We start from the raw sequence: 116,271 nt of genomic DNA on the forward strand, positions 1-116,271 counted from the left end.
GCAATGTACAGAAGAGGAAACCCCAAAGGCTAACAAGTAAAGGAAGAGATTTTCCAACTCATTAGTATCCAGAGAAACGTTAATTATATAACATTGAGATGCTGATTTACACCTATTACACTAGCAAACCTGGGAAAGCTGGATAGGGCCAGGTTGGAAGAGATATGGAAATGCAGGAACGCTTGTGCACTGATGGTGGAGGTGTAGATGAGTGCAGCCTTTCTGCAGAAAGTCTCGGGACTTAGTCAAATCATGTATATACATACTTTCTGGTGCAGAAGTCCACTCTGGGGCATATATCCAAAGAAATCGCACAAAGATCCAGAAGAGGAAATATATAATTATGTTCACTGCAGCACCATTGGGTTGGCAGGGGGGAGGCAATGTGAGTTTCCGTTACTGGAGGTAACATGTGGTGGATGCATTTGTAGGGGCCCTGGGTAGCAATTAGAAGCTTTAAGTCTGCTAAGGATGATGGCCTCCAGCTCCATCTATGTCCCTGTAAAGAACATGATTTAATTCTTTTCTATGGCTACATAGTATTCTACTGTGTGTATGTACTATATTTTCTTTATCCAGTCTATCATTGATGGGCATTTATGTTGATTCTGTATCTCTGCTATTGTGGAAAGTGCTGCAATGAACATACATGTGCATATCTTTATAATAGAACAATTTAAATTCCTCTGAGTACATACCCAGTAATGGGATTGCTGGGTCGAATGGTATTTCTCCTTAGGTCTTTGAGGAATCGCCACAACTGGGAGCCAAATGGTGAGAACACATGGACACACAGAGGAGAACAACACACACTAGGACCTATCAGAGGGAGGAGGGTGGGAGGAGGGAGAGGATCAGGAAAAATAATGGGTACTAGGCTTAATTCCTGGGTGATGAAATAATCTGTGTAACCCCCATGACACAAGTTTACGTATGTAACAAACCTGCACATGTACCCCTGAACTTAAAAGTTTTAAAAAAGAAGCTTTAAGTCTACGATCTTGCTATTTATTTTCCCTTTGTCCCATCAGTTGCTTCCTTTTTTCTCCTGCCCTCTTGGACGGAATATCTATTATAATTCTATTTTATTTGATTTGTTGGTTTATTAGCTATAACTCTGTTTTGTTATTTTAATGGTTGCTTTAGGGTTTATAGTAAACATCTACACCTTATGGCCGTCTACCTTCCACAAATGATATTATTATGCCACTTCATGTATAATACAAGAATCTTAGTACTTTCCTTTCTCCCTTAGCCTTTTTGCTATTTTTGTCATGCATTTCACGACTATATATGTTAAAACTGCATATTACTGATGAGCATGGTGGCTCATGCCTATAATCCTGGCACTTTGGGAGGCTGATGTGGGTGGATTTTCTGAGCCCAGGAGTTTGAGATCAGCCAGGGAAATATGGCAAGACCCTGTCTCTACTAGAAAAATTAAAAAAAAAAAATAGTCACGCATGGTGGCTCATGCCTGTAGTCCCAGCTACTCGAGAGGCTGAGGTGGGAGGATCATCTGAGCCCTGGAATCAACACTGTAGTGAGCCTTGATTGTGTGCCACTACACTCCAGCCTGGGCAACGAGAGTAAGACTTGGTCTCAAAAAAAGAAAAAACTGCATATTACATTATTATTGTGTTGTTTAGTTATCTTTTCCAAAAATTTTAAATAAGAAAAATATAAACACACTCATATTATTACCATTTCTGATGTGCTTCATTGCTTTATGTCCTACTTTTATGTGGTGACATTTTTCTTCTTCCTGAAGGGCTTCCTTTAATATTTCTTGTAGTAGTGTATGTTTCATCTCACACGTTGTAGTTTTCATCTATATAAGTTCAGTTAAAATGACTATTTTAATGTCTTTGTTGAGCCTAACATCCGTGTAAGTTCTGGGTCAGTTTCAATTGATTTATATTTTTCTCCTCACTGTGAATCATATTTCTCTGCTGCTTTATGTACTAGGTAATTTTTTAAGTTGAATGCCAGATAGTGTGATTGGATTACCTATTTCTCTAAATATTTTTGAGCCTCGTTCTGGAGCACAGTTGAATTACTTGAAAACAGTTTATTTTGATATTGTTTTTTAATATTTGTTAGTTGGGATAAGAAGAGCATTGAATTAAGGGCTAATTATTCTTTACCCTGAGGTAAGAAATTTCTGAGTACTCTACCCAATGCCCTGTGAATTATGAGGGTTTCCATATTTTTCCCCAAATGTATATAAAAACTAACCTCTATTATCTAGACATGAATAGATCTGTAATGTAATTGTCTTTTTCTTTTTTTTAGAAGAAAATAAGAGGAATGTTACTTTCTAGAAAATAGTGGGGAGATACTGGAATCAAAAGAGAGACAAAAATACACAAAGCGTAAGTACACAGAGGTTGGGTTGGAGTGTGGAGGAGGCCTAGCTTGGGGCAGGGGATGGAGGACTCCTAAGGAGACCTACAGTAGGCAGAGAGGTGTCCAGGTATCAAGAATTCAGATATCACAGCCTGGAAAGCTGGTACTTCTAATTACATGTTAGCAAAATATTTGGTCAAATGGTTGCTTGCTGTACCTTGGAAGATAGACCATGTGCTGACAAAGGCTGCAGAGCTGGGGGAATAGACAGGAATGATTCAAGGTATTGGCATATTGGTATTATGTTGGCAACTTCTTGCTGCTTTCAGCAAAACTTATAAGCGAGAGAGTCTTGGAGTTAGCCAAGCTTCAAGTAGGGAGAGCGTTACTAAAGTAGGCGTCCTCTGCCCTCAGCCTCCTCTAAGTTGATTGAGGGTTCTATACCCCAAAATTGATTGCTGCTTCTATACCCCAAAGCAAAGCAGTGTAAGTAATGGCTGTGAAGTAAAAATCTAGGCTTGCCCAAGAAAGGTTGTGAGCCTGCTGGCAAAAAAAAAAAGGGTTTAAGGATCCACTTCACCCAGATCCATTGTTTTAGATGGTCTCAAAGTAGCCATAGTTAAATTTAAAAAGGGGATGGGATAGGCATAACATAAAAGCCAATCTAGGAAATACCAGAGTTTCCAGGCTTAAATCTATGTCTAGATAAAACTTGGGCGGTGTAGTTACCTGTACATGGAAAAGTCGAGAGGCAAATATAGCAGAAGTCTACTAAGTTTTTGAGAAATTTGTATTGTCAAAAGAAATTTAGCCTTGGCCTATAGCAAAAGCATGATGGAGTCTCACCCTGTTGCCCAGGCCGGAAGTCAGTGGCGTGATGGCAGTTCACTGCAGCCTCAAACTCCTAGGCTCAAGGGATCCTTTCACCTCAGCCTCTCAAGTAGCTGGGACTGCAGGCATGGAACCGCTACCATACCCAGTTAATCTTTTCTTTTTTTGAGACAGGATTTTTCTCTGTTGCCCAGGCTGGAGGGCAGTGGCACAATCACAGCTCACTGCAGCCTCAAACTCTTGACCTCGAGCAATCCTCCTGCCTCAGCCTTCCAAAGCACTGGGATTACCAGTGTGAGCCACCATGCCTAACTGCATGTGATTCCTTACTCCTCAAAATAATCTATCCAAATATGCACAAGCAGGAAATGGGTAGCGATCATGAAGGAAAGGGACAAGAAAGAACCTTCCAGAGTCAGGGGCCACAGAATCCTGTGGACATAAGACCATGCTTCCACCAGTCTCTTTTCCTTTACCACATGCAACTCAGCTTTAACCATGCAAATAAGGACAATGTCCTAGGTGATAGTACAAACAAAGAACTGGGTTCCTGAATAACTACAAGGAACAGAGTTGCCAGCCAACTTGGATCATTTATGTTAGATTGTTCATAGAAGATAGAATTAATTCTATCTTCATTAAATTATATGGATTATGATTGAGTCTCTTATAGCAGCCTAGTTTATCTAGCAGGTTAGATAAACTAATGAAATGTTTAAAACTGATATATTTATCCTTTCCCACTAAACCTACTCCTCCAGCAGATTGCAGTAAATGGCAATTCCATCCTCCTAATTTCTTAGTCCAAAGCCCTTGGAGGCATCCCGTTCTAGCCCCTACCAGGTGCACAGTATTAAACCAGGTCTTGCATTGTGATTTAGCTTAGTGCTTCCCAGAATTCTAGGCTGCAGATACATGGAGCGGGGATGGGCTCTTGTCCTAAAAGTGTTAATATCCTTCAACCAAAGATCCCCACAAACATACATATAGTTGAACAAATTGGGTTGAGTATTGCAGCTAGGAAGAACATGCACCATTGGGAAGCCCATGTGTGTCTTAGTAAGAGAGAGGTAGAAAAAGGGCTATAGGATTTGGAAAAAGCCTACTAAGAAAGCTCCAGATTTGATGTTGTCAGAAAGGGGGAAAATTTAAAGATTGGATATCTCAAAAAATATTATCAATAGAGAGGAAAGACAAGCATGAGGATAAAGCCGTAATTGGTAAATAAACAGCTGCCACTCATTTTAGCTAAGAGAGGCATATTTGTGGATTGTACAATGATCCTGTTTGATTGATTGCAGAGTGACTTTGTTTAATGTTGATGTTTTATGAGATTGTGTATGTCCAACATAACAATCTGGCTTAGCTGTGAGCAGCAGCCCTGCTTGAGAGCTTGTGATAGCACTGAAGCCCAGCTGTGGGAGTCCAGGATTGCTTTTTTTCTTTCTCAAATGAGTGATGGTGCCTTATCACAGGCAGCCAGCCTCTCTCTGAGACTCCAGGTGAGGGAGAGGAGCTGTCTCGAACTCATTCTGCTCCTCAGAGGTGTGCATCTTCAGCCTGCACCCCTGTCTGGCCATTATGACACTTGTTCCTGTCATTACATTGACTCAGGGTGCTTCTGAGCTGTTCTAAGAACCCAGAAAAATGATGCTGCTCTGGTCCATTTACCCTTATCATTCCCATTTGTTTTTTTTCTTCTTTCTTTGGAAAGAGATTGTTCTGCTTGTTGGCTGGGCACAGTGTTTCATGTCTGTAATGAAACATAGTGTGTGGATCGCTTGAGGTCAGTAGTTCAGCCTGGCCAACATGGCTAAACCCTGTCTCTACTGAAAACACAAAAATTAGCCAAGCATGGTGGTGCATGCCTGTAATCCCAGCTACTTGGGAGACTGAGGCATAAGAATTGCTTGAACCTGGGAGGCAGAGGTTGCAGTGAGCCAAGATCACGCCACTGCACTCCAGCCTGGGTGACAGAGCAAGACTCTGTCTCAACAACAACAACAAAAGGGGGGAATTCTTCTGGATGTTTCTGTTTCTGATCTACGAACATTTCCTATTTTCCATTGGGTATTAATATTTCATGCCTCACTTGCACAAAATGTTTGGAGTTGAAGGGGTAAGTTTCAGTGTGAGCTCAAGCTGCTGTCTTGACTTGGAAATAGCAGAGGGCCTTTTTGTGCCTCCCTCTGGGCTGTAGTTTCCTAATACGTGGCACTACCCAGCCATCTCTCATCATCAAAGTGGTCCTCAGTTGTTATTGTTATTAATTTTCTAAGTGTTCTCAAGGCTTTGCCAGGTCATACACTTCTGGGCATCAGCTGTTCTCTCTCTTACATGCCAACAGTAAAAATTGAGAGATTTCAGCATAACTGGTTGTCTTTCTATGTAACCTTTTGCCATATTTCAGCAAACCAGACCAAGCATTTGATCCAGGAGTAATAATCTGAACCTAATTTAGTCTTCTGATCTGGGAGAAAAGAAAGATATGGGGATCTTCAGCTGCCTAGAAAACCTCCTCTCATTAACCTTTATGCCCACAGGGGCTAAGCCATTCTTCTTGCAGGACCCATCTTGCTCTGCCCTAACACCCATGGGTAACTTTACATTTTTTTTGAATCTGCTGTTGATGGGAAAGGGTTATTAGTGGTGAAGGATCTTGCATGTCTCTTTGCCCAAGCCTGTTAGCTTTCAAAAGAAGAAGTTAATAACATTCCCCATCAATGCCTCCTGACAAAACCAAGTACAGGTTGCTGAAGACAGGTATTGTTTGCATTTAATGAAATCTCACTTACTGTGTTCACAGTAGATAACTGTGGTGGTTGAAGGGGGTTTTTCAAGAGTGTGAAAGGATCCTGAACCCATCTTATAGGATGGATGGTATAGAGAAGCTGGGATCTAGAGGCATCTCTGTCAAGCTGGTATCAGCCCCAGCAACATCTGTCAGTGTCCCCAACTGAAAAGAGAATTCTAGGATGCAGAAATCATGGGGCAAGTCTTATATTCTTATATTATTTATAATGCTCTTATCAGATCACTAAGAGATTGGCAAATCAAAGGGTAAGCAGCATTCATGGGGACTTGGGATAACCTAACAGGGAATTACTGCAGAGGAAGGAGAATCCTGAAGCTCAGAGAAGATTCTGAGACACTAGAGGAAGATTATGGGTTCAGGGGCAAGGAAGCCCCTTCATTCGCTCCCTGTCAGCCTCACATCCTCACAGATACAAAGACAAATTACATGACTGCAAGGTTAATGATTTATTGATCATGTAGAGTCAGGTGTTATTCACGTAGAGTTCCCCTGGCTGTGTGACAAGGACAGTCAGAAATTCAGAGAAAACCTTTGATTCTTGGTGAATTTCTGAGTCTTCATAGGCAGTTAGGGAAGATCCTAAAGATGCAGGGATGATGTCTTCATGTGTGATATGATGGAAATCAGGTCACAGAACTTGTCACAAGAGGACATGGGGACCAGGAAGGGAAGATGGAGTCCAGGTGAGGAAGTATTCACTCAGCCCTAATTAAGCAGAGACGAGAGAGAACACAGGAACTTATTAAATATGCCTTGCATTGCATGAATGATGAAGAGAAATTCTATTACAGAGAAAAATGATGAAGAAATGGATCTGACCTTGTATTCTAACTTATGGTATATACTAGAATAGAAGGAGGAAGGATGTTGAGTAAATGACTTTTGCTTTTTTGCTATGGCTAGTGCCATCTTAACCTTCCCCCAGGTGATTATATGAAAAAGAGAAAGGAAGTAATAAAGGGTCCTAGGTTTGTTTCTGCCATCTTCAGCATTAGAATTTTTGAAGAATTTTTGATAAATTGAGGAATAATGGCAAAATCTATAGATATCTCTTATTAAATACTTGCTTTATGCAAGCTGCTAAGACTTTCACATACATTATCTGAATAAAGCCCTATGATAAATCTAAGGTAGTTGAGGAAACTGAGTCTATTTTCCAGGTTGATGGAAAATGGGAAGGTCAGACAGTTCCATTCCCAGGTTAGAAGTCAAGGACATACAGAGTACAAAGGCAGAAATGTGGATCGTAAGTTAGAGGGTGAGATGGCCTCCTAGGAGATGGTCCACAAACAGAAACGTATTTGAGTTTCATACAACTTACTACTATGTTTCCATTTCATATATGAAGTCTTAGTGATTTTTAGCACATTGTCAATTACTGGGCCCTTTTCACAAGCATTATATCCACACAGCAACTCTGTAAACTAGGCATCATTGTTTCCTCTTTTTTTTTTTTTTTTTTTGGTCTTTTTTTTTTTTCTCCCTTTCATGGAGAATGGCGTCTCGCTATGTTGCCCAGTCTGGTCTTTTTTTTTTTTTTTTTGAGACGGAGTCTCGCTCTGTCGCCCAGGCTGGAGTGCAGTGGCCACATCTCAGCTCACTGCAAGCTCTGCCTCCCGGGTTTATGCCATTCTCCTTTCTTAGCCTCCCGAGTAGCTGGGACTACAGGCGCCCGCCACCTTGCCCGGCTAGTTTTTTTTGTATTTTTTAGTAGAGGCAGGGTTTCACCATGTTAGCCAGGATGGTCTCGATCTCCTGACCTTGTGATCCGCCCGTCTCGGCCTCCCAAAGTGCTGGGATTACAGGCTTGAGCCACCGCGCCCGGCGGTCTTGAGCTCCTGGGCTCAAGCGATCCTCCCACTGCTGCTTCCCTAAGTGCTGGGATTTCAGGTGTGAGCCACCACACCTGGCCCATTGTCTCCTTTTAAAATCTTAGGTTATTTGCTCAAAGCTCATGGGAGAATTGGGTCCTCTATCCAGGTCTTCCAACTCCAGATTTCAAGCTTTTCCCACAAGCATCCCTACCAAATTATTTTTATGGTGTCTTTGGGTGCAAACCCCTAATGCTTTTGGAAGGCACTGGTCCCTGGGCCACCCTCTCTCCACCGGAGTCAGAGATCACCAACCTGGAGTCCTAGGCTGCTCCCCCATCTCGGGCCTGGAGACAGCGATCTGTTGAGGGAAAATAAAACAAATTCAGATACCGACACCAGTTTATTTTTCAGAGAGAAACCAGATGATTCTCCAAGTTAGCACAAAGGGAACTGATTTGGAAGGTATTACTTCCCCTGGATTACTCCCTTCTGTAACATGGGAATTTAGGAAGAGAACGCCGGAAACCCCAACTTACCAACTTTAGTCAAGTCAAATATGTTTTCCTTAACAATCCCATGTTCTTCACAATATTTCACAAACCTCTCCTTGAGTTGTGAGCTCACATCCGGTGTTCGGGCTGTGGGAAGAGTGACAGTCACTGCCATGTCTTGGGTATTCATCATAGAGGCAAATGAGGGGACAGGGCTCCAGACGGATGGGAAAATGAATGGCACCCATTGGATGCCCAGGCAGAAGTGTTGGGGTGGGATATAATGTGTCCTAAAGTTGACATCAGTAGCACAATGAAAGATCATTATTTCCTATCACTGAGCTTGAGGGATTACCAAAGGTAAGCATCTGTTTTCAGAGAAGGAGAGATGGCCCAGGACAAGGTGAGGAAGAGCACTTTGTATCTAAGTTCCTTGCCTTCTCTCCTTTCCCCACCCCAAGATGAGTGTCAGCATGAAAATACTCTACCATAGAGCTCCAGCAGTAGGAATGTTTCCCCATTCTTGAAATTCTTGTTATAAAAAAATATATAATTATCATAGTCCGTTTCAAGTATGTCAACGACATTGTGTCCCTTATCTGGAGGAAACAGAACACAGTTCAGAACTCCTTTGATCCATAGAAAGCAGTTGAAACCCTTTACCTATTCTTTCCCATGACACAAGTTCAAGTGCATATCCCATTAGAGATAGTGAGGATGCTAAATGTCTTCCATTTGCATCGCCCTGGGCTTCATGAGGCAAATTCTGAGAAAAGGGTAGGTTGATCACTAGTAGTCAAAAAAATTTAGCCCCAGCAGCAACTCAGCCTTTAATATCCACCCCCCCGCCAGACCTACCCACCTCCAGCAGCATCTCTGTCAGTGATGTGTCTCTGTCCTCTCTAGAAACCCCACTGGCATTACTTACTTGATGCTACATCCTGAACAATGTGCTGTGGCGATGACCATCAGGCATCAGAAAGCCAGGCAGAGAATAAGAAGCTGTCCTGCCAATTTACTTTTTTTTTTTTAAGACAAGGTCTCGCTTTGTTACCCAGGCTGGAGTGCAGTGGCGCAATATTGGCTCACTGAAACCTCCTCCTTCAGGGTTCAAGCCGTTCTCCTGCCTCAGCCTCCCGAGTAGCTGGGATCACAGGTGTGCGCCATGATGCCCAGCTAATTTTTGTATTTTTAATAGAGACAGGGTTTTGCCATGTTGGTCAGGCTGGTCTCGAACTCCTGACCTCAGGTGATCCCCCCTGCCTTGGCCTCCCAAAGTGCTGGGATTACAGGTATGAGCTACCATGCCCGGCCCCAATTTATATTTTTTGCCCTGCCAATTAACTTTTGTTGCAGGAGGTGCATATGACCAAGTCACCTTCCTGAGGGGCTGATTGTATTATGTGGCAGGCACTGGCTTTTACATGAAAGGTTCTCCCAAATTCAGGTTATTGGCTATTAGATGGCCCCCATTTTATTACCAAAATAGTCATTGATCAGAAATTGATCAAGATCCTGAAGATACTGGGGTTTAGTAAATTCCTTGCAGTTGGGAGTACAATTTAGAAAGACTTAAAAAAATACTTACAGTCAGCGCTACATATGGCATTCTTTTCTGTTGGTTTACAAGCCAAATTAATTTCAGTACATGTTCCATTTTCACTGTAAAACAATGAATTGATGCCCAAGAGCTATTGATGAGGCTGACTTGCTCACCTTCTACTCTATCAGTAACTTGAGTTTCTGATTCGACTTTTGAACATTTGTTTGTACAATTATCAAATACCTTTTATGTATATTATTTCACATGATTTGATATGTTAAGAATGACTTAAATGACAACTTCTATCACTTGCTACTTTCCACTGTTGCTATTACTACAACTACTTGTCTAGATCATTAGCTGAGTGTTCACCACATGCCAGCCTCTCAAGTAAGTGCTTTACAAATATGATCTGCCTTGGTACACACACACACACACATGCACCCCAAAACAAAAACTGAAAAAAAAAAAAAAACATGAGGAAGAATTATTCTCATTGCCTTTTACCCATGAGGAAAGGGAGGTGGAAAGAGATTTGTTTTCTTGGTAACACAACTGGTAACTGAAAGATTCAAATTCAGGCTATTAGTTCCAAGTTCAGTTTGCTTAACCTATGCTATATTGTCATACTACTTATGATTCTGATATCCCTCTACCTCCCACTTCCCCCACTCCAATTAAATTTATTCTTGTTACTGACTCTTGTCTCTGAATCTGGAAAAGCCCCAGATCCATCAAGTCCTGGATCAGTGCATGTGTGTGTGTTCAAGACCATACCCAGGTTTCTATTTTTCCTTCTCCAACTAAAAAAGGCTGTACTTACATTTCACGCAATTTAAAAGTCAGAGAAGAGTCCCCCAGGTAATCAATGTGTTCGACAAAAACTCTCATGCTTCCATCTTCTTCTATCTTTTCCCTGCAGTCAGAGGCCAAGAGAACCGAATACCACTCTCCTGAAATCTGCAATAAATAAGATCACTGGGTAAGAAAAGAGGAGTGGGGATACCACATGGACACTTCTTTCCTTGAACTCTGGCCTTTGGGCCAGGGCTCATAATGAAGTGAAGATAGAATTAGAACTCAGATCAGTTGGCACCACACCTAGGGCTCTTTCCACTTCCCCTTTAGGGAGGATGGAGATCCCCAAGCATTGTCATCTTTTCACATGGTACAACTGCTCTTAACCCAAGGTCAGAAACCAACCCTTTTGTCTGATATGTTAAGGAACTCCTGGCCTACAATAGGATCCACATGGCTTCAGAATCCCTGAAACCATTCCCCAGAGCCAGAAGTCATTGTGCTCCATGACTGTACCTTTGACAGGTCGAAGTTGCTTGTCACAGCGTTATTTTCTTCCTCCTGGGCACAGACGAGGGTCAGCCCCAGATACAGCAACAACAGCGTCATCTTGGTAGGGGATAGCACTGCTTCCTCCACAGTTGCTGGGGGTGGGTCTTTCTCTAGCAGTGGCTCCACTCCCCAGCTCATCTGTCTTTATATCCAGTCTGTGTTCAGTTTTTTGTCCATGGGGCACTATCTTTCCCTTCCTCCTCCATGAAGTGATCTTTCCTTCACTGGTGTGTGGCCAAGGATTGTTCTTACCCTTTTGAAACTTGGCAATTCCCTCTCTTTTAGATCTAGCTAGTGACCTCAAATTTCCCAGAACACATTATCAAGAAAAATAGCAGATGCTCTAAGGGGCTGTCATTTGGAACTAGATTTAACTGTGGATCTGGCTTAAAATCAGAAAGCCGATTATGTGTGGCAGGAATGGGCATAACTGAGAAACAGGATGTGCCAGAATCTCTGTTCTACCTCTTATACAAGGTGTGAAATTAGGTGAGTTACTCAATTTTTACAAGCCCCAGAAACAAACTGTTCTACCAAAGATGAAAGCACCTATCACAAAGCACTAAAATAGGGTTGAACAAAAAAAGTCTTTGAAGTATGGTGTCTGGTATTCACTACATTCAAATTCCTTTTCCTTATTCTCTGAACCCAACTCCTGCAGCCTTCCCTTTCCCCACAATGAGTGACCAATATTTAGTCACTATGTGTATGTCTTTACCATAAGAGACATATACATGGGCTCATAAGAGAAAAGGGGAAGTACAAGATATTATTCCTTCCTTCAAAGAACCTTCAGTGAAGTTGGAAAAATGTTTCACATCCTTGGTAAAAATTTAAACCTACAAGCACATGAAATGACCCAATTGAGTAACCTAATAAAGTTACTATTATAAACTATAATAAACGTTTATAATAGTAATGGAGGTGCCCAAACACTGTCATCTTTTCATATGGTACAATTGAAAAGGGGCCAGAGTGGGGGTATCATGTCAAAAGAGCCTACGAACACAGGTTTTGGAGTCATGAAGACCTGGGCTTCATTCCTATCTCTGCCATTTTGAAGCCATGAAGATAGATTGTGACTTCTGAGTCTTCTGTTAGTTTCCTTTTTTTTTTTTTTTTTTTTTTAAGATGGAATCTCACTCTATCACCAGGCTGGAGTGCAATGGGCGTGATCTTGGCTCACTGCAACCTCTGCCTCCTGGGTTCAAGTGATTCTCCTCCTCAGCCTCCCGAGTAGCTGGGACTACAGGCAAGCGCCACCACACCCGGCTAATTTTGTATTTTTAGGAAAGATAGGGTTTCACCATGTTGGCCAGGATGGTCTCCATCTCTCGACCTCATGATCCACCTGCCTTGGCCTCCCAAAGTGCTGGGATTACAGCCGTGAGCCACCATGCTCAGCCTGTTAGTTTCCTCTTAACAGGGCTGATGACACCTGTTTAATACATTGCTAGGGATTCAATGGGGTGATGTGCGTAAAACCTCCAGCATCATGTTTAGCACACGTTGAGCTGGTGGGTCAGAGAATGCTTCCAGGATAAGGTAGGACTTGTAGTAGGTGTTGAAAGTCAGGGAGGGTATGGAGATATGGTGTCCGTGTGGGAATAGCATTGCGGGAGGGAGGAATATCATGAGATAAGATCTTATGCCACCAGCCAGGGTTGTTATATAGCTCATTTCTGCCTTGTGCTAATGGTCTTCTTCTGTATCCCCAAAACCAAAAAGAGTTTGGCATTATGGGAGGAGCTGAGCACAGGGCAATGAACCTAGGAATGGTGACATTCTGTCTGTAGCCTGCTTAAAAAGTCATCCCAGACCCTTGTGTGAGTTTTCCTGGTTCCTGCTCAACCGATGTTCAGTCACTGGTGTTTTGAGGCCTGTGTAACTTCACCATCATAGGTGGCTGTGGGCTCTCCTGGCCCTGAGATGGAAGAACTGAGCTTGATAAGTGGTGACAAAGGCTGTGTACTTGATTTCCTCCATTTGACTCTCTCCAAGAACTCATGGCAGCCTGTGAGCCACCAGGTTTGCAAAACGAACCCCCTTCTTCCTGGGTCATGATGCTGAGGGAAGAGTCAGCTACCACCGCAGTATCCAACCCCTCCCACTGCCACTCCTAACTCTGCACTCTCACAGCACCGTATGGTGACTCTGCTTCTGTTTTCATTACCTATGAAAGGTAAATTCCCTTCTGAAAGTTGAGACATCTTCCTTGTTGTACCTACCATGGTACTGAATACATAGTATCACCTTTGGAATGTTTATATACTAAATCCTATCATAAAAGCACTAAGGATTCTTGATATTAGAGGCAACCTTCTAGAAAATCATTTCATAAATAGGAATATTATGTTTGGGTGATGACATCCTAATTTACATTATTGGACCACAGGAATAGAGGGAGAATCTAGGACTGAAGACTGTGATCAGAGCCTATGTTTGGACGATCTTACTAAAATCTGAGTTGAATATTTCACTCTCTGGCTGCTTGCTTCCATTTCAAACCTACCACATTTTTGATGGTTGGTTTAAGCATTGCCAGGACAGCCTGTGATCACTGAGATAGCAAGGTCAAGGCTGCAAAAATTCCCAAGAGGTATGATGCAATCTAGCTAGGCAATTAGTGAAAGAAAACCTAGACAAACCAAAGCTGAACTAATATTAAAATGTGAAATCAGTCAGGAGGGATGCTTTGGTTTATGATAGAATTCCATTAAATAATACTGTAGTGCTGCATTTAAATATTTGTGGTAGGAACTATAGATTAATAACCTGACACACTTTCACAAATTATAGATGATCAGTAAATATTGCATCAAATGAACTGTAGACTTCTTTAGTGGAGAGGATTGGAAGAAGTAGAGAGAGAGAGAAGGATGACAAAAAAGAAAAAGAATAACCACTGATGTTAGCATCTCCCAGACAGTATAGAAAGTATAAATACATGAAGCAAAGATTTAATTTATAAAAGTTCACTTGACCACCCATCTACAGGGAATACATCTATTGTATAATGCAAGATACACAGGGTATAGGATTCAGAGTAATTTGTCTGTAGTACAGCAATTTGCTTTAGGAAATGATGCTATTAAATAATTTTTTAAAAAAATAGTGACTTAATTCGACTAACATTATCAAGTGCCTCTTCTATGCTAGGCCTATACTAGGCACTTTGAGGGCTAAAGAGATAAACCAGATGGGGGCTGTGCCCTCAAGAAACTCCTGGCCAGTGTGGGGATGATTTAAAAACAAATAAACTACCAGGTCTAAAGTGAAAAAAATTAGGAAAACAGAGGTGCCAATAGTAATGAACAAGAGGAATAACAAGAGAAAGACTGACCACCTAATTCTAGGTATGAAGCCAGAAAATTTTTTTCCTACAGATAAGCAGGACTTTGTCTAAGACACACAAATTCATAAGAGTGGAACATAGCAAGCTTTTAAATTTTTTATTTATTTATTTTGAGAGGTGTCTCACTCTGTCACTCTGTCACCCAGGCTGGAGTGCAGTGGCGCCATCTCAGCTCACTGCAACTTCCACCTCCTGGGTTCAAGCAATCCTCCCACCTTAGCCCTGAAAGTAGCTGGGACCACAGGCATGTGCCACCATACCTGGCTAATTTTTTTTTTTTTTGGTATTTCTAGGAGAGATGGAGTTTAACCATGTTGCCAGACTGGTCTTGAACTCCTGAGCTCAAGTGATCTGCCTGCCTCGGCCTCCCAAAGTGCTGGGATTACAGGCATGAGCCACCGCGCCTAGTCAGCAAGCTTTAATGGACCTCTCCTGATACAGTGGAGAGAGAAACAGTGGAGGTTCTCTGGGGAGTAAAGGTTCTGTGCTTTCCAGCAGGGAGAAAGGAGTGAGTTGAGTTGTCCTACAAGCCTGGGAGCCCCAAGGAAGCAGCTCCTTCCTTTCTGCCAGGGGAGGAACGATGCTTCTGATGAATGAGTCTCGGTCTGTACAACAGTACTAGATGGACCGAGTGTACATCAGTTATCTGTCACCATCCTAGAGAGGTGGCCTTTGGATCTTCTCTTTTATGAGACCAACTGATTATGATCCTAACTCTTGTCAGGATTAATTCCAGGACTGAATTCCACAATGTATACATATGTCACAACATGCTGTATACCACAAATACACACAAATTTTTACTTGTCAATTAAGAATTTTTCAAAAAGATTACAAAAAACGTCATTCCAAGGCTGAGCTGCTCAGGCCCCAAAAATCCATCAATCTTTTAAGAACATGGCATTGACAGCTGAATCCAAACTGCTGTAGTAACAGTCAAGTTGCATCAGCTAGTTTTATATTTGTGGCCTTTAGATTTCAACAGACTTAGAAACAATCTGGTAATAAAAGAAGGTTTTGTTCAAAGTCGTATTTGCTTAAGGAGCTCCAAGCACAGAATTGTGCCAGAGTGTACTTACCATGACTAATGGTTATGACTGGGATGTATTTTTGCACCAGTACAAGTTTCATCAGTCCTGGGGCCACATAAACAAAAATAATATTTTGATGCTGGAAATAAAAGAACTCAGTAAGTTTTGATGAGTGTTTTACAAACATTATCTTCTTTAATCCTCATAATAGCTCAACATGGTATGTATCAATATCCTGTTTTACAGTGGTATGAACTAAGAATTAGAAAGGGGAAGTAATCTTACCGAGGTCACATAGCCAATAAATGAGAGAACCCATGCGTGAACCCAAGACTGATTTCAAAGCCCCTACTCTTTTTGATTCCACTGCACAGGTCAGGGCTTAATGTTTCTAACACGAAGGGCAGATGGTTGAATAGAAGGAACAGGAATAAATAACCCTGTAGACCCTAAGAGGAATCTGCCTGGTAGTCACTACTGTAGAAACTGCATGCAGATTTCTTAAAAACATGGTACTGTGGCTCATGCCTGTAATCCCAGCACTTTGGGAGGCAGAGGCTGGTGGATCACAAGGTCAGGAGTTCAAGTCCAGCCTGGACAACATGACAAAACCCCATCTCTACTAAAAATACAAAAATTAGCCGGGCATGGTGGCAGTCAACTGTAATCCCAGCTACTCGGGAGGCTGAGGCAGGAGAATCACTTGAACCCAGGAGGCAGAGGTTGCAGTGAGCTGAGATCATGCCATTGCACTCCGGCCTGGGTGACAAGAGCAAGACTCCATCACAAAACAAGCAAACAAACAAAAAATGTGGCACTGAGGGTAGCTACAAGAGTTTGATAAAGTGAAGACAGAGGAATAACTCTTTCCTGGTCAACAAATATTTGATGAATGAATAGGGAGTATTGCTCTCCTAATAATGAATTAGAAGTCTTCATAGCAAAAAATAAGAACTATTCCCTTCCAATTATGGTGTCAAGTACATGGTCATCAATCACATTATGACTCCCATACCCACCTTCAATCTGTCAAATAGAGTCATGGAGCACAGTGACTTCTGACTATGCTTCTGCTCAATATAGGGCATTTTATATAGAACCTAAGGGAAAAGTCAGCCAGGTAGTTGAAAAATGACAGGCCCAAGTAATGACTCAGTGTGTGGGTAAGGGGTTTATGGAGTCCATATATGACCAAATGACAGACCATTTATAACCAAGTAACTGGACTGAAACTAGCTGACTGGAAATGGACATAATGACGTTCTCAGTCACACTTTTGATTAATTGAACAATTCATTCATTGAGAAAGTCAATGGGAATATTTAAGTCCTGTTATATAACACCAAGGCATATTCAGTTCAAAGAAGATAGCAAGAAGCACACGCTTATTTATGTGCCAGAGTGGAAGTATTCCTTGGTCCCCTAGCATCCAGGATGATTATCCATTCTGCTGGTACTGGCTCAAAATGTGCTTTAAAATATCTACTCCTTTTACCAATAGAAGATCGCTTGGAGCCACCAACACTCCATCTGTGTCAGCTGGATGCTAGCCCCACATAACAGATGCTGATACAGACTTAGGAATGCAAAGGGTTTATTGGGGAATAACACTTGTGAAAGGAAAAAAGAGAAAGCAGAATTAGAGAAGGAGAATTGCCAGACAATGATGTAAGTCTAACAAAGCCTCTGTTAGCCCAATGGGCATCTCTGGAGGATGCTCTACAACTATAACCTAGGAAAAACCGGGCCATACAGAGATACGAGCTGAAGGGGCACGGTGAGAAGTGACCAGAAGACAGGAGTGTGAGCCCTCTGTCAAGCCCGGACAGGGCCACTAGAGGGCTTCTTGGTCTAGCGGTAACACCAGTGCCTGGGGAGGCAACTGTTACTTAGCTGACCGTGGTCTAGCAGTAGCGTCAGTGCCCAAGGAAGGCACCCGTTACTTAGCAGACTGGGAAAGGGAGTCTCCCTTTCCCCGCGGAAGTTAGAGAAGACTCTGCTCCACCACCACTTGTGGAAGGCCTGACATCAGTCTGGCCTGCCCGCAGCCATCCAGAGGCCTAAATGTCTCCCTGTGATGCTGTGCTTCAGTGGTCATGCTCCTGTTTCACTTTCATGTTCCACTCTGTACACCTGGCTCTGCCTTTTAGATAGCAGTAGCAGAATTAGTGAAAGTACTAAAGTCTTTGATCTTTCTGTGAAGAGCATAGAAGAAATAATGATGGAAGCTGTCCTCTCTCTCTCTGCCTCACCTACCTAAAAGGGAAAGGACCCCCTGTCCAGAGGACACGTGACTCACGTGACCTTATCAATCACTGGAGATGACTCACACTCCTTACCTTGCCCCTTTTGCCTTGTATACAATAAATAGCAGTGTGGTCAGGCATTCGGGGCCACCACCAGTCTCCGCACCTTGGTAGTAGTGGTCCCCTGGGCCCAGCTGTCTTTTCTTCTCTTTGTCTTGTGTCTTATTTCTATGATCTCTTGTCTCTGCACACGGGGAGAAAAACCCACAGACCCTGTACGGCTAGTCCCAACAATGCAACCAACTGAAAACCTAAGTAGGAGGATACTTTTGTAACAAATAGCTTAATCTCAGCCAGTCACAGCAGCTAAGCTTGTCAATCACAGGCATCAACTGATCAGACCATGTTGAAATCAGAGAAAGGCAGAGCCGTAACCAATCAAGTTACTTCTGTACCTCACTTCCATTTACTGTTCATAAATGTTGCCTGTGCATCCTGAGGAGTGGAACCCTCTGAACTTCTGGTTCTGAGGGCTGCCCAACTTATAAATATTTATTTGCTTAGTTAAACTCTGTTAAATTTAATTTGTCTGAAGTTTTTTTCTTTTAATAGTCTCCATAGCATATAGAGCTTTATTTTCACACAACAGCAGCCAACTACTTATTGGCTCATGTTATTATCAAAATATAATTCACAAAGAGTTGAGAAACATAACCCTGAAACAACCATGCTCTATAGGAGCATGTGTCAGATTTAATCGTTTAACTCATGATTTAAGGAACCAGAAGAATGACAGCTTATCCAAAGGAGGCTATGAGAAGCTGATGAGAAGCTGATGTAAATCAGCAAAAGAAAAAAATTCTGGAATGAAATTGCTAAGTTAGATAGAGAGTGGTTAATGTCCTAAAGACAATAAATGTACAACTTTGTGGTTATCTTCTTGATTGCACAGAAATTATTTACGTACCTACCAAACAAAATGATTTTCACTTTCTCAGATTTTAAAATTACTTTCTAATTTCAGAGTCTGGCTCTTAAAAAATAGTAAATAATAAGTTAAACATGGTCACATTTGCCAGGAGAGCCAGATGAGCCTATGAAGGCTTATTAGATAGTGCTCTAGGCCATGTGCGATGGCTCACCTCTGTAATCCCAGCTACTTGAGAGCGTGAGGCAGGAGAATCACTTCAACCTGCGAGATGGAGGCTGCAGTGAGCTGAGATCATGCCACTGCACTCCAACCTGGATGACAAAGAAACTGTGTCTCAAAAAAAAAATAGTGCTCTAGTATGTCTTTAAAAGGACACACAATCGTCTTTTTACCTTTTTTCAATTTTTGTATAATTCTTCAAAACACTAGTTTCTATTGTCGCGCATACATTGGAAAGGTAACAGTGAAAAGATAATTGAAACCTGGGTTCAAATTCTGACCTCACAATTCGACCTCTGTGATCTTCAGTTTCCTCAGAGTTGTTGCAAAGATAACATGAAAAGGTTTAGAAAGGGCTAGAAAGCAATTGATTCCCAATAAATATTGGTTCCTTCACAGGTTTCCTCTCTTCTTTTGAAGATAGAGACCATATCTGGTACTCCTTGTGTCCCTGAGCTCTGTGTAGTGGGTTTTCAATAAATCAAATCATCTTTTACTGATATATATATATATGTCTTATCTGTGATTTAGGCAAATTCCTGTCTTCCTGTCTCTGGCCTTCAATTTACCTATTGATAAAAATGAAAAGATTCAGGGTTTCTTAAGTCAGGACAGCACTAGTTCTAGAAGAGGTTTTGGAAATGGGGTAGGGGGAGCATTTTTGGTATTTACAGTAACTGGAGAGAATGACATTTGGTATCCTGGATCCAGAGGTGATAAACCCCCTTCAGTGAGCAGGCCAGTCCCCCACAAGGTGGAACTGTTTCATCCAACACAGTTCATCAGAGAGAGAGAGAGAGAGAGAGAGAGAGAGAGAGAGAGAGAGAGAGAGAGTAGAGCGTGGGAGAGAGAGGGAAAGAGAGAGAGAGAGATACTTTTAAACAGATTTTGTGAGAACTCACTATCACGAGAACAGCAAGGGGGAAGACCAGCCCCATGATCCAATCACCTCCCACCGGGCCTCACCTCCAACACTTGGAATCACAATTCAACATGTGATTTGGGTGGGGACACACAGCCAAACCATATCAGTCAGCTAGTTGCATTCTGAGTTCCTTTCAAACAACTCCTCTTTTCTCCATTCTTTTGCTCATGGCCTTGCAACCATATCCCCCGCCAGTGGACACTGTCCCTTCAAACAGCTGGTTTACATTATCTGTTTCTGGCTTCCTCCTGGGTACTTACACATTTTTAAACCAAACCTAGTTTCCCTATCAGCTCCCCCTTTTGCCTTGAAAAGGGAAAAGAAAGCAAGTCCTTTAAGCCAAGACACCAAACCATTTTTCTTCTGGGAAAGCAGGCTTCATAAAACCACGTGATTCTTTTTATTAAAAACTAGCAAAGCAGGAAAACAAAGTAGCCACAAGGTGGCAGAATAGGAGAGATTTTATTTTTCTGCAGGATAATTGATGAGGAAATGTGTGAAATGGTACTGTCTTAGGAAGTCGCCTGTTGTGATGTATTGATAATGTAGCATATAAAAAATTGAAGGAAAGAGGGAGGCAGGTCAAATGCTGCTGAAAAGTCAAGTAAAATAAGGACCGAAAATATGTCCATCTGATTTTGTATCCTGGAGATAACAGGTGGCCTTAGAAAGACCTGTACCTATGGGGTGCGGAGGCAGCAGCCTCACCAAAATCTCTGCCATTGTCTGTGCTTCTGTCTGTTCCTGCTCATCTACAGATGAGAGGAGAAGAATTAATAACTCCATTTTCTATCAGCAGCTTGGGATACAGTTGAAGCTGGTTGAGGGTAGCAAAGAGGAAGACGGACTGATTTGATGCTTGGCTGATGGGACCAGAGGCTGCAAGTGGAGCAAGGCGCAGGATCGCCCCCAACAGGTCAGCCAGAAGCTGAGCTGCATCCCACAGCCACCTAATGCGGGTGGTACTTCCTTTCTTCCTCTGTGTATTGTGAGAAGGTTTCTGTGATTAGGGGTATTAAATGTTGGTTTATTTTTGTTATTTATATATAAATAGAATTTACAGTACAAACTACAGGACTGGTACACATTATGGTCCCTTTTAAAAATGGAAAAGTCTGTTATTTTGACAACTTTGAGAAACATGGCAATGGCTATTGGCTCTAATCTTCGTTTCATTGATTTCCACTCACAAGAGGAAACTGTCTTCTACACAACTTCCAAAGCAAACTTCTAAAAGTGGAAATGAGTGAGATCGCTTCACTCCACTGCTCAAAATCTCCAGCGTCTTCCCATCACTCTGGAGATTTGGGGTTCATGGGCTTCCCTGGGGATTCTCAGATGGAGGGAGATCTGAAAATGGGTGTCTTAAATTTGGGGATGCTGAGATTTCAGGTGATACCTTTGGGAGGAAGGACTGTGAAGGAGTTGGATGAGGAATCTGCTGAAGTTTGGTGAAGATCAATAATTGACAGCATCTGCAGAGCTGAAAAATCTGAGGCCTATGGGGAGTGTGTTGGTAGGAGATAAATGAATGGGACGACTTGTGAGAAGTTAGTAAATTAGAGAACTATAGGTTTTAGTGATTGTGGGGGCCAGAGGCTCAGGTTTGGGGGATATTTTTAGGGATTCAGTGTTGACAGTCTATAGAGGTCAGTGATTTGCTGTTTGTGGATTGGTTGGGATATACAGAATTCAGGGGTTGGAGGAAGTTGTGGGATTCAGTGTTTGGAGGGGCCAGTGGTGGTCAGTGAAGAGATACTTCTGGGAATTAGTGATTGGGGTTGCCTGTGGGTAATGGTGATTAGGATCTGTGGGGTCTATGCTTGGGATATTTCTTTGTTGGTGGAAGCTATGACAATCAGGAATTTACAGGAGGTACTGTGAAGTTAGTGACGTGAGTTATTTGAGAGTCCACTGTGATTTGCTCTTGATTGATGACTGTAGAAGTCAATTATTGGAGAATTGCTGGATATTTTGTGAGTCTATCAGGATCCATTTGGTGATCAGTGGAAATCAGTGGTGAAGGGGAGTCTAGGATTCAGTTGAGAGGCTTCTGTGGATGTTGTGATTTAGGGGTGTAGGAAAGCCTGCAATCAGGGGATTTCTGTGGACTCAGGGATCTATGGTTTCAATGATTTGATATGGGGGAGTGTTAACTGGAAGTATGTGATTTGAGAGTTTTTCAGGCATCAATGAATTGGAGCCAGCATGGCTCAGTGGTGGGGGATCTGTGAAGGGCAGTTTTTAGAGGTTGTATTTTTACTGACCTTTAAAGATAAATTATATATTGTTGAGTGTGGGGTTGGGGGGGAACATGTTTCAGAGACAAGCCCACAAAGATGAGAAAGAATCAACATATAAACACTGAAAATTCAAAAAGCCAGAGTGTCTCTTCTTCTCCAATGGCCACAACACCTCTCCAGCAAGGGCATAGAACTGGACTGAGGCTAAGAGGAATGAATTGATGGAAATAGGATAACCTTCTACAAAAATTAACTCAACATGGATCCAATAAGATTTAAATGTAAAATGCAAAACCGTAAAACTCTAGAAGGAAATCTAGGCAATACCATTCAGGACATAGGCATGGGCAAAGATTTCATGATGAAAATGCCAAAAGTAATAGCAACAAAAGCAAAAATTGACAAATGGGATCTAATTAAACTAGAGAGTTTCTGCACAGCAAAAGAAACTATCAACCTACAGAATGGAAGAAAATTTTTTCAATGCATCTATCTGACAAAGGTCTAATATCCAGAGTCTATAAGGAACTTAAACAAATTTACAAGAAAAAGCAAACAACCCCATTAAAAAGTGGACAAAGGACATGAACAGACACTTCTCAAAAGAAGACATTTATACAGCCAACAAACATATGAAAAAAGCTCAACATCACGAGCGTTAGAGAAATGCAAATCAAAATTACAGTGAGATACCATCTCATGCCAGCCAGAATGGCAATTATTAAAAAGTCAAAAAACAACAGATGCTGGTGAGGTTGTTCAGAAAAAGCAATGCCTTTACATTGTTGGTGGGAGTGTAAATTAGTTCAACTATTGTGAAAGATGGTGTGGTGATTTCTCAAAGACCTAGAACCAGAAATACCATTTGACCCAACAATCCCATTACTGGGTATATATCCAAAGGAATATAAATTATTCTCTTATAAAGATACATGCACACATATGTTCATTACAGCTATTCACAATAGTAAAGACATGGAATCAACCCAAATGTCCATCAATGATAGACTGGATAAAGAAAATGTGGTACATATACACCATGGAATACTATGCAGCCATAAAGAGGAATGAGATCATGTCCTTTGCAGGGACATGGATGGAGCTGGAAGCCATTATCCTCAGCAAACTAACACAGGAACAGAAAAACCAAACACCACATTCTTTCTGATGACTAGCAGAGAGTAATGGTCATAGCTTTACTTATACTTTCCATTTTTCATGCAAGTCCCTTTTTTGAATAACTCAAACCTGGAACCATACAGAAAGTAATTCTGAGAAGTATAGTTCCCCGTTTAACTAAGTTAGCAGAACAAAACCCACCTATGTGGTCAAGAGGATCACTCTTGGCAGACTTGAGCTGAGACCCAAAGTATGACAATTTGTTAACCATGTGAAGCATGTGGGAAGGGCTTTCAGACAGGGAACAGTGAGTGCAAAGGCTTGGCCTATGTGACAGAAAACAGACCAGGGTGGCTGAGTCACAAGGAGAAAGGGAAAATGGTATGAAATAAATTAAGCTATATAGGGAGAGTGGCTAGATTATGTGGGGCCTTATAAAGTAAGGAGTTTGTGGCCTGGCACAGTGGCTCACACCTGTAATCCTAGCACTCTGGGAGGCCGAGGCGGGCAGATCACGAGGTCAGGAGATCGAGACTATCCTGGCTAACATGGTGAACCCGTCTCTACTAAAAAATACAAAAAATTAGCTGAGCGTGGTGGCAGGCCCCTGTAGTCCCAGCTACTCAGGAGGCTGAGGCAGGAGAATGGCGTGAGCCCAGGAGGCGGAGCTTGCAGTGAGCCAAGATCGTGCCACTGCACTCCAGCCTGGGAGACAGAGCAAGACTCAGTCTCAAAAAAATAAATAAAATAAGGAGTTTGAATTTTATTTAAAGTGCAAGTTACTGAAGGGTTTTAAGCAAAGAAGTAACTATCAGATTTGAGTTTTTAGATCACAGTGTATGGTATAAGCAAGAATGGATTGTGAATGGGGCAAGGGAAGAAGAACTAGCAAACATCTTTGCATATAAATTTGTGTGTGTGTGTGTATTTCTGTAATCCAGATTCCTAGAAGCTGAATTTTCTTGTCAAAAAGTAAGCACGTTTTAACTTTAAATATGTATCCAAACTGCTTAAGTATTATCTCCTTGAAGAGCCTTCTATGACCCTGCCATCCAGGTTTGCATATTTGTTCTTTACTTTGTGGCACTCTATGTATTTTCTTCCTAGAACTGAAAATAATGTGTAAGATTTTGTTTATTTATTTTTATATTGTCTATCTTTTTGGTGTAGGCATGACCTTGTTTTATTTCCTATTATACTCATGATATAGTAGGCACTAAATGAAGATCTGGGCCAGGTGTGGTGGCTCACACCTGTAATCTCAGCATTTTGGAAGGTTGGGTAGGGAAGATTGCTTGAGGCTAGGAGTTGGAGACCAGCCTGGGCGACATAGTGAGACCCTACCACTATGAAAAATTTAAAAATTAGCCCTGTGTTGTGGTGGGCACCTGTAGTCTCAGCTACTCAGGAGGCTGAAGTGGGAGGACCACTTGAGCCCACAAGTTGGAAGCTTCAGTGAGCTCCCTCCACTCCATGATGGCACCACTGCACTCAAGCCTGGGTAACAGAGTGAGATGCTGTCTCAAAAAAAAATAGATGTTGAATAAATAATTTCTGGTACACTTTGTATATTTATCCCCACCAAAATCTCATGTTAAATTGTAATCCTCAATGTTGGAGGTGAGGTTTGGTGGGAGGTGATTGGATCATGAAGGCAGATCCCTCATGAATGGCTGGGGCTATCCCCTTGATGAGAAGTGAGTTCACACCAGATCTGGTGATTTTTAAAGAGTGTGGCACCTCCCCCTCACTCTCTCTCTCTTTCTTGCTCCTGTTTTTGCCATATGATGTGCCTGCTCTTGCTTCTCCTTCTGCCATGCATAAAAGCTCCCTGAGGCTTCCCCAGAAGCTGATGCCAGCACTGTTTCCTATACAGCCTGTAGAACCACAAAGCAATTAAAAACCTCTTTCTTTATAAATTACCCAGTCTCGGGTATTTCTTCATAGCAATGCAAGAATGGTCTAATACAATTTCCCCACTAAAACCTCTGCACAAACTTATACCTTCAGCAACAGCATATAAAAGTCTAGTTTGCAAATTCCTAAACCAAAAGGAATATTACTGTCTTAGGAGGGGGGAAAGTTTAAATGATATTTTATTATTTATATTTTTAAATTAAAGCTATTATATATCTCTACACACTAACCAGAATGACAAAAACACACAAAAACCTCACAACATGAAATATTAGAAGAATGTGGAGCAACCAGAATTGTCATACATAGTTGATGGAATATAAAATGATACAACCACTGATTTATATACTAGTGAATGAAAAAGCCAAAAACAAGGCACATCACTTAAATTTAGAACATTCAAGAAAAAGAACCAGCTGGGTCTGGTGGCTCATGCCTGTAATCTCAGCTCTGTGGGAGGCTGAGGCAGGAGGATCACCTGAGGTCAGGAGTTCGAGACCAGCCTGGCCAACATGGAGAACTCCGTCCCTGCTGAAAATATAAAAATTACCCGGGTGTAATGGTATGTGCCTGTAGTCCAAGCTACTCAGGAGGCTGAGACAGGAGAATCGCTTGAACCCAGGAAGGGGAGGTTGCAGTGAGCTGAGATTGCACCACTGCACTCCAGCCTGGGCAACTGAGCAAAATTCCCTTTGAAAAAAACAAAAAAACAAACAAAAAAAGAAAAAAAAAGGTCACGTGCTAAATCAGAATGACATTTTTAACAGGAACACTGGAAGCTAGAAAATTATATAGAAATGCCTTCAAATTTCTGAGGAAAATGATTTTTAACCTAGAGTTCTTTTTTATGTTGTTTTTCTTTTTTTAATACCCTGCCAACATCTGTATTTAACCTAGAGTTTTATATCCAGCCAAACTATCCATCACGTGTAAGAGTGAAACAGTTTTACAAATGAGAAGCTGAAAATTTTACTTCCATGTATCCTTTCTTGGGAAGTTGCTGGAGGAAGAAATTCATGAAATGAGGGAAGAAACTAAGAAATAGAAAGATCTGGGATCCAAGAAATAGGAGATTATACACAAGAGGGAAGTAAAGGGAACTCCTAGGATAACATGAAAGGAAAGTCCTGGGGCCACGTGCAGTGGCTTATGCCTGTAATTCCAGCACTTTAGGTGGCCAAGGTGGGCGCATTATTTGAGGTCAGGAGTTTGAGACCAGCCTGACCAACATGGTGAAACCCCATCTCTACTAAAAATACAAAAACAAACAAACAAAAAAATAGCTAGGTGTGGTGGGTGCACACCTGTAGTCCCAGCTACTCGGGAGGCTGAGGCAGGAGAATCATTTGAACTTGGGAGGCGGAGGTTGCAGTGAACCAAGGTCGCGCCACTGCACTTCAGCCTGAGCGACAGAGGGAGACTCCATCTCAAAAAAAAAAAAAGGAGAATCCCAAGGTGAAAGTGAGCAAAAACACAAATAGCTGACTGAAGAGGGTGACGCGCTCCCTCTCCAGCTGAATGTGTCACCTTGTTCAAAAGAAAGAGATGGAGGAATAAAGAGGAGGGAAAGAAATTACAAGTAAATAAATGAGGATTTTTACTTATATATTAGTTCTACTGCTTTTTTGTTTTATACATCACCATTATCTGCTTTTATCTTTATTATTTTGTTTCTTTTGTTTTTATATTAATGTTTTTACTAGTTTTTTGAGAATTTAATTCATTTCTTAATTTTCTTCCATTTTGATGGAAATGTCCTGGCATCTGAGTGCTGACTCCCTTCAGCCCCCTGTCAGACTAGCAGAGCTCTTGCTGGCCCCAGGTTCTATGCATGCAAAAATGAGAGGCAAAAACTGCCAGGCAAATCAGCAGTTGCAGTAAAAGGCAGGGCTCTGGGAAGCTGGAGTGGAAGGTTGGTGGCTGCTAGGTGGAGCCAGAACACTTGCAAGTGGGGCCATAGTTGGCTTCTGGTGCAACTTGAAGCCTGGTCTAATTATTTCACCAAACTAAGATGGTGAGGTCAGCATCCCATTCACTCTTTTCTGTCCCTCTCTCTGCACCCCACTCTCACCAAGCCTGGGCAGCAGGCCAAAGAGGCCAGTTAAGAAATCTCTGCAGGTGCCACAAAGGAAATGAGACCATGAAAAGAAAGTGAAGGGGCCACCATGCCCAACCAAGAGAGAGGAAAGGATAAACCAGACAGGAGAGCAGATGGCACTGCAGAGGGCACAAGGCCCTGTCTTAGCTTTTGGAGAGTGACAGGGTATGTGTGTATGTGGGGGGGGGGGGGTGTGTGTGTGTATGTGTATTCATTCTCCTGATCCACTCTGCCCATCTTATTTCAGCAAAATAGGCTTCAAGCTCTGAAATTCTTTTCTCCAGTCTACTTGGTTATTAATACTTGTGGCTTCATTGTGAGGTTCTTGTGTTGTGTTTTACCGATCCATTGGGTCACTTATGTTCCTCTCTAAACTGGTTTTTCTGGTTAACAATCTCTGTAATGTTTTATCACAGTTCTTAGCTTCTTTCCATTGGGTTAGAACATGCTCCTTTAGCTCAGCAATGTTTGTTATTACCCACATTCTGAAGCCTACTTCTGTCAATTCATCCATCTCAGCCTCTGCCCAGTTCTGTGTCCTTGCTGGAGAGGCATTGCAATCATTTGGAGGAGAAGAGGCACTCTGGCTTTTGGAGTTTTCAGGTTTTTTGATTCTTTCTCATTTCATGAGTTTACCTAGCTTTGATCTTTGAGGCTGCTGACCTTTGGATAAGTTTTTTGTGGAACTTTTTTGTTGATGCTGTTGTTGCTGTTTGTTTTTCTTCTAACAGTCAGGCTCCTCTTCCATAGGGCTGCTGCAGTTTGCTGGGGGTCCCTCCCATACTTGGAGGTGTCACCAGTGGAGGCTGGAAAACAGCAAAGATTGCTGCCTGCTCCTTCCTCTGGGATTTCTGTCTCAGACGGGCACCAACCTAAGACCAGGAGGAATGCTCCTGTATACAGTGTCTGGTGACCTCTGTTGGGGAGATCCCCCCAGTTAGGAGGCTTGGGATCCAGAACCCACCTAACAAATCACTCTAGCTGCCCCTTCGCAGAGGGGGTGTACTGTGCTGGGTGGAATCCCACTCGTCCAGACTGCCTGGATTCCTCAGAGCCAGCAGGGGGAAAAGACTAAGTCTGTTGATCCATGGAGATACAACCACCCCTCCCCGCAGGGGCTCAGTCTCACAGAAATCAGAGTTCTGTTTCTAAACCCCTGGCAGGAATTGCTGAAGTTCCTGCAGGGAGGCCCCACCCAGTGAGGAGGATTGATCAGGGTCTGGCCTAAAGAGACAGTCTGGTCATAACCTGTTAGAGCTGCTATGCTGTGCTGTGGGGAATTCCTCCTGGGTCCAAACTGCCCAGTCTCCCCAGCACTGGCAGGGGAAAAATGGCAGACTGGAGCTGCAGTGATGGCTGCCACTCCTCCCACCAGGAGCTCAGTCATCTTAGGCAGCAGGAAGCCACAGTGATGGTAGCCACTCCTTCCCCTGGGAACTCAGCAGCCTTAGGCAGTCTCCAGCCTAGTGGCTGCTGAGAATCTGCACAGCTCCGTGGTAGGCTCTCTTCAGCCTCATGGCTACACACCAAGGCCCTTGTGGTGTGGGCTCATGAAGGGGATCTCCTGATCTGTGGGTTGCACAGATCCATGGAAAAAGTGTGGTTTCCTGGGCAGGGTAGCACACTCACTCACTGCCTCCCTTGGCTGCAGGTGGGAGCTCCCTTTACCTTGCGTGGCTCCCAGGTGGACTGTTGCACCACCCTGCTTTTCCTCACTCTCCGTGAGTCGTGCCAATTGCCTAGTCAGTCCCAACAGGAGAACCTGGATACCTCAGTCACCAGTGCAGGATTCACTCACTGTTTTCATTCTTCTCAGTGGGAGCCTCTGTCTGCAGCTGTTTCTTGTGAATTGTATCTTAATATAGATATCATTTTTTAAAATTCCATTTATATTGATTCTATTAAATTTGCAAATCAAAGTTAAATGAAATACAAACTGTCATTTTTACATTATTTTTCCCAATCAGTTCTTTTCATTTATTATTCTATATTTTTTAGAAAAGGTTTATTCTATAAACACATCTCATTTTTTAAATTCCTCGTATTTTTAGCTTGTCAAAATTGTAAATGTCACTTCTTTCTACTACCTTTTCTATTTCTCCTACTTTTTTTATTAGTATACTGTTTTATACATATATCATTTTAGTAGCTCTACTAATTGGATTTTCTAATACTGAATGTATTTCAAATCCTAACAGTTTTTCTCTTCCTTTAAATTATTGCTATCTTATTTTTTTCTCTAATTGGATTACCTGGAATCTTTAGCATAATATTGACTAATAATGGTGGCATCAAACATCATTTATCTCATTGCTGTCTCTGGTAAGAGTGCTTTGGGTTATTCATGGTTTTTCTTGTAGGTTTCTAGTGAATAGCCCATGATGGTTAATTTTATGTGTCAACTTGACAGTCCAAATATGTGGTGCTCAGGTATTTGAATAAACATTTTTTCTAGGTGTCTTTGAACGTATTTCAAAGAAGAGGTTAACATTTGAACCAGTAGACTAACTAAAGCAGATTTCCCTATTCAATGTGGCTGTAGACCTCATCCAATCATTGTAGGCCCAAATAGAATAAAAGGCTTAGTAAGACTTCTCTCCCTGCCTGTCTTCAAGCTGGGACACTGGTTTTCTGCCTGCCTGCAGACTCAGACCGGAACTTATACCTTCAGTTTTCCTGGCCTTCAGAAGACTCAGGCCTTCAAACTCAGCCTAGAACTTTACCATCGGCTCTCCTGAGTCTCCAGCTTGCTGACTGCAGATCTTGGGCTTCTTATCATCCATTAATGTCCATGCACATCTCCTTCCTTCCTTCCTTTTTCTCTCCTCCTTCCTTCTTTCCCTCTCTCTCCTTTCCTTCCTTCCTTTTTCTCTCTCTCTCTCCTCCCATCTTTCCTTTCTCTCTCTCTCCATTCCTTCTCTTCCTTCTCTCTCCTGTCTCTGGAGAACACACACTAATAAATGTTCATTATCAATATAAGGAATTTTCTTTCTAATTTTTAAAAAAAGTCACCAGTGTATATAGAATTTTATTAAATGATTTTTTACAGCATGTATTAAGATAGGTTTTTATTAATGTAGATTTCTATTTTTGAAATAGTCTAGAAGTTCTAAAATAAACCTTAGTACTGACTTTATGAAACTGCTAGATTTCTTAACGATTGACTTCGAGTATTTAAGTTTCTTTCCATATATATTTATAATCATTTTCTTACTCTTGGATTTTTTTGTCCTTTTCCCATCATTCCTACTTGCTAGAAGTTTGTCTACTGCCTTATGAAATCTACCTTTTGTAACTATTTCATTGATGTGTGTTTTTATCTTTATTAAAGCATTTATTTTATTTTATTTGGGTTTATACTATTCTTTTTCCTTTCTGAATTCAATGCATAATTTTGTTCTAGCTTTATTGTCTTCTAATAATCACATATTTTTTTCTGTACAGATTTATTCTTTAACTCCAAAATTACTTAGAAACTTATTTTAAATTTCTAAATCATGTTGGGGTGCTACTTTTAGTTGTTTTCATTTCTATTTTTACTGCAATGTACTGAAAAAATAATTAGGGAGTGTCTGAATATTTCCCTCTGAGAATTTGTTGCAATTTTCTTTTTAACTATATATATATATATATATATATATATATATATACACACATATATATATATATATTCCATTAAAACTATTACATAAATCTTAGAAAATAATGCATAGTATCTTTGTCGGAGAAAACATTATTTGTCTATGGCTATTAATGAAATCTGTCAATTTTATTTTCAAACGCTCTACAAAAGTGTTTCTTGAACACTGAAATATAACATAGGACTTAATAAAAAGGGATTATGTATACAGTGAACAATTTTCATTATCCTACTAAGATTTCTGTGTACTTCAAAAGGCTTTTTTTATAAGCAAATATATACATTTTAATAAATTATCTCTGAAAATAACTTTCTAAATGTCTTTAAAAAAACAAACCTTAGTTTTGGATGAACACTTCCATTATAACTTTCTCTTTCAATAACACATTTTTTAGATTATAAAGAATAGTCTTTCTTCTCAGTACAAGTAGCATAGTAAGTAAATGAGTGTTTTGCCTGAAGATTTTCCTCACATAACAATCTTACAGTTTCCTATACTGTGAATGCTCAGGTGTAAACAATAACCTACAACTGACTGCAGGCTTTCCCACACCCATTACTCGGCTAAGGTTTCCTTTCTGAAATGAGTTCTCTGATGTCGAATTAAGGATGTACTATGACAAAAGACATCACCACACTTATTACATTGATAAGGTCTCTCCCTTGTATGTATTTGCTTATGTTTAGTCAGAGCTGAGCTTAAGCTGAAGGATTTCCCACATTCATTACATTGGTAGGGTTTCTCTCCTGTATGCATCCTCTGATGTCGAATTAGTGAGGTTCTATAGCAAAACGGTTTCTGACATTCATTACATTGATAGGGTTTCATGCCAGAATGAATTTTTATATGTTCAGTAAGGTGTGTCCTTCGACTGAAGGTTTTTCTACATTCTTTACAAACATGGGGCTTCTCTCCAGTATGAGTTCTCTGGTGTTCAGTAAGATGTGCACTCCGATTGAAGGCCTTTCCACATGCATTACACTCATAGGGTTTTTCTCCAGTATGAATTCTTTGATGTTGAATGAAGGCTGGGGTGTGGCTGAAAGCTTTCCCACATTCATTACATTCATATGGTTTCTCTCCTGTGTGGATTCTCTGATGTCGGATTAGTGATGTACTGTGGCAAAAAACCTTCCGACATTCCTTACACTGGTAGGATTTTTCCTCAGAATGAATTCCCTGATGTTCAATTAGGTGTGTGCTGCGGCTGAAGGTTTTTCCACATTCAGTACATTCATATGGTTTCTTTCCAGTATGAATTCTATGATGTTGAGTAAGGGCAGAGATATGGCTGAAAGCTTTCCCACATTCATTACAAGGATAGGGTTTTTCTCCAGTATGGATTCTCTCATGATTTCTAAGGGATGACCTATGACTAAAGGCTTTTTCACATTCATTACACTCATAAGGTTTCTCCCCAGTATGGACTCTTTGATGCTGAATAAGATTAGTGCTCTGACTAAAAGCTTTCCCACATTCATTGCATTCATAAGGTTTCTCTCCAGTATGTATTCTTTGATGTTGAATAAGATTAGTGTTCCGGGTAAAGGACTTACCACATATTTTACATTCATAAGGTTTCTCTCCAATATGTGTTTTCTGATGCTGGGTCAGGGATGCAACACAAGTGTAGCCTTTCCCACATTCAGTACAGAGGTATGGGTTCGCTCTCATATAAATTTTCTCAGATTCCATCAGTACTGAACTATGGCTTTATATTTATTTATTTTTTCATTTTTGTGGGTATGTAATAGGTGTTGGCTTTTCATTTATTTCCAGAATAAGTAAATAAGTAAAGTTTGAGATACAAATGCATCCTTTCTTATATCTAATAAATTATTTTCATTCATGAGTTGCCTTTTGAAAAAATCCACTACAGCAGAATTATGCTTCAGGTTCCCACCATTGATGTCATAGTTACAGTAGTCCTGCCTTATCCACAGTTCCACTTTCCATGGTTTCAGTTCTCCACGGGCAATTGTGGTCAAAAATATTATATGGAAAATTCCAGAAATAAACAATTCGTAACTTTTAAATGGTGTGGTTTTCTGAGTACTGTGATGAAATCTTGTGTGATCTGCTCTGTCCTGCCTGAGCTGTGAATCATTTCTTTGTCCAGTGTATCTGCACTGTATATACTACCCACCCATTCGTCATTCAGTAGCTCATACTAAGAACCTGGTTAGGGTTTGGTACATCAGTGATTTCAGGCATTCTCTGGGGTCTTGGAATGTATACTGCATGAATAACTGGGGACTACTGCATGAGGTCTTTTTCTTATAAAAACTCTCAGTTGTTTAAAAAGCTTTGGTCTTTGATTAATGTTTCCTCAAAGTTGTTATATTCATGATCTTCCTTTTGACTTGCTTTTTCCTGTAATCTGGTTATACTGGTGTTTCTGAAACTCGTTATCAAATTCGAGTTCTTCTAACGTGAAGTATTAGGAACCATCATTTGAAAAAAAATTCTAACGTCATATGATGACATTGTTTTGTTTTTCAGAAATTCTCGGCTTTGGAGTGGATGCTCTAACTTTGGATATAGTATCCAGGATTAAGTAGAAGATATTATTTCTTTCCTCTGAAATACAAAGGCAGAAAACAAGGCTCACTCATCAGTTACAGAAAATAAAAATAAAATAGTGCTACGATAAAATGTAAAATTTTTCAATATAAGTACTGATTAATAGGAAAGTTTAAAGGTGAAATGGATCGATATATATGTCTGAAAAACACTGTTGCTCTACTCACAACAACTCTGACAAATTGTATAGCCACAGCCTTGTCCTCTCTATAACTCATACTTAACACAGAACACTTCTATGTGCAAATGTGTGGGATTTTTTCCATTCTGACCAGTTCTCCAACTCTCTGGACACCAACTCTAGATATCCTACAATTTACTCTAATTCCAACACTATCTACCTGGAGTAAGCATCATATCCCTCGAGTTAAAGGGCTCAGTCCCACAAGACTGCCTCCACTTCAGATGACAATCACAAGCTGGTCCTCCCATACTTCTGACCGACTGGCTACAAGTTGAGGGTTCCTATAACCCCTCCTCCTCTGGTTCAATAATTTGCTAGAATGGCTCACAGAACTCAGGAAAACACTTTACTTACATTTACCAGTTTATTATAAAGGATACAGTTCAGAAAAAGCCATTCAGGAAGAGATGCACAGTGCAAGGTGGGCAGAAGGGAAAGGGGTATAGAGCTTCTGCATCATCTCTGGGCATGCTATACTTCCAGCACCTTGATGTGTTGACCAATCTAGAAGCTCATCAAATATCACTGTTTAAGAGTTTGTATAGAGCTTAATCTCCATCCCCACATCTTTCTTCCCAGAGGTTGGTGGGTGGAATTGAAAGTTCTAACCCTCTAGTTGCTTGGTCTTTTTAGTGATCAGACCCACTATTGAGGCTATCTAGGGGCCCTGCCCTATTTCACCTCATCAACATAAACTCATCATAATACACCTTTTCTTTTAAAAAGGTGTACTATGAACAACAAAATATATTCCTATCACTTAGGAAATTTGGAGGGCTTTCAAAGCTCTGTGACAAGAATTGGAAACAAAGACCAGATGTATTTCGTATGCTATTGCAATAGGTGTGATCAAAGAAATGGAAGCATTGAGACAAAGTGCATAATAAAATCAAAGGTAAACATTCAGTAAAATAAATGTTGTGAATAAAAGACAATGGAACTAATTCAAATGTATGTATGTTTTTGGAAACCAGAGGAAAAAATCCAGAAAAGTGAAATGGGATCAGATAATAAAAAACTCTCACACTTTAAACAGAGAAATTCAATGTCATCTAGCAGGAGACAGGAAAACTGAAGTTTTCTGTCAGAACATTAACAGGATAAATATATCTTAGATGTGATGTTTTAGATTAAAAGCTTGTTAATTCTATCTAAAATGAATAAAAGAACAATGGTGAAACTTAGCAAGAAGGCATAATATGAATAATATGATTCTGGATTGGGATAATACTAGTAAGAATTTGGTGTAAGTGTAGATAATACATAAAAAAGAAGAAAGAAAAAATGCTGAAATAGATTATAGGGAATTTTTACAAAACAAGATTCATAAAGATACAATGGTTTCTAGCCAAGAAGGCTGGAAGAATAGTGGTACTAATGATAGAAAAAGAAGGAAAGAGAGGCAACCTAGGGAAAGCTGGTGATTTTACTTTCACCATATTGAGGTTAAAGTGATTGAAAGTGAAGTACGACATTCTAATGGAGATAAACTTTAAGCAGGGGAATATATGGGGATAGAATGTAAGTGAAACACTTAAGTTGAAAAAATATATATAAGAAAGTTAACATAGAAGGACTATTTGAGGATGTCAGAATGCACTAACTTTTTGAGATAAAAAATAAACAAGTAGAAAATAAACCATAAAGGCACATGCGTTTATGTTAGGGAGCAAGTGAAGTTAACAAAAAAGCATTTGGAAAAAGATTAGAATGGAAAAGAATCTGGTGATGTCACACAAGGTAAAACAAAATATCAAACACGGCAGAAAGTCTGAACACAGGACTAAGAATAGGTTGCTATCAAGAAAGAATTCAAGAATCTCCTCAAAATAATTTTAGCAGAAGACAAGAATCTAACTCCAAAGATTAAAAGAGAACAGGAATTGAGGATATTAGCTACAAGTTTGAAACATTTGGTAATGACAGAATAATTTTGAAAGGCAGATAAAAAATTTTTAGGCAACATATTATTTTAAAAGCAAGAAAACCTTTTTAATGTCTGAAAGTAGAAGGAAAGGAGCTGGTGAAGTGGAGAGACTGAATCATGAAACAGTCATTAAATCAGACCCTAAAATAAGTAAAAAATAATGGAATCTGAAGTACAGAATGGAAAGACTAACAACGGAAGAGGGCCAATCTTCCTCTGAGATCAAGAGATATGTGAGAAGATAGATAAAGTTATATAGAAATGAAGTTGCTGTTGCTTCTACTAGATGAATGCAGGTTTTTAAAATACAGATGAGGGGCTCTGCACAGAGGACCCTAACCAACATTTCAAAAGCTATCTCCTAGTACCACTATTGTTACTAGCACCACCATAATGGATAAATGGACTCTTATTTACAAGGATTCCTGTCTTCTTGGTTGTTTTCGTTATCTGATTCTTTCCTGGCTGTTATTTTGTGACATTTCTCCATTTTTCCTTTGTTATCTATTTATATGGTTCTTCTTAGTTGGAAGATAACATCCATGGATCCTAGAATTATGTCCTAAGTAGTATTCAGGAATTCTGCGATAGAGAAATATTGATACTTCTAAGATAACAAAGTAAGACTATCTATTTATAAAGTTTTAAAGAAAAGGACTATCATCTGTTCAGTACAGAAATATCTTGTCTCTGGTCCCTAAACTCAAAGCTCAGTCTCAGCTGAACACCTGTAAATCTCACGATCCTACATATTTTGGGATTGGAGAAACTGTACTCACCCAATGAGATGAAGCTGTAACAGTTTTTGAAGATCACATCCATGTGCCATGTCTCTGACATCTTCCAATGCCACTGGTTCCTAAAACATCAAACAAGTACCTGCTTATTAAGGGATCAGTCCTGCAGACATTTACAAAAGAAAGAGTAAAGCTAACAATTAAAAATGACAAAGTGGAGGACTATTAAGTTGTTCAAAAAGGGTTCAGAATTCTAGGCTCAAGAGTGGCCAAAAGTTTATTATTTGGTGTCTACTACTTACCTGTTGAGGATATACAGAAGCAATACTGAAGTTTCCCTATAAAGACACCTAAAATTAAAAAAAATATGTGTAATTATATGTATATATACATATAAAATATAGGTAAACTATAAACTCAACTTAAGAAATAACAGAAAATATGGAAATATCGTAAGTGGGTAGTGCAACAAGGTACTTGTTATAACCCTATTAATGGCAACGATACACATAAAAGAAAAATTGATTATTCAAGTAAAGCAATTATAAGAGGGTATAGAAAAATGAGAAGCTAAAGAGAGAGAAATATAGATGTAGATGTAGATATACTATTGGTTCTGTTTTTCTGGAGAACACCAACTAACACATCAACATAAAATAATAAATCCACTTTCTGTTTAACTCATCTGTCCTCTGCAAGCTTGTGTGGTGTGAATCCATGTATATACTGATTTCAAGCTTCTGGGACTGCAAATATAAGAAGGATAAGTTCCCAGATGATGAGGAATTCACCAAGATAAATGCCATAATATGAGATTCCTTGGATGTCAACCAGGCAACCAACTTCCCCAGAAAACTTTGTTATCACTGTCTGCCATTTTTTAAATAATCACAATAGAATCTTCCTTGTGTTATACTCTATGGTTGACAGAAAAGGAATAATAGAAACAGAACTTGCTACTAAAAGATATGTACTCTATTTGCAAAGAAAAGTCTTATAGAAACTTAGCAGGAAAATGAGGGAGCATAAAAACAAAACAAGCAGAAGAAAGTGTTAAACAAATGGTGAAATGACACTGGGGAAGTACAGCCTCTTTTCACCTCACTTTGGGGAACTACACTCTTACCATTCTGGCCTAAGCTAGAGGCTGAGAATCCAAGCTTGACCTCTTGCAGAAGGTCACTCAAGAGCAGAGAAATTAACATAGATTTTGGCATTCGTAAGTGACTAGAGTAACAAAACTGGGAACTGAAGGGGTTCCAAACACATGACCAGACTCTTCCCAAGGAATTGGCTGAATTCTGAAGCTGGGTCAGGAGTTTGAAGAGCTAAGCTGAAAACCTGTGAATGGCAGAGGCAAATCTTCCATAGTTTTTCAAGGTAAAGGAGACAAAGACTTGCCACATTCTCAACTGAATGCCCAGGAGAGCCACCCATAGGAAAAGAAGCAGTGGAGAGGCAGAATAAGGCTTATCCAAACTGCAGCCCAGCCCCAACTCAGCTGGGCTAAGTGAGTATATCTTCTTAGAAAAAAGAGGACCCTTCCTGGTGAAAGATGCCATCAAGTTGAACCTCTATGATGCATTCATACATGATGACAATATATTATGTATGTTATACATGTATCATATGTGTTCAAACAAGATAGTCACAAAAGATAAACATGTGGTGCTGTATTTCCATATATCGTTCAAAACTTACTAGACATACAGAGTCAATACTACAGGACAGATAAGAGGAAACAAAATAGAAGAATAGATAAAATAGAGAAAAGACTGGAAGATTTCAATACCAATTTTGAATCAACCAAAAGGAATCAAATTAGTATTCTAGAACAGAACGCTTGAAATTAAGAACTCAGAGGATGGGTTTAACAACAGACTAAGCCTAAGGGAAACACAGATCAACAAAAATACACAAAATGAAGTACAGAGAGCTAAAAGAAAAGAATAATGGTAATTTAAAAAGCTACGAAAATATTGATGCTGATAGAAGCCTAAGGAGAAAATATAACTAAATGTAACATGGTATCTCGAATGAGAACAGAGAGTAGAAAAATGACATTACATAAATACTAAAAAAATTTTAATGAAATACTACAGTTAATAATAATGTACCAACCTTGGCTAACTAATTGTGACGAATGTACCAAACTAATATAAGATGTTGACAGTAGGGAAAACTGGCTACGGGGATGTGGGAACTCTCTGTAATATATCTGTAAATTTTATGCAAATCTTAAACTATGCTAAAAGAAAAAGTTTATTAATAAAAGCAAGAGATACCTTATTTTTAAGTTAATCTCCTATTTATTTCAACTATTTTCTTATAGCTTATGTTTTTCTTTTAATCATCATTTAGCCATGTGCTATATTCTAAATGAATCCCCCAAAACCCACATGTTGAAACTTAATTGCCAATGTGATAATATGAGGAGGTGGAGGCCTTTGGGAAGTAATTAAGTCATGAGTGTACAGCCCTCATAGAAGGGATTAAGGACCTTATAAAAAGGCTTGAGGGAGTGGGTTTGTACCTTTCCATGTTTTCTGCCATGTAAAGATACAGTGTTCTCTGCAACAAGGCACCATCCTGGAAGCAGAGACTGAGCCTTCACTTACAAACCTGCTGGCACAATGATCTTGGACTTCAAGCCTCCAGAACCGTGAGAAATAAATTTCTGTTCTTTATAAATTGCCCTGTCTCAGGTATTTTGCTATAGCAGCACAAACCAAGACACCTTGTGATACGATTTGGCTGTGTCTCCACCCAAATCTCACCTGGAATTGTAATAATCCCCATAGGTCAAGGATGGGGCCAGGTAGAGATAACTGAATCATGGGCCCAGTTTCCTGGGGGCAGTTTCCCCATACTGTTCTCATGGTAGTGAATAAGTCTCAAGAGATCTGATGGTTTTATAAATGGGAGTTCCTCTGCCTGCATAAGCTCGTGCCCACCATCATGTAAGAAGTCCCTTTGCTCTTCCTTCGTCTTCTGCTATGATTATGAGGCCTCCCCAGCCATACTAAACTGTGAGTCCATTAATAATTTATAATTTCCTTTATAAATTACCCAGTCTTGGCTATGTTTTCATTAGCAGATGAGAATGGACTAATACACCTTGTTTTATGTTTTACTTCCTGATGATGCAGTTTATGTAGTCCTTTTCATATATCAGACATTCAATAAAGCTTATCTCTTAAAAACGAGCATGGGGCTTATGAGACTTACTTAAGAGGTCTAACACACACATAAGTGGAGTCTTAAAAAAAAAAAAGAATGGAAATGATGCTATATTTAAGGGAATAGGGATAGATTTTTCGCAACCAATGACTCAGATTCCACTGCCCTCAAACCATAAGCAAGCTAAATAAAAAGAAAGCTACACCCACGAATAGAATAGTCAAACTCCTGAAAATCAGAGAAAAGGAGAACAATCTTAAAAGCAATTTAACAAAAGGGCAGGGTAACTTCAAAGCAGAAACAATAAGACTGCTGACTCCTCAGCAGTTCAAGAAAATCAACTGAAAAGCCATGTTTCTGGATGAGAAGACTTAATATTTTAAAGATGTCAATTCTCCCCTGTTGTGGGTTGAATTGTGTCCCTCCAAAAAAGGTATGTTGTAATCCTAACCTCAGTACCTCAGAATGTGACCTTATTTAGAAACAGGATCACTGCAGATGTAATTGGTTAAGGTGAGTTCACACTGGAATGGGGTGGGCTCCTAATCCAGTATGGCTGGTGCTCTTTTAAGAAGATGGTCATGGGAAGACCCACAGACATATAGAGAAAGTCATGTGATGAAAGGGCAGAGAACAGAGTTACACAGCTGCAAGCTAAGGAATACCAAAGATTTCCAGCAAACCACCTGAAGCTAGGAAGAGGCAAAGAATGATTTCCCTACAGGTTTCAGAGGCAGGATGACCTTGCCGACAGCTTGATTTTGGAATTCTAGCCTCAGAACTGTGAGATAATAAATTTATGTTGTTTTAAGTTACCCAATTTGTGGTACTTTGCTAGGGCACTGCTAGGCTACTAATGCATACCCCAACTTAACTGACTAAACTTTAGCTAAGAACTAAATGTTTGTGTCCTCTCAAAATTCATATGTTGAAAGTTTAACCCCTAAGGTGATGGTATTAGGTGAGGCCTTTGGGAGGTAATTAGGTCATGAGGATGGAGGACTCACCAATGAGATTAGTGCCCTTATAAGGTGAAACATGAGAGAAATGATCTTTCTCTCTGCCATGTGAGAAAACAATAAGATGGCCATCTATAAACCAGGAAGAGGGCCTTCAACAAGAACCTGACCATGAAGGCACTCTGATTTTTAATTTCCAGACTCCAGAACTATGAGAAAGAAATGTTTGTTGTTTAAGCCATGCAGTCTATAGTATTCTTTTACAGCAGCCCAAACTGTCTAAAACACCTAGATAATACATACTTTTCAAAAAGAAAAAAGATGAGGATTGAGGGTAGGGGACTTACCCATACTAGACATCCAAACATATTCTATAGTTACATTAATTTTAAAACAGGGTGGTAGTGGCACAGAGATAGATTGAAAGAATAATAAAATGAAACTGAGTCTAAAAATAGGCCCTTTATTTTGCAGGGATTTAATATATGTTAAAGGTAGCATTTCAAATTATTTGAGGAAGGATAAAAATTTAATAAATAATCTTAGGGCAACTGGTTTATCCACTTAGGGAAAAAATAAATTTAAAGCCGCTGCTTTATAAAAAATAATTATAGATGAATTAAAGACTTAAACATAAAACTAGAACTATAAAAGAACCAGGAAAACCACTAGAAGAATATTTGTATAATCTTGCAATGGGGAAATCCTTAATAAAATATAAAATCTAGAGGTTATATAGAAAAAGACTCACAGATTTGACTATACAAACATAGAAGGCAATCAACTAAATTAAAAGACAAAAGACATACTGGGAGTAAATATTTGCAACTAATAAAGCAAAAAGGACAATTTTCTGTATTTTACAGCGTTTGTACAAATCAAATAGGAAAAATGTATAATGCAATACAAATCTGGCAAAAGATATGAACATATGAACAGGAAATTCACAAAAGAAATACAAATGATCAATATACAAAAAGATTTTCAAGCTCACTTCTAATCACAGAAATACAAATTAAGATACTAATTTTCATTCATCAGATTGGCAAAAATGTTAAAAACAGGCAATATTCAGTACTGTTTTAAGTACTGGGGAAATGGCTGCTCTTATATACTCTTAGTGGAAAAGGTTTATTTGTATTTATTTTACAAAGTCACATTATAATCACACCAGGTTCATAATAAATTACCTTTGAGTCATACACATTGTTAATAATAGCTACATTACCTGCAAAAATGAACTCACAGCACCTTGTACTTTTCCTCTCATTACATCATTACATTCATTGTACCTCAGTGTTCTACTTCCAATGTCTGTATTCCTTCCTAGGAAAGTGGGAGGGAGTGGAGCATAGAGTAACACGAAGTAACAGGAAGAAATATTTATGAAAAGGAAGAAAATTCTATGGATTTATTAATAGTTTTAACCCATGGAATTATAGTTGAACTCTTTTAACAGAAGTCCCTTTCAACTCAAGAATGATAGAAGCATTATGTATTTGCAGATTTCTCTCACAGCAAATTAGTGTTGATGGATATTAGATCATTTATGGTTTTAAAATCCAGCATTTTATTTGAATTTTTCTATTTTTCTGAAAAATTATGTCTATATATCTAAATAAGCAAAATATATATAAATGACAAAACTATCAGGAATTTTGCCCAATGATTGTCCCAGGCACTGTCCTGGGAAACTGAGAGAAAGTGGGATCTAGTGCACTAGTAGAGGAGTTGGCCATAAATTAGAGTCCAGGCCATTTCTCCATAGTAACAGGAGGGAGGACAGGCTCCCTCCTGTTACTTTGGAGTATAATGGGAATACTTCCTGGAAGATTAGGGGATGTAGTGGTGAGAGCATTTGGAAGTTCTCTGCTAGTTCTCTTAGTAAAATAGGAAGCATGAGAGTGGAGATGGGGAGAGGAATTGGAAGTTTGGGGTAGATGAAGTGTTGGTTGGCTTAAAAAGTCAGATAATGAAGGAAATAGAAAAATCCATCTTTCACCTGGATGATTGCTTTAGCTTCCTAGCCAGTATCCATGTCTGACCTTGGTACCCTATACTCTATTCTCAACAGAACATCCAAAATGGTTCCTTTAAACTAAGTCAAGTTATGTCACTTCTCTATTCAAAATCCTCCTATGAAAATTGGTAAATTATATGTAAATCTCAATAGAGCTGAATAAACAATAACACCAACCACCATCACCTCCTACATTTTCTCTTCTCATTCAACACAAAAGCCAAACTGGCTGTGGCCTATACTAGCCTGTGTGCTGTGTGGTCTACATGCCTTACCTCTCTCATCTCAACTCCTGCTGTGCTGCTCTCACTCACCCGTCTCAGGACACATGGCCTTCCTGATGTTCCCACAAAGGTTAAGCATATCCGCACCTTAAGGCTTTGCATTTGCTGTTGCTTCTGCTGAGAAACTTAATCCTCCTCCTCCCCCTTCCCAAATATCTGCAACGCTCATATTCTTTTTTTTTTTTTTTTTTTTTTTTTTTTGGAGATGGAGTCTTGCTCTATAGCCCAGGCTGGAAGGCAATGGCACAATCTCAGCTCAATGCAACCTCCACCTCCCAGGTTCAAGCGATTCTCCTGCCTCAGTCTCCTGAGTAGCTAGGACTACAGGCATTTGCCATAACGCCCAGATAATTTTTGTATTTTTAGTAGAGACAGAGTTTCACCATGTTGGCCAGGATGGTCTCAATCTCTTGACCTCATGATCTGCCTGCCTTGGCCTCCCGAAGTGCTGGGATTACAGGCATGAGCCATCGCGCCCAGCCCATATTCTCATTTTCTGTAAGTCTCTATTCAATGTCATCTACCAGTGAAGTTTTCTCCCACTCCCCTATATTAAATAATGGCTGTCCCATGCCTTCCCTAGCCCCGTTACTCTGGTATAGTTTCCTCTATTCATCACTACGAATGATGTTCAGTAGATTAGGTGAATTAGTGCATTTTTGAATTAATATTTTCAACTTGCACATTTACTGGAATGTAACCCCATGCTAAGTTGAGGAATATCTGTGTTTACATTATTGTCCCATCCAAGACTGTCAGCTCCACATAGGCAGGGACTTTGTGTTATTCACTGTTATATCCCAATGCTTAGAATATTAGCTGGCAAAAAGTAGGCACTCAATGAATATTATTCAGTGAGTGAAAGAAAATCTTCCCTCCCTCTGGACAGAGGTGATATTTCAGGAAATAAAAAACACAGCAGAGCTGCATTACAGACACATATGTATATTTTATTTGTACAAATCTGCCCAACAGGCTCAAGAAAGTATGTCATCTAAAGGTAAGAGTGAGATGGGAGCATCTCCTGTTTCCTCAGTCTCAGTTCTCACAGCCCTCTCGTAAGTGAGCATCTTGCTATGCTGAGTTATTTTAATGTTTAAAGAACATAGTTGGGGTACATTTATACATGTATATTATTGCATGGTTGTATACACACTACATGTAAATACACATTATGAACTATCGTTCATAACAATGTATTGTATTCTTGAAAATTGCTATGAGAGCAGTTTAAGTGCTCTCACCACAAAAAAATTAAAAGTACGTGAGGTGATGCATGTTCATTAGCTGATTTAGCCATTCTACCAAGTATACATATTTCAAAACAACACGTTACACATGATATATACAATTTTTATTTGTCAGTTACAAAGAAAAATTACGCCGAGTGCGGTGGCTCACACCTGTAATCCCAGCACTTTGGGAGGCTGAGGCAGGCAGATCACGAGGTCAGGAGTTCAAGACCAGGTTGCACAACATGGTGAAACCCCGTCTCTACTAAAAATACAAAAATTAGCCAGGCATGGTGGTGCACGCCTATAATCCCAGCTACTCAGGAGGCTGAGGCACGAGAATCACTTGAACCCAGGAGGCAGAGGTTGCAGTGAGCCAAGATCATGCACTGCACTCCAGCCTGGGCGACAGGGCGAGACTCTGTCTCAAAAAAAAAAAAAAAAAAAAAAAAAAAAAAAAAAAAAAAAGCAAATAATGAGCAATAAAAGAGATTCTCAAGGGACATTTAATTGCATATGATTTTTCCACACTGCAAGATGGAACTTTAGAAATTAAACCCAGCTTAATTTCTACTAAGAAATGCCTTGAAAAGTTCTGCTCACCAAAGACCATGTAGTCAGGGGCCAGTGGTCAGGTCCTTCTTCTTGATGCCATCTTATAGAAGTAAGTAGAGACCTGAGAAAGCAGAGCTGAAAAAGGAAAGGGGCCTTGAGAAATCAGGATTGTCTTTATGGGAAGCCTGTCTGACTACCTGGATATAACCCGCACCCTCTGTAAAAATGTCAGAATGAGTCTAGGAACAGATTGTTTCCCTGCAGAGTACGAAGTGAAAGGCCACTTACATTCCTGTCTCTGGTCACTGGTCCAATCTGACAAACCAGAAACAGGGCTAACTTTATCCTCCCATGATGGGTGGCACCGAGTACATCAGCCCCCTATTTGTTAATAATAATACTTGTAAAGCATATACAATTTTTCGAAGTGCATCCACAAATGCCATCTCAAAGAACAAACAATTGCTCTTCATTGCCCGCAGAGTGTAGGGAATCAATTCCACAGTTCTTTATAGAAGAGACTTCAGAAATTTACCAGTAAAACTAAACAAACTACATCTAGCGAGGAGGTGAGTTTCTGAGGAAAGAGCAAGAACTGGATGTCGGGAAACCTAAATTCTAGTTGGCACTAAATACCTATCACAGTTTTCTTGCAATTCCCAGGTCTACCACCAAGGTCTGGGGTGGCTGCCTCTCCCCAGATAAACTGCCCCCCATCAGAGTCAAAGCAAGGCCCAAAAGCTCTGAGCTCTGTTTTCATGACCCTCCAACCCAGAAGAGAACCCAAGGCCCCGACTAGTAAGGCTGGGATGCGCAGACAGGGCTTTGCCTCCTCCTCACCCCGAAGCGGGATGCTGGCCCCGGTCACCATCACCCTGGGCCATCACTGCAATGCGAACCAAATACCCAGCCTGACCCAGTCGCCTTTCCTCCGCCCCCGCCTCCGCCCCCGGGCCCGGCCAATGCATTCTCAGGCCTCGGCTGACCCGCCCGAATGGTTGTGTTTGAAGCGGACCTCTCTCCCAGCCTCCCACAGGAGTCCAAGGGTCGGGAAAGAAAAAGCTCACCTGCTCCACGGAAAAATAAAGAGCACTGTCGGACGATGAGGTTCCCAAGCCAAGAAGTACGCCTGCGCACGCGGCCGACGGGAACTACATTTCCCAGCATCTTCTGCAAAGGGCGCCCGCGAGCTGCGTCTTCCACCGGTATATTTCTAATGCTTTGCGCATTGCGAACGTGAGTCTTTTCCACTGTTGTTTAAATAAAAAGAAGAAAAAAGAAAAACAAAGATTTTTTTCTTTTGCTAGAAACAACTGTAAATCCAAAGAGATGCAGAGTTTGCGTTAACAACACCCCCGACACAAAAGTAATACCTATTCACTACATTAATAGATGATTTATAAATAACCCTTTATTCAACAGATAAAAAAGCAAACTACCCAGATGAATTCATTGCAGAAATATTTATTAACGCAGTGATTAATTCTTTTTTAGCATTCTAAAAGTAAATCTCTGATTTATAGCCAGCTTCTTTGTTATGAGTGTGTGTTGAGGGGATGGTGGGGTGCGGGGCGGGGGAAAAACAGGCGGCAGAGAAAGAGAGACAGCGAACAAGCACCAGAGAGATTCCATCCAAGAATGTGGTCATACTTTCGGGGTAAATTTTTTTTCTAGCTTTTTTCTTTCTGTTAGGAACTTAGGTTATGATCACTTCAGTGCTACCAAAAATAGTATACTGATGAACAACCTTGTAGATTAATCTGTTCCCTCCTCCACATCTATTCTTGACAAACACGTCCAAGAAACGACTATAATGAAGAGGGAATATGCATATCTAACTTTTTTCCTAAACAAACGAATATAGATAGATAGATTGTAGATAACAGAGAATAGAGATAAGAAAAAAGAACAAAATTAAAGTCAGATGAAAGTTCACTCCAAGATACTCCTTATTCTATATTTAAATATGTAATTTCTATGCATATATATACAAATTCTGTATCATTACATATTCTCAAGTATAAAACTACACATACTTTAAAAAATTGCTTTATTGAGATATGATTGATATAACTGTACACAGTTAATATACACAACTTGATGTGTTTGGAGATAAGTATATATATACCTATGAAACCATCAAGCCGTCATGGCATCAATCCCATAAATTCATCTATTATTTCCAAAAGTTTACACCCCTTTGGTCTTCCCCCGCCTTTTGTGGTAAGAACACTTAATGTAAGATCTACCCTCTTTACTTATTTTTAAGTATAGAATACACTATTATGAATTGTAGGCTCTTTATGGTACAGAAGACATCCAGATCTTATTTATTTTATATAAATAAGTACTGAAACTTTGTACTCTTTGACCAAAACCTGCCCATTTCTCCCTCACCCAGCCCCTCCACCATTTTACTTTGTGTTTCTATGTATTTCCCTATTTTCGATTCCACATATAAGTGAGATCATGCAATATTTGTCTTTCTGCGCCTAACTTATTTCACTTAGCACAATATCCTCCAGTTTCATCCATGGTGTCATAAATGACAGGATTTCATTATTAATAAGGCTGAATGATATTCCATTTTAAGTATATACCACATTTTCTTTATTTGTCCACCAATGGATATGTAGGTTGTTTCCATATCTTGGCTATTGTGACTACTGCTGCAATAAACATGGAAGTGCAGATATCTCTTCGAGATCCAGATTTCCATTCCTCCGGATATATACCCAAAAGTGAGACTGCTGGATCAAAGGGTAATGCTATATTTAGAGGTACATTTATATCGATTTCCATAGTGGCTGAACCAATTTACATTCCTACTAATAGTACACAGGGTTTGTTTTCTCTACATCGTCTGTTATGTATTTATTTTTATAATAGCTATTTTAACAGAAGTATGGTGATATCTCATTGTGGTTTTGATTTGCATTTCCCTGATTACTAGTGACACTGAGCACTTGTTCATATACCTGTTGGTCATTTGTATGTCTTCTTTGAAAAAATGACTATACAGATGCTTCATCCAATTTTCATCAGGTTATTTGTTTTTTGCCATTGATGTGTAGGAATTCCTTTGTCAGGTGGATATTAACCCTCTGGATATTAACCTCTTATCAGATATATGGTCTGAAAATATTTTCTCCAATTCTGTTGGTTGCTTTTTTTATCTTTTTATTTTGTTGTTTCTTGCTGCGCAGGAGGGTTATTGTTTTTGTTTTTGTTTTTTGTTTTTTGTTTTTGACGGAGTCTCCCTCTGTCGCCCAAGCTGGAGTACAGTGGCATGATGATCTTGGCTCACTGCAACATCCGCCTCCCGGTTTGAAGCGATTCTCCTGCCTCAGCCACCTGAGTAGCTGGGATTACAGGTGCACACCACTATGCCTGGCTAATTTTTGTATTTTTAGTAGAGATGGGGGTTTCACCATGTTTGTCAAGCTGATCTCAAACTCCTGACCTCGTGATCCAACTGCCTCAGCCTTCTGGGATTACAGGCGTGAGCCGCCGCACCTGGCCAGTGCAGGAGGTTTTTAGTTTGATATAATCCCACTTAGTGTAATCCCACTTTGGTGTCATATCCAATAAATCATTGGGCAGCACAATGTCTAGAATATTTTCCCCTATGTTTTCTTCTAAACGTTTTATTGCTTCAGGTTTTATGTTTAAGTCTTTAATCCATTTTGAGTTAATGTTTGCATGTAGTGTAACATAAGGGTCCAGTTTCATTCATGTGGCTATCCAATTTTTCCAACATTATTTATTGAAGAGACTATCTTTTCATCCTTGTGGGTTTATTTCTGAGCTCTCTATTCTGTTCCATTAGTCTAGATGTCTGTTTTTATGCTAGTCATATACTCTTTTGATTAATGGAGCTTCGTAACATATTTTTGAAATTAGGGAGTGTGATACTTCCAGCTTTGTTAGTCAGGCTCAAATTTTCCTTCGTTATTTGAGTCTTTTGTGGTTCCAAATGAATTTCAGGATTTTTTCTGTTAAAAAAAAAAAAAGTCATTGGGATTTTGATAGTGATTGCACTGTATCTATAGGGCACTATTGGAAGTATGGACATTGCTATGCTTTGAATCTTTGTCTTCTTCAAAACTCATGTTGAAATTTAATTGCCATTGTGACAGTATTGAGAGGTGGGACTTTAAAGAGGTGGTTAGTTCGTGAGAGCTGTGCCCTCACGAATGGACTAATACCTTTATCTATCAAGAAAATGCGTTTGCCTCCCTTTTGCTCTTCTCTCTCTTTCTTTGCTCTTCTGTCATATGATGCCTTCCATCATGTAATGATGTAGCAAAAAGGCCCTATCCAGATGCTGAAACTTGGATATTGGACTTTTCATTTTCCAGAATTGTGAGACAACAAATATCTGTTCATTATAAATGACCAAGTCATTTATAATGTATTCTGTTGTAACAGCACAAAATAGACTAAGACAGATGTTTTAAGAATAGTAATTCTTCCAATCCACAAATACAGGATGTCTTTCCATTTATGTGTCTTTCGAAATTTCTTTCACCAATGTTGTGTAGTTTTCCATGTCTATGTTTTTTATTTCCTTGGTTAAGTTTATTCATAAGTATTTTATTCTTTTTGATGCTATTGTAAATGGAATTGTTTTCTTAATTTCCTTTTTGAATCGATTATTGTTAATGTATAGAAACATAACTGATTTTTATATGTTGATTTTGTATCCTGCAAGTTTTTTTTTTTGTATCCTGCAAATTCGTAAAGAATTTGCTTGTTAATTCTAAGAATTTTTTGTAGACTCCTTAGAGTTTTCTATATATGGGCATACCTTATTTATTGTGCTTCACTTTATTACACTTAGCAGATAATGCATTTTTACAAATTGAAGGTTTGTGGCAACCTGCACCGAGCAAGCCTATCGGTACCATTATTCCAATAGCATGTGCCTGCTTGATGTCTCTATGTCACATTTGGGTAATTCTCACAATATTTCAAAGTTCTTCATTATTATTATATCTGTTATAGTGATCTCTGGTCAGCAATTATGGATGTCATTATTGTGACTCTTTTGGAGTGCCACAGAACATGCACATATACGACAGCCAACCTAATCACTGTTGTGTGTGTTCTGACTGCTTCACCTACTGGCCATTCTGCCATCTCTTTCTCTCTCCTTGGGCCTTTCTATTCCCTGAGATAAAACAATACTGAAATTAGGCCAATGAATAACTCTATAATGGCCTCTACGTGTTCAAGTGAAAGGAAAAGTCACACATCTCTCACTTTAAATCAAAAGCTAGGCCAAGTATGGTAGCTCATGCCTATAATCCCAGCACTTTGGGAGTCAGAGGCAGGAGGGTCACTTGAGTCCAGGAGATTGAGACCAGCCTGAGCAACATAGTAATATCTTGTCTACAAAAATTGTTAACAATTTTTTTTTGAGACGGAGTCTCGCTCTGTTGCCGAGGCTGGAGTGCAGTGGCGTGATCTCGGCTCACTGCAAGCTCCGCTTCCTGGGTTCACGCCATTCTCCTGCCTCAGCCTCCCAAGTAGCTGGGACTACAGGCGACTGCCACCACGCCTGGCTAATTTTTTTTTTTTTTTTTGTATTTTTAGTAGAGACAGGGTTTCACTGTGTTAGCCAGGATGGTCTCAGTCTCCTGACCTCGTGATCTGCCCACCTCGGCCTCCCAAAGTGCTGGGATTACAGGCGCAAGTCACCGCACCCAGCCAACAATTTTTTTAAAAGCTAGAAGTGATTAAGCTTGGTGAGGAAGGTATATAAAAAGCCAAGATCAGCCAAAAGCTAGGCCTCTTGTGCCAACCCATTAGTCAAGTTGTGAATGCAAAGGAAAAGCTCTTGAAGGAAATTAAAGGTGCTCCTCCAGTGAACACACAAATGATTAGAAAACGAAAAAACCTTATTGCTGATACAGAGGAAGTTTTAGTGGTCTGCATAGAAGATTAAACCATTCACAACATCCCTTATGCTAAAGTCTAATCCAGAGCTAGGTTCTATCTCTCTTCTAGTCTATGAAGGCTGAGAGAGGTGAGGAAGCTGCAGAAGAAAATTTGGAAGCTAGCAGAGATTAGTTCATGAGATTTAAAGAAAGCAGTGTTCTCTATATCATAAATGTGCAAGATGAAGCAGCAAATGCTGATGTAGAAGCTACAGAAAGTTATCCAGGAGATCTGGCTAAGATAATTGATGGAGGTTGCTACACCAAACTATAGATTTTCAGTGTGGATGAAATAACCTTATACTAGAAGAAGATGCCATCTAGGACTTTCTTAGCTAGAGAGAAGTTAATGCCTGGTTTTAAAGCTACAAAGGACAGCCTCTCTTTTTACAGGTTAATGTAGCTGGTAACTTTAAATTGAAGCCAATGCTCATTTAGCATTCTAAAAGTCCTAGGGCCCTTAAGAATTGTGCTAAATACACTCCATCTGTGCTCTACAAATGAAGCAAGAAAGCCAGGATGACACTGCTTTATAGCATGTTTACTGAATATATTAAGTCCATTGTTGAGAACTGTTGCTCAGAGAAAGATTCCTTTCAAAATATTACTGCTCAATGACAATACATGCCTGTAATCCCAGCTTCTCAGGAGGCTGAGGCAGGAACCCAGGAGGTGGAGGTTGCAGTGAGCCAAGATCACGCCACTGCACTCCAGCCTGGGCAACAAGAGCAAAACTCTGTCTTGAAAAGAAAAGAAGAGAAGAGAAAAGAAAAGGAAAGGAAAGGAGAAGAAAAGAAATTGTTCTATCATAAAGACACATGCATGCATATGTTCATTTCAGCACTATAATAGCAAAAGACATGGAACCAACCTAAGTGCCCATCAACAGTAGACTGGATAAAGAAAATGTGGTACATATATGCCATGAAATACTATGCAGCCATGAAAAAGAATGAGTTCATGTCCTTTGCAGGAACACTGATGCAGCTGGAGGCTATCATCCTCAGCAAACTAATGCAGAAACAAACAAACAAACAAACAAAACAAACACTGCATGTTCTCACTTTTAAGTGGAAACTAAATAATGAGAACACATGAACACATAGAGGGAAACAACACATACTGGGGCCTACTGCAGAGTGGAGGATGGGAGTAGGGACAGGATCAAGGAAAATAACTTATGGCTTAATATCTGGGTGATGAAATGATCTGTACAACAAACCTCGATGACATGAGTTTACCTACATAACAAGCCTACACAGGTACCCCTGAACTTAAAATAAAAGTTAAAAAATTTCTCTCAGCAATGTTTTACAGTTTTCAGAGCTTATCTTCATTAATTTACTCCTAAGTATTTTATAGTCTAACATGCTGTTGCAATTGGATTGTTAAATTTTATTTTTTAATATTTTATTTTTAACATGTAAAATACAATTACTTTTTTATTTTTTTGAGACACAGTCTCGCTCTGTTGCTCAGGCTGGAGTGCAGTGGTGCGATCTTAGCTCACTGCAACCTCCTCTTCCTGGGCTCAAGTGACTCTCCAGTCTTTTCTGTTTTGAGACAGAGTCTCACTCTGTTGCCAGGCTGGAGTGCAGTGGCACGATCTCGGCTCACTGCAACTTCCACCTCCCGGGTTCAAGTGATTCTCCTGTCTCAGCCTCCCAAGTAGCTGAGATGACAGGCATGCGCCACCAAGCCCAGATAATTTTTGTATTTTTAGTAGAGCTGGGGTTTCACCATGTTGGTCAGGATGGTCTCAATCTCTTGACCTCATGATCCGCCCTCCTTGGCCTCCCAAAGTGCTGGGATTACAGGTGTGAGCCACTGTGCCCAGCGACTCTCCGGTCTTAACCCTCTGAGTAGCTGGCACTACAGATGCAAGCCACCAATGTCTGGCTAATTTTTGTATTTTTTTGTAGACATGGGGTTTTGCCATGTTGCCCAGGCTGCTCTGGAACTCCTGAACTCAAAGCGATCTGCCTGCCTCAGCCTCCCAAAGTGCTGGAATTACAGGTGTGAGCCACCATGCGTGGCTTACAGTTGCTTTTTTTATATTGGCCTTTTACCCTAGGAACTTGATAAATTTATTTATTAGTTTTAGTTAATATTTGTAGATTCCTTAGGATTTTATATGTCTATGATCATATTGATGTGAATAAGTAAGTGTTACTTCTTTCTTCTCAACTCATCTGCTTTTTATTTATTTTTCTTGTCTTACCATACTGGCCAGGATTTGTATTACAGTGTTGAATAAAAATGAGAACAGATAATTTTTTCTGTTTTTGATCTTACATACAAAGCAGTAACCAGAAAACTGATAGAGGTAAAAAAAAAAAAATCTTACTATCTATTGTTCATTTGTTCAGAGTTTTCATCATGAGTAGATGTTGAATTTTGTAAAATGTTTGTATGACTCTATAGAAATAATTGTGTAAGTTTTCCCATTATTTTATTATGCTAAATTACATTGATTTTCACAATTAAATTAAAAACTTGCATTCCCAAAATGCCATTCCAATTAATCAGAACAAATTTCTACATTTTATATATTGCTAGATTCAATATACTAATTAATATACTAAATTCTGAAGAATTTATAAATCTATAGTCATCCAGGATATTGATTTGGAGGTTTTCCAATTTATGATGTCTTTGGTGTTGCTTTCAGGATAATACTGATCCACTAAAATGAGATTAAAAGTATTTAATTCTCTTCTACTTTCTCAAAGAGTTTTTATAGGATTGGTATTATTTCTTCCTTAAGTATTTGACAAAATACTCTAGTGAAGTCATCTAGACTTGGAGTTTTCTTTTGGGGAAGATTTAAAACTACTACTTCAATTTATTTAATTGTTATTGGGCCATTTAGGCATTCTATTTCTTTTATACCCAGTTTTGGTAAAAATTTTTTTTTTTTTTTTTTTTTTGAGACGGAGTCTTGCTCCGTCACCCAGGCTGGAGTGCAGTGGCGCAATCTCGGCTCACTGCAAGCTCTGCCTCCCGGGTTCACGCCATTCTCCTGCCTCAGCCTCCCCAGTAGCTGGGACTACAGGCACCCGCCACCATGCCTGGCTAATTTTTTTTGTATTTTTAGTAGAGACGGGGTTTTACTATGTTAGCCAGGATGGTCTCGATCTCCTGACCTCGTGATCCGCCCGCCTTGGCCTCCCAAAGTGCTGGAATTACAGGCATGAGCCACTGGTAAAATATTTTTAAAGAAAACCTTCCATTTAATCTAAGCTGTCAAATTGCATAGTCTATATTGTTAGCTTTGTTTTACATGCCTTCAAAAATGCAAACATGATTCTTAATTTAAGACCTCTATGAAAACAGGTCACTGGACCAATTTGGCCAGTTGTCTGACCCTTGTTCTACTTCACTCATTTGTGCTCTTATATTTATTACTGATATCCTCCTACTTAATTTTGATTTAATTTGCTTGTATTTTTCTTTCTTCATATGGTGGAACTTTACGTCATTGATTTTAGACATTTATTCTCTTCTAACAAAACATATAAAGCTATAATTGTTTTTCTAAGCTGTGCACCAGGGCATTCCAAATTTTTTTTTTATTTCATTTCAGTATTATCCAAACATTTTCTGATTCTCTTGTGATCTTTTATTTGACCCATAAGTGATTCAAAATTGTGATGTTTAATTTAAGGATACTTCAGTTATCTTTGGGTTACTGGTTTTCAGTTTAATCCTGTTTGTTCACAGAATATATTCTGAATCTTTTCAATATTTTAAAATGTATCATGACTTTTAAAAAGTCATTCAGAAAATGGTCTTACTTGTTGAATGTGTCATGTGCACTTGAAAATAACGTATAGTATGCAGATGTTGAGTGAAATGTTCTATAAATGTCAATTAAATGAATTTGATAGGATTGGTCATGTCTATCACCTTCCTGCTGACTTTTGTCTATTTGTTTTATCACTAATTGGGAAGGAAAGGAGTGCTGAGCTCTATAACTGTAAGTCTGTCTGACCCTCCTTTCTATTCTGTCAGTTTTTTCTCTTTATTTTGAACCTCTTTAATTAGGTGTAATCACCTTTAGTTAGGATTGCTAGCTATGTTTTTGTGAATTAACCCCTTTATCATTATCCATTGTCTGTTTTTGTCCCTGGTAATATAGATTTTTTTTAAAAAAAATTACCTTTCTTATTGCTCTCTCTCTCTCTCTCTCTCTGTGTGTGTGTGTATGTGTGTGTATGTGTGTGTGTGCATATGCATGCATGTATGCATATAGATTCAAATTTTCAAATTAGTGTTTTGGATCGCTTGCTTTCAGCCTGAAGAACTTCCTTTATTATTTCTTGTAAGGCGGGTCAGTTAGCAATGAATTATCTCTTGCATTCATTTTTGAAAGATAAATGTTTTATGTTTTGCTGGATATAAAATTCTTAATTGACAATTTTCTTTATGAGGCAGGGACTTGCTCTGTTGCCAGGCTGGAGAGCAGTGACATATTCATGGCTCACTGCAGCCTCCACTTCCCAGGCTCAAGAAATCCTCTTACCTCAGCCTCTCAAGTAGCTGAGACTACAGGTGCACACCACCACACCTGGTTAATTTTTAAAATTTGGGCAGAAACAGGGTCTCACTATGTTGCCAGGACTCAAACTCCTAGGCTCAAGCAATCCTCCCACCTCAGCCTCCAAAAGTGTTGGGATTATAGGCATGAGCCACCGTTCTTGGCCAACAGTTCTTTTAGGACTTTAAATGTGCCGTCCCACTGCATCGTAGCCTCCATTTTCTTTCTGATGAGGAGTCAGCTATTGATTTTATAAGGGCTCCCTTTTAATGACAAGTTGTTTTTCTCTTGTTGCTTTCAATATTTTCTCTGTATTTCAACATTTTAATATAATGTATCTAGGTGTATTAGTCAATTTTCACACTGCTATAAAGAACTAGCTGAGACTGGGTAATTTATAAAGAGAAGAGATTTAATTGACTCACAGTTCTGCATAGCTGGGGAAGATTCAGGAAACTTACAATCATGGCAAAAAGATAGAAGGGAGGCTGGGTGCAGTAGTTCATGCCTGTAATGTTTTTCATCAAATTTGGGAAGTTTTCAGCCATCATTTTTTTCATATATTTTTCTTTCTCTTATCTTGTCCTGAAATTTTCATTATATATATATGTTGATGTGCTAAATGATATACCACACTTCTCTGAGGCTGTGTTCATTTACCTTCACTCTTTTTTCACTCTGTTTTCTGAATTTCATAACCTCTATCACTCTATCTTCAAGTTCACTGATCCTTTCCTCTGCCAGTTGAAATCTACTATAATCACAACTAGTGATTTTTTTCATTTAAATTATACTTTTCAACTCTGAAATATTCTGCTTATTTATCATTTTTGTCTCTGTTGATATTCTGTATTTGATGAGGTTGTCATAACACCCTTCACTTTGTAAAGTATAATTTCCTTTAACTATTTGAGCACATTCATAATGGCTGATTTGAAGTCTTTGTGTATTGTCTAACATATGTGTCTTCTCACAGTTTCTATAGATTGCTTTTCCCCTATGTATGGGTTACATCATTCTGATTATTTTCATGCCTCATAATTTTTGTCAAAAAGTAGGTGATTTAGACAATATATCATAACAAGTTTAGATATGGATTTCTCCCAGGGTTTGCTGTTTGCTTGTTTACTTGTTTAGCAACTTGGCTAGACAATTTTAGTCAAAATATTTCCTCCATAGTATGACGTCTCTGATGTAACTTATCAGAGGGTTCAGCCTTGGGCATAAGTACAGTCATGCACAGAATTAATAGAAATGGTGGTGATGACTATGTGGGTGGGATAAGGACAAGAAAGACAATGAATTCTAATAATAATTGCTTTCTGAAAATATTACTTGGTTTTATATGAAACACTATAGTAAACTGGATCTGAAGGAAATTCTAAAAGACAGGTGTTCCACAAATTATTGGTGTCACTGCATAACCTGCATTATCATTTATTTTCCCAAAATGACAATGTTGAAGGGCAAGACAGACATAGATATTTTAGTTTGACATGTTTAGAAAACCAGTGTCACAATTTACAGTCCCACCTCAACATTCATCTTCAAAAATGACTAATACAACCATTACCCAGATCATGAATGCAATGGACTTAGTTAAAAATTATTATTTGAAATTTTAATTTTTAAAATTTAAATTAAAAATCATAGTTATTCACTATGTTCAATTTAAAAACATTATTTTTAATTTATAAATCTACAAAAGAAAAATTTGATATAAGAAAAACTGGGTTCAAGTTCAATAGGGTATATCAATTTCATTTTCACTCAAGAAAAGGCTTAAAAGGTTTTTTGATACCAATCCTTTACTTGACAATGAATATTTATAATATGTAAGATTAGGTTATGCTTCAAAAGGCAATCATGCCTTAGGTAATAACAGAATTTGTAGGAAAAGTTGTGAAAATAAAATGACAGCTCAATGAAGGAAAGATTAATTTTTTCAAACTAAAAAATAACGGTATAACTTCCAATGTTCAGGCTGGTCAAAAGGAAATTTATAGGGCAGTAAAACTGACATACCTGAAGCAATATCCCCCAAAATATAACATTTCCAATACCTTCTACATATAAGGAATATGAATCTAATAATGTTTTTAAAATGCATGTTTCTTGTTAACTTGTTGAACAAAATGCAGGGAGAGGATACAAAATGCCATGATGCCTGATCAAATTAAATTCAATAATGTTTGGAGTTGAGGTGATGTGGCACCTATCCTTTCATGTGCCCAGTGGAACAGAACAGTGTGGGGACTAAAAACTTGGTCCGAAGCACCATCTTATACTTACCAGCCATCTGGCCTTAGCTGGGGCAGGGACCCTTCCTGGACTCCACTTGCTTCATCTACAAAATGGAGAAAATGCCAGTCTTACAGATTTTCTGTACCTCACAGGCCACAGATTTGTAATAATTAAGTAAGAAGTACAGGTCACGTGCAGTGGCTCATACCTATGATCCTAGTACTTTGGGAGGATGAGGCAAGAGGATTGCTTGAGCCCAGGTGTTTGAGATCAGCCTGGGCAACAAAGTGGAACCCCACCTTTACAAAAAAACTTAAAAAAAATATCTGGGTGCAGTGGTGCACAACTGTGGCCCCAGATATTTCACAATCTGAGGCTTGAGCCCAGGAGGCTGAGGCTGCAGTGAGCTATGATTGTGCCACCACACTCCAGCCTGGGTGGCAGAGCAAGACCCTGTCTTTAAAATTAAAAAAGTATACGCTAAATTGCTTAACAAAATTCCTGTGTGGTAGAAGCATCCAATAAAAGATTTAAAAAATTCACTCTGATCACCACAAGGAAACAAAGAACTCATGCTCTGCATAACAGTATTTGTCTAAATACTATACTGAGTTAAAACTAACAGAAGTGTGTGAACAGGAGTTCCGTGTGCAGAACTACTCAAGTGTGTAGCATGCCAAGCCTGTCAGCTGCCACTCTGCTGCCCTCTTTTGTGTTATTCTGGTGTCCTTCTTACCACTTTATACTTTACAGAAAACTACACTTTTAAAGCCTACAAATGACTTTGGATTACATAGAAATACATTAAATTTATTCTGTCTTCCTTCTTTACACATCAAGAAAGTGTAAAGTGATATGTAACACATTTTTTACTCTCTTGTTAAATAACAAACCATATTGCTTTCTCAAACTGTCATTTGACATTTTGTGTTTTAAGAGGTGGGGAATATGTCTTTTAGTGTGAAAAAGCAGTGTGAATATCCACTTTCACCTCCAATCAACAGATAATTTAAGATTGTAGGAATGCCATTCCTACATCATTTGCAGACTGGCCACTTATGTTTGTCACTTTGTTTTCCTGATTAATAAATTTATTTTAAAAATATGCACTTCACAGTGAACAAGTTAATCATAGGTAATGGAGATTTTTCTACCATATTTTTAAAAACCTTCTAGTATTAGGTCCAAACCAAGGTGTCCAGTGTAATTTTTTTTTGAAAGATGATTTTTCAAACCCATCAAATTAGTGTAGTTGTTTCTCAGTATAAATTTTCTCATGCTTTTCTGAAGCTATTGTTAAAGGCATCCCATGCTTACTTAGTATATTCATAGAGTTTCTAGTCTGTATAAATTCTATAATATGTATCAAAGTTTTGATCACTGACTTATGGTTTCCTCATTCCATTAAAAGTTTCTGTTCAATATGAATTCTCTGATGAACAATGAGAGTAGATTTCTTGCTAAAGGCTCTTCTACAGTCATTGCGTTCATAAGGTTTATCTCCAGTATTTCTATGATATACAGTGAGGTGTGATTTCTTGCTGAACGCTTTTCCACATTCAGTGCATTCGTAGGGTTTCTCTCCAGTATGATCTGATGTTCGATGAATTACGAACCCTGAACAAAGGCTTTACCACATCCATTGCATTTACATTGTTTGTCCCCAGTGTGAGTTCTCTGATGTACGATGAGATCTGATTTCTGAATAAAGGCTTTTTTACATTCATTACATTCAAAAGGTTTCTCCCCAGTATGAATTCTGTGGTGAACACTCAGTTCTGACTTTCTATTGAAGACTTTTCCACACTCCTTACATCCATGCCGCTTCTCCCAGTATGAGTTATTTGATGTACTATCAGCAGAGTGCCAGATGAAGGCTTTCTCACATTCATTGCATTCATATGGTTTATCCCCAGTATGAGCCCTTTGATGGATAATAAGTGTTGACTTTTGATGAAAGCTTTCCCACATTCACTGCATTCATAGGGCTTCTCCCCTGCGTGGATCTTCTGATGAATGCTTTTTTTGACTTCTGGATGAATGTTCGACTTCTGGATGAATGCTTTCTCACACTCACTTCATTCATAGTGTTTCTCTCCTGTATGAGTTCTCTGATGTACAGTTAGTTGTGACTTCTGAATAAATGCCTTTTCACATTCATTACTTTTGTATGGTTTATCTCCTGTATGAATTCTCTGATGTACAGTGAGTCCTGACTTTTCCACACTGCATACATTTATATGGCTTCTTGCTAGTAAGAATTTGAGGTTGTGCAAAGAGGTGTGATTTCTAAATAAAGGTGCTGATGTGTACATTAGATGTTCTGTTTAGAGGAACTGCTTTCCTCTATTAATGGTTTATCTACTCAGTCAATGACTTATTGTTAAATACAACTTTGTTCAAAAGCTTGTCTTGGTTTTCCCGATTATTTAACTCATTTTCAAGTTTCCATCCAGCCTTCAAAAATTGAGTATAATACTATGTTATAGAGTATACTTTTAGAAATTCTCTCTTGAAAAGTTAATTCATTAATTTTGGGTCTAATTTCAAAGTCTAAAATAAAGTCCAAATGTAAATATTACTTTGCTCTTTGGCTTTTAAGAAAACAAAACACAAAAGTCAAATAAAGTTCTTCATTTTAATGGAAATTTTAATGGAAATCTGACAGTGAGTATGGTCAGCTTTGAAATTAAAGAATATCACCCAAGGATAAAGAATAAAACCTAAAGACAGAAGAAGAAACATATATGAAAAGAAGTAGGCAGGGGAACAGTGGAAAAAAGAAGAACTGATGAATTCAGTATCATAGTTTCACATAGTACCACATTCTTCACCTCACCCTCACTTGACCTCAAGGCTCTATAAATAGCAGAAGCAGAGCAAAGTACAACTGCAGGAAAGATGTAGGAATGACACTAGCAAAGGGGTATGAGAGTGAGCTGAAGTGACCAAAAGAAAGATTAAATCTACCCTAAATCTAGAAATACTTCACAAGTAACCAGAGAACTTAGAGCACAACTACAGAGAAAGGATTTTAAAGTGTGTGCATCTTAAAGGGTCAAATAACCTATAAAGGCCAGGTATAAGACAGAACAAAACTCATTTAAAAAGAACAAGCATAGATCCAGAGGGAGAAAAAAGGCAAAAAAATGAAGAAACACTTCCTAGTAATTTGGCGGTGAAGACAGAGAAAAAAAGAAAAATGGGAAATTTTAGGGTCCTGTAAGACAAATGAGAATCACAAAACCAGGAAACCTGAAACTCTTCCCCCATCATAGAAACGAGGATGGAGAAGAGGAGGAGAGAAAAGAGGAGAAAGAGAGGAAGAGGAAAGGACAAGGAGAGAAGGAGAAGAGAAGAGGAAGAAAGGAGAGGAAAGGAAGAAAGAAAGGAACCCTGCTACTGTATTGTGAACCTTGCTATGTTAACAGAAAGAGGTTCCACAAAATTAGAAACCATATAAAAACCCTGAGATATGATAAAAATGAAGAGAAGAAAAGGACAGCTGATAGAGAACTATTATGGAAAATCAGGAAATAAATTTGTATAGAAATCAACAGAGAAAACTGCCCTCTGCAAAAAATAAACAAGCAAACAAAACTAGGCACGAGACAGAAGAAAATTTTGTCTGTCCTCCAAACAAAATTAAATATACTGAAATAAGCATTTGAGGACATGAAAATGGCCATGAATTGGAACTTCAAAAACTAAAAACTGAAGTGGATGAAAACCAGGAAGGAAAAAAAGCCAACTTTCTTTAAAATACTCAGAACAAAAAGTATGTAAGAGGAAATAGATGTGACATTTAAAATGTTGATAACTATTGAGGCAAATTCTTTATATTTGCCTCTATGTGTATAACTGAAAATGTTCATACTATAACATAAAAGAGAGAATATATGTAAAAAAAAATGCTGGAACGATGAACCAGAAGGCATTATAAATGGCTGTCTAAAATGGTGGAGGTTGAGGAAAAAACAGTCAATGGAGAGGAATGAAAGCAAGACTTTTATGAGTATGTCATTCTATATAGTTTCAACTTTTGAAACTTGTAAAACTTTTACATTTTTAAAAAATTAAAATTCAGTCCAAAAAATAAGCCCCTAAAATAAAAACGAAGAAATGAATTATATATGAAGTTGATAAAATAACCACAATGGTATATAATTATTCAAAGTGACCTTTGAACACTATCCTCTAACTGCATGTCTTTTTTTTTTTTTTTAATTTAAAGGAGTTGAATTGAGCAATGAATGATTCACTAATAGGGCAGTCCTCCAAAATCACAGCAGATTCAGAGAGACTTACTGAAGTCTTTGCATGGTGAAAAAAAAGATGTATTGACAAAAAAAGGGAAGTGATGTACAGAAATTAGAAGTGAGGTACAGAAATAACGGGCTTGGTTACAGCTTAACATTTGTCTTATTCAGACGCAGTTTGAATAGTTGGCTACATTTGACTGGCCAAAACTCAGTGATTGGTACAGGTGTGGGCTATAGTCAGTTTACACCTCCACTTGTTATAGTTCACAATGTACAGAAAAACTTTTAGGTTGAAAGAAAAGCAGGTCTTTTTAATGTGGTTTGAAGCTAAGCTGCTTGATTACATTACTACAGGAGGCTACTCATTTCTTCACAGGTTTGGAGAAGAAAAGTATGGTTCCACCCCTAAAAACTGCATTTCTTCTTGGACCTCTTCCTTAAGAAGATTAACCCTAAAGCCAGTGATCCAATTACAAAATAAGTTTAGTTGAAAAGACCACCAATTTAACTGAATCAGTCTTTGAAACTCCTTGTCAAAGAAATGTACATCTTTAAAGGAAGTCTTTATTTGTCAGGGCATCTCTATCTGTGCACCTAAACCACTAGGAACTTTAACTATAGGGAAGACAATGGCTTAAGGTTTACATAATAGAGCTTGCCTTTGTTTAGGTCTGTGTTCCATACGCCTTCGTTAGGTATATTTTCTACCTAGTTTCACCTAAGAATTACATCTTTGGAGATGCATATTTAAAGTTGCCTAGCTAACAATTGTTTAGGGCATGGAATAGGTAATCAAGAGACTGATAGTCTAAAGCGGGGATAGAAACAATTTGAAGCCTGGCAATTAAGAATCTTATAAATCCATAAGATCTGCTTCTGTCTGTGTGTCTGTATATATGTGTCATGTTATGTGATATTTCACTAATAAAATTATAAGAAAAAGCTCTGGTCTCGGGAGCAAGATGGCCGAATAGGAACAGCTCCAGTCTCTAGCTCCCAGCGCGAGCAACACAGAAGACGGGTGATTTCTGCATTTTCAACTGAAGTGCAGACCGACATCCCACAACTCACACAGCGGAGTACACCCCTGAGACGAAGCTTCCAGAGCAAGAATCAGACACGAGCACTCGCTGTTCAGCAATATTCTATCTTCTGCAGCCTCCGCTGCTGATACCCAGGCAAACAGGGTCTGGAGTGGACCTCAAGCAATCTCCAACAGACCTGCAGCAGAGGGTCCTGACTGTTAGAAGGAAAACTAACAAACAGAAAGGACACCCACACCAAAACCCCATCAGTACATCACCATCATCGAAGACCAAAGGCAGATAAAACCACAAAGATGGGGATAAAGCATGGCAGAAAAGCTGGAAATTCAAAAAATAAGAGCGCATCTCCCTCTCCAAAGGAATGCAGCTCATCACCAGCAACGGATCAAAGTTGGATGGAGAATGACTTTGAACTTCTCAGAGCTAAAGGAGGAATTATGTACCCAGCGCAAAGAAACTAAAAATCTTGAAAAAAGAATGGAAGAATGGATAACTAGAATAATCAATGCAGAGAAGGCCATAAATGGACTGACAGAGATAAAAACCATGACACAAGAAACACGTGACAAATGCACAAGCTTCAGTAACCGACTTGATCAACTGGAAGAAAGAGTATCAGCAATTGAGGATCAAATGAATGAAATGAAGCGAGAAGAGAAGTCTAAAGAAAAAAGAGGAAAAAGAAATGAACAAAGCCTTCAAGAAGTATGGGATTATGTGAAAAGACCAAATCTACATCTGCCTAAAAGGGGGAGAATTGAACCAAGTTGGAAAATACTCTTCAGGATACCATCCAGAAGAATGTCCCCAACCTAGTAAGGCAGGCCAACATTCAAATTCAGGAAATACAGAGAATGCCACAAAGATACTCCTCGAGAAGAGCAACTCCAACACACATAATTGTCAGATTCACCAAAGTTGAAATGAAGGAAAAAATGTTAAGGGCAGCCAGAGAGAAAGGTCGGGTTACCCACAAAGGAAGCCCATCAGACTAACAGCAGACCTCTTGGCAGAAACTCTACAAGCCAGAAGAGAGTGGGGGCCAATATTCAACATTCTTAAAGAAAAGAATTTTCAACCCAGAATTTCATATCCAGCCAAATTAAGTTTCATCAGTGAAGGAGAAATAAAATCCTTTACAAACAAGCAAATGCTTAGAGATTTTGTCACCACCAGGCCTGCCCTACAAGAGACCCTGAAGGAAGCACTAAACATGGAAAGGAACAACTGGTATGAGCCATTGCAAAAACATGCCAAAATGTAAAGACCACCGATGCTAGGAAGAAACTGCATCAACTAACAAGCAAAATGACCTGCTAATATTACAATGACAGGATCAAGTTCACACATAACAATATTAACCTTAAATGTAAATGGACTAAATGGTCCCATTAAAAGACACAGACTGGCAAATTGGATAAAGAGTCAAGACCCATCAGTTTGCTGTATTCAGGAGACCCATCTCACATGCAGAGACACACATAGGCTCAAAATAAAGGGATGGAGGAAGATCTACCAAGCAAATGGAGAACAAAAAAAAAGCAGGGGTTGCAATCCTAGTCTCTGATAAAACAGACTTTAAACCATCAAAGATCAAAAGAGACAAAGAAGGCCATTACATAATGGTAAAGGGATAAATTTAACAGGAAGAGCTAACTATCCTAAATATATATGCACCCAATATAGGAGCACCCAGATTCAGAAAGCAAGTCCTCAGAGACTTAAAAAGAGACTTAAATTCCCATACAATAATAATGGGAGACTTCAACACCGCACTGTCAACATTAGACAGAACAACGAGACAGAAAGTTAACAAGGATACCCAGGAATTGAACTCAACCCTGCACCAAGCAGACCTAATAGACATCTACAGAACTCTCCACCCAAAAACAACCTAATATACATTCTTCTCAGCACCACATTGCACTTGCTTCAAAGAGAATGAAATACCTAGGAATCCAACTTACTAGGGATGAAAAGGACCTCTTCAAGGAGAACTACAAACCACTGCTCAGTGAAATAAAAGAGGACACAAACACATACCATGCTCATGGATAGGAAGAATCAATATCGTGAAAATGGCCATACTGCCCAAGGTAATTTATAGATTCAATGCCATCCCCATCAAGCTACCAATGAGTTTCTTCACAGAATTGGAAAAAACTGCTTTAAAGTTCATATGGAACCAAAAAAGAGCCTGCATTGCCAAGACAATCCTAAGTCAAAAGAACAAAGCTGGAGGCATCACACTACCTGACTTCAAACTGTACTACAAGGCTACAGTAACCAAAACAGCATGGTACTGGTACCAAAACAGAGATATAGACCAATGCAACAGAACAGAGTCCTCAGAAATAATACCACACATCTACAGCCATCTGATCTTTGACAAACATGAGAAAAACAAGAAATAGGGAAAGGATTCCCTGTTTAATAAATGGTGCTGGGAAAATTGGCTAGCCATAAGTAGAAAGCTGAAACTGGATCCTTTCCTTACTCTTTATACCAAAATTAATTCAAGATGGATTAGAGACTTAAATGTTAGACCTAATACCATAAAAACCCTAGAAGAAAACCTAGGTAATACCATTCAGGACATAGGCATGGGCAAGGCCTTCATGTCTAAAACACCAAAAGCAATGGCAACAGAAGCCAAAATTGACAAATGGGATCTAATTAAACTAAAGAGCTTCTGCACAGCAGAAGAAACTACCATCAGAGTGAACAGGCAACCTACACAATGGGAGAAAATTTTTGCAATCTACTAATCTGACAAAGGGCTAATATCCAGAACCTACAAAGAACTCAAACAAATTTACAAGAAAAAAACAAACAACCCCATCAAAAAGTGGGCAAAAGATATGAACAGACATTTCTCAAAAGAAGACATACATACAGCCAACAGACACATGAAAAAATGCTCATCATCACTGGCCATCAGAGAATTGCAAATCAAAACCACAATGAGGTATCATCTCACACCAGTTAGAATGGCAATCATTAAAAAGTCAGGAAACAACAGGTGCTGGAGAGGATGTGGAGAAATAGGAACACTTTTACACTGTTGGTGGGATTGTAAACTAGTTCAACCATTGTGGAAAACAGTATGGCGATTCCTCAAGGATCTAGAACTAGAAATACCATATGATCCAGCCATCCCATTACTGGCTATATACCCAAAGGATTATAAATCATGCTGCTATAAAGACACATGCACACAAATGTTTATTGCAGCACTATTCACAATAGCAAATACTTGGAATCAACCCAAATGTCCATCAGTGACAGACTGGATTAAGAAAATGTGGCACATATATGCCATGGAATACTATGCAGCCATAAAAAAGGATGAGTTTGTGTCCTTTGTAGGGACATGGATGCAGCTGGAAACCATCATTCTCAGCAAACTATCGCAAGAACAGAAAACCAAACACGGCATGTTCTCACTCATAGGTGGGAAATGAACAATGAGATCACTTGGACTCAGGAAGGGGAACATCACACACTGGGGCCTATTATGGGGAGGGGGGAGGGGGGAGGGATTGCATTGGGAGTTATACCTGATGTAAATGACGAGTTGATGGGTGCAGCACACCAACATGGCACAGGTATACATATGTAACAAACCTGCACGTTGTGCACATGTACCCTAGAACTTAAAGTGTACTACTACTACTACTACTAATAATAAAAATAATAATAATAATAATAATAAAAGCTCTAATTGATTGGTTTAAAGAAAAATAAGCACTTAAATGAAATATTTTATCAGAAAAAAATGAAGCTAGCTCAAATGCCTTTTAGTTCATGTGATTTTAGTAATCTTTGGTAAATAAAACTAGTTTCAAAATTATTTTCAGTAATTTAAAATGTTAAAGTCATTATATTAAATTAAGTAATCCTAGTTTTTCAATAGAAATTAGGGTTATTGGCCTAGCAGGGTGGCTAATGCCTGTAATCCCAGCACTGTGGGAGGCTGAGGCAGGAGGACTGCTTGAGCCCAGGAGTTCAAGACCAGCCTAGGCAACATAGTGAGATCTTGTCTCTACTAAAAATTAAAAATTAAAAAATTACACCACTGCACTCCAGCCTGGGTGACAGAGCAAGACCCAGTCTCACAAAAAAAAAAAAGCTACATTTCCAATATGAGGTCATGGAGAAAGAAATTTTAATGAAAAAAATGAGAAATTTGTGTCATTAAGAGTTAGAATAGTAGAATATATGCAATAAAACTACTAGACATGGAAAACAATTCTACATACAACGTGTATAAAGATATGTTTTTTATTAAGCTAATAGGCATGACAATGTGGTTTTTGCTAAAGGAAAAGTAAGATTTCTTCAAAATGAATGAAAAAATGGTATAGCTGAAACTAAATGGATAGGAAGAGAAAGGATAAAAGGGTGGGGAATGAGAAACCTTTGATTCTTGTATGGCTGTGTGGTCACCCTGTTAGGAAGCTGCAGCTGGGCTGGGCTGTGTTCAGTTACTAAAGATAAAAGTTACCAGTGGAATTTAGAGATAAGTCAAACTTCCAGGGTATTGGTTTACTGCATGCATAAGGAAATGCAAACTAATAAAGAAAGAGCATAGTCAATTCTTTTATTGTTATCTACAATAGCTAAAATGCCTCTCTCTCTCTCTCTCTCTCTCTCTCCCCACCCCCCCCGCCTCATGTGTATGCACATGTGCCACCCTTGCAGGGTCTGGCTCCTGAGCAGAAGGTGGCCACATGATATTTTCCTCTATTTTTTTTCTGCCTGCTTTATATGAGTGTGTATGTGTGTTTATGTATACATACGTATATTTTGTTGTGTTCACAAGGTACCAAATTGACTTAGAGTTAAGAAGTACTCATAAATTATGTACAATCTTTGATAAATCTTTGACAAATAAGCTGGTTTTAAAATTATTAGTAAAATTATATCAGAAATATCTTAAGGATTGTCAACATACATTTTTATTTGGGTTTATTGATCACGTGGTTTCATATCTATCTCTGCCAGATATTATTAGGTGCCAAAATTTGTCACAACAGTTATAAAACTATAAGCCCATCCCAAGACAGAATGATCCTTGTTTGTGCACTTTTTTTTGAGACAGAGTCTAGCTCTGTCACCCAGGCTGGAATGCAGTGGCACCATCTCAGCTCACTGCAACCTCTGCCTCCCAGGCTCAAGCAAGCCTCCCACCCAGCCTCCTGAGTAGCTGGGACTACAGGTGTGCATCACCACACTCAGTTAATTGTTGTATTTTTTTTGGTAGAGATGGGGTTTTGCCATATTGCCCAGGCTGATCTCAAACTCCTGAACTCAAGCATCCTGCCTGCCTCAGCTTCCCAAAGTCCTGGGATTACAGTCATGAGCCACTGAACCAGCTTCTAATTTTTGATAAATAAAACATTTAGTATTGTTTAATGAAAACAGCTAAACCTTCTGAGTTATTGACAAAATGTCCATCTGTTTAAGGTTCTTTTTTTAAAATATACTTTAAGTTCTAGGGTACATGTGCACAATGTGCAGGTTCATTACACATATATACATGTGCCATGTTGGTGTGCTGTACCGATTAACTCGTCATTTACATTGGGTCTATCTCCTAATGCTATCCCTCCCCAGTCCCCCACCCCATGACAGGCCCCAGTGTGTTATGTTTCCCTTCCTGTTTCCAAGTGTTCTCATTGTCTAACTGCATGTATTTACTGGGGTATTCTAAGAACACAAAGAACTGCAAAGAAATCTTAAACCTCATCAATTTGTTGTCTCTCAAGTAGTAACATTTCTATGATAATTTTATTTCTTAGGCCGGGCGCGGTGGCTCAAGCCTGTAATCCCAGCACTTTGGGAGGCCGAGACGGGCGGATCACGAGGTCAGGAGATCGAGACCATCCTGGCTAACACAGTGAAACCCCGTCTCTACTAAAAAAAAAAATACAAAAAAAAAACTAGCCGGGCGAGGTGGCGGGCGCCTGTAGTCCCAGCTACTCGGGAGGCTGAGGCAGGAGAATGGCGTGAACTCGGGGAGCGGAGCTTGCAGTGAGCTGAGATCCGGCCACTGCACTCCAGCCTGGGTGACAGAGCAAGACTCTGTCTCAAAAAAAAAAAAAAAAAAGAAAAAAAGAAACAACCCAAGTGACCATCAACAGATGAATGGATAAACAAAATATGATATATCTATACAACAGAACATTATTCAGCCATTAAAAAGGAGAAAAACTCTGATACATGCTATAGTATTAGCAAAACTTGTAAATATTATTACATACGTGAAATAAGCCAGACACAAAAGGACAAATATTTTATGATTCTACGTGTATGAAACTACATATTCACCTGACGGTGAGGGAGAAAGGAATGGAAATTATTGCTTGATGGGTATACAGCTTCTGTTGAGGTAAGAAAAAAGTTTTAGAAATAGATTGTGGGGATGGATGCACAACATCATGAGTATAATTCATGCCACTGAATTGTACACTTAAAAATAAAGTGGTGAACTTTATGATATATATATACATATATATAATTTTATTTTATTTTTTGAGACAGAGTCTTGCTCTGTCCCCAGGCTGGAGTGCAGTGGCGTGATCTTGGCTCACTGCAACATCTGCCTCCCAGGTTCAGGTGATTCTCCTGTCTCAGCCTCCCAAGTAGCTGGGACTACAGGTGTGTGCCACTTCACTTGGCTAATTTTTTACATTTTTAGTAGAGATGGGGTTTCACTGTGTTAGCCAGGATGGTCTCAAGCTCCTGACCTCATATCCGCCTGCCTCGGCCTCCCAAAGTGCTGGGATTACAGGTGTGAGCCACCACGCCCGGCCTTTATATATATATTTTATGACAAAAAAGAATTTTATTTGTCCAAATTAAGTATGAGGTATCTATTAAAATAGATATCCAAGTGGCAATAATGAGTAGGCAGTTGGACTTAATAGAACGACAGTTGTTCAGAACAAAATTTAGAAAGCATGGAATTCAAGTTGAGAAAACAGAAGTAAGAAGTGAGGTGAGGGCTCTGATGAACAGTGAAACAAAAGTAGTGTCAATGTATTAGAGGTGTAGATGAAACTGAAGAATTGCCGGAGTCAAGATGCTAGCGCAAATGAGCTAGAAACATGGACATAATGGCCAGAGGGTGAAATGCTTAGAGGTGGTACAGTTATTGTTAATTACAAAACTAGAATATCACTGTAGGACTTGGTAACTGAAATGGGGTAGAAGAAAATAATCTCTGGAAATGAGGGGGAAAGTTTCCATCTTCACCCCTCCCCAGTCCTACCCTTAAACCTTGACTTCCAGCATTACAGGATATTTACAGGTCCTGAACTCTACAGGATGTTTTCTGCTTGTGGATCTTTATAGCTACTGTTCTTCCACTGAGACTTCCCTTCTCCATCTTGTTTTCTGGACAAACTCCTGGTCCTCTTCCAGACTCAGTTTTGAAAATCATGTCCTAAGCTTTCACAGAGTCTCCATCCACATCCCCACCATGACCACCCAGCCCCTGGCAGAGTTAGCCACCTCTTACTGGGCCCCAACAGCACCAATCATGTCCGTCAGGTCACTGATCACAATGTATTGTCACTATCCAACTCTGAGCTCCTCCCTGTATTACCAAGCATGGCAATAATAAATGTATGTGGGTAATAAATGTGTATGGATTGAAGGAATGAATGTGCTTACACTATGGAGGAAGAGTCAGCAGACATAAATGTTTATCTAACAAAAAAGCACAAATTCCAACACAGTCTTGCCCTGAATAGCTCCCAGACTATTTTAGTCCACTTGGGCTACCATAACAAAATACCATAGACTGAGAGGCTTATAGATAACAGAAAATTCTCATAGTTCTGGAGACTAGGAAGTTTAAGATCGAGGCACCAGCAGATTTTCTGTCTAGTAAGTGACTGTTTTCTGGTTCCTCCTGTGTCATCACATGGCAGAAGGGGCAAGGACCCCTCAAACCTCTTTTATAAAGGCATAAATTCTATTGATGAGGGCTCCACCATCATGATCTAATCACCTCCCAAAGAACCCACCTCCTAACACCATCACTTTAGGGTTAGGATTTCAACATATAAATTTTGGCAGGACATAAAAATTCATATCATAAACCAAATGGCAGAAAGACAAATCCTGGAAATCTCAGTTCCAGGTGACAACATCTGTGATACAGGAAAGCATATGCAGCTGTGCCCATTAAAAGGAACAGATGCTAGAGACTCTAAAAAATTTCTAGAAAGAAGGGAATGTTGGAGACAGCATTGAAGCATGAATAGTAGCTTTCTTGGGAACCAGTTGGGAAGGACATTCCAGACACATGAAGTCCACCTTACCTGGTGTTAAACAGCTGAGTGAACTCTGATAATTAGTCCATAGTGTTAGGTTTTGAAGGGAAGGCAAGGGTTAAAGAAAGACAGAGAGAGAGAGAGAGAGACAGAGAGTTGGCAGCTCTACAGCAAATGCAGGTTTTGTGTCCAGCACAAGACCTGCGGAGGTAGGGGATCTACTTTATGCCAGAGCCCACCGCCACTTACAGGCTGGAGTACTTATAGGTATGGGTGACAGGGATCTGGGAAGTATGGCTTGCTGCCCAGCAGGAGATTGATAAGATGTTCCTGTGATCAGGCAGTTTGGCCCTTTTTCCAGTGGGATGTGATAGGATGTTCCTCGGACCTTTGCCCAGCAGGATATGAGAGGGACATTCCTTCAGTTGGGCCTTTGCCCAGCAGGGTATGATAAGGACGTTCCTGTGCCTTGTGGTCAGATGGTTAGGCAGGATGTTTCTCATGGCCCAAATCCCATATCAGTGGTATCAAGGGAACAGAACAGAGATCTAGAAATAGACCCTTCCCCCACATCCCCATATACACAACTGACATTTAACACTTGGTGTTGGAGGTATCAGTGGTGGGAAGAGATGTCATGTGAAGTTTGTGACAAGTCCCAGTGAAATGATCACAGCTCCTGGAGTGAAGCCAGCCCATCTGCAGTGGAGAATTTTATGCTTTTGTAAAATATATCCTGGCATGCTATTGCACCCTAGCAAAGATGGAATGTGTGACCATGGGCACCAAATGACTACCCCATGAGAACTGTCCATTATGACGTCAAATCAGTGAAACCCATCAAATAATCATCAGCAGGCTTGATAAAAATAAAAATCCATTGAAAGATGGAAATGGTACATTGAAGAACAGCAGACATAAGCGCATGGCATCCACCACTGTTACATCAGCACTTCCTTATTAGCTCCTATCCACAACAGTGTAAAGGGTTCTATAAAACCAGCTATAATTGGTTTGTTATGTGAAGCCAAAATGATTGGCAGCTGCACTACAGCCTCATTCATGAATGGCTCTGAAAGATCACCCTCAAATTGTGACAAATCCTCCCAATGCACAGTTTTAGGTGGTATATCTGATCATACACTTTGTGTGGAAAGAGAAGTGCCCAAAGCTAGACTATATAGAGATTCATAAGCAGTGACAAGTGGCCCGTCTCTCTGGTCAGGGACCTGGAAAGAAAAATGGTGAAATAGCAGAAACAAGAGCTGAATGTGGATTTGCATGTAGATGAACATACAGGAGTGGACACAAAGTTTAAAGAACCTTTCATGTGTTGATACTCACCATAGAACTTGTACTTTGGAAGGGTCATTAAACAATCAAGTAGACAAAATGACCCAGCCAGTGGATTGTCAGCTGGACCCTGGCATCAGCAACCACAGTGCTGGCACAATGGACACAACAATAGGAGCCACAGTGGCAGAGCTAAAAGTTATTCATGGGCCCCAATCCATGAGCTTCCACTTACCAAAGATGGCCAGGCTAATGGAGCTGCTGAATATCTAATCTGCCCACAACAGAGAGGAACACTGAGCTCTTAATATGACATCATGCCTCAACAACACCAGTCAACCACTTGATTGCCAGTTGACTTCATTTGGTCCCTTCCACTATGAAAGGGACAGTGGGTTGTTCTCACTAAAAGAAACACATATTCCAGGTGTTGGTTTGGTTTACCTTGCCTGCCCACATGGGCCATCAACAATTTCATCAAAGGACGTCCACCAGCACAGGATCTCATAAAACCTTGAATAAACCAGGGAACCTACTTCACAGCACAGGTGATATAGAAATAAACCCTCTATTTTGGGATCCACTGGTCATATCACATACTAGAGCACCCAGAAACTGCCAAGAGTGTTTGAGAAGCCTCCTGAAGATTCTTCTGGAGCTTGGAGGCAATATTCTATTAAGTTGCGGTGAAAACCTGAAGGGGGCCAGCCCCTCCACACCTGTGGATATTTCTCATCAGGTGGGATGAGAGACTGAGAAAAGAAATAAGACCCAGAGACAAAGTATAGAGAAAGAACAGTGGGCCCAGGGGACTGGCGCTCAGCATACAGAGGACCCGCACCAGCACCGGTCTCTGAGTTCCCTCAGTATTTATTGATTACTGTTTTCACTATCTCAGCAAGGGGAATGCGACAGGAGGACAGGGTGATGGGGAGAAGGTCAGCAGGAAAACATGTGAGCAAAGGAATCTGTGTCACAAATAAGTTCAAGGGAAGGTACTGTGCCTTGATGTGCACGTAGGCCAGATTTATGCTTCTCTCCACCCAAACATTTCAGTGTAGCAAAGAGTAACAGAGCAGCATTGCTGCCAGCATATCTCGCCTCCAGCCACACGGCGGTTTTCTCCTGTCTCAGAATAGAATGAATGTACGATCGGGTTTTACACCGAGACATTCCATTCCCAGGGACATGCAGGAGACAGAGGCCTTCCTCTTATCTCAACTGCAAGAGGCCTTCCTCTTTCAGTAATCCTCCACAGCACAGAACCTTTACGGGTGTCGGGCTGAGGGACAGTCAGGTCTTTCCCTTCCCACGAGGCCATATCTCAGGCTGTCTCAGTGGGAAGAAACCTTGGACAATACCTAGGCTTTATTGGGTAGAGGTCCCTGAGGCTTTCCACAGTGCATTGTGCCCCTGGTTAATCGAAAATGGAGAATGGCGATGACTTTTACCAAGCATACTGCCTGTAAACATATTGTTAACAAGGCACATCCTGCACAGCCCTAGATCCCTTAAACCTTGATTCCATAGAGCACATGTTTCTGTGAGCACAGGGTCGGGGCTAAAGTTACAGATTAACAGCATTTCAAGGCAAAACAATTTTCTTAGTACAGATCAAAGTGGAGTTTCTTATGTCTTCCTTTTCTACATAGACACAATAACAGTCTGATCTCTCTTTTCCCTTCAAAAACCTTCCTGCACAATGTATGCATTAACTTTATATGGTGGTATGCATCCACTGGGAAGAATACATCAGTCCACTAACCCAGAGATGAAAGTGGGAGTGGAGCCTACTTACCGTCACTGCCAATGCCAATTCTAGTAAGACGTACTACTCCCTAAAGGGGGTACATTTTCACCAGAGGTCACATTTTTAGTCTCAGTAAATTATAAACTCTGGCTACTCCCTGGATACTTCGAACTCTTTGTGTTCAGGGACCAGGAGGAAAGAGGAGGAGTCACTCTCTGGGTACAGGTAAATAACACTGATATCAGTAGGAAATGGGCTGCTATCGCACAATGTGGGCAGGGAGAAAAACATGTGAAACCTAGTGATTATATTAGTATCTCTTGTCTAATTGTGATATGAATGCACTGGCCCAGGAGCTCTGGACTGAGAAGGGCATAAAGACCAATGTCTCAGGTCAGCAGAGTTGATAGCTGAGAATGAATAATGAAGAAGGGAGATGATGAGTTATGTATTGTGACCCTGAGATCAGTGTAGCAGCAGGGGCCATGGTTCATCCCACTAATCTCCCTTTTCTAATTCCTCCTCAGGCATAGAGGCATACCGAAATCCTGGAGGAAGTACTTCTCAGATATATATGGATAATTATATCTGAGCCGAGCGAGGAATGGACTGTAATAGACACACTTGCCGAGATTCTCCTTTAAGGAAGGACTTGTTGCCTAGATGAGAGGAGTGCCATCAGAAGACAACTTCTAGCTATCAGCTACTTCAGGGTGGGCCTCATCTACAGAGAGCTCCCCTACCTAAAGTCATGACCTTTGCAAGACAGCCTACATCTTGTGAATGAGCAAGGTGGAAGTATAAAGGCTCAAGGCAGGACGCTCAGCTGGGGGAAACATTTACTCCAGAGCTCCTCTCCAGGTTGGCAAGGTTTCAGTAGGCTTGCAATGATATTTCAACTTCTTCTGCCCAATCCTCTTTTTCTCCTTTCCTTTCATGGGTGTTGATCTCTAATAAATATCTCATACCTCCAACTCTGTTATGATTTGGATATAGTTTGTCCCCACCAAAACTCATGTTGACATTTGATTCTCAATGTTGTGGTGTTGAGAGATGCAGGCTAGAATAGTAGTTGTATGGGTTATAGGGGGATGGATCCCTCATGAATGGTTTGGTGCTGTTCTCAAAGTGGTGAGTCCTCACTCTCATGAGACTGAATTAGGTCTCACAGCAATGAATTAGTTCCCATGAGAGTGGGTTGTTTTAAAGCCAGGACACCGCTCAGGTTTTCCCCCTTTCATGTATGCACTTCTCCTTTGACTTTCTCTGCCATGTTGTGACACAGCACAAAAGCACTTGCCAGAAGCCAGGGCCATGTCCTTGAACTGCTCAGCCAGCAGAACCATGAGTTAAATAAACTTCTCTTTATAAGAAGTTCTTTTCTTTCTATATACCCAGTCTCAGGCATTCTTTTACAGCAACACAAAAAGTAGTAAGACAAACTCCATTTCAACACCTGCCTCCAGGGAACTCAAACACAATTTTATTGTGGTCAGATAATATACTCTGTATGATTCCAATTATTTTAAATATATTGAGACTTATCTTGTGCCCCAATGTATTTCCTGTCTTAGTGCACATGCCCTAAGCACTTGGAAAAAAATGTGTATTCTGCAGTTGCAGGTTCTATAAACATCAATTAGGTCAAGATCAAGGTTGTTGATAGCATTCTTCAGATAATCATTGTCCTTACTGATTTTTCTAACTGTTCTATCAATTTCTTAAAGAGGGATATTAAAATCTCCAATTATGACTGTGGAATTGCTGGTATCTCCCTTTAATTCTTCCAATATCTGCTTCATGTACTTTGGAGCTCTGTTTAGGTGCATAGACACTTATGAATGTTATGTCTTTATGTTGAGTTGATCCCTTTATCTTTTTAAAGTGTTCCTCTTTATCTCTGCTCATACTAATTATCAAGAAATCTGTTTTGTCTGATATGAACACAGACATTTCAGACATCTTATACTTACTATTTCTATGGTATATCTTTTTAAATTCATTTACTTTTAACATATCTGTGGTTTTTAGTTAAAGTCTGGATGTTGTAGAGATTGGGTCTCACTTTCTTAGCCATTGGGAAAATTTTTGTCTTTTAATTGAAATGTTTAGTCCATTAACTTTTAATGTAATTATTCTTAGGGCTGGATTTAGCTCTAACATCTTATTTTTTGTATGTTTGTCCCCTTAGATTTTGTTCCTCTGTATCTCTCTTCATACTTCCATTAGGAACTTTTGAATATTTGTAGAGGTTTATTTTATTTGTTGTGTTTGGGCTATACCTCTTTGCATTACTCCTTAGTGGTCTCTCTATAGATTGCTTTATACATCCTTGGCTTTCACAGTCTACTTGAAATTAATATTATACCTTATCACATGAAATTTATTGTAAACTTGCTATAATATAGGCGTGCTCTCCTTTCATTATGTAAATTTGTCATATGTATTGTATTTAAATACCTTACATTCCATATAAGATAATGTTTTGTTATAAGTAATCCTAAGTATTTTAAAGAATTTAAAAACGAAAACCAGTCTTTTATATTTATCAACACATTTACCTTTTCTGATACTCATCATTGCTTTCTGGGGTTCCACTTACTATGATTTCCTTTCAACTTGAAGAACTGTAGAGTTCTCTGGGGATACACTGTTTTAGTTTTCTTTTATCTGAAAAATGTGATTATTTCACTGTCATTCATGAAGAATACTTTTTGCTGGATATAGATTTTGAGGGTGAAGGTTTTTAAATTCAGTTTTGTTTCTTTCCTATAAGAAAGATACAGATACACTGTCTTCTGGCCCTTGTAGCCTTTGATGGTAAGTCACCAGTCATTTTTGTGTTTTGAAATACATTTAATGTGTAATTTTTCTCTGTCCTTGATGATCTTCTTTGGGGATTTTGTGGGTTTCTTTTAAGACGGGGTCCCCCTCTGTCATCCAGGTTGGAGTGCAGTGGTGTGATTTTGACTCACTGCACCCCCTGCCTCCCAGGCTCAAGTGATCCTCCCACATCAGCCTCCCAAGTAGCTGGAACCACAGGTGTGCACCACCATGACTGGGTAATTTTTTTTGTATTTTTGGTAGAGATGGGTTTTCACCATGTTGCCCAGGCTGGTCTTGAACTCCTGAGCTCAAGTGATCCACCCATCTTGGTCTCCCAAAGTGCTGGGATTACAGGTGTGAGCCACTGCACCCAGCCCAAGGATTTTCTTTTTATCTTTGGGTTTCAGAAGATTGACCAGGATGTGACTTATGGGTTTTTTTTTTTTTCCACATTTATCCTGATTGGAATTCACTGAGATTCTCAAATCTGTACATTTGTATTATTCACAAAATTTGGGGACATTTCAGCCATTATATCTTAAAATAGTTTGTGTGTCCCATTCTCTCCTCATGGGATTTCAACTACACTTATGTAAGACATTTTGTTATTGTCCTAAAGGTCACTGAGGTTCTGTTCATTTCTTCTCAGTCATTTTTTTTTTTTTTACTCATTTGTTTGGGAAATTTCTACTGATCTATTTCAAGTTAACTGGCTCCCCTGTCATTCTTATTCTGCAGGCAAATTTATTCAGTGATTTTTTAATTTCAGTGTATTTACAGTTGTAGAATTTTCATTTGTATTTCTTTATAGTTTCTATTTGTTTCATTGAGTTTTTAAAAAACTACATTCCTTGTGATAATATTTTCTTTTTAATTTATTAAGCATAGTTACAATATCTACCTTAATATTCTCATATGCTCATTCCATCACCTGGGTTGATTGTCTATTTTCTTGAAATGGGAGGTCACATGTTCTTAATTCTTTGAATGTCAGGCAATTTTTAAAAGTTGTGTCCTACATAACATGAATGGTTAAGATGTGGAGATTCTGGACTCTGTCATACTCCTCTGCAGAGTGCTAATGTTTTTGCTTCATTTAATAATGAACTTAGTTAAACTCAAACTTCAAATGCTGTCTCTAGGCCAGCAGCACAAATGAAAGCTCAGTTCTTTTGTCCTTAGCATATCCTATGCATGCATAGCTCAGGGGTCATCCAGAGACTTGGGCAGTTTATGCACAGAATTTGGGCTGTCCACTCTTTTGAGTTCCTCTTTCTGAGACTCTACCCTCACTTTCCAGTGACTATGGTTGCCCTGAACTTTGTCCTATGGTTTTTCATGTCAAAAAGATTTTTTTCTATCAAATTATTCCCCTCTGTTACATTAAATTCAGCCTATCTTCAAGCAAACAGCCTTAAAAATGTGATCTAACCCCCTGCCATTCCTTTCTTCCAAGATTCAACTCTTTCACATAATATGCCTGCTTTTGTTCATTCTTCAGTACCACTGGATCATTGGTGTGTGTATGTGTGTGTTTGTGTGTTTTGTCCAGAGTTTATAATTATCTGTGGGAGGGCCATGCCCAGTAGGAATCCACTTGGCCATATCAGAAATGTTATTACTAAAAAAAAAAAATTGATTCATGAGAATATAAAAATTGATTACAAAAACATAAAACTTACTCTTAAACCCACAATCCTGGAAGAACCACTATCCACATAATGATAAGATGCATTTTTCATCATATGTATTTGTGTGTATAAACAATATCTATATTTAAATTAAAATTCTAATGTGCATATAGTTTCGTAACCTGTTTTTTATTTAGTATTTTAGATGCTATAGGTTGGTTTGTACAACATCTATTTTTCAATGCCCATGTCTCTTTATTTCCTTTATGATAAAGGTTAAGAAATTAAAGATTTGGGGCGAGGTGGCGGGCGCCTGTAGTCCCAGCTACTCGGGAGGCAGAGGTTGGAGAATGGCGTAAACCCAGGAGGCGGAGCTTGTAGTGAGCCGAGTTCGCGCCACTGCACCCCAGCCTGGGTGACAGAGCAAAGACTCCGTCTCAAAAAAAAAAAAAAAGAAATTAAAGATTTGGCCAGGTGTGGTGGCTCACACTTTGAATCACAGCACTTTGGGAGGCCTAGGTGGCCAGATCACTTGAGCCCAGGAGTTTGAAACCAGCCTGAGTAACATGGTGAAACTCTGTCTCTACAAAATTTAAAAAAAAAATACAAAAATTAGCTTGGTAACATGCACCTGTAGTCCCAGCTACTCGGAAGGCTAAGGTGGGAGGAGTGCTTGAGCCTGGGAGGTAGAGATTGCAATAAGCCGAGATTGCACTACTGCACACTCCAGTCTGGGTGACAGAGACCTTGTCTCAAAACAAAATAAAACAAACAAAGAAAAAGATTCCATTTCCTCAAACCTCTCTTTAAACTAGGTGTGGTCATGTGACTTATTTCTGGTCAAAAGATGTGAGCACATTCTTCTAGAAGGGGGACTTTGTGGAAAATTTTAATTTTCTTCAATATTGGATTACTCACTTGACATCTGGAGATGCATCATTCAAACACATTCCTGAGAGTAAAAGTAATAATATAGAATCATTTGTATCTTCTTAAATATAGTTTCAAGTTGTGGTTTTTAATGTCATATTACTCAAATTTTGAAGGTATCATACTTTAATCAATTAACTAGCAATGTATATCTGATTTCTCTCTGTTGTGCAATAAATATTATAGTACGCCCTAATTGTGTAACATAGAATAGATTCCTTGATGGACTGCCGACCATAAGGCTTTGATATATACTGTCAGATTTACATTTTGGTAGGTTGTACAAACTTATACAACTACCAAAAGCAGTGTGTGACAGATTGTTTTCTGCCTCTCACAAACGTAATTATTTTTTAAAATCTTGATTTAAGAAAAAGTGTTTCTACTTTTTTTCCTCTTCTTTATGTCAGAGGAGTTTAGCATCTTTCTCTTCCCACACCCTCAGATTCCAAAAAATATATGCCTGGAATGCTCTTCCATCATATATATATATACACGTAGGTTGCTCTTTTAACCTCTCTGGGTCTTTGCTTTTGTCACCATCTAAGTAAGCTTACTGCCTGCTTCCCATCACTATATTTAAAATTGCATTCCGCAACACTTCCCTCCCCTTCCTTGGCTTGCTTTTTGCCATGCGATGATCTGTTATACTTTATATTGTAGTTGTTTATTTATTGCCTATGTCCTCCTCTAGAATTAAGGTCTATGAGAACAGGGTTTTGTTTGTTTGCTTTCTTTTTGTTTTGTAGACTGTTGTATCTCAGGCACTTAGATGATCATATCACTTGAATAAATAAATGTTTCAAAATTGTTGTTAATAATTTACTTTTATGCCCCTTCATTTTCTTAAAGAGGATCTCAAAAACAGTTTAAAAATAATTTTTTAAACTTACTTACACAATGATGTAGATTAGTGGTTTTCAAAGGCTGGTCCCCAGACCAGCAGCACAGGAATCCTCTGGAAACTTAATTAAAATGCAAATTCTCAAGCCCCATCCACAGGGTTTCTGATCCAGTACGTCTGTGACGAGGCCCAAGAATTTGCATTCTAAAGTCTATGCTTTAACAAATCATTCAGGCAATTTTTATGCACACTAAAGTTTACGTATCATTGATTCAGACTTATCTCTGTGTGTCTGTTTTCCTATACTAACCTCCAACTGTATTTAGACATCCTTTCTTCATTCATCAATGCTAACTTTTAATTCATTTTATTACTGCACAAAACGGCTTTCAGCATTCATTTATACCATTCAGGCATACCTATAATTCTCACTGTCTCAGGTGTGGCAATACTATGGGTTCCCCAAGACATGTGGAAATTCAACATAGCCATAACCTGCAACTGTTTCATCCTTCTAAAAAGTGCAGGCTTTCTACAGCTCTAGACAGTGATGACTCATTCTGTGCATAGTGTTATATTTCCACTTGTTAAGAAATTATTGGTGGAAGGCCGGGCGCGGTGGCTCACGCCTGTAATCCCAGCACTTTGGGAGGCCGAGGCGGGCGGATCACAAGGTCAGGAGATCAAGACCACGGTGAAACCCCGTCTCTACTAAAAATACAAAAAATTAGCCGGGCGCGGTTGTGGGCGCCTGTAGTCCCAGCTACTCGGGAGGCTGAGGCAGGAGAATGGTGTGAACCCAGAAGGCGGAGCTTGCAGTGAGCCGAGATCGCGCCACTGCACTCCAGCCTGGGCGACAGAGCGAGACTCCGTCTCAAAAAAAAAAAAAAAAAAAAAAAAAGAAATTATTGGTGGAAATGGCTTTCATACTGCATTTTCTTCCCATGTGATAAATAAGTTACTTGGAAATGAGGGGATATATTCATGAGTTGAGCTTTCAACCATGCATGTGTATGCATGTGTGCATATTCCATTCTCAATATATTATATTAACACATTATAATTCTCTGAAATGAGGTCAGAAAGGAAGGAGCTTGAATGGTAAATATTTGTAAAGATGGCATTTAAGCACATATTTCTTTAGGGCCCATTATTATGCTGAACTACTATCTAGGTGAAATATTTACTCAACAGAATTGAACATGACTAGACACGTCCTGGTAACTGCTCATATGTTAGTTCTGAGGAATAAATGAAATAACGTAGGGATTGTGCTTTAAAAAATATAAAAGATAATATGCCAAATTACAATATGTTATATTAATTATGTAAGTTAATATTGTATTAAAATATTTCTGTACTTACGTCTCTGCTTTTAGTGTAACAACTTAGAGTTTAAAATAGTTCAGGAGTTTTGTGGGGTTTTTTGTGTTTCTTTTTTTGAGAGAGAGCCTTACTCTGTTGCCCAGGCTGGAGTGCACTGTAGCCTCCGCCTCCTGGGTGCAAGCAACTCTCTTGCTTCAGCCTCCTGAGTGGCTGGGATTACAGCATGCCCAGCTAATATTTTGTATTTTTAGTAGAGATGGGGTTTCACTGTGTTGGCTAGTCTGGTCTCAAACTCCTGGCCTCAAGTGATCCACCCACCTTGGCCTCCCAAATTGCTGGAGATTACAGGCATCCACCATGCCCAGCCAGAAGTATTTTTAATCTATAGCTCAAGAGTAAAAAAAATCCAGGTGTGCAATGGCAAATAGGTCTCCTGTGACGGTCCAAGTTGATGCATAGTACCTTCTGGAATGCATGCTGCACAATGATTCTGAGGCCAACTCTGGGTTCACTCAGAAAGAGTACAGTGATCCAGTAAATAATGCCCAATATTGAGCAAGAACAGGGAGGGGTGACATTTGTTTCATTTGCATTCCCTGATTGAGGTGTTTGTATGTTAGTTCTTTGAATATGAGATAAAATGGGGTGATTATTCAGAAAATCACTTTCATTCACCTGCAATCACAATTCATCATCAGTCTGAAAAAATGGCAAATGTAGAAACATAGTGCTGTTATAATTCACTATGTTAATGAAAGAACGTGTGTTTGATAGGAAAAGTCTTTATGAATTCAACATCGTTTCATACTATATACTTTTGATTCATCATCATTCATGAATAATCATACAAAGATTTTAACTCTGTCAAACAACATTGTGGAGGGGTTCAGTGACAACCTTAAATAATGTTGATTTGTGCATATTAAAATATTTTAATTATAAAAATACATGTGCATCATTTAAAAATCCAAATATAGAAGGAAGTCTTGCTCCTATCCTAGAACCCAATCCTATACTCCTGTGCCCAATGGCAACCACCATGAAGTTTATTCTGTATTTTTTTCAAAGTCTATTCACATACAAATACATGTATATATGCATACTAAGATATATACACATACAGAGATATGAGACAGAGGTTAAACAAACATACCCTTTTGTACACAAAGGGGAATATAATATATACATGGTTCAGCAACCTGCTTTTTTACACTTCACAGTATATCTTGAATATCACTCCCTACCAGCACGTTTGTATCCTCAGCTGCTTTATTTTCTCTTGTTTTCCTGTTAACACTTTTTACATATATAACAACCCTTTCAAAAAGATTTCTGCTGATGCATAAGCCAACACAGACATTAAGAAAGAGCTGGGTGAAAATATCAAAGAGGCTTATACAAATGGCCACACTCATTTACGTAAGGCAATAAACAGATATGCAAATTCAACTATAATATATGGTGCTTAAGTACAAAACAAGAAGAAACACAGGAACTGTCAGCATATATAACTTGTTTCTCCATTGCTTTGAATATTCAAATTATTCACAAGTTTTAAGCTTTCAATTTCAATCTGAACATGTAGATCATTTATAATAATTGAGTATTGTTAAAACAATATTTTTTATAAAAGGTTTTGTATCAAGTTTAAACCCTTGTTTCCATCCACTGATTCTATATGAAGATCCATTTTCAAAAGAGAAACATTGAAACAATGTTTCAAGAGAAACATTTTCAAAGTTTCTCATGTATAACAAGGTGTGATATCTTGTTAAAGGCTTTCTAACACTCTTTAAATTCAGTATATTTCCAAGGTTCAACAAAATTTTAAATTTAGTTAACAAATTTGCCACATTAACGTCACTCGTGAGATTTCGCTTTTGAATGAGTTTTCACATGTTTGGTTAGGGATGCATTTTGTTTGAAAGTTTTCCCACATTCATTACATTCATAGGGTTTCTCTCCAGTGTGGGATCGCTGATGTATAACAAGCTGTGACTTTGCATTAAAGGCTTTTTCACATTCATTACATTCATAAGGTTTCTCCCCAGTATGAGTTCTCTGATGTACAATGAGGTGAGACTTTTGGCTAAAGGCTTTCCCACATTCATTACACTCATACGGTTTCTCTCCAGTATGAACTCTCTGATGCTGAGTAAGGCCTTCAATTTGTTTAAAGGCTTTCCCACATTGATTACATTCAAAGGGACTTTCACCTGTATGAGTTCTCATATGGTAAGTAAGAGATGAGCTATGTCCAAAGGCTTTTCCACACTCATTACATTTATAAGGTTTCTCCTTAGTATGAGTTCTTTGATGTATAATGAGGTGTGACTTCTTGCTGAAAGCTTTCCCACATTCATTACATTCAAAGGGTTTCTCACCTGTATGAATTCTCATGTGTTTAGTAAGGGATGAGCTATACTTAAAGGCTTTTCCACATTCATTGCATTCATATGGTATTTCACCTGTATGTGTTCTCACATGTTCGGTAAGAGATGAGTTATACCTAAAAGACTTCCCACATTCCTTACATTCATATGGCTTCTCACCTGTGTGAGATCTCACATGTTGAATAAGGTTTGAGCTGTGTCTGAAGGTTTTCCCACATTCAGCACATTCATAGGGCTTTTCTCCAGTATGAATTCTTAGATGGTCAGTGAGTGCATGTTTATGACCATGGGCTTTGCCACACTCAATACATTCATATGGTTTTTCTCCGGTGTGAGTTCTCTGATGTACAACAAGGTGTGACTTTTGGCTAAAGGCTATCCCACATTCATTACATTCATATGGTTTCTCCCCAGTATGAATTCTCTGATGGTCAATGAGTCCTTGTTTATGGCTGAGAACCTTCCCACATTGATTACATTCATAGGGTTTCATACAAGCTTGAGGTTTTTCATGCTTAGTAGATGAGCTAAGGCTGGATGATTTCTTATGTTTCTCTCTAGTTTGAATTTTGTCCTGTTTAATATGGGATGAGCTATGACAGCATAATTTGTCATGTTTTTTGCCAGTTTTGTTACACTTATCAGATGAGCTATGGTTGGATAATTTCTCATGTTTCTTTCCAGTTTGCTTTTTGCCTTTCCTTGTATCAGATAAGCTGTGGTTGAATGACTTCTTGTGTTCTTTAGCTGCATCAGATTTCCTTTTTACACAGTTTCTTGAGTGATCAGGTAAATCTAAATTCTGTTTCAAAATTTTTCCATGTGACTCAAATTTAAGAAGCCTTTTCTTTGAAGGAATATGTTTTGTATGCAAATTATTTTTTTTCCCCAGTGAACCACAGTCACTGCCATTCTCCTTAGTTTGAGTTTTCTTTTTGACTACAACTTCCCTGAGGAGTTTGTTTTGAGATTTCTGGTTATTTTCAAGCTGGTCATCATCTTGCTCGACTTCTAAAATGGAATTCAGTGAGATATTCTTGTGAATCTTTGTACTCTTATATTTTGGAATAAAACTTGTAAAGAAATGACCTGTTGTAGGGTTAAATTTTTATTCAGGCTAGTATAGCAATGTAAATGAAACAACTAGGGTGAATGGACTTGAGGGAGAAGATGTTGTGGTAAAAAGAGGTGGGAAAAGTGACAATAGTGATTTTTAAAAGGTTTTGCTGCTTAAAAATATGAGTGTGCAACCTGGGGTAGAAGATGAAATAAACACAAGGAGAAGTGAACAGAGAATAGATGGAGTAAAAAGAGCTTATGATTGTAGCTGATACTTTTTTGAGGTTTCTCGTAAGCCCAAGCTGCCCAGTTCTGGTAACTCCCAAGCTGGCCATAGTATATTGCTGCTGCAGCCTATACTGTATTACCCCAATTCTCCATGGGCACAGTTGGAGACAAATCTGACTCAAACCAAGATGTCCAACAAGATTCTTTCTTCTAACAAATTTGACTCCAGTTAGTCTCCACTTGGTACTTAAATTTAGAAATTATATAAAGCAGGCACTAGTAACCCATATTTTCTCTATGTAAACAGAAAGCTCATCAAGTTAAAGAATGAAACATCTGCCGGGCGTGGATGTAATCCCAGCACTTTGGGAGGCCGAGACAGGCAGATCACGAGGTCAGGAGATCGAGACCATCCTGGCTAACACGGTGAAACCCCGTCTCTACTAAAAAATACAAAAAACTAGCCGGGCAAGGTGGCGGGCGCCTGTAGTCCCAGCTACTCGGGAGGCTGAGAAAGGAGAATGGCGTAAACCCGGGAGGCGGAGCTTGCAGTGAGCTGAGATCTGGCCACTGCACTCCAGCCTGGGTGACAGAGCAAGACTCCATCTCAAAAAAAAAAAAAAAAAAAAAGAATGAAACATCCACACACAGAGAAGCAGAGACATAAGAACTGTTTCTTTAAAGAGATCATTTGCACAATTTCAATTCCCAGTGGCTTCCTAGTTCCTTCCTAGTTCCTATTTCTAGCCTCTGGTGAGGACTGGCTGAACTATCTTGCCCTTAGCTTGTAAGGGATACACTCATGTCCTTATTGCATATTCCTGTATGTACTGAAGCTAGCTAATGTAAACTTTTGTTATTATATCCAAAAGAGCCAGAAAAGAAAAATAAAGTGAGTCCACCAAGAAGTATTGACAAGCCGATAAGTGGCTGAGAAAATAAATAAGAAAGGTTATCCACTTTCTACTACTCATGGTGAATTTTTCTTGTAGTGCTTAGACCTTTTCCTGCTGACATATCTTTTCCTTTCCATTGCTATCATTGAAATGACCCCCAAAATTATATTCTTGTACTTTAAAAATCCCTAGTTTCTCTACATTACCTGATGCTTTCATCAAATGATAAAATTCATAGTAATTAGCTTAGCAAACAAACTTTACTCAATCTGATTTATAGGGTGCATCCAAGTTTGTTTTGTTTTCCAATAGTTTGCTATGGAATGTATATTTGTTCTTTTCGGTCATTCTAATTGTCAATTACAAATTTTAAGTTTATTCCTAGCTCTAAGTGGTTACTCACATTCTTTCTGCCATACATTAAACACTTACACATCTGAGATGTCTTCTTAATCCCTGCTTCCCTTCTCTGAGACCATTACCCACACTGAAAACTGTGGGCTGCTATGTTTATACTACATAAGCCGAATTCTGGCTAAAAACAATAGATTGGGCAGTGGTAAACACTAGGTAGTGCAATAATATTCTTTTGCCTAAGAACCAGAAATTGAAATTTATAGACTTCTGTTAGCTAGCTATGGATACTACATGTATAAAAACCTATAATCTTAAGAGCTGAGGCCGCCATTTAGGGGTGTCCTTTTTCAGCTACATGCTATATGCATGGAAAAGCAGAAAAAGCTTCAGAATGAGAATTAAACAGTCTTAGAGAGAAGCAGATATAAAAATCCCCATGACTTCAGAAAGAAAGAGGCAGGAAGTGAATAGCCACCTTGATGGTAAAGGAACATTACACTGAGAAAGTGAAAACTGGACTCAAACCGAAAGGAGTTATGGTATCTGAATGGATGGAAAGGAAATATTATTACTTTTATAAAGGACATTAAAGAGATTAATTCCCATGGAGCAGAAGATCAGTTTTGAAAAATGAAAAAAATATATATATATGTAGACATATATGTATGTTAGGGAGTCTAGAGAAGTGCAGTTGCTGGCTGCTTTTACATTTAGGAAATTTTAAGTGATGCAGAGAGAATAACAAACTTTTAGGTACCATGACAAGGCTGTGTCTTTCAATGCCCAAGGATGATGGAAAACATGGAGGAAAAATTTCCTTCTGGAAAGAAAGGAATCAAAACTGAAAACTTTCCCCTTGACATGTAATATTACAAGAACCTTTACAATGATAAATTGAGCTGGTCCCAACTGGTATCTGTCAGCAGGAAAAGACGTAAGGTACTACAAGAAAATATCACCATGAAGGAAAGGAGGAGAATTTGAACAAGCAAATTGGTATAGTAATATGATAATACCAGAGAAGAGTTGGATATGGAAGAGCAATTGACTAAGGCTGGAAGTTTTTCTTGAATCTGAGACAGTAACTAAAACATAAATGCCAAGCTAAAACAACTGTAACTTCAGAAACAAATATGGAACTCACTTGGCCCAGCAAATTATTGGAGAGAATAGAACAGCCCCTCTTTGAAGAGCCTCCTAAGTAGTATATAAGAACCTGAACCAAAAGAGAGTCATTGTAGCAATGATAAAGATGTATTAAATGACTTAGGATTGTTTTTTAGCTGTAAAGTGTCAACAAGAAAAGTAAGGATAGCCAAAACTGGAGCTATTAATGGATGAATCAGAAACTCCATTGAGTCTCTTCATTTGTCATTTTAAAGACTGGTTCCTCTCAGGGAATTCATACAGTCTTGGACAACTGAAGGTCAAAAGAATTTAAAAGACATAGCAGATATTCTGCTATGAATAATTTGGGGACTATGGTAACATAAATAATAACTGAATATTTTCATGTTTGCTGGTAACATCTAAGATCAATTAAAGCTGGGCATGGTGGCTCACACCTGTAATCCCAACACTGGGAAGATGAGAAGGGAGAATTGCTTGAGACCAGGCATTCAAGACCAGCCTGGGCAACATAGCAAGACCCTGTCTCTATGAAAAAAAAGAGAAAGAAATAGGAAAAAAACTGATTTAGCAAATTTATCTAAGAATTGGAAAAATTTAAGTATGAGATAATATGAGCCTGATTTGTGTGATGACATTGAACATTGAGAAAAAAAAAAGCAGAAACTGAAGACAGGATAGTAACTCTATGGAAGACAGTCCTATAATCAGAGTACACCCTGATAAAAACAGGGAAGTTGAAAAGAACCTCTAATTTAGAGAGAAAGACAAAGCTTTCCATTTCTGACATCCTAAGAATAAGCTGTTATGTAAGTAGGTCAAATATGAGTGTAAGACAAAGGAATTGGAGATGTCCATTTGGAAGTCACGAGTGTAGAATAAATAGCTTTTATTTGCACAACGAATAATCGATACAATGTTTAAAAAGAACAGATAGTAGAAGACAAAACCTTAGGGACACCTCAGCAAAATGAGAAGAAAGAGAAGCTAGTGAGTAAATGATAAAGAAGCACTTAGCGGATAAGATCTGATTCAAGTTGTACAATTCAAACTGGGTGAGTGAGAACTTCAAGCTAACAAAAACGATTAAAGTATGCACTGAAAAGTAAGCAGTGGTGACCTTAAAGTCAGAAATTTAGTTACAGGCATGAATTCTGTGGGATTTGACTGCAGGGGTTAAGGAGAAAATGGAAATGATGATGTGCTATAGATCATGGGTCTAGAGAATTTCATAGTGAAAGGAGAGAAACAGAAATAACTCAGGACAGGAGCATCACGCCAAGAGATTTGGAAACAGGGCAGATCTAAGAATGTCCGAATACATAGGAGAAAAATTGACACCTAGGGTCTTGAGTAAAGGAGAAAAGGAGAAAAGGAGAAAAGCTGAGGATATTAGGAAAAGGGAGGATGCTTTTTTAAAAAAGCACTGATTTATATAAGGTAAGCAGGAGTGGGATTGAGAACAGCTAAGAGGGTCACTGCTCCTTCTGAAGATTGAGCAATGGAAGGGTCAGTTAGGCATCTGAGGGGCTGGTACCAAGTTTCAGAGCCCTGATTTTCACCTTTTATCCTACCACAACCTGAGTGGTGTGAAAGATAGTATTATTTTTTCCTGTGGCAAGATTACACCTCCCAGCCCCTCCCAAATGCATAGCCTTTTGAATTATAGCACTCTTCCCAGTGGAAGGATTATACATTCCTACCATGTTGAACTCAGGAGTGGCCAGATGGCCTGCTTTGACCAACAAAATGTGAGCTGAAAGGGATATCTACAACTTTCAAGCAGTAACTGTCAGAGTTACTATGTGGTTCCACTCACCCTTTTTTTCCCTCTGTCACGAGACCAGAATTTGCCAAATGGAGAATTGTCTTTCAGCATAGGTCCCCAAATAAAGATAATATGGAATAGAGCTGTGGCTTGAGCAAGAAACTAATTTTTCTTATTGTAAGTAACTAAGATTGCAAGGGCTCATTCCTTCATGGAGCAAAACTGAGTGGAAACTGACTGATAGAGGTAATATAACCAAACTCCCGTATTTAACACTAGCTCACTACCATAGTGAACCTCACATAGAACCTCTCGTGTGAACAAATTCGCAAAAGGAAGAGATATTAGAATCTCTCAGGTTACAGAATCTTTGTAGTTTGAAATATTATTTCCTCAGGAAATCCTGATTTTTTTCTACTGCTATTTTCTAGTTAAGAAAGACAAGTCTGGGATCTTTAAGAATTTCAGAATAAATTATTCTCTGAAAAATTTCAAAGTTACAACTTACTTCCATCAGTTTCTTTTTGCTTGGATCTTGCTATTTTACTTGGACAACCTTGACTGGGTCTTTTTCCCTTCCCCAACCATGGTGCTTCTCCTTTTTCCAACTTGGAGATCAAGTCTGGTTTGGGAGCTTGATACCCTGCTCATGAGAAATAGCAGAAACTGAGTGTTAGAACAACCATCCCAGAAATGAAGCCCCAGCATTTGTACTTCAGGGCCTAAAGAATACATGGCTTCTGGAGTTTCACAATGTGAATGCCAGGTCAACTGAACAGACCTTCCATTTTGGAGCCTTGGGCACAAATATCCTGCCTAGTATCTAAAAGGGAAGAAAGCCCTTTGACCTACAAAAATGAAGGCCGAACTTATCAAGGACTCCAGAGAGAAGGTATCACAGTGTACACATTTTGAATTACAAAGGAATTGTTCTTACCCATTGAGGCTTGGTTGCTGTAGTTCTCCAGCATCACATCATGATACATGTTCCTCTGAGCAGGATCCAGTTGCTTCCATTCCTTCTGGGTAAAGGTCATAGTCACATGTTTGAATGTTACTGATACCTGTGATAGCATATTCCTGTTCATGCTAATGTTATCCACATTTGGTGAGTGATTTGGACAAGATAATAATTTGTTCTTACCTTGACTACGTACTGTTGATCATGATATTATAACCTGCTCAATTTTTCATTATTTTGAACTCAATTTTTCTCTACTCAATTTTTCATTATTTTGAAAAAAAAAACCATATTAAGAAATGTCCCTACTGAGCTGGGCACAGTGGCTCATGCCTGTAATCCCAGCAGTTTGGGAGGCTGAGGCAGGAGGATTGCTTAAGCTCAGGAGTTTGAGACCAGCCTGGGCAACATGGCAAAACTCCATCTCTACAAAAATATACAAAACTTAGCTGGGTATGGTGGTGCATGCCTGTAGTCCCAGCTACTCTGGAGGCTGAGGCAGGAGGATCACCTGAGCCCAGGAGGTCAAGGCTACAGGGAGCTGAGATCACACCACTGCACTCCAGCCTGGCTGAGAGAGTGAGACCCTGTCATGACAAACAGAAATGTCCCTATTGTGAATTTATTTATTCAAGAGGATAGAATCATGTGCATATCGGAGAGAAAGATAAATAGCCAAAAAAAAAAGAAAGAAAGAAAGAAAAAAGAAAAAAGGAACAGAATCAATCTTTGTCTTATCTTCTATAACAGGGGATGTTAAAAGGCTATTGAGCAGTATTTATAGTTTATAGAGTTCTGAGGTAGAAGAATTGAGACCTTTTTTATAACCAGTCAAAAAAATCATTTATGGGCTGGGCGCATTGGCTCACACCTGTAATCCCAACAATTTGGGAGGACAAGGCAGATGGATCATGTGAGGTCAGGAGTTTGAGATTAGCCTGGCCAACATGGTCTCTATTAAAAATACAAAAATGAGCCAGGCGTGGTGGCAGGCACCTGTAACTCCAGCTACTTGGGAGGCAGAGGCAGGAGAATTGCTTGAACCCAGAAGGTGGAGGTTGCAGTGAGCCAAGATCAAGCCATTGCTCTCCAGCCCGGGCAACAGAAACTCCATCTCAAAAAAAAAACAAAAAACAAAACAAAACAAAAAAAAAACTCATTTATGTTTGGCAGCAAAAGTAAGATATTTTAGGCATATAAGAATGCAGAAAGTAGACTACCAATGTTCTTTAGAAATAAAGCAGAAAGTTGGGGAGAAATAGAGGAAAGGGGAAGGGGAAGAGAAAGTGGAAAAGAAGCAGAAAAAGAGAATGAATGATTTTTAAAAGAAGAAAAAATGGATCAGAATAAAGATTTCAAAATTGGGAAAGACTTAATATACGAGAGAGCTATGATTAATACAACCAGTAAAATGTCTAGTTAAATCTAAATAACTTGATAATGTGCTTGTACAACTGTTATGAAAGTATCCTTAAAATCAAGAGGTATGATATGAAAAAAAATTAGCAGAACCCTAACTAGGGGGGTGGGGGTAGGGAAGAAATTAAAGTATGTTAAAGTCCTCTTATTCGGCAGGTAAAAGGAGGATGGCACAGCTATTGGAGAATTTTGATACTAATAAATACACATTCAAACATGTTTGTCTAATGTTTAAAGATCATCCCTTATCCTCACAGACAACCAACCTTTTTTTTTCCTTCTTTTTATTTTTGTTTACTTTTTATTTTTGGGGATAAAGTCTCACTCTGTTGCCCAGGCTGAAATGCAATAACGTAATCATAGCTCACTGACACCTTGAATTCCTGGGCTCCAGCAATTCTCCCACCTCAGCCTACCAAGTGGCTGAGACTATAAGCATGCACCACCCATGCCTGACTGATTTTTAAAATTTTTTGTGGAGACAGGTTCTTGCTATGTTGCCCAGGTTGGGCTCAAACTCCTGGGCTCAGGCAATCCTCCCACCTCAGCTTCCCAAAGTGCTGAGATTACAGATGTCAGTCACTGTGCCTGGCCAGACCACCATTCAATTACCTGCAAAAGTCATCAATTTAACCCCACAGACCTCTAGTCACTGACTACCAATAATCTCCCATCATTGATTGTCACTGGCCTTCCAATCACTGAGCTGATACAGACAGCCTTGCCTCATTACTGGGCCTATAGCTCCAAAATGACTGGGTAAAGCAAACCTCCCAAACAGTAGCAATCACTTGCCCCCACAGACACTCCAATCACATATTCTCACAAGTCCCTCAACCAGTGATACCCACAGGACACATGGTAATCTATCTCCCATTACCCCAAATCCCTCATCTTATCAATCCCCAATCACTGACACCAATAGAATTCTCAAGCAGTGGCCTTTATAGAAACTCTAATTACTGCCAGCAAATTCCACTCCTCCCTCAGCCTCTTTAGCCACTCCCTTCATTTACATGCTTTACCTGAAATCTACCTGTCTCTTGAGGATCCTGCTTCCTTACAGGAGCCTCAGAGGAGTGGAAGCTATCTTTCCTGCACCACTCCCCTTCCCGCCATGACCCATGTACCTCAGGTTCTAAAGATGCCGTAAATGATTACTTTCAACCATTTCTCATTCTTCCTTCAAAATTCATAGCTTATTTATAGTATCACCAGATTTTCATCTATTAACCCTCCTGGGTCCAGTGATTTCCTAGGAGGACTCACGTGACTCAGTATATAATTGTACTCACAGCTATTATTTATTTATTTATTTATTTTATTTTATTTTATTTTTTTTGAGACGGAGTCTCGCTCTGTCACCCAGGCTGGAGTGCAGTGGCCGGATCTCTGCTCACTGCAAGCTCCGCCTACCGGGTTTACGCCATTCTCCTGCCTCAGCCTCCCGAGTAGCTGGAACTACAGGCGCTCGCCACCTCGACCGGCTAGTTTTTTTGTAGTTTTTTTAGTAGAGACGGGGTTTCACCGTGTTAGCCAGGATGGTCTCGATCTCCTGACCTCGTGATCCGCCCGTCTCGGCCTCCCAAAGTGCTGGGATTACAGGCTTGAGCCACCGCGCCCGGCCAGCTATTATTTATTGTAGCAAAAGTATACAAAGCAAAGTCAGTTAATCAGCATGGGATAAAGTCCAGAGGGCACCAGGCACCAGCATCCATGAGTCCCCTCCCAGTGAAGTCATATAGAACATGCTTAATTCTAATATTGAGTTATATTACAGTGAGTTATAATAACATGTATGAAATGTTGTCTACTAGGGAAGCTCATTAGAGACCAGTACTGCCCAAGGGTTTCACTGGGGGCTCATCATGTAGGCACTCTGCCTGCATGTACAAAAATTCCAGACTCCCAGAAGAAAGCAGGTGTTCAGCATAAACCACATTGTATATGTTCTTTAAGCACTGGGAACTACTCTTAACCAGTTCTGGGAATGGTGGGATCCTTCCTGAAATCTAATTTCCCAGATGCCAGCAAAAAGCAAACCTTGCAAGCAGGCCTGTCTAAGGATAGCAGGTTTTTTGTTTGTTTGTTTGTTTTTGTTTTTTTTGTTGTTGTTGTTGTTGTTTTCCCTGAGACGGAGTCTTGCTCTGTCGCCCGGGCTGGAGTGCAGTGGCCGGATCTCAGCTCACTGCAAGCTCCGCCGCCCGGGTTTACGCCATTCTCCTGCCTCAGCCTCCCGAGTAGCTGGGACTACAGGCGCCCGCCACCTCGCCCGGCTAGTTTTTTGTATTTTTTGTAGAGACGGGGTTTCACCGGGTCAGCCAGGATGATCTCGATCTCCTGACCTCGTGATCCGCCCGTCTCGGCCTCCCAAAGTGCTGGGATTACAGGCTTGAGCCACCGCGCCAGGCCAGGATAGCAGTTTTTGACTTCTATGTTAACTCTGGTCTGCAGTCATCCCACCCCATTCACTGAAAACTTTAGCACCAGCTAAATCCCTGCCATCATGCTGCACTACCTCTGTATCAATGTGGAAGAGCCATTCAACACCCTTGCCTCTCTTTTTCATGAGGTCAACAATCTTTTCTTCCACTCAAATTCAGCCACCTATTCATAAATCATCTGCACTTACACCTTGCCATCACTATAACACCTCCAAAAATCTCTAAGACATTCCACCCTCTGACCATTATTTCCTATCCTGCTACTTGTTCTAGTACTTTCACTCCAATAATTCTCCAAACTCATTGAGCCTAACCACTGATCCTAACCACTTTTTCACAATCTTCCACCCTTACCTAGCCTTTCTTTCTTGTTCAGATTCCTTGTTCTAACACTATACACAATCAATTGAAAACTATAAAGTTTTAACTTCCTTTCTCCTCTTCTCCTCCGCTGTATTTACCTATCAAAGCCTCAACCTTGGTTAAATCCAACTCTCCTCTTAATCTCTGCCTGCAACCTTGCAACTGAACATTGCAAGAGAAAAATCAATCTCTGCTGAGTGGACTAACTTCAAATTTATAACACATATGCCAAATGGGCATCTAATACTGTCAGTAGTCCTACCTAACCCTAGAAAATGCACATTTCCTTTTTCCTAGATGATTATTTTGAACATTCTCCTTTTTAACTCTGAAAACTCCAACATCTACCCCTTTCCCACTCTCGGCTGATGAATTTGCTTCATGCTTTCAAGAGAAAATAAATCCAAATGGACAAGAATTACCTTGCCTTGTTACCACCAATTCCACCAACCTGTTTCCAAACTCATATATAATATACCTTCTCTTCTGTCAAAATGGAAAGTCTTCCTTCTCTCACCTAAGGCCAGTTTCTCCATTTGTGCTCTCAATCCCATCCCCAACTGCCTTCCCAACGACTTCACCCCTGCAAGTACCTCTTTCTCTTTTGTAACATCTATTTCTCCCTTTTACTTGGATCATTGCCATTGACACACAGAGTTGCCTTAATATCATTCATCTGAAGAAACCCGCTCTTGATTTCATATCCTTTACAATGTCTATTTCTCTGCTTCCTGTACCAGCAAAACTCCTCATAAGTGTTGCCTATACTTGCTGTTTCCACTTCATTACCTCTCATTCTTTCAACTCACTCTAACAGGATGTTATCCCCTTAACTCCAATAAACGAGCTCTAATCAATCAAAATAACCATTGAGCTGCATACTGGCAAAATCAAATTATCTCTAGTCCTGCTTTGGGACTCAAAAGTGTATATCACAATTGATTACTCCTATTGTCTTGAAAGGCTTTCTTCTCTATGCTACTTTGACATCCACTTGCACAGTTTTCCTCTTACTTCAATGGGTACCCCTTATTCTCTCTTGTTTTTTGTCTTCTACCAGACTTTTAAATGTCAGAGTGACCCAGGCCTCTGTCCCTGGCTCTCTTCTCTTCCCTATCTGTCTTCGCTTCCTAGATGACATGAGCCAATCCTAAGGCTTTAAATATCATCTTCATTGTGATGCAATTCAAAAATGGCTCCCTAGCTCACACCTTTCCTAAGTTCCAGATTCATATATATAGTGGCTACCCTATATCTTTAGGTAGATATGCAATGAGCATTTTGACATGGCCAAAATAGAGCCACTGACATCACCCCAGATCCCATTTCCATCCACCAAATCTAGTCTTTTCCACCATAACCCTTCCCATTCAGAAAATGGATTCACCATCCATCCAGTTCTTCAGGTTAAAAGTCTAGATGTAAATCTCGATTCTTCTCTTCCCTCATACTCCATATATCAATATATTAGTAAGTTATATTGCTTATCTCCAAATGTATTCTGAATTTGATTTCATTTTGCTGCTACAACTCTATTCTAAATCACCATAATCTCTTGTCTTTTACTATTGCAAAAAGTTCCTAACTGACTTCCCTATACCTACCTACTCTTGCCCCTCTGCAGTCCATCTTCCATGAGGTAGCCATGGTGATCTTTTCAAGGTATCAATCAGAACAGATTACTCCCCTGCTTAAACTCAATGGCTTCTCACTGCATCTAGAATAAAATCTAAATCCTTACACTAGCCAATAAAATCGTACATTATCTGATACCTTCCTACCACTATGATTCACACCTTTTTACTTTTCCTCTGACTGTGCTCCTACAGCACTAATCTTCCTTCCCTTTTTTAAGCACACCAAGTTCACTCCTACCTCAGGTCCTTTGCAGTTGATGTATATTTTCTTCCTGGAACACTCTTTCTTCAGATCTCTACATGGCTGCCTCCTTGTGATGATTTATGCCTCAAGCCAACTGTCATTTCCTAAGGAAAGCTTTCCATGACTAACCTGGCTAAAGTCATGCACTCCCTACCCTCAATCACACTCTACCACATCATTCTCTTTTACTTACTTCAGCACTTATTAGTGTCTGGAATAATTTTATTTGTTTATATTTTATCATATCTTTCGTATTTCTAGAATGTAAGTCATTGAGGGAGGGATTCTGGTTCTGTTTCCTGGCATCTCTCCAGCATTTAAAACATTCCCTGGTTTTGAGGATAAAGCAGAGACTGCAAAACAACAACAACAAACAAAATCAAAAACACTCCCTGGCATAAAATAAGTGCTCATCTTACAGTCTGTCTGTTCCTACTGTTCCTGTAAGTTTTCAATCACTGACACCCAAATACTCCCCATTACTAACCTTCACAAACTCCTCCCAATTATGGATCTCTACAAGTTCCCAACTATCACTCTCCACAGAACAATCATTAACCTCCACAGACCTCCAATCACTGACCACTAAAGAACCCTCAATTATTAAACCCAGCAATCCCCTCAAACTCCTGACCCCTTAGGCTTCTAGTCACAGAATCATAGAGGGTCCTCAATCATTAATTCCTACTAATCACCTCATTACTCAAAGCACAGTTATTACTGCTAGACATCACCTAATCATTGACTTGCATTCATCCCCAATTACCTTTTCTCCCCAAATGGCATACAAATCATCTACCATCCCCAGAGACACCTCAACATTGACTCCCCAAACTCCAACAGTCATATTCCCCCCTCACGGGCCCCCTGATTCCTCCATTACCCACTGACCGTCAAAGATACTGCTAATCAAACTTGCACAAACATCACCGTCACTGACTCCCAAGCCCCAATCCCTGATGCTCCCAGATGCTCCCAGTCACTTAATTTCCCAAATCCCAACACTGACCATCTTTGATAATCCAGGCTGTAACCACCATAGGCACCCATAATCGCTGGCTCCCATAGACACCCCAAACCGCCAACTCCCACAGTCCTTCCCTCTCTCTGACACATCACAAAGTCCCCATTTCTGATCCCCTTCCAAACTCTGACATTCAGTGACTGCCAGAGACACCTCCCCATCATTGTCTCTGCAGATCCCTCAGAATACTGATATCCTAAAGCCAAATCACTAACTCCACAGATAACTCAGAACACTGACCTCCCAAGAGACCCTTTAGCATCGATTTCACCAATTGCCAAATCACCTATCGTCACAGACTACTCCAATCACTGCCCCGCAATTAGACCATCTCTGACCGCCAAAACACCCTGCCTCATCACAGCCCTCACCGCGGCGCTGGTCTCGGGCTCGGACACAGCCATCTCCAGTGGTCGCCCGGCCTCTTTGATCGTTCCCGCACTTCTCCTCCGGTCCACGGACTCTGGCTTTGTCAGAATCCGGTAGCCGCTGGAGACCGACATGACGACTACCCGGAGAGGGGCCTTAGCGGGTCCGGCAGCTGCGATGGCGGCGCCCTTCGGTGATAGCCTACGGGCGCGGCCATCGTGGCGAAGGGCCAGCCGCACAGCGGAAGTGCGGGGACTTCTGGGACAACGAGATAGGGAAGCGAAAGCCGGCGAGGGCGTTACTTACAGGGTGCAGGAGTGATGCAATCAGAGCGAGCCAGAACCCGGTTCGGTTACGCATTACAGGAGTGACCTGGGCCTGACAACTCACTGCCGGCGTTCGGGTCGCGTCACTGCCGGAAGATATTTTACAGAATTTGGAATTGCTTTTCCGAATACACGTCAGTGCAGCCAGCGGCTAGAAGTCCGGGAATCACAATGCTTAGTGCGGATTTCAGAAGGCTGGGGTGCGAGAAATTGGAAGCAGAACGGAGAGAAGCCTGATGGAACAAATAACATTGTTTTATAGGAAGAGACGTTAATCTTTGAGATATACGATAAATCTTTTCATGTATAGTATAAGAACAATAAGAAAAACTGAAACAGGAAGTTAAGTGAACACACCACTCTTCCTTGAGAGCCCGGGTTTGGTGAAGATATTTCAGCAGAATAATCAAGCACTTGGAGAAATAATTCCTTAATGCGTCATTTAATGCATTAATTGCATTCATTGAATATGTGCAGGTTAGGTACTGTGCTATGCAAGGTACTGGAAAAAGAGTGGAGAAGGGTAGGGATGATGTAAGTCCAGAGTCCAAAGGCCAGAAAACTAGGGGCTCCAATGTGAAAGGGCAGAAGATGAATGTCCCAGCTCAAGAAAAAAGAGAAGGTGGTAGGGAAGTGTAGATATGTTGGGGTCCGAGCCTGGGGGGGGAGGGGATGAAAGAACACACAAAAGACAAAGACACACAGAGAACATGGCGGCGGTGCTCAGAGTCTCTGCCTCACTTTATTTATACTCCATAAACCCCACGTCAGCAGAAAGAATGCAATGCAAAACAAACTTTCTTTTCCCAGATGTAACCTTTTACTCAGTTCTTTGTTTCTATGCTCTTCCTTATCTGCCCGCCTTCTTGGCGCCTACGGGAGTTCATTAAAAGTTCAATTGGAGATACTGTCCTCGAGCCCTATCTATTCTCAGCATACTGTTTTCAAAGGCCCCTGCATTTCCCCCCCCCTTTTTTTTTTGTTTTGCCTTAATCTTAAAAAGGTAGCCCATATTTGTTTTTGTGGTTTTTTTTGTTTTTGGAGGCGACGGAGGGAGTATCAAATCACCAAAAGAAGTAGACCCAATCCAAGTGCCCAAAGCAATATACTTTTAGAGATTGTAGAAATCCATGTCTTTATCTGGGTCTATGGGTTAAAGGCAGTAAGGCGCTGACCCAGTTTTTGAAGGGTTACAGTTTTGGACAACACAGGTAATTCTTGTCGAAATGTTTTGGAAATGTTTTGAGTGAGCTCTTGGATGTCCAAACTAATATTTTTATGGCCTATTAATAATTTTTGGATTACGGTCCAATTTTGAGAGATGTTAAAAAGTACAGGCGTTACACAAAATTGAGTGGAGTTTTAATTACATTGTAATGTTATTTGAATACTGAGGACAGTGAGCTGATTTTCAAGCCATGTCAAGGCTTGTTTTATGTTGTCCAATTTTTTAGCAAGTTGAGAATTAATGTTTTGTTGTTGAAGTCATAACCGGTGAGATTGTTCGTGCCATTGTTGTACAAATTTAGCATTTTGTATACTTTGATGAAGAGCGAGCCCTGTTATGGCCGCAGTGGAGACGATGGCGACAAGGCTCATCACCAAGACAATTATAAGTCCAAGGGCATGGAGGGTTTGCTGGAGAGAAGTCCAAATATAAGTCTCAAGAGGTGATGCCCCCCATGGTTGCGTAAGGTTAACAGGTAGCCAAATTTTTTTACGAGCCCTGAGGATACAAATATCCTCAGTAAAGTTGTGCCACCATGAATGATTGAGGCAAGACAAAAATGTACATGTATCTGTACAATTAACAATCTCCATATTATTATCCCATGTCAAATTTCCTGCTAATAATAGGTAGGGCTTACAGACACAAGCAATAATATATTAGGAGGTATTTTGATATAACTGAATATGAAAGGAGTTATTTGGGTTAGAAAGATTAAGGGGCATATTCCCCACAAAAATGTTAATGGCATTGCCTGTAGCTAACAACTTCCAAAGATGACTCTGTACTTAGGCCTCTTTTACGCCATACCAAGGTTTTATTATTGTTAGTAGTAATACTTTTATTTACCCAGTGTCATTTTAAAGGTATATGACTAAATTTTGTTTGAAAATCATCATGTACACTTTAATTAGTTATTTGTATCCCATTGTATTTTAATAAAATCCGGGGTTTATTTCCCTGACATTGTTGCCACTCCAGTACCTCAATATTAGGAGAAACCTCTGGAATAGGACAAAAAGGTAAAGAACTAGGAATAGTTTTATTACTATATACAGTATGATTATAATAACAGTATTAGTAGTCACATGACTATGATTATAGCGAACAACCCAGGCTTTATGTGATTTTTGGAGACAATGAGAACTATTTCCCATGTATATTGGAAGTTTTTCCACTTTAAATTGGTATGTGTTGTTTATAATTTCCGTTTTCCGTTCTATATTGTCCTTGTCTATATAGGGGGACGGCATCCAAGTAGTGTCATTGGTGAAAACCTTAATTTCCGCCTCTCCCCAGGCGACTCCTGATACAAGGGTGGAAAGGGAATATAAGTGCAATATTTATACAAAGCCTCACTAAAGGAAATAAGTCCCCCGCCGAGGCACATCCAACAAAGGAAGAAATGTATGTTGAATTCAGTTTTTTTTTAACAGGGTTTTAATTATTTTGTAGGAAACCACTCAGGTCCGCTCCCTGTAAGGACAAGAGCATAGCCCCGTCCCTGTTTTAGAACTTGTCCTTGAACATACTTACCTTTTTCATTAGGATACCAAATTTTTAAATTGTTAGTGGGGACTATCACCGAGGGAGGTGAGGAAAGATGGGTTACGAGAGCGGAGTCTTGCAATTGTCTCCATTGATTCAAAAAATAATTAAGGTAAAAAGAACCTTCAAAATCAAAAAAATTAAGGTAGAAAGGTTAACCTTCAAAAAAATCTGGTTTTTTTGGGGGGCTCATTTCCCCCTTTTTGTTTTAGTAGTTGAGTTTTTAAGGTTAAATTTGTGTGTTTAATGATGGCTTGACCTTGACTGTTGTCCAGGATACTGGTGATATGTTGAATATTGTATTGTTATAAGAAAACTTGTAATTTATGAGAGATATAAGTAGGGGCATTATTAATTTTAAGTATAAGAGGAATGTCTATGATGGCGAAACAAACTAAGAGATGAGTGATAACAGAAATGAGAAAAGGTATTAATGGTATGATGAACATTTTAATTGTTTAAAAGAAGGGACATTTTGTGGATTAACCCTAGGATGGAAGGATGGAATGCTTAAAGGAGTATAGGAAGGACAAGCTCGAATAAGAGAACGAGCTTGTTTATGAGTTAAATGAAACCGTCGTTGAAGGCCAGAACTATTAGTGTGATGTAGAGTATATTTTTGTTTTGTAGTATGTAGGTGGCCGATTAAAAGTAAATTAATTTGAGTATTACCATGAACTAATGGTTTAGAAAGTTGAGAATGAGAACGAAGATGAGTGATGAATAAAGGAGCTTGACGTTGGCTTAAAGTAAAGGACAACAAAGAAAAGAATTTTTGAAGAGAAGAAGTAGTACAAAGAGGTAAAGTGGCCTGAGAAATATAAGAAGTAACATAAATTGCGTATTGAGAATTATTAACAATGTTATAACTAGTAGTAGGGAAATTAAGTAAGACCATGAGAATAGTTAACAATTTTTTTTGTTGTACCGAGGGATAAGGATAAACTGTAACTCAAGATTGATGAAGTTTTTTGTCAAGAATTAGAAGTTGTAAGAAGATAAGTGATCTGACCATGAGTGAATTGAGAGATAATTAAGGAAGGATTTTTTTCCCAAAGTTGTCGACAGTGATGTCGTTTTTTGATGATTAGTTTAGTTAAATGATTGATATAAGTAGCCAAGTGTTTAGATGTTTTATTGGACAAAAAGATCTATTTTAATGGCCGATTGGTTTGATGAATTATTTTTGTAGGAGAATGTAAAGTATGAAATAAACAAAAGGAAAGGGGAACATTAGGAAGGGGCCTTTTAAAGTTGTTTTTTTACAAGTTGGAGTTTTTGTAAAGTCAAAGGAGTTAAATGGCGTGAGTTGTCTAAGTGACTGTTTTTTTTAGAATAGAAAAAAGATGTTATATTTTTAAAACAGGACGTATTGTTTGAAAGTTATTTAATATTTTGAAATGATTACGTTGACTTTGAATTTTGGGGGGTTAAATATTTTGTGTTTTTAAGGTATAACCTAAATATTGAATAGGAAAATTTAGTTGAATTTTTTTTGGGGCAATATTAAGTGAATAGAAAGAAAGTTGAGTTTGTAATGATGTAAAAGGACAAGTTTTTGATACAAGGTAGGGCTGTTTAACATACTTTGAGGTAAAACTTTTTATTGATATTGAGAAAGTGGCTGAGAATTATTAAAAACAGGGACAGAGAAGATTCATCCAATGATAAATTAACACAGTTGGAAACTGATTTTTTATAGGATTTAAAGTCTTATGTACGAATTTTTGACATATAGTAGGGCTATTAAGTATACTCTGAGGAAGAAGTTTTTGTTGATATTTTTGAATGGGTTGTTTATTATTATATTTAGGAATAATAAAGGCAAACTTTTTATAATTTTGAGGTTGTAACTGAATAGAGAAAAAACAATTTTTGAGATTTATGACCATTAATTTTTAACTTTGTGGGATAAGGGCAGGATTAGGAAGACCAGGCTGTAAACTTTTTTTAGGTTTAATGTAAATATTTATAGTTTTAAGACAAGACAAAGACGGGAATTTTATGTAGAAATACGTGGCTTTATATTTTTTTTGGCCATTTGTTTTTTGACTTACTTTTTTAGAGTTCTAAGTATTTTTTTAAATAATGGTTACTGTTTTACTTAAATAGGAGTGGTGGCTATGAGTTTAAAGGATTGTAGCCCATTTTGAATATTATATTTTTGGCAGTTGAGGAAATATGAGGAACGTTTAAAAAAGTAGTAAATTGTTGTGAAAGATTTTGTTCCCAAAAATTAATATTGATAGGAACAATATAAAAATAAAAAAAAAATTTGACCTTGTTGACCTTTAGGACTGACACAGGTTAAAGGTTCTATGTTTTGATAAACCACAGAAGTAGTACCCAAGCCAGTGAGTATAACTGAAACTTGTCTTTTTTTTTATTGTATAGGCCACTAATTTAAACAAATAATAGACATATTTACCCCTGTATTAATTAACCCTTTGAAAACTATTTTATTAAGGTGTAATGAACATAAGGGCTTTTGATTAGAAACTAAAGTTTTCCAAAAAACAGTTTTTTCTGTGTTATCAAACCCTCCCTATTGAGAATATGTTCCCCTGCCTCTAGGCATATAAATTGTGAGACTTGAACCATAATAAGAATTTTATTAGTAACATTATGTTCTTTTGGCAAAGGGTCACACACTTTAATAGTTAATTTATATACTTCTCTATTAGGAGATAAAGTATAAGGCTGAGTAATAGCTAAGTTAGTAGCGGCGCTTTGTTTAGTTGCCGTATAAGGCTGAGAAACTGGGGTAAGGTGTGGGATCCTTAAGGAGGACTTGAATTTATTTCTTGATCTTGTAGGTCATTGTTTACTGGGTATTGTATGTAGATTTAGTTAATAACAAATATTTGTAAACAAATAAGGTGATTACAGGTACAGAAATTTAGTTTGTAGTTTACTATTTAATAGAGTATTTGTTTTGTAAAAGATGGTGGACCACAAAATACTCAACGGATTTTGGTTTTTAAAACACAGTGATGTTATTTAAGGCTAAATGGATACTTGAAATTGGGATTGGATCTGGTGTTGAGATACAACTTTTACTTAGTTATTGATTTTTTTTTTAAATTATTTCAAGGAGGGTGACTACCATTTTTGTACTTTATAAAGTAGTCTAGAGGAAAGGGTTAAGCATGTAAGCTTTGGGGACAGAAAGTCATATTTTTAAAATATAATAGTTATATGACCTTGGATACATTTATAAAACTGTCTTAACTCTGTTTTTTTGTCTATAAAATGATAATAATTATAAAATTTGTTAGTCTTAAAGGGATGTTGGAAGAACTAAATGCAAGTGAAGATTTTTTTACAGTAGTGGACACATAGTAAGTACTCAGTATACTATGGCTATTGTTACTGTTATTATTGTTAATATTATGTTTATTTATTTTAGCTTTTTAATGTAACAAGTGTAGAACCAGAATCTCACATTCTTTAGAGTCACGCTGATTTTGTATTTTTTGGTCCTTTGACTAGTTTAGTGATTTATTACAAGAAACCTAGTTAGTTTGTGCATTCTTTTTTTTTATATATTTTTTATTTGTAAAGACTGATAAACCAACTACACTTTTAGACCTGGTGACATAAATTCTTGGGGCCCCTCCAACACTAACACAAGTTTTAATATATTTATCTAAATTGGCCCCATTGGCCTTTAACGATTTTAACGATTTTTGACAGTTAGCATAAGTATTTTTAAAAGACAACGTTTGTAACAAAATTTTTGAAGCAAGGTTAGCACCCACAATTTTTAAGACAGTATCTTGAAGACGGGCTACGAAATTTGAATATTGTTTATTTGTGCCCTGTAAAATCTTCACAGAGGAAAGGGACGATTTTCCTGTTATCTCTACCTTATTTTAGGCCCTTAAAAACAAAGTCTTGATTTGAGTAAGGGCAACATCATCTAGACCAGCCTGAGTATTAAGAGTAGTATATTGGCCCGTGACTGTGAGTTGTTCCTCAGTGGCTTCTGGGGGATTACACATAACATTTTTTTTAGCCTGTACATGTGCCTTGTTTATTTACCAGCTGTGCAATTGTAACCACTGAGAACGATTAAGAAAAGCCTTCCCCAAAGTCTTTTAGTCTATAGGAATTATTAAATTTTTTGATGAAAAAATATCAAGAAGACCAAGGATAGGGGTTCATAGTTAGAAATGGCAGCTTTCATTTCTTTTAAAAATTTAACTTGTAAGGCATTAAATTGGACATTATTGCCACCATTTGAAAACTGAGCATTAGAAGCAAAAGAAGCACAAATAATTGGAAACAGATCCAGCTCCTTAAATTTTTTTTTTTTAATCTTTTTCTTTTTTTCCTCCCCCAATGGCGGGCAAGGCACTGAGAAAACTTTGCCAAACAAAGGTAAAGATAAGGAAGCCGGGGGGTTGGAGGCACTGGAAAATCCTCTTTTAACAGGGCAGAAGGAAAAGAAACAGGGAAAGTTCACAAAGGTGAATTAGAAGAATGTATCTGTAATATTTGTTGAAGCATTTCCATAATACACTGCATGTCAGAATTTCCCTTAGAAGAAGGAAGAGCTGGCTTTTTCTCTTCTCCCCCTTTTGCTACCCTGGCACAAATGGGCTCCATTTCAGATTTATTTTATTTTATTTTATTTTTCCAAATCCTCAGATACCTTTCCTCCTGTGGCTACATTACCACACTCCGGATCAGTCTCAAGTAACTCTAATGTCTGAGTGATAGAGTTACACAAGGTCCACAATTTTAGAGGCATAATATCCCCTAACTGGAGAGCTCTAAGCAGAGCTTTTACTACCTGTAACCATTTTTTCCGATTCAGCTGCACTTTAGTCTGATACTGAAACCAGTAACAATGTTGTTCAACATGGGCAAACAATCGCTTCAAAGTCTTTTTCTTTCACTTCTACTCCCATAGACAGCAACAGTCCTTGAAACAGCCATAAATATTTTGAGGCCAGAGAGATGGAATTCCCATAATGAAAGCTTAAGAAGGTTCCTCTTAACAATATCCGAGCCTTACCCGCTCCTAGGGGGTTCCCCTTCTTGTTCTCCCCTACTCACCCGTGCTGACCCTGCTCGCTGCGCCACTTGTTGGGGTCTGTGCCGGGGGTGGTGGAGAATGAAAGAACACACAAAAGACAAAGACACACAGAGAACATGGCGGCCACGCTCAGAGCCTCCGCCTCACTTTATTTATACTCCATAAACCCCAGGTCAGCAGAAAGAATGCAATGCAAAACAAACTTTCTTTTCCCAGATGTAACCTTTTACTCAGTTCTTTGTTTCTATGCTCTTCCTTATCTGCCCGCCTTCTTGGTGCCTACGGGAGTTCATTAAAAGTTCAATTGGAGATACTGTCCTTGAGCCCTATCTATTCTCAGCATACTGTTTTCAAAGGCCCCTGCATAGATAGTTAACAGGGTTTTTTAAAAACAGAAAAGAATGAATAAGACCTAGTATTTGATAGCACTACAGGTGTATATATTCAATAGTAGTTTAGTTGTACATTTCGAAATAACGAAGGATAATTGGATTGTAACACAAAAGATAAATGATTGAGGGGATAGATACTCCATTTTCCATGATGTGATTATTACACTGTGCATGCCTGTATCAAACTATTTCATGTACTCCATAAATATACACACCTACTATGTACCCACAAAAGTTAAAGACTAAAAAAAAAAAGCAAAGAGGATTCACCCTTTCTCCGCCTTTTTGTCCTATCAGGCCCTCAGTCGATTAGATGATGGCCACCCACATTGGTGGGGGCTTCTTTACTTAGTTTGCTAATTCAAATGCTAATCTTCTTCCAGGAACACACTAACAAACCCAGAAATAATGTTTCACCAGTATTCTGGGCATCCTTTAGCCCAGTCAAGTTGACACATAAAGTTAACCATCACCCTAGCTATGACATACGCAGACTTCCGTTTTACACAAACTGTGAGATAATAGGTATGTGATTCTTTAATCCTCTAAAGCTGGTGATGATTTGTTATCCAGCAATAGTAAACTAAGGACTCAGTGAAGACTGAAAAATAATTGATGGGTTGAAATTTCTTTTCATCTACTTAGGACACAGCCCACTACACCATGCATCTGACAGAGTATTCTCTGAACGTCACCTATGTAGGTGTAGGCAATTGCTTTGTTTCCCCCTCAGATATGGCCCTGACTTTAATTGTACCTGATATTACCGTCTGAATAAGGTACATATTTTTTAATAACACTCTCTTCCTTTCTTCCACACAAATCAGAAGGAGAGGCAGGTCAGATTCTCCATGATTTTATTAAAAGCAGCATATATACATATGTGGCAGGGATGAGTGAGTACAGTGGATCTGTATGAATGTGGTACTCTTCAATATACCTTTGGGAGTAGAACTGAAAATTCTCCCAAAAGGGACAGGCGACACATGTGCGGAGATATATGTATCAATTCGGCTGATTCTACTGAATTCCCTAATGAAGACCTCTCACACGGTAAATATGTATCATATTTATTGTCATTCATACCGGAAGGCAAAGGGAGGGGAAGGAAATACTAAAAAGTGAAACAAAACTACAAAGGGACATCACGTCTACAAGAGTCTAACATCTATAGGAACACTCTCAGGATCACAAGGATTGACCGAACACCAAGATATGTTGATCTCCATCTAAGGCTTGCTCTCAATGGCCCTCCACGATTCCAGGCACGTGCGTGTCTCCCCTCACTATCCCTGATTTCCTGAGCCGATGCTACCTATCACCCATCGGTACAGGTGCTTTGTAAAGAGCTCAGGTGGATTCTCTCCATCCCACCACTTTTCCAAAGACAGAAGCCACCGTTCCAAGAAACCCAGTGGGACATTCCCTTTTCACCTCCTTCTTCAGAGTTGCCCAGGTGTTCATCACTGGTTAGGGAGAGAAGCTCCCAGGTTTCACTCACAAGGCATAGGACGCTGCCATACACACACACACACACACACACACACACTCTCGAGCGCGCGCGCACACACACACCCCTCGAGGAGGTAGCCACATGGGTCATTAAACACTTGTAAACTGTTTTCCAAACAAGTGGACGCGGTTCATCCATGCCAAAGCCGAGGGTGCAAACACGGAACGGTGGAGAGATTCCACAGGCTCACCAAACCCTCTCAGGAATATTTTCCTGACCCTGGGGGCAGAGGTTTGAAACATTAAGGACATTTCCTGGGTCACACGAAGAAGCTGACGGACCAGGCATTTTGCTTTCCACTGCAAATGACCTCTGGCGGGGGCACCTCTCTTCCCCCTGCAAATCACCTATGGCGAGGTACCTCCCCAAGCCCCCACCCCCACTTCCGCCAATCGACATGGCTCCGTCTCTATCCGGGTGTCATTCCGGGTAGGCTTCTCAACGCTCTCGGCTCCGAGAAGCTCAATCGCACGTCAAATCCCAGAGCCCACACCTCTTCCTTTCCCAGAAAACACGCAAAAATTCAATGGGAGAGAGGTCCCGAGTCGTCAAAGTCCCAGATGTTGGGAGCCCCCAGAAGGAAAAAGCGTGTCTTCCTTTGGAGGCCCGGAACAAGAACTAGGCTTCCGCAGCGAGGCAGCCATCTATCTCCGCGAGCTGGCGGGAGGGAGACTGCCCGGCGCCGAACTGGGGCGGGGCCATGCTTCTTTCTGCTCTGCTGCTGCCTGGGAGCACCTGGCGTCCCAGCGCAGGAGGCCGCCGCCCTGCAGGGCGCCGTAGAGTTTGCAGTGCAGAGTCGGGATCGCCTCTGGGGCAGAGGGTTCAAGCTTTTCCAAGGCGACGGTGCTGGCTCCCGTGCGCACCTGAGGCCGCCCAGGAGCGGGCGCAAAGGGCGGCGGGCCCGCGGGCCAGGGCCCCGCAGCCAGCAGGTTGTGGAGCGTGGCCAGCGCCCAGTGCAGGGCGGCCCCGGCGTGCGCCAGCTGCCAGGCGAGCCAGGCGCGCTGCGAGGCGCCGGGCTGCGTGCAGCCGGCGGGCCCCGGGAGGAAGGCGCCCCCCGGGGCCCGAAGCTCGCCCAGGGCCACCTCCAGCCCGCCCAGGTGGTTGACGACTCGCGACAGCGGGCACGGGAGGGAGACCCAGGCTTCTGGGGAGAGGCGTCGGCGGCGCTTTGGGGAGGTGGGTAGCTCCTCCCGGTCGTCAACGCGGCGTTCCGGGCCGCTGGTCCTCCCAGGCGATCTAGGCCGGTGCTTTGGCCCCTCCAGGCGCCTCGGGCTGGGAACAGAACCTGCGCGGGAGACAGAGGGGCAGGTGTCAGAGGGACTGCGCGGGGCGCTAGGGGACCCATTTCCAAGGTCCCAAAGCCCCTCCCGACCTCGCCTCCCCCTGCCCTCCATCCCCCACCCCTCCGCAGCTCGCCTCCACGCCCCATCCTCTCGGCCCCTTCCTGCATCCTGGGGACTCCTGTGCCCCGCCCGAGGTGCCTTCCTCTCCGCCCTTTCAAACTTGAAGCCCATCTCATCTGGGGCCACCGGGGGCCTGGGTCCCTGGCGCACTGAGGGCTTCCCCAGCCCCCTCGGGGCCCACTGCCCGCTCCCCTTCCCGGAACCCTGCGCCCTCCTCCCCACCCCTCCAAGCTCCCGGCCCCTAAACCTGCCTCCTGTGCGCTCATGGGGGCGTCGTGCTCCGCTGCGCTCGGGCTTGTCGTGGCCTCTCTCTCCGGCTGGGGCCGCTCGTGGCTTGACCTTCCGCCCTCGGTTTCCGGTTTCTCTGCCGGGACTGCGAGGGGAGCCATCCGGGCTTCTCCGCCGTTTGTGCCTGGACGCAGAGGCCTCCCGGCTGTGCCCGCTGAAACCTGTGGGGGAAGAGGAGGTCGACAGTGAGTGGGCCATGACCCGTCCACAGACCGGCTGCGGGAGGGTTGCAAAGGCCAAGCTCCCGGAGTGACTTCGAGTCAGGAATGGCTCTGCTCCCGGGTGCCCCCCACCCCCTCCTCTTTCTCCAGCTGCCCAAGACCTCCTGTCTCCGGACTCTGGCTGTTCCCCAGCTGCCTGGCACCCTCCAGCATACCCTCCTCCGCGGGCGCACCCTGAGGATGGCTCAGCTGGCCGAGCCACCCACCACACAAAAAGTCTGCCTTTCTTTGACATTAGGCTTCCCCACCACCTGCCAGATCAGGGCCCATGGGGCGGGGGCCGCTGCCTTTGTCACCCCAGCTCTCACTCTCCTGCTTCCCTGGCCCCCTGCGACCCCCTCCCCCACACCAGTCCTCACAGACAAGACCCTCGAGCCTCACCTCGTCCTCGTCCTCTCTCAGAGCCCTCCCGGTTCTTGCGGGTCTCCATCCTCCCCTGGTTTCCACAGGGAGGTCTGTCTTCTCCCTTCTCTTGGAAGGACAGGTTTCCCAATCCAGGAGACAGCTCTCTGTTCCCGGCGGTGAGGAGGCTCCTGAGCAGCGCAAACGGGGAAATGAAAGGGTGGGCAGAGCCAGCGGGTTTTTATAGGGAGGCAAGACGCCCTGCTGGGTTTTCCCAGGAGTGTTTGCTGCGGACACGCCCACAGTGGCAGGCTACCTTGATTAGGTTAGGTGGGTTGGAGGGCTTCTGCTTTCTCCCTGGGTCCTGCCACTCCCTCTCCAGCAACTGATGAGCAGTTTTCCGGAGTGGCAGAACAGAGACAAAATTAGCTCTGGGCTTCACGGTAATTTCAAAGCAAGTGCCTTACTTCGTTGCCCATTGCGAAGTCTTCTCTACCTCCGCGTTTCACCATTTCTCCACTTCCTGGTGTGCACCTGCGTGTGTGCGTCCGTGTGCGTGTGCGTGTGTGTTTGGGTGTGTGCACACTATGCCGAGAGTCGGACAAATTTCCAGTGAAGGGAAACCGAGTCCTGCGGGTTGTCTTGCTCCTGCAGTCTGCGCAGGAAAAACTCGTTTCTGCCACGGCGGAATCCATCTGCCCATGTTAGGAAAGGACAGGGCGTGCTTTCCTCCCACCTTAGTATTCTATGGAGAAACAGGCGGCAGAGAAGTGTGGGCCAGAGGGCCACATTTTGCCCACGACCAGCCAGGTTTGAGTTCGTTCCTCCTAGGCTTCGCCATCTGATTTTCTCCTCCCTTTTCTGTACCGGACGGGTGTTGCTCTGAGATCAGGACCATCCCACCGGGCTGCGGATGGGATCGTGTGTGTGTGTGTGTGTGTGTGTGGATGGCCACAGCCCTCTGCCTCGCTCGGCGAGCATGTGCATCAAGGGAGGGGCACAACTCTAGGCAGGACCTGGCGGGGTTTGGGGAGGAGAAGCTCGGTAAGAGAAGACGGGGAGAGTCAGACGTGCGAGGTGCAGGCTGTCCCAGGCCAGTCTTAGAAATGACGTGACCACGTGACGGACGTGCGCGCTGACCTCCACCAGAAAGGAAGCAGCCGAAAGGAAAAGGATTGTCCGCAGGGCCAGTGCCATGGGATCCGGTCGCGCCCTGAAGGCTTTCATTGGACATCTCAAGCTCACTCTCTCCACCTTGGAACTGCCACAGAGAGGAGTGAGGCCTGAGGACAGGGCTGCGTGGCCAGCTGGTTGTGGGAGGTGCCAACACAGTAAGAGTCGGTGGAGCGGCGGTCGAGAGCGATATGGGGCTTGCTCAAGAAATCACCGCTGGAACTGGGATCCAGTCATCCCACTTCTGGACCTATCGCCTAAGGACACTAAATCGGGATGTGGAGCAAATACGTGTCCTGGCGTGTTGGTTGTAGGCGCGCTGCCTGTAACCAAGATGTGGAATCGACCTAAGTACCCGTCAGCAGATGACTAGACAAGGACAAACGAATAGTGTTCGCAGAAGAAAAGCTTCAGGGAAAGGAAAGGAAAGCTTGTCATCTGGGACGTCTTGCACGGACCCAAAGGTCATGATGCCCAGGGAAATCAGCCGGGCCCACCCGACCCGTGTTGCGTGATCTCCTTGGGAGGCGGGATGGAAAGCGGTGAGGATCATGAAAGTAGAGAGTAGAAAGGTGGTTGGCTGGGCCCGGGGCCGGAGTAGGGGCAGGGAAGCGATGCCAACGGGGAGATGTGGGTCAAAGGGCACAAAGTGTCCCAGAGACAAGTGGAGTGCTTCCTGGATATCCATGGCAGGGCAACGTGAGTACGGTGGATCGGAATGTAAGGTTCTCTTGAATATACCTGTGGGAGTAGACCTGAAAATTCTCCCAAAAGGGACAGGCGACACATGTGCGGTGATAAGTGTGTGAATTCGGCTGATTCTAATGAACTCCCTAATGAAGACGTCACACGCGGTCAATGTGTATCATATTTATTGTCATTCACACTTGAAGGCACCGGAGGGGGAAGGAAATATTAAATCGCCAAACAAAACTTCCAAGAGAGATCACTTCTATGAGAGTCTAACGTCCGTAGGAACACTCTCAGTTTCACAAAGATTGACCGAACACCAGGATATGTGGCTCTCCATCTGAGGCTTGTTCCCAATGGCCCTCCACTATTGCAGGCACGTGCGTGTCTCCCCTCACTCTCCCTGCTGTCCTGAGCACACGCTACCTATCACCCATCGGTACAGGTGCTTTGTAAAGAGCTCAGGTGGATTCTCTCCATCCCACCTCTTTGCCCAAGACAGAAGCCACCGTTCCAAGAAACCCAGTGGGACATTCCCTTTTCACCTCCTTCTTCAGAGTTGCCCAGGTGTTCATCACTGGTTAGGGAGAGGAGCTCCCAGGTTTCACTCACAAGGCATAGGACGCTGCCATACACACACACACACACACACACACACACACACACTCTCGAGCGCGCGCGCACACACACACCCCTCGAGGAGGTAGCCACATGGGTCATTAAACACTTGTAAACTGTTTTCCAAACAAGTGGACGCGGTTCATCCATGCCAAAGCCGAGGGTGCAAACACGGAACGGTGGAGAGATTCCACAGGCTCACCAAACCCTCTCAGGAATATTTTCCTGACCCTGGGGGCAGAGGTTTGAAACATTAAGGACATTTCCTGGGTCACACGAAGAAGCTGACGGACCAGGCATTTTGCTTTCCACTGCAAATGACCTCTGGCGGGGGCACCTCTCTTCCCCCTGCAAATCACCTATGGCAAGGTACCTCCCCAAGCCCCCACCCCCACTTCCGCCAATCGACATGGCTCCGTCTCTATCCGGGTGTCATTCCGGGTAGGCTTCTCAACGCTCTCGGCTCCGAGAAGCTCAATCGCACGTCAAATCCCAGAGCCCACACCTCTTCCTTTCCCAGAAAACACGCAAAAATTCAATGGGAGAGAGGTCCCGAGTCGTCAAAGTCCCAGATGTTGGGAGCCCCCAGAAGGAAAAAGCGTGTCTTCCTTTGGAGGCCCGGAACAAGAACTAGGCTTCCGCAGCGAGGCAGCCATCTATCTCCGCGAGCTGGCGGGAGGGAGACTGCCCGGCGCCGAACTGGGGCGGGGCCATGCTTCTTTCTGCTCTGCCGCTGCCTGGGAGCACCTGGCGTCCCAGCGCAGGAGGCCGCCGCCCTGCAGGGCGCCGTAGAGTTTGCAGTGCAGAGTCGGGATCGCCTCTGGGGCAGAGGGTTCAAGCTTTTCCAAGGCGACGGTGCTGGCTCCCGTGCGCACCTGAGGCCGCCCAGGAGCGGGCGCAAAGGGCGGCGGGCCCGCGGGCCAGGGCCCCGCAGCCAGCAGGTTGTGGAGCGTGGCCAGCGCCCAGTGCAGGGCGGCCCCGGCGTGCGCCAGCTGCCAGGCGAGCCAGGCGCGCTGCGAGGCGCCGGGCTGCGTGCAGCCGGCGGGCCCCGGGAGGAAGGCGCCCCCCGGGGCCCGAAGCTCGCCCAGGGCCACCTCCAGCCCGCCCAGGTGGTTGACGACTCGCGACAGCGGGCACGGGAGGGAGACCCAGGCTTCTGGGGAGAGGCGTCGGCGGCGCTTTGGGGAGGTGGGTAGCTCCTCCCGGTCGTCAACGCGGCGTTCCGGGCCGCTGGTCCTCCCAGGCGATCTAGGCCGGTGCTTTGGCCCCTCCAGGCGCCTCGGGCTGGGAACAGAACCTGCGCGGGAGACAGAGGGGCAGGTGTCAGAGGGACTGCGCGGGGCGCTAGGGGACCCATTTCCAAGGTCCCAAAGCCCCTCCCGACCTCGCCTCCCCCTGCCCTCCATCCCCCACCCCTCCGCAGCTCGCCTCCACGCCCCATCCTCTCGGCCCCTTCCTGCATCCTGGGGACTCCTGTGCCCCGCCCGAGGTGCCTTCCTCTCCGCCCTTTCAAACTTGAAGCCCATCTCATCTGGGGCCACCGGGGGCCTGGGTCCCTGGCGCACTGAGGGCTTCCCCAGCCCCCTCGGGGCCCACTGCCCGCTCCCCTTCCCGGAACCCTGCGCCCTCCTCCCCACCCCTCCAAGCTCCCGGCCCCTAAACCTGCCTCCTGTGCGCTCATGGGGGCGTCGTGCTCCGCTGCGCTCGGGCTTGTCGTGGCCTCTCTCTCCGGCTGGGGCCGCTCGTGGCTTGACCTTCCGCCCTCGGTTTCCGGTTTCTCTGCCGGGACTGCGAGGGGAGCCATCCGGGCTTCTCCGCCGTTTGTGCCTGGACGCAGAGGCCTCCCGGCTGTGCCCGCTGAAACCTGTGGGGGAAGAGGAGGTCGACAGTGAGTGGGCCATGACCCGTCCACAGACCGGCTGCGGGAGGGTTGCAAAGGCCAAGCTCCCGGAGTGACTTCGAGTCAGGAATGGCTCTGCTCCCGGGTGCCCCCCACCCCCTCCTCTTTCTCCAGCTGCCCAAGACCTCCTGTCTCCGGACTCTGGCTGTTCCCCAGCTGCCTGGCACCCTCCAGCATACCCTCCTCCGCGGGCGCACCCTGAGGATGGCTCAGCTGGCCGAGCCACCCACCACACAAAAAGTCTGCCTTTCTTTGACATTAGGCTTCCCCACCACCTGCCAGATCAGGGCCCATGGGGCGGGGGCCGCTGCCTTTGTCACCCCAGCTCTCACTCTCCTGCTTCCCTGGCCCCCTGCGACCCCCTCCCCCACACCAGTCCTCACAGACAAGACCCTCGAGCCTCACCTCGTCCTCGTCCTCTCTCAGAGCCCTCCCGGTTCTTGCGGGTCTCCATCCTCCCCTGGTTTCCACAGGGAGGTCTGTCTTCTCCCTTCTCTTGGAAGGACAGGTTTCCCAATCCAGGAGACAGCTCTCTGTTCCCGGCGGTGAGGAGGCTCCTGAGCAGCGCAAACGGGGAAATGAAAGGGTGGGCAGAGCCAGCGGGTTTTTATAGGGAGGCAAGACGCCCTGCTGGGTTTTCCCAGGAGTGTTTGCTGCGGACACGCCCACAGTGGCAGGCTACCTTGATTAGGTTAGGTGGGTTGGAGGGCTTCTGCTTTCTCCCTGGGTCCTGCCACTCCCTCTCCAGCAACTGATGAGCAGTTTTCCGGAGTGGCAGAACAGAGACAAAATTAGCTCTGGGCTTCACGGTAATTTCAAAGCAAGTGCCTTACTTCGTTGCCCATTGCGAAGTCTTCTCTACCTCCGCGTTTCACCATTTCTCCACTTCCTGGTGTGCACCTGCGTGTGTGCGTCCGTGTGCGTGTGCGTGTGTGTTTGGGTGTGTGCACACTATGCCGAGAGTCGGACAAATTTCCAGTGAAGGGAAACCGAGTCCTGCGGGTTGTCTTGCTCCTGCAGTCTGCGCAGGAAAAACTCGTTTCTGCCACGGCGGAATCCATCTGCCCATGTTAGGAAAGGACAGGGCGTGCTTTCCTCCCACCTTAGTATTCTATGGAGAAACAGGCGGCAGAGAAGTGTGGGCCAGAGGGCCACATTTTGCCCACGACCAGCCAGGTTTGAGTTCGTTCCTCCTAGGCTTCGCCATCTGATTTTCTCCTCCCTTTTCTGTACCGGACGGGTGTTGCTCTGAGATCAGGACCATCCCACCGGGCTGCGGATGGGATCGTGTGTGTGTGTGTGTGTGTGTGTGTGTGTGTGTGTGTGTGTGTGTGGATGGCCACAGCCCTCTGCCTCGCTCGGCGAGCATGTGCATCAAGGGAGGGGCACAACTCTAGGCAGGACCTGGCGGGGTTTGGGGAGGAGAAGCTCGGTAAGAGAAGACGGGGAGAGTCAGACGTGCGAGGTGCAGGCTGTCCCAGGCCAGTCTTAGAAATGACGTGACCACGTGACGGACGTGCGCGCTGACCTCCACCAGAAAGGAAGCAGCCGAAAGGAAAAGGATTGTCCGCAGGGCCAGTGCCATGGGATCCGGTCGCGCCCTGAAGGCTTTCATTGGACATCTCAAGCTCACTCTCTCCACCTTGGAACTGCCACAGAGAGGAGTGAGGCCTGAGGACAGGGCTGCGTGGCCAGCTGGTTGTGGGAGGTGCCAACACAGTAAGAGTCGGTGGAGCGGCGGTCGAGAGCGATATGGGGCTTGCTCAAGAAATCACCGCTGGAACTGGGATCCAGTCA

General features: G+C 40.8%; 2 protein-coding genes and 1 long non-coding RNA gene across 13 annotated transcripts; 1 reads left to right on the plus strand and 2 right to left on the minus strand.

Annotated features, from left to right (window-relative positions):
- Nucleotides 1-2,299: 2,299 nt before the first annotated feature.
- Nucleotides 2,300-33,501, plus strand: LOC112426520 (uncharacterized). The gene is made up of 3 exons (XR_011612790.1): nucleotides 2,300-2,375; nucleotides 20,697-20,816; nucleotides 33,421-33,501. It is a non-coding gene; the product is annotated as an uncharacterized lncRNA (long non-coding RNA).
- Nucleotides 31,020-45,787, minus strand: LOC105481090 (zinc finger protein 883). 5 transcript variants are annotated; one of them, XM_071078190.1, is made up of 6 exons: nucleotides 45,647-45,787; nucleotides 44,628-44,714; nucleotides 41,717-41,814; nucleotides 36,652-36,699; nucleotides 36,392-36,471; nucleotides 31,020-33,498 (listed from the first exon to the last, which is right to left on the minus strand). In XM_071078190.1, exon 6 carries the CDS (start codon nucleotides 32,611-32,613, stop codon nucleotides 31,474-31,476), a length of 1,140 nt encoding a protein of 379 aa, XP_070934291.1. In that variant the 5' UTR covers nucleotides 32,614-33,498; nucleotides 36,392-36,471; nucleotides 36,652-36,699; nucleotides 41,717-41,814; nucleotides 44,628-44,714; nucleotides 45,647-45,787; the 3' UTR covers nucleotides 31,020-31,473. The 5 variants fall into 5 exon arrangements, with proteins under 5 accessions (XP_070934291.1, XP_070934290.1, XP_011738693.2 ...); XM_071078189.1 differs by lacking the exon at nucleotides 41,717-41,814; XM_011740391.3 differs by lacking the exons at nucleotides 44,628-44,714; nucleotides 45,647-45,787 and adding an exon at nucleotides 42,823-42,980.
- Nucleotides 45,788-81,079: 35,292 nt separating this feature from the next.
- LOC105481088 (ZFP37 zinc finger protein) lies at nucleotides 81,080-98,163 on the minus strand. Of its 7 annotated transcripts, XM_071078188.1 has the most exons (5): nucleotides 97,791-97,813; nucleotides 96,390-96,499; nucleotides 90,265-90,346; nucleotides 89,836-89,970; nucleotides 81,080-84,902 (listed from the first exon to the last, which is right to left on the minus strand). In XM_071078188.1, exons 3-5 carry the CDS (start codon nucleotides 90,311-90,313, stop codon nucleotides 83,359-83,361), a joined length of 1,728 nt encoding a protein of 575 aa, XP_070934289.1. In that variant the 5' UTR covers nucleotides 90,314-90,346; nucleotides 96,390-96,499; nucleotides 97,791-97,813; the 3' UTR covers nucleotides 81,080-83,358. The 7 variants fall into 7 exon arrangements, with proteins under 7 accessions (XP_070934289.1, XP_070934288.1, XP_011738686.2 ...); XM_071078187.1 differs by lacking the exons at nucleotides 96,390-96,499; nucleotides 97,791-97,813 and adding an exon at nucleotides 98,095-98,163; XM_011740384.3 differs by lacking the exon at nucleotides 96,390-96,499 and having other exon boundaries at nucleotides 90,265-90,391; nucleotides 97,791-98,055.
- Nucleotides 98,164-116,271: the final 18,108 nt, after the last annotated feature.

Source organism: Macaca nemestrina, chromosome 14 (assembly GCF_043159975.1).
Source record: "Macaca nemestrina isolate mMacNem1 chromosome 14, mMacNem.hap1, whole genome shotgun sequence".
NCBI classification, from domain to species: domain Eukaryota; kingdom Metazoa; phylum Chordata; class Mammalia; order Primates; family Cercopithecidae; genus Macaca; species Macaca nemestrina.

Bases quoted from the DNA above. Each gene is read 5' to 3' on its own strand.
- LOC105481090 (XM_071078189.1), bottom strand. From the start codon at position 32,613: ATGGAATCTGAGAAAATTTATATGAGAGCGAACCCATACCTCTGTACT.
- LOC105481088 (XM_011740384.3), bottom strand. From the start codon at position 97,922: ATGTCGGTCTCCAGCGGCTACCGGATTCTGACAAAGCCAGAGTCCGTG. The intron at 90,392-97,790 runs GTGAGGGCTGTG...ATGCTATCACAG, and splicing joins AGCCCGAGACCAGCGCCGCG to GTATCAGTAACATTCAAACA. The intron at 84,903-89,835 runs GTAAGTTGTAAC...ATTCCATTTTAG, and splicing joins GCAAAAAGAAACTGATGGAA to AAGTCGAGCAAGATGATGAC.